The 105030-nt window shown below is 37.3% G+C and overlaps 7 protein-coding genes across 12 annotated transcripts; 4 read left to right on the top strand and 3 right to left on the bottom strand.

The window, feature by feature from the left end:
- Positions 1-512: 512 nt before the first annotated feature.
- On the top strand, positions 513-28778 carry LOC307172326 (nuclear pore membrane glycoprotein 210). Of its 2 annotated transcripts, none has more exons than XM_079894622.1 (39): positions 513-638; positions 1848-2008; positions 3112-3243; positions 3344-3422; positions 3514-3664; positions 4347-4479; positions 5107-5256; positions 5347-5415; positions 5492-5601; positions 5684-5821; positions 7947-8084; positions 8162-8317; positions 8414-8741; positions 9643-9788; positions 10226-10438; positions 10965-11174; positions 13423-13612; positions 14497-14567; positions 14673-14774; positions 14867-14968; positions 15058-15183; positions 15306-15433; positions 15978-16173; positions 16257-16430; positions 18204-18278; positions 18371-18502; positions 20896-21051; positions 21746-21831; positions 22117-22291; positions 22370-22545; positions 22623-22843; positions 23535-23671; positions 23915-24038; positions 24484-24636; positions 24943-25226; positions 25349-25550; positions 28145-28231; positions 28359-28421; positions 28636-28778. In XM_079894622.1, exons 1-39 carry the CDS (start codon positions 517-519, stop codon positions 28725-28727), a joined length of 5688 nt encoding a protein of 1895 aa, XP_079750748.1. In that variant the 5' UTR covers positions 513-516; the 3' UTR covers positions 28728-28778. The 2 variants fall into 2 exon arrangements, with proteins under 2 accessions (XP_079750748.1, XP_079750747.1); XM_079894621.1 differs by having other exon boundaries at positions 28633-28778.
- Positions 28779-29754: 976 nt separating this feature from the next.
- On the bottom strand, positions 29755-34054 carry rps27.2 (ribosomal protein S27 isoform 2). The gene is made up of 4 exons (XM_079895640.1): positions 33955-34054; positions 32990-33098; positions 32474-32584; positions 29755-30038 (listed from the first exon to the last, which is right to left on the bottom strand). Exons 1-4 carry the CDS (start codon positions 34009-34011, stop codon positions 30010-30012), a joined length of 306 nt encoding a protein of 101 aa, XP_079751766.1. The 5' UTR covers positions 34012-34054; the 3' UTR covers positions 29755-30009.
- A 1184-nt stretch (positions 34055-35238) lies between these two features.
- On the top strand, positions 35239-52074 carry LOC307172795 (ras-related protein Rab-13). Of its 4 annotated transcripts, XM_079895411.1 has the most exons (20): positions 35242-35813; positions 36396-36456; positions 36944-37004; positions 37181-37258; positions 37708-37797; positions 38342-38407; positions 38670-38720; positions 42023-42079; positions 42176-42283; positions 42399-42515; positions 44149-44256; positions 44360-44520; positions 44858-44957; positions 45624-45696; positions 45911-46187; positions 46256-46581; positions 46839-46907; positions 48559-48728; positions 49587-49721; positions 49829-52045. In XM_079895411.1, the coding sequence occupies exons 1-20, from the start codon at positions 35690-35692 to the stop codon at positions 50078-50080; spliced, it is 2484 nt and encodes an 827-aa protein (XP_079751537.1). In that variant the 5' UTR covers positions 35242-35689; the 3' UTR covers positions 50081-52045. The 4 variants fall into 4 exon arrangements, with proteins under 4 accessions (XP_079751536.1, XP_079751537.1, XP_079751535.1 ...); XM_079895409.1 differs by lacking the exons at positions 35242-35813; positions 36396-36456; positions 36944-37004; ... (2 more) ...; positions 38342-38407; positions 38670-38720 and adding an exon at positions 40390-41532 and having other exon boundaries at positions 45962-46187; positions 49829-52074; XM_079895408.1 differs by lacking the exons at positions 35242-35813; positions 36396-36456; positions 36944-37004; ... (2 more) ...; positions 38342-38407; positions 38670-38720 and adding an exon at positions 40390-41532 and having other exon boundaries at positions 49829-52074.
- A 548-nt stretch (positions 52075-52622) lies between these two features.
- On the top strand, positions 52623-68509 carry nbn (nibrin). 2 transcript variants are annotated; one of them, XM_079895029.1, is made up of 16 exons: positions 52623-52794; positions 53664-53785; positions 55311-55438; positions 55817-55976; positions 56383-56486; positions 56607-56724; positions 60376-60566; positions 60875-60972; positions 61228-61366; positions 62569-62916; positions 64134-64734; positions 64827-64889; positions 65054-65218; positions 65328-65441; positions 66612-66661; positions 68258-68509. In XM_079895029.1, the coding sequence occupies exons 1-16, from the start codon at positions 52764-52766 to the stop codon at positions 68286-68288; spliced, it is 2463 nt and encodes an 820-aa protein (XP_079751155.1). In that variant the 5' UTR covers positions 52623-52763; the 3' UTR covers positions 68289-68509. The 2 variants fall into 2 exon arrangements, with proteins under 2 accessions (XP_079751155.1, XP_079751156.1); XM_079895030.1 differs by lacking the exon at positions 52623-52794 and adding an exon at positions 52929-53093.
- osgin2 (oxidative stress induced growth inhibitor family member 2) lies at positions 68499-74858 on the bottom strand. The gene is given in 7 exon segments (XM_079895031.1): positions 68499-70992; positions 71372-71463; positions 71697-71888; positions 72011-72147; positions 72347-72439; positions 74646-74666; positions 74669-74858. Coding segments are annotated over 7 exon segments (1932 nt in total). The 5' UTR covers positions 74778-74858; the 3' UTR covers positions 68499-69704.
- A 5375-nt stretch (positions 74859-80233) lies between these two features.
- Positions 80234-86954, top strand: gtpbp10 (GTP-binding protein 10 (putative)). Its single transcript, XM_079894895.1, has 10 exons — positions 80234-80405; positions 81400-81593; positions 82560-82651; positions 82855-82999; positions 83284-83357; positions 84507-84559; positions 84950-85057; positions 85142-85219; positions 85859-85982; positions 86406-86954. The coding sequence occupies exons 1-10, from the start codon at positions 80373-80375 to the stop codon at positions 86645-86647; spliced, it is 1143 nt and encodes a 380-aa protein (XP_079751021.1). The 5' UTR covers positions 80234-80372; the 3' UTR covers positions 86648-86954.
- Positions 86955-89900: 2946 nt separating this feature from the next.
- Positions 89901-95846, bottom strand: LOC307172685 (meprin A subunit beta-like; the record flags this gene model as incomplete). Its single annotated transcript, XM_079895235.1, has 9 exons — positions 95819-95846; positions 95626-95704; positions 95402-95519; positions 94707-94885; positions 94329-94547; positions 90947-91171; positions 90404-90835; positions 90130-90303; positions 89901-90013 (listed from the first exon to the last, which is right to left on the bottom strand). Exons 1-9 carry the CDS (start codon positions 95822-95824, stop codon positions 89901-89903), a joined length of 1545 nt encoding a protein of 514 aa, XP_079751361.1. The 5' UTR covers positions 95825-95846.
- Positions 95847-105030: the final 9184 nt, after the last annotated feature.

Genomic DNA, 105030 nt, shown 5'->3' with positions numbered 1-105030 from the left:
TCCTATGCGTTGCCACGAGAATGTTTTTTTTTTTTTTTTTTTACATTTAGCCTACATTCACGGACGATTAAATTATTATAAAAAACCCTGTAAAATAATTGACCCCCTTCTCGGTTTTATAAACCTCATAACTCTATCATTTTTTTTCCTTAGAAAAAACCCATAGCCTACTTTGAAAACAGCGCAGACAGGTTACGGCTACTAATAGTTCTGAGGGTCATGTAAAAACAAAACACGATGATTTACAGTCAAGAGCCTACTTTATTTCAAAAATCAACATCGACAAGCGTCATTTAACGAAGTCAGTGCCGTTTACCATCGCCTAGCATAACCCTAAATGTAGCTCTTACAAATGAGATTAACTAGTTTGCGGTTCCTGCTCGTGTCCTGCTTTGAATTTGACGTCAAAATAATTGTTTAGCCACCAGCAGTATTCAGTTGTGTGTTGTAGTTGGTTTTGAGAGCTGCAATTTCATCATGCCTATGATGGAGAGAGCAGTTTGGGTGATTCTGCTAATGAGCTCATTGATTGCACTCAGTAAGTCGACTAAACTGAACGTTCCCAAGCTGCTGTTCCCTCTCAGCGTTCATGTGCCTGTGAACATCACACTGACAGCACAGAGAGGATGCTACAAATGGTGAGTGACAGGGGCTGTGGAGCATACTCAGCTTAACATGCCATTCTGTCTCATTACGAGCTGTCATGTCTGAAAGTAATTAATTCAATCAATTCGTTTCTCCTTGCTGAATAACACAATTCAAACAATCTTGTTGTGACATCATCTCCAGGGTGAAGTTTGGTTTGCCCATTTACTGTCCTGCAAATCAGTAGTATGCATTTCCTGAAGAATTGGCCTACCAATGTTTGCAAATGCAAGAAGAATGTTAAAAACTTAAAATTGGTTAGAGTAATGTGCTGTTTTGGTGTGATAATAGTGTGAAAGCCTGAATAGATTGAGGGAGAAAAGGGGAAAGAGAGAGAGTGATTGACTGAGGGACCGCAATTATGGTTCACTCAGGCCTTTCCATTTATAAACGGAAGGATAAAGATAAATAGTCTGATAAAGAAAATTTTGAGTGCAATTTGCAATTATAATGTGTAACTTATACACGACACGTATCAAAATAACTTAAGTTAGACTGGAATTTGATTGCCTCACTTATTAGACACGAGACGAAACGTTCCACAACTTTGTTTCCGCAACAATTTATGTGAAATGATACGCTTTACATGGGAAGTGAGCAATGATCACTATAATGTTCTTAACACATATGTAATTTTTCATTTCCTCTTTATTGTATCAAAATGATGACATTACATTATACACTACCTTCAAAAGTTTTTAATTGGGTTGATTTTAAAATGTTTTTTTTTAAGTCTCTTATGCTCACAAAGTCTCTTATGCTCACCAAGGCTGCATTTATTTAATCAAAAATACAGTGAAAATAGTAATATTATGAAATATTTTTACAATTTAAAATAAAACCCTAAAATGTTTGCCCTAATTACCTGTAGTGTAATTATCAAAGTCATTCTTCATCAGGAAGGCATTTTCCATGTTGCACCTGCTGTGTGTTTTTATATATATAATTTAAAGTAATTATGATTATATTTTCTTGATCCAAAAGAATTCCTTAATCCAGTTTTGTAGCCTCATTTTGCCCTAAACTCCTTGAGTCGGGGTCAGAGTTTCATATTCTAATCATGACATTTTTACATTTAAAACATTTTTGAAAAGAAACATGCCTGAATTATTTGCAGAAAAGTATGAAAAGAATAATATCGACAATAGCGTTCTTTACTTGCAGTCATGTGTCTAACTCTGTTGCTGTCTGTCTGACTTTAGGGTGTCCTCTAAGCCTGAGACTGTCAGGGTGTATCCTCTCTCAGCACTCAGCCCTCCGGCTCCTCTGCCCCTCTCTTCCTGCAGTCAGCAATGCTTGGTGTCAGCTCTGTCCTCCCCCCAGGCTGTCCCTATCCGTACTGTGGTCCAAGCACAAGACCCTGGTGAGCGAGAGGAGGAGACAGTAATAAATAGACATGCATTTTCTTTCTACAGAAGGACATACATAGCCATTGCAGGAGTATAGGTTATTTTTTCATGAGCAATTTATGAATAATGAAGCCATTTTCCATATGAAATTAACCGTCATTTTAATTGACAAATAAATGCTGAATGCAGTCAGCCTGCTCACTCTTTGGCTCACTGACTGCTTGAATTAAAATGCAGTGCACACCATTTAAATCTCATTACAGTTGTTCTCAATCTATTAAAAGGATAGTCCCCCTAAAAATGAAAATTCTGTCATGATTTATTCAACCTCATGTTGATCCAAACCTGTAAGATGTTCTTTCTTCTGTGAAACAAAATATTTTTGAAGAATGTTGGTAACCAAACAGTTTTGGTTCCCATCGACTTCCATTGCATTTCTGTCATGACAACTCTCTGAGTGTTGGCATGGTAAATGGATATGACAATGTTGATATGTTTGGTCTTGGCTGCTTCAGAGCAAGTACAGGACTTCCAGTACATACACAAAACGCTGCTGTGAGCAAGAAAGACATGCTGCTGCTGTACAAAACAGCATACATGAATTACCCATAGTTGGGGAAGGTGGAGGTTTCTGAAAGCACACTTCAACTGCTACAGAAAATGATGACCAGTATTTGAAATTTGAAAAATGACCTAGCAGCCTGCGCCATCATGACAGAACTTTGTATGGACAAAAAATGTCTCTTTATATGGCTCAGTGGGTAGCACTGTCGCCTCACAGCGAGAAGTTGCCTGGGTTGAACCCCTACTCCTTTCCGTGTGGAGTTTACATATTCTCTCTGTGTCAGCTTGGGTTTTCTCTGCATGCTCCGGTTTCCCCCAAACAGTGCAAAGACATGCATGTTAGGTGGAATGGACATGCCAATTTGTGTGAGTGAATTCCAATGAATAATACTTATATCAAATAATCAACTTCAAAATATCCTCTTACTGTATATGTTCCACAGAAGAAAGAAACTCATAGAGGTTTGGGACAACGTAAGGGTAATTTTAGTTGAAAATTATACTTTTTTTATGTTTAAGTTCAAAAGTGTGACTTCACCCATTCCCATTTTAGTGACAGGTCACATTTTGCGCTGTGATGTCATCATTGATCGGATTGAAAGGATTAAGATCGTCACGACTTCTCGACAGCTTTTTACCGACGACCCCCCACTGCAGTTATCTGTCCAGGCATTTGACTCTGAAGGTACTTTTCATTTCACAAATTTCCCTTGGACGCTGTGAAGATGCGTTTCATTGAGAATGAGAAGGTTATGACTGTGCTCTGTTCTTGGCCTGATCCACAGGAAATACTTTTAGCTGTCTGGCTGGTTTGCAATTTAATTGGTGGCTGGCAAAGGAGTCTGATGCAATACAGACAGTGAGGTGAACAAGGATCTTAAAGTGAAGAGAGAGGGAGAGAAATGGGGAAAACACATCAGCATAAAGCACATCTTGTTTTCTGTGATTAACATAGGTTTGTGCGTCACCACGATGCCGGGTACGTTCCCCCACCTCATATCCTGTCTCTAGAGGATGTTGGTCAGAGGGGTGAGAGTGTCCTGCTGTACGGGATTCACAGTGGCTCAGCACTTATAAAAGTGTCTTTTCTACACTCTGAACATAAGGTATGAAAGCACATATAACACTATAGGTAGATTTTAAAATGATGGCAGATGCACATAAGCCAATCATTACTTTCAAGTTATGGCTGGTAACCATTTAATGGCCAATATTAAAATTCTATACTATATTCCCTAAAAATTAATAAATAAATAAAGCATGCTAGAAATAAAACTAATAGTTCTAAATACAATGAATTTAGGGATCACTACATAATGGCCCGGTTTCACAGATAGGGCATTTAGATTAAGCGTTCAATTAGGACATTTAAGTAGCTTTTATAAACGTGCTTTAGAAAAAAACATTACTGGTGTGCATCTTGAGACAAAACAATGGCACTGACATATTTTAAGATATATCAGTGCAAGTTGCTTTCAGTTAAAACAGCTCAAACATGCATTTTAGTCTGGAAATAGGCTGAAGCCTGATTTCTTTCAAAGACCTTACTGACCCCAAACTTTTGAACAGAATATTCATATGTATACTGATAAATAATACATAAAAAAAACCCAGATGTGGTACTACTGACATATTTTGCATCCCTAGAGACATGTTATCCATAGATAACAAAACATGTAGAAATTGTTTTGTAATGTATGGGCTGATCAAATATAATGATGGTAATGATAATATATTCTAATTTGTGTGTGTGTGTGTGTGTGTGTGTGTGAATGGGTGGGTGTTCAGCATGTAGAAGCAGCCAGTGTGACTTTGTTTGTGATAGACAGACTACACCTGAGTCCAGCTGGAGATACATACCTGCTACAGGGATCCATGATCAGATACAGTCTGTGGAAAACAGAGCAAGAAGGAGAGACTGGTACAAATAAAATCTGGTGCTTTATGCTGTTTTGGTGCTGGTTTAGCTGGTGGACCATGTTGTTCATGGTCTGGAAGCTGGTGAAACTGATTGACCAAGGGCAGCTTGCTGGTCATAAAAAACAATCCATCTCCCTCCAATAGGGACAAAAGCATATCAGCATCCCAAACCAGCAATGGTGGTCTTTTTATCATGACATACTTATTCAAATACAATATTGTGCTTGTAAAACTAGACACTAAAGTTCAGGACTCAACTCCTTGATATTGACAGAGAAATGTTAAAAATGTATGCATGATGTTTATTATTCAAGCACTGGTTAAGCTCTGGACTTTGTTGAGCTTTCCTCTAAAGCCAGCTGAACGCAGGAATCTCATTTGACAAGTGTCCTCAACACCTCTTCACATAAACACACACCCGAGATTACCAATATGCCTGTGGCTTTTATATGCTTATGCCAATATGGCATTTAAACTGCATGTTAACACTTTAACACCCTAACCACATGATTTCACACTTCTAGATAATTATATTGCATCCCATGAACACATCTTTGCGTTTGTCAAGAGAGATATGTTACATTTTTTACACCTGCATCTAATTACTCAATGTTCTGTCATTTTGCAGAGGTCACTCTCTCTGAGGAGGGATACGGCCTGGCTGTGGATGGATGCAAGGGCAGAATGTACCATCATGACATCATCTGTGTTGAGCGTGAAACAGCAACAGTCACCGCCCTCAAGCCGGGTCATACGACACTATCAGTTGAACACAACAGTATCCGACACAACTGTGTTTTTAACTGAAACATTATGTTTTAGGGCATATGAGTATATTGTTATGGTTCCAAGCTCAATTGTGACTCAGATCTGCCCCCTGAAATAATGTCCCAACTCCCTCGCACTTCTGTGTATGTGGTGCAGCCCAGCTACATGAGTGAGTTACACATATTATGAGAGTTACACACCTGTGTGAGAGTTTATGTTTATTTGCATTTGTCTGTGTGTTTCAGCATTGAGTGTTGAGGAGGAAGAGGACAGGTGGGTGTTGGAGACGGGGAGGCAGTATTATTTGACTGTCCGTATCCATGACAGCAAGGGTCATGTGGTTCACCTGTCACAGGTTGTGCTTCATAGTTTCTGCACGGTTTGCTCCACTGCATCTCTTGACAGGAGCATAACGTCTGAACTTTAACCCTGTGCAGAATGTGGTGATTGTTGTGGAGGAGACTGAGGGGTTAGTGGCACTCGAGTCTTTGTCTGATCCATCCTGCCATCTCCTGCAGACCATCATGAAAGGAAAGACTTTAATACAGGCCTCACTTTATAGCATCGTCTCTGAGGTAACACACACACACACACACATATATATACAAAGATTTGGCAATTCATCGGTGCACATTATTCCAAGGAAAGAATCATTTGTTTTTGTAATCTTCAAAATGTAATAGCTTGTAATTCTTTCCTTCCTTTTGCGATGGTCACTTATGGAAAACGTTAAAGTGCCCTAATGTGCTATTTTAAAGGGATGCTATTTTTACATGCATTTTTACAGTCGTTGTGATCGGGAGCAGCTTCTCTACTAAATAGCGAAGTTTACCTTGCTCCAAGATGTTACCACCTCTCTACTGAGAAATATCAGTAGCTTTTCAGTTCTGAACCTATTGTATTGATAAAGTCACGGGCCAGCGCTGACAATACATTTTTGTGCGCGTGTATGTTTCCGTGTGTGTGTGTCTGTATGTGTGTGCGTTTGTATGGGAGACAGAGCGGGAGAAAAATTGTGTGCTTTTCAAAGGTAACAAAACGTAGTTTTGTGGTAAAAACATAGGAATAGTTTGTCATTTTCATCCTATTGTTAGTTATATTCATTTGCTTTGTCAATGTCTTTTGCTGTTGTAGGCGATAAGGACCTTTGAAATAAGTGAAATAATTTGCCGAAGTGATATGGAGCTGTAATGTGCAAGACCTTCCTGGAACTACTTCAGCTGTGCGTTTACTGAAAAATAATTGCACACTTTAAAACATACATAAACTAATCAGAATCAAGCATTTAAGAGCCCCGTAGAATATAAAAAAATACATTTACTTGACATCAAACTTTTGAACTGTAGTGTATGTCTATAGAATTACTTTGTGTTGTTATAGGTTTAAACAAACAATTTTACAATACAGAATACAAGACTTGTGTTTTCATGTGCAACTCCAGTTCATTCCTGTGGGATGTTCTGCAAACCTTTTCTGAGCAAGCAACAGTAACTAAGGAGGATAAATCTTAGCAAATTGTCTTTTTGTCATCAGTGAGCAACCTGAATGTGTACATGGATGGTTATATACTTTCACATAGACATCAATATAAATGTTTACTGCATTACCAGAACCCTGAAAAATGGTTTTACTGATACCATTATTTTTGTGCTGGTCTTTGCTCCCTGTTGGGTATTGTCATGGGTTTAATTAAACAATACCAATGTCATCAGTGTGTCAAAATCCTACTTCTGGGATTTTGTTCAGTTCATTGCTCAGTTTGAGGGGTTTAGTCAAGGGTTATTTCACAAAAGTGCATTTCAGTCTTATTGGAGTAAATGGCACAAGCTGTTTGCAGATCTAGAGGGGAGCCCCACCTCAGGGGGCATAATAAGACAGAGAGCAGGAAATGAGGACACACACACTGTGAAGTGTAAAGAGAGGCATCATGGGGTGTGTTGGGAAACCCATTGTTTAAAAAGGAAAAGACAGCGTGTTCCATCTGCGGGAGGCACTGTGGTTGCAGAAGATGAAACGCGTCTTAGAGGGGGGCAGTTTTATCCGAACGTCATGCAAGGGTTATGGTTCTATAAAATGAGCACCGGGGGAAACATTGCGTTAGTTTCGTTCTGCAACTTCCTGTCGATCCCCGCTTAGTTATAGGGATCATCCATTCGATTAATTGGACAAAAATGAAGGGAAAACCTTCCAAACTGCCTCCAAGGGAAATCATCCTTTAGGCAGGCGTAAATCTTCCTGTCAGACCTTCACTGTGAACGCTGTGGTGCTGCTTTGTGGTTTGGCTGACTATTGAGCTGGTTAGTATCGGCTACATCAGGTTGGGATTTCTCAGCCTTCTTTAAGTGATATTTACCTAGAGTTTGTGTCTGTGACATGTTCTGTTATATTATTGTAAAAGTAGTTATTTAAAGTAACTTTCATGTGTTATTCCAAGCGTTTATAAAGTTTTTGTTGCCACAGACCCACAATGATGGTTCTTTTAAGGGGCCGTGTTTCCAAAATATAAATGCAGTATATGGTTCAGTTCAGTTAACTGAAAAGTCCCATTTATACTGTAAAAATAATATATTATTTTTAATAAAAAAAATTAAATATTGTCTGAAAAATATTTGTCTTTCATAAAGTACTTTACCCACCATTAGAGTACTGTTAGTTTTATTAATGTTTTTTATTTACTTTGACAACCGACTTATGTAACAGGATGGTGAAGAGTGGCCTGTCATCCCACCAATCAGAGTGCGACAGGAAGTCGAAATCTACAACCCTCTTACCCTGCATCCCTCTGTGATTGTGTTTCCGTGGCAACCCCACAATAAGCTGTATCAGCACAAAATTCAGGTGCCGTTAAAATCAATATTGTTATCTATATATGTTGGAGCATTATGACTCTTTGCTATAGCTGACTGTGTTTTCAGGTGGAGGGAGGAAGTGGCTCTGTGAAATGGGAAATGTCTGATAGTGGAATTGCCACAGTTATGGTAAAAGGGGTGGTCCTAGCAGGAAAGAGGAGGGGCCAGGCGGAAATTCAGGTTTCAGATTCCAAAAACATCCTACATAAAGTAGTCGGGAAGGTAAAATTTGCACTCACTATCACACAAACACACACACACACATATATATATATATATAAACTCCTGTGTCTGATGTTTCTCATTATGTGTGTACAGGTGATGGTTGTATGGCCTGGCCGGTTGCAGCTAGTTCCTCAGAGGGGCGATTGTCGTGTGGGGGACAGGATAGATATTCCCTTGGCTCTTTGGGGCATTCAGGACCCACCAAACACCTGCTCTCAGACACCTTATGTCTTTGATAAAAATTCAAACACTCACAGGAGCACCAGTACAAATTCTCAGGCAAACTTCTTCTCCGATACACAAAATCCTCAATGTGGAGAATCTGTACTGGAGGACAGAAATCTTTTGGCCGTCACAGACTGCTCTCGACTCTCTCTGCACGTTCACACTGAACCTTCCGGCATCTTTACACACATGACAGGTGCATCTCCATCTCTACAATTGTACATGGTTCATCCATTCATACTCCACTGATTTCTTCAATATTCTCTTACTCTGATGGCCCTTTCATTCATTCTGGGCATATCGAACATAAAGAATAAGTGATCATCTACCAGCCCAGTCACACACAGAGACCCCCTCACTGCTTACACACACACACATACACCCCCCATTTAGGATTTCCTCTCCACTGCACGCACAAATTAAAATAGGATTAATTAGTTCATTTCTCTTGGTTTAATTTAAAGCACTGGGAAAGTCAATATGCGCTCTCTCTGTGTAATCCGGTTAGTACATTAGCCCGTAAACATCAAGTTGATGGAGTGTATGCGTGTTTGTGTTTGACAGAGGATTTACGTACTGATAACTCGCACAGCTGTCTGGCACGTGAAGCCAGCACTTGGATTGTGAACTTGAACATTCTTAAGAGTCAAATTTTTTGGGTTATATTCACAAGAGAGACTGCATTTGTTACACCCAAATAAAAATGACCAACATCACAGTTGTACCCCATTTTCATAAAAAAAAAATGTTTTAAGAAAATGAGGATATAACAAAAACAATATGCCAACTGGGATATTTTAAGGCTATATTTAGATATACTTGAATACTTGAAACATCACAGATTAAATTTAGCTCCCTGAGATGTTACATGCAATCTCAAAAAGCCAAGCAAAATTATTTTGATTGATTTAAAAATAATTATTTCCTGTTTTCACTGTAAGATTTGTTGGAGATTTGTCAAACTAATGAACTCAATATTTAATGAAATGAAATCAATGTGGTAGCGCAACATGTACACATATTATTTATTGTGTTTTTTCTTAACCTATTAATGTATCTACCTGATTTAAACCAGCCTCCCTCTCTCTCTCTCCCAGGATCTTTGCCTCCAGGTGCTGAATTCTGTGGAGGGGTCCGAATGGAGGCTCTTTCACAAGGACACGCTGTTGTTACCATAACAGTGGTAACAGAGGCATGCAACATCAGTGAGACGACAACACTGGTGGCCTACAGTCCTCTTAAAGTATGCTGTTTGTGTGTGTGTGTGTGTGTGTGTGTGTGTGTGTGTGTGTGTGTGTGTGTGTGTGTGTGTGTCTGTGCACAACTGTGTGTGCGTGTATGATTTGTGGTAAGTGTCATGTCTGTATAAAGGGTGATTTATCAGCCCTATGGTGGCTATTTATTAAGATAATGAACTGTTTGGATGTAGCAGAAGATTAATGTGAAACTGCGCTCCTGATCACTGATGTATGACTCTGTAGCATGTCAGGGACATAGAGAGCAGTGGAGCTCTCTGGTACACTCATGAGAGTTTAACAGGACAGTGTGATGGATCAGTGCTTTTGCTTTTGTCAGTCATACACTAATGAAAGACAACAACAGTTTTAACAAGGACATTATCATAAGCTTTTGACTCCACTTAACCTCTCAGTGACATTGTTCTCTCCTTCTTTCGCTCAGTCGCTTGCGACTGAGGTTCTTCTCTCGGTGGGCTCATCTCGTGTGGTTATATTCGAGGGGGGGCCTCAGCCCTGGCCCCCGGCCCCCTTCCGTTTTTATAGTGACATCGAGGTGCTTCCAACAGGGAGTGTTACCGTGGAGGCACTGAGTCCGACCCAAGCAAGGACACCTCGACATGCGTATCGGGTCATGTGCACCTCCGTGGGAAAACAGGTTGGGAAAGGTCTTTAACTGCAAAGTATCACTCATATGTACTGCATATGTACACTAAATACTGCTTTTACATTGATAATAATAAGAAATGTTTCTTAAGCAGCAAACCAGCATATTAGAATGATTTTTGAAGGAGCATGTGACACTGAAGACTGGATTAATGATGCTTTGCCATCATAGGAATAAATGGCATTTTAAAATGTATTAAGACGCTAAATATATATAGTCTGCATTATATATATATATATATATATATATATATATATATACATATATATATATATATATATATATATATATATATATATATATATATATATAGATATAGATATAGATATATATTGTTGTCTGAAAACAATTTGTTGGATATTTTGTGGGTTTGTATGCCAAAAAAAAACAACTATTGAGATAGTATTCTTCATATTAAAGAATTCATTCTAAATTTGACATTTCTCTGCTGCATAAGCCCTTTATGCATTGAGTGGGTGAAGCGCTTGTTTACTTGTGTGTGTGTTTATGTGTGCAGTGGTTGGTCTTCAGATGTGGGAATACTCCAGGACCGTTCAACGAGATTCCCGCAGTCGAGGAGAGCAGAGTTCATGTGGCGTGTGGCATCCCCGCTAGTCTCTCTCTCTCTCTTCTCTCGTCAACCACCTCCTCCCCGTCCTCACCTTCATCCATCCCTCTATTCTCCCATCACTATTCCTGCACTCAGCCTCAGTACCCCTGTGGACTGGTGAGTAATGCCCACTTTATCCTCTCTTTTTCTCGTTTTGCCCCTTCCTGCTGTTATGTCCTCTCACAAACTCTTTTATGAATCACTCATTTTCCTCTTTTCCCTTCACCTGCCCAGACCTCTCTTTTTTCCTTTTCATTTTTTCACTTTCTCACCCTCCAGGTGTTTCTCTCTTTCTGTTTTACCCCTACACCCACACCAGAACTCCGTCTCTCTCCTTCCCTCTTTTCGCTGCTCTCATTTGCCATGCAATTATGTGAGATATGCAGGGTGAAGTGTTATGGCAGTTTCCATAGTAACCGCATGCATGGGCCCTCAATGTGTGTGTGTTTCCTCTCCTGACATAGATGCTCTAGAAACCAAGTCTTTGATCAATGTCAAACCCTCGCAATCAATATACCCTCAGTAATATACTAAAACCATTTCTGAGAATGAAACATCACATCATATCTCTTATTGAAACCGAAAGGCACCCGTGAGTGATGAGGAAAACTTCGATTTTTGGTCATAAATGTTCCTTTTTTGGTCACAGCACTCTGAGAGAGGCAGAAATTGCATTAGATTTACCGATTTAATGAAGCATATCATTAGTCAAAGTGAAACACACAAAATGGAAAGAATAATTACAAGCCGGCAGAATGCCAGTGATCGCATGCTCACTTATTTACTTATTTACACACATTTCTACAAACCATGATGAGTGTGTGCAGTACAGACACCAAAATGGTAATATGTTAAGGACTAACTGACAAGTTGGCAAAGAAAAGAGTATTCATATTTTCTTCATTATTTATACACACATGTATTGTACTGTTCAAAAGTTTGTGGGTCGGTAAGATTTTGTGCTCACCAATGCTGCATTTATTTGATCAAAAATACAGTAAAAAATGGTAATATATCATAATGAAATATTACTATATTACTATTAGTCTTCAGTATCACATGATATTTCAGAAATCATTAATATGATGATTTGGTGCTCAAGAAATATTTCTTATTATTATCAATGTTGAAAACAGTTGTTCTGCTTAATAGTTTTTTATTTATTTTTTAAAACCATGATAAAAAAAGTATTCAGGATTATTTGATGAATAGACAGTTTGATGAAAAGAGTACTAACATTTATTTGAAGTACATTTTTTTTGTAACATTATGAATGCCTTTACTGTCACTTTGTATCAATTTAATGCATCCTTGGTGAATAAAAAAAAATCGTACATAAATCTTACATACAAATAAATAATGTGACCATTTGGTCATAAACTGACGGATGGCAAAAAATGGACTATTACTGCACATTCTTGTGACTGATATCTCTGCCACCTTTGTTCAAAGATTCATTCACACATTAACTAGGTTCACAGTTTCTTTCTCATGATTATAGAGCACCAAATCAATAATTTATTGCTTTTCTGCTATATTTGAAATATACAAGGTACTTTCAACAGACCAAATAACCCCAAGAGCGCGAGTCTTTCCACAGCAATAACGGACGGGTTAAATATCACTGTAGTAATATCTGTATTATGTAACTTATGTTGCCTTACATTTATGTAGCATTACGTGATACTATTTCAAAGTGATTTTCGTCATTTTGACAGATTATAAATAGCATTTACCTGTGAAAACAAACCTGGAAAGAGACGTGAGGAATGAAGGAGAATAACGAGAGAGTCTTGAATTATTAATGGAATATATCGTACATTAAATTCAGGAGATCAGACCACAAATGTGCAGTATATGTTGTCCTTTTTCATACTTTTACAGCGGATTGCAAAGGGAAAAAAGAAAATAATCACGAGGAAAAGAAAGCAGCGACTGAAAAGAGCTTTTGCCATAGATATTCTTGTTATAACATGTCACGTTAAAATACAAAGTACAACGTTATTCTCATGATGTCTGAAAATAAATCATGAAGGAAAATTGACAGCTCATCCAGTTAAACTGACGGATCAGCTTTATTTGTAGGGCAACCTTATGATTTGAAATGATTCGTTTCAGCCTTTTTGAATGAAAGTTCCCCAAACCAGAAGTGCCACCCATAATTCAAATCGCAGTAAGCTCATCAGGAATAAGGTGGATACTAGTGAGATAGTTTAAGCATGATTTTATCACTATTTATTTAACAAGGTCACGCTTTATCTCTTTCAGTGTTTGGACTTCTTTTATTCTCTCAGAATTACTCTGATGTAATTGAATATCACATTACCATATTCTTTCATGTCATTCTTTTCTTTCTCTCTCACAGTTATCTGTGTCCAGCACTAGGGATGCTACATTGCAGTTGTCTGTGTTTGACCAAAAGGGGGTGCAGTTTGATAATTTCACTTCCTGTTTGGTGAGGTGGTCCTCCTCTGACCCTGGTCTCCTCTCACTGGGCCCCCAGTCCACAATGACAGCGGCAGAAAGACCAACTCAGACAGGCTACACACAACATGGTGTTTTGCTTTGCACTGTATAATTTTGCCATTTTGGGGTTTTCACAATATTGTGTAAATTGATCAATTACGCTCATTTGTTTGTCCAAATCTATTAAGTTATTCAAAAATAGATTAATGCAATTCATGCATGAAATGAATACACTGCTTCTATTATGAGTTATTCGCTATTATATTTAAAAATGTCAGACTGATACAGCTGTCCTGATGCCATAATTTTTTTTAAAGAATTATGCTTTATTTAGTTCTGTGGCATAATATTTTAATAATATTTCTTAAAAGCAGTTACATTATTATTATTATTATTATTATTATTAATATTATTATTATTATGCTATTTCTAAATGAAAAAGCAGTGAAGAAGTTTTTGTAAAATATTATTAGTTATTTAGCTATTTCTAAATCAATAGTTCATAACAATTAATTTGATTAATAACACTTTACTTTGTACAGTATATATAGATATACTGTATACATGTATATATGAGATTACTTAATCGTTATAATCAAGCAGTGAAGCAGTGTTGGTAAAATATTATCAGTTGATTATTATGTTATATTATTATATTATGTTATTTCTAAATTAATAATTAATTATATTTAATATATATTCATATATTTTAAAATTTATGTTGTAACTTGTTTGAAATCAATGAATACGATTTATTTTTACTTGGTTATACCACATACAATTTTTAGAGTAATTAAAGTGAGACTTTTTCTTGAAAATGGTATAAAAGTTTGATACTATATGAAACCAACACATGAGTACATTTATAAGACACAGGATTTAGACTAGATTTTTTAAAAAGATTTTTCTTTCCTTATTGTGGACAATCTTATTTGCCATTGAGCTTAATCTAATCAACTCGCCTTTTCTACAGCCTGCCAGGTTCTTCAGTCCCACAGACAGACAGGAACCGTGACTGTCAATGTCACTCTTACATGTCCAGAGGTGTGTGTGTGTGTTTATTGTGTTTTTATTTTGATCTGTTCTGTAATGTGTCCATATTTATGTTTGTATGCCCGAGTAACACTTGAACTATGTGCGCTGTATAAGATGTTGACAGCTCCAGCATCTCAATGTGTGAATCTGCGTTTGGTAGATGACCTACAGTGGGCCAGACACTCTATCACTTTATTCAACCATCCAAAAGTCACAGTGAGCGAATTCATCCCTCTCCATCATATCTCATCTGGCCGTTTTTTTGTTGTATTTTAATGACTCCTCAATCAATCCATTCATCTCTGTAGGAAAATCTGACTTTGATCTATGGTTCAGGTCACTTTCATATCTATCTACAAGACAACCAATTGGCAAGCATTAACCACATGATGGACACCAATATAATACAGGTTGGAGAATAGTCTGTGCAGGTTCAAATATTTCTTGTAAATATTTTGCAATATAAATAACTAGTTCACTTATAATCTTTCTATCCCAGGTGTCCCCACTTCAGTCTGGTTCTTCGACTATTTTGGCTCATGACCTCTGTCTGACCTCTGATCCTGCTGTGGCCTCCATTTTTGTCTCTGACATCACAGATTTCCAAATTGACTTCATTAATATTGTATGACGGAGACAGACGCTCCTCATCTCTTGCATTACTTTTAGGCATTTTACTACACTATTACATTTTTATCATCTCATGTTCACTGAATCTTTGTCTCCTCCTATGTTGATGGTTTTTAGATTGAGGTCAGACATTCTGCTGTAGTACGAGTGCGTGTTCTGGATTCAAAGAATCAACCGTTTCTTCATCATTTCCTGTTGCTCATGAACCTCGTGCTGATCCCTTCTTCATCAATCATTTCTGTGGAGTGAGTCCAGACCATGTGTTTTGTATCAGTCCTATTTCACTATTTACATACATTTGCATGAGATAAATGTTTGCTGCCCATAATGGAAAGGTTCAATCTCTAAATTCTGTCCTATGACTTCTTAATAAAGAGTATGTAATATCTAATACATCATATAAATGAATAGATATGCTGGGGTTGAGGTGTTGGTGAGGTGCTGTAAAATCTGTAAGGAGTGATGCAAGTGGCTTAGAATTGAATAAGGATGCATAACTGAATCTAAACTGAAATAGTAAACGGAATATAGAATTCTAATTCAGTTTGAAATGACGGAAATACAATTAAAATGGTATGAAATTTAAAGAAATAACTGCTATAGGAGTCATTTTTATTGTAAAGTTTCAGTGTGAATTACAAATAAATTGTATACACATATGGGGTATTTCCATTTTATTTTCAAATTATTTGAATATATTCATTTTTTATTTCTGTCATTATTTCTTTCACATAGAAATTATAGTTAAAACAGATGGCTTTTGAATTGTATTTTACTGTATGCTTACAGGGAGGCGGGGCCCGTGGACGAGTACAGCGTGGGGTTCCATGTGACAGGCCTGGCAGTGGGCGTGGTCAGTCTCCACCTCTCAGCAGTGGACGGTCATGGGCGTGTTATGAGCTCCCCCCACAAGAATATGCAAGTTTACCCTCCATTCAGTCTGCAGCCCAGTAGACTCACTCTGGCAGTTGGAAGTGTGCGACAGGTGTGTGTAACAGGATGCACCAAACCATATGTTAGTTCCCTCAGAATTGCATTTTTGAGTATAAAGATGTATTTGATGTTCAGGTGAAATTGGAGGGAGGGCCTCATCCTCAGTCCAGCGTCAGGTTCTCCGTGAGTGACAGCTCTATTGCCGTGGTAACAGAGACTGGACTGGTCAGAGGTATGGCAGTGGGTGTGGTCAAACTCAGAGGAGCTGTCCAGACACAAGATACAGAAGCACCGCTTACCTTTGTACAGGTAGCACACACATGGATTTTTAATAGATTTTCTGCGATGTGAGGCCATACATAAAAAAGTATTATTTACACAGACGACCACATACCCGTGGCAGTAGTTGTAGGGTCCGTTCACACAGAACAAGTTTTTGCATTCCACTGTGAACAAGTTAAAAGAAGTTCAACACGCCTTTATGCTCTTTCATTTCTCTGCCCCATGTCTTGCATTTTTGCATTCCACTGTGCTGCTTTTCCATAGGTTTTCTATGTAAACATGTGCTAGACAAAATGTTGCATCTCAAAACTTTTTTTTTCATTCTACTACTGTGTTTTGTTTTTAAAGGGATAGTTCACCTAAAAATTAAAAATCTGTCAGTAATTACTCACCCTCATGTCATTCCAAACCCATAACACTTTTGTTCATCTTCGGAACACAAATGAAGATCTTTTTGATGAAATCTGAGAGCTTTCTGTCTTCTCCATTGACAGCTACACAACTACCACTTTGACGCTTCAAAAAGTTCATTAAGAGATCGTAAAACTAATCTATATGAATTAAGCGTTTTAGTCCAAATTTTCGGAAGAGACACGGTCGCTTAATATAATGAACATAATAAATGTACGCTTTTATTCACATTTAAACATTCATCATTCATCAGTTGTGGAAAACGGAAGCTCAAGCATGTTCGCTTGTAATTAATGACAGAATTTTCATTTTGGAGTGAACTATCTCTTTAAACACAAAAAAAAAATTTCCGTTTGAAATGTCCCTTAATCACATAATTATAAAGATGACTCAGGAGCAAACATATATGCATGATTTAATTTTCCATTTCCATGGCACCCAGGATGAATAATTAATAGGCCTAACGACTTACCTACTGCAGCTAATCCAACCTTCATCCCATTCCACCTTAATTAAATGCTGTAACCACTATGTGTTCTCTATGTATGAGAACACATCTGTTCTCGTACACAAACACATCATGCGCTTACATGGTCTTATTTATTATTTAAATTGTATTAAAATTTTACCATAATAAATGTACACATTTCTAAGGGTGTTCACACTTGTAGTTTGGTTCTCTCTTGGTTCTTTTTGTCTTGGCCAAAAAAGAAAATGATACATTTAGTACTGGTTTGCTTAGTGTTTACACTGATTTTTAACACCGATACAAAAAAAACACACACACTAAAAAACGCTGATATATGATATATACTTTGAGTCAGAACTTACCGAATATAGAAAACAATGCTGTGTGCTGGGCTGAAAAACAGCATGTGACAAAAAAAGTCTGTCCAAATTTACAGTTATCTTAAAAGAGTAGGCAAAAAGTACCCAGATGACCTACTACTAGATTCTGAAGTGTGCATAAGATAGACACTTTACCATCCCATTAGGCCACGGGAGAGCATTTATGAATGGCAGTGAAGTGACGCAACATGATAATGACACACTCATACTATATAGAACATACTTTTTTAGTGGTAGTATAGTAATTACTTAATTAAATAAGTACCTACTCAACAGAGTTTGTGATTTTCCGTGTGCTTGCGCATTCTCTCCTTTTAAGTGTCGCATCTTGTGAGATTGTGCTGGTTTTGGTTCATTTAGATGCCTTTGGTCAGTATGGGATTCATATCTCAGTCAAAATGCACAAGAGAAAAGGTGGGTCTCTAGCACCAGAGTTCATGTTAATCAAACCAAACCTACTAAGTGTGAATACACCCTTAAAGATATAATGCTTTCGCATAAACCTAATAATTGCGATTTAACTGTATGTGACGTGATCAGGATGAAGTGGAGGTGTTTAACCTGACAGCAGTGAGGATACAGGCTCCTTTAGTTACTCTATCTGTAGGAACAGAGGTTTGTCCTTCTCATGCTCATTATTATTGTGTGCAGCCATGTTTTTTTTGCTGCATGTATAAGGAGGGGTTTGGATGAATCTTTCCTTTTAGATGCCGGTTTACGTGATGGGGAAGGACAGCGGTCAGAACCCTCTCTCTCTGGGTAGTGTCGAGTCTGGCCTCAGGTTCCACTGGAGTCTGAGCAAACCGTGTGTGCTGGAGATCAAACCCAGGCATGCACAGGTGAGATGCACACACACAGCTTAAACTGACTTGTGTCACCATGGTACAACAATACTACGCATGTTCTAAAGAGAGAAACCCGTAATTTAGAGCGTAAATGGAAAAAAACTAACTTAGAGGTCTTTAGAATCGCATGGAAAGACAGTATGTCACGTTATAAAAAGGCCCTAAAAGCGGCCAGGGCTGGGCATCTCCGCAAACTAATAGAAAACAACCAAAACAATCCTAGGTTCTTATTTAACACCGTGGCTAGACTAACAAATAAACCAATGTCTCCTGAACAAAATATTCCGTTACAGTTTAGTAGTAATGATTTCATGAAGTTCTTCACTGAGAAAATAGAAAACATCAGAACCACAATTGTAAAGTTCAATCCTCAATCGCGCCTTATAATTCAGCCTCAATTATCAACCTGCAAGAACAATTACAGTGCTTTACAACTATAGAACAAAAAGAGTTAAATAAACTTATCACTTCATCTAAAACAACAACATGTTTATTAGATCCTATACCAACTAAACTACTGAAAGAAGTATTACCTGTAGTGGAAGAGCCTCTCCTCAATATTATTAACTCATCTTTATCTTTAGGTCATGTTCCAAGAACATTTAAACTGGCAGTTATAAAACCACTCATTAAGAAACCACAATTAGATCCACATAATCTAGCAAATTATAGACCCATTTCAAATCTACCTTTTATGTCTAAAATACTAGAAAAAGTTGTGTCCGCCCAACTGGGCTCTTTCTTGCATGAAAATGACATCTATGAAGAGTTTCAGTCAGGATTCAGGCCGCATCATAGCACTGAAACTGCGCTCATTAAAATCACAAATGATTTACTTTTAGCTTCTGACCAAGGCTGTATCTCAATACTAGTTTTACTTGATCTTAGTGCTGCGTTCGATACTATAGATCACACAATACTCTTAGATCGACTACAAAATTATACTGGTGTTCAAGGACAAGCATTAAGCTGGTTTAGATTGTATTTATCTGACCAATACCATTTTGTTTATTTAAATGGAGAAAAATCGATCATAACTCCAGTAAACTATGGAGTGCCGCAGGGATCTGTGTTAGGCCCTCAGTTATTTTCAATATATATGCTGCCACTTGGAAATATTATAAGGAAACATGGAATTAGTTTCCATTGTTATGCTGATGACACTGAAATCTATATTTCATCACGGCCGGATGAAAACGCTAAATTATCCAAATTGACAGAGTGTATTAAAGATATAAAAGATTGGATGACGCGCAATTTTCTTTTATTAAATCCAGACAAGACAGAGGTAATACTTATCGGTTCAAAAAACCGCCCACAAAACCTCTCACAATACAACTTTAACATAGTAGGATGTCCTGTTACTTTATCCTCTACAGTAAAAGACCTGGGTGTTATATTAGACTGCAACCTGTCTTTTGAAAATCATATTTCATATGTTACAAGAACAGCCTTTTTCCACCTTAGAAACATTGCTAAGCTACGTAATATGCTATCAGTTTCTGACGCAGAAAAGTTAGTTCATGCATTCATGACCTCGAGACTAGATTACTGTAATGCTTTATTTGCTGGTTGTCCTGCATCCTCAATAAACAAGCTACAGTTAGTCCAAAATGCCGCCGCTAGAGTTCTAACTAGATCAAGAAAATATGATCATATAACACCAATTTTATCATCACTACATTGGTTACCTATAAAGTTCCGTATTAATTACAAGGTATTGCTACTGACTTATAAAGCCCTAAACGGCTTAGCTCCAGTCTATTTAACCGATCTTCTATCGCCCTATAATCCATCGCGCTCTTTAAGGTCACTAAATTCTAGGCTTTTGGTCATACCTAGGATATCCAGATCCACCAAAGGAGGGAGAGCATTTTCACATTTAGCTACAAAACTCTGGAATAGTCTTCCTGATACTGTTCGTTGCTCAGACTCGCTCTCCCAGTTTAAAACTAGATTAAAGACGCATCTCTTCAGCCAGGCATTCATATAATACTTTTAATCTTACAGTTAAATCCAACCTCTAGTTCATAAACGCCAGAGGAGAACTGGCCCCCGACTGAGCCTGGGTTCTCCCAAGGTTTTTTTTTTTTTCCATTAGGTGACCTGATGGAGTTTTTCGGTTCCTTGCCACTGTTGCCTTTGGCTTGCTCAGTTGGGGATATTTGGGGATATTTAATTAAATTAATCAATCAACGATACTATTGATCAGCATTACCAAACGTGGACGTTCCACTAGAAACAAACATTGATGTATTGAATGAATTTAATACTGTGAAGCTGCTTTGATACAACCTATGTTGTGAAAAGCGGTATATAAATAAACTTGACTTGACTTGACTTGACTTGTATGAGCACTTGTTTGTTCATTATGCTGTCTGTTTTAGGTGGGCGTTAGTGTGTCTCCCTCTCACAGTTACTCTGTGCTAGTGAAAGCCGAAGCTCCAGGCAGGACCAGCCTCAAAGTGCGTGTGCAGCTCGAAGAAATACACACCAGCAACACTTCATTATCTGATCATCTCACTGACGAGATACATATTCTGGTAAATACATCTTCCACAAAGAACCACCAATGACAAGCTATTTATAGGAGTCACATCATGAGGAAGCAGATTTTCCTTGATCTTCTGAGATAAAAGTGTTCTGTACTGTAATATAAAATCATACTGTAGAGGCTTGTTTTTATAATTAGATTTAATAAAATAAAATAATAACAATGTACTGTAACCCACACAATCTCAGAATACATAATTCATCACAGATTATTTTAGTCAAACAGATTCAACAAGGCTAATCAGCAAAACAGATTTCTGCATGTTTAAAATACTCAAGAATGAGTTAATGGATGAATAATATTTAAAGTCGCCATAAAGTCAAAATAAACAATGCAATGTTGCAGCATTTATTATTAATGATTTATTCGTGCACATCATTATTATTTTTTTATTCATGCAGCCTCATAATTTTAAATCAAAATAACTTCCTCTCCCTCTCGCAACAACATCCCTTCTCTGATAACATGTTTACTAGCGACTAGGGCGGGACAACCTGTCACTCACATGACATCAATAGAAACAACAACCATCCAATCAAGTCCCACCCAACATTATTAATTCGAGAAGCTGTTTCACTCAGATAAACGTCACTATAGGGAAGAAAAAACTTGTTTTCTCTATATATTGTTTTTTCTTTTTCTCTAAATGTATCTCTTCTCTTTTGTTCTCCCTATTTTCTCAGGTGTTTGAAGAGATGCAATTAACAACAGGAACCCTAGGTTCCATCCTCATGTCTCCCCTTTCTCAGTACACCCTGCAGAGCAATAAGTGAGTTTGTATGTCTGTTTCATGTCAGAAATTTGTATTTATTTATTTATTTATTTTTTGCCCAGCTTAAAAAAACATAATTTAGCATCCACTCCATGAAGTCTGTTCTACATCATTGCCTGATCAAAATTACATTTACATATCCCCCCCCCCCCCCCCCCCCCCCAATGAAGAATTGGTTTCATATAATCTCAGAAACAACCACAAGTATTTTGCTGTTTAGTCAACGGACTGGTTACGCTTGACTAGGTAACATCACACAGCTTTTAAAACGTGTGTTTTCAGAGACTCAGTCTGTCCAGTCCGTTACACATTTAGCCGGTGTGTCTCAGGGGCAGGGCTTGTCACTGTTGATGATCAAGGGGTGTTGAGAACAGGACCTGATACAGGCGTGGCTCTTTTGGAGGTTTTTGCCATGGACATTTGTGGTATCAACCAAACACTGTTGATCAGTGTGAAGGTGAGTGTTCATCATGATTATTATTACCATAGGTAACCCTCATTTTAGATCCTCATGTCAACCTTTTTCCTTCCTTAGGTGTCAACAGTGTGGTTTGTACGTGTTTTGACTGTGTCATCCGTGAACAGTGATGATGAGAGAGCCCTTCCTGCCTACCCTCTGGGCTGGAGCATCCATTTCAAAGCTCTATATTATGACAACATGGGACAACAATTCCACTCCCATAATATGCAAACACTGGTCACCACTAACAGGCAATTACACAGATAGACATGTTTGTGTGACTCCAAGTACTCGCAGTAGTGGTTTAATCTCTTTTTTTCTGTCTCAGAGATGACCTGGTGCAACTGATAGCTGACAAAGACAATCAGTCGTTTTTGGTTCAGACGGTGTCACCCGGTCTTACTGTTTTGAGGGTGCAGGGAGACCCTATAAACCCTTTTCTGAGCGATTACACCACTCTGTTTGTGGTGCCTACCATCTCAGAGCCCCCAGGATTCCTGCGCTCTGGGGATATCATCTGTTTCAGCTCTCCCATTACAGACCAGCAGGGTAAATCAGTTGGTTACTAGCAAGCAGAGCACTGGTTTTAGTTTTTAGTAAACAAACCCTTCATAAAGTCCAAAGTATACTCCATTTTTGATGTGAACACTTTATGTATGCTTACGGCCGAGCGTGTAGCCTTTCAAAGTATACTCCTGTGTGCAAAAACATGCGCTTAAAAGCACAGTATGTAAGTTTCACCGCTAGAGGTCACTTTTTCAAAGCAATAACAAAAGCGTAGCTTGATGATGCCGTGAATGAGCGTGGAATCATGGGAGTTGTCATCTTCAACTCCACAGCTGATGGAAAGCTCGAGACTCAGGCAGAAACCATGTTCATGGATGAACTAATGTAATACATTTTAATAACGTTACTGTGGTATAAAGCAGGGCGTGGCCGAGAGCATTGCTGTTTTAATTATGTTTATATGCCGCAGTCGGCCGCTGCTGCTCGTTTCGTTTTGTTGTTTATGTTTATTTTTATGATTAAAGTTACGTTTAAAGTCCACATCCATGTCAAAGTACACAAGACAAACTAATTAACAATTAAGGTGCAAATTTAAGCTGAACATACAGAATATGCATGTCTGGCTTGTGTGTATGTCATGCATGCTGTACGCATACCCTTGTGTATGCATAAAAACCGAAGTATACTTTGAGCATTAGAGTATAGATTGTTTTTTGTTTTTTCCTCTTTAAAGGTCGGCGAGGGAGATGGGATGTGTCATCAAGTCAGATCCTTCAAATTAACTCTGAGACTGGAGTGGCATTTGCAAAGAATTCTGGGACGGTAGTGGTTTACTACAGGCTAGAGGATGGGCAGCAAACCTTCAGAGAGGTAATCAGTGCCGTGGTATTACATAAATGTCCTCACATTTTGTGACATAATAGCTCTATTCCCCCTTACCTTATATACAGCGAAGCTGTATATAAATTGTAGTTGACAATGGAAGCCCTTCGAATTAAAAAAAAAAATGTCCAAATCGATCACTTGTGTGGTTCCATCTCTGTTAGGATGTGGCACGGTAGCTCACTAAGTTTTGGAACAGACCCATTGTGAATGTTTTGTGGTGTCATGCAGGTAACAGTGGAGTCTGCGTCTATTCCTGTGATCATTCTTCCTGCTGATAGGCTCCTCACTAACTGGCCCGAGGCTTCAGAATACACAGTCAGAGTGGATCTCAACACCTCTGCTGCCAACATAGGTGACTCCTTTCACCTCCACGTGAGATTCAGGAAGGCCAGTGTACACAAAACGTCTGACATGCCATTAATCCGATTGTGTGAAGATTATTAAAGAATAATGAGGGATATTTAGACTCTTAAAGAGATTAAAGAAATAAAGGGATTATAATCCAAATATTTATTTCCAGCTGGAGGATCCACAGATCCCCTTTAATCGCTTAAACACTTAATCCTTAGACTAGAAATGATTCTCAGTGGTGATTATCTCTAACTGTTTAATAAGTACAATTAAAACAAGTGGTGGGTGGGAAGTTTTACTTGCGCATCTTCATTATCTCAACTCTATTTGATCTTCCTAGATCTTGGATCCGGGCAGGATTTTCACTTCCAGAGACATGGATAAATGTCTGTGCAGATGGAATATGAGGTTGTGACTGAGTGTTTCTTTTTCTTTCTGCATGGTAGCTCAATGCAATCTAGACCAGTGGGAGGTCATAGAGGAGAAACTACATCCTGAGGCAGAGCTACTGTGCTCTTTACACTTTGGTGCCCCCTACCTAGAGATAAGAATACTGCAGGATATCTTTCACGCAACGCCCTTCTACAATACAGACACAGGTGGAACAAGTTTTACAAAACCTAAAATACTTTTAAGATGCCGACTTTTTTTAAAGCCTCCTGTTATGCTTAGCGTCTGAGAGATTCCAACTGTGTTTTAATAATTCAAAAAACAATTGAAGTATCAATTTGATAAATCCTTGCTAATCCTAATCCTATGAGAATGGATTATAAACACATTTTCAAACTTGGTAACATGTTTAAAGCATCTTTCAATAAAAATATTTTTTAATTTTTTTAAATGTTATTATTTTAACCATGAAGCTAGCCTTTATGGTTGACCTGTCTTGTCATGTCCTGTTTCAGCTCAGTACAGCTGCAGGATCTCTGTGCAGCCCCAGTCAGACTCCATCCTCCATCTTCTGTCCACTCTGCCTGTCTCCATCTATCTGTCTGCGTGTCTACAGACTCAATCAGCCCCAGCTGCCCTGCCGTCGCTTCCTGACTCACCCCCTTCTTTTCAATCTTCCGTTCGGCTCCAGTATGTGCCAGCGTTCCATTGTCCTGTCACCAAGATCAAACTTTCCTCCCAGCAGCCTGTGGCTGAAATCACAGTGTTTGGCACCACAGACATGCTCAGTGCACTGAGGGTGAGAATGAGAGGGATCATGGGAGAAATCCTTATACTGCTTGACTGAATTAATTGTTTTTAAAATGCATTTGAAATTAAATGACTTTTCAGTTTCTTATTTCTTCACTCTTATCTAATTAGGTTCAGTCAGACACAACAGACATTGTGCTGTCTGATCCGGTCCGGTCAGATGAAGACCCCACCCTCCTCCTCATTAGAGTCTATTCAGCATCACATTTCCTGGATCGGGTACCGTCTACTGCAATCATTACCCTGAATACAGACCTTTCTCCACAAACACACGTCGTGATGGTGACTAGAATGATGGACAGCCAGGAGTCAGGTTAGAGAACATTAACAACATAATTAACAACACTTCTCACAATATTCTACATATGCGCTACCGTTCAACAGTTTGGGGTTAGTAAGATTTTTTTGTTTTTTTTGAAAGAAATTAAAACTTTCTTTAAATAGTATCACTTTAAATAGTGATGCCCCTGTAAGCAGCACAACTATTTTGAACATTGATAATAATACGAAATGTTTCTTGAGCATCTTTCTTGTTATTTCTGCTGTGCTGCACGCGCTGAATTAAAGTGACAGCGCATGTTTCGTGGTCAAAATGAACACCGATTGACCTAAAAATGTAGTAATTTCACCATAAATGCGATTAATTAAATAAAATGTAGTAATCTCACCATAAATGTATTTAATTAAATACTATTTTCACTTTAAGACCAGGGTAAAGCAAGGAAAACTACAATTTACCTCAACAAGGCGACATAATGAACGACACTCGTCTCATTCGTGGAGGTGGAAAAACATGTTTATAAGATTTATTGTATTAATTTAAATATAAAAGAAAAGGCATGAGAGTCGGCTGTTATTTTATATAAGTAGCCTACATGGTTAAATATTTGACCACTTGCTTTAGGAACTTAATATAAGTAGAAGTAATGCATTGAATAATAGGCCTACGTTGTTTAAATAAAACGTGCATACGTCTATTAAAGAGTGTGTATGTGTACAAAGAGAATCGCAATGCTGAGACGTTAAGACCGAGGGTAAATCAAGGGAAAATACATATTTCAACAAGGCAACATTATGAACACTCGTCTCATTCGTGGAGGTGGAAAAACAAGTTCTTTGTGACATGCGAGATTTATTGTATAAAGATTTAAATTATGCAAAAGAAAGATTATGAGTCTGCTGTTTTTGTCAATTTTAAGTTTGAATTTAAAATGTATGCTATGCGATTTTAATATAAGTACATGGTTAAATATTTTACCACTTGCTTGAGCAACTTAATATATAATTATATAAGAGTAATGCATTAAATAATACGTTGTTTAAATTGTATTTAAACGTGAATACGTCTATTAAAGAGTGTATACGTGTGTACAAAGAGAATCGCAATGCTGACAAAAAAAACTTTTTTCAAATAAAAGTTGCTAATAACTTCTGGATTTGAAATACAAATAGTGAGTATGTATTTGTGGTACAGCCGCGGATCACGCACTGCAAACGCAGCATATGTGAAAGCACTATTGCGCGTGCTGGTCTTCCACCGCATACGCACTGCAACACGCACCGCATACGCACTGCACACGGAGTATGTGTGAAACGGCGTAAGCAGGCACATTGCAAGACAACCAATGAAGCGCAACAAGCAACAACGCGCCAGTTGGCAAAATGATACCGAAGGTAGTTTCGTTTGGCTATAAAAATTACGAGGTAGTCGACAAAAAACGAGTTGCAATTTGAAGTTGCCTGAAGTTGCACAAAGAAAGGTAAGTTTTGAACGAATGCTAAGCACCTTATCGGATGTACCGTAAAACTTCAAATAATAGCCGAGTCCCCAATAGACGCCTGTCCCTTTTAAACTCTCCTCTCTCTCTCTCTCTCTCTCTCTCTCTCTCTCTCTCTCTCTCTCTCTCTCTCTCTCACACCAGTCTCTATGGAGGCATTCCAATTATATTATCAGGTTGGTCCAGTTTTTCAGAAGTGATAATTTTGAGGAGTGAGGATTTTATTGATGACGTTTAAAAAAGTTTAGGCTAAAACGACCCATGTCTATTTGAAAGTTAAACTTTTTTGGCAATATGAGGTCAATACAATACAGGACTGAAGCTGCATGCTGTGTATTGTTCTAGTGCAATATGCTGTTGAAATACAAGCATTTTTTGTGAAAATTAAATTCTGTTTTTTACTGTATTTGATTAATGTCATTGTATAAAAAGAGGTTTAAATAAATACAAATCTTACATGGTTTGTATAAATTTTATTTCTGTGGTAAGAGGACTTGAAATGACTCGAAACTAAAATGGTAGGACTTTGGACTCGACTTGAGACTTGTTGGCTTTGACTTTTGACTCGACTCGGGACTTGCCTCATCTTTGACTCGACTTGACTCGGGACTCGAGGGCAAAGACTTGAGACTTACTTGTGACTTGCATAACAATGACTTTGTCCCACCTCTGGAGAACAACATAATTAACAACACTTCTCACAATATTCTACATATGCGCTACCGTTCAACAGTTTGGGGTTAGTAAGATTTTTTTGTTTTTTTTGAAAGAAATTAAAACTTTCTTTAAATAGTATCACTTTAAATAGTGATGCCCCTGTAAGCAGCACAACTATTTTGAACATTGATAATAATACGAAATGTTTCTTGAGCATTTTCATTGAGCAAATTCAGCTTTGCCATCGCAAGAATAAATTATTTTAAAATATATTACAATAGAAAACTGTTATTTTCATTTGCAATAATATTTCAAAATATTACTGTATTTTTAAACAAATAAATGCAGCCTTGGTGAGCAAGAAACTTTAAAAAGCATTAAAAAGATCTTGCCAACCCCAAACTATTGAACTGTAGTGTAACAGACATCTTTGTTTCTGTAACGACTACAGTGCTTTTATTTGTATGTTCAGGTCACCTTGGAGCAGATTTGGGGCTTTTTTTCATTTTGATATTTGCTCTTTTTGCTGTACTGGCCACCACCGCTGCACTTTTCATAGGTAGGGTCACACATAAGAGTTTTAACTTTCAACAACACTGAATATGTTTGCTATCCAGTGATTCAGTGCTGTCCGACTTCAGGCCCTGCACATCTTATATTCTCTTAAATGTGTTCAATTTCCACAGCGTACAATACCATGCTGTCTCGCACACAAACTGTACCTGCAGTCCTCAGACTCTCTAATACAGGTGTGTTTGACCTCAAGGAGGTGCATGACACCCCCTCACATTTTATTTGATAGAGCCGCTTTACATTAAAGGTGCACTCAGTACTTTTATGTTAAAGTCAGCATGAAATCGAATCTATTTTCTAAATGCACCAACATTTGCTTATTATGATTTTAAAGTGCGAGACTCATATGCTTATTTTTTTAATCAATGTTTTCTAACTTTCTTTCAGAAGAGGACAAAAAATATTTATATCTGAGGATCCCACCATCACTGCGAACACAAGAAGTCCTGCAGAGAAAACAGTGGCTCTGGAATACTAACTAACTTACTGCACCTCTGTTATGTTATTCTCTCTGTCATAAATGAAAGAACCATGTACTTACAATGGGTTAAGATGCTAGTCATGGTTCATCTACAGTTCAGCAGTAAAAACATGCAAACCACTTCAGGTTCCTGAAGAGTATCATTTCTCATTTTCAGACTATTTTTACTTTAAAGTTTGGGGTCAATAAGATTTTTTTAAAGAAATGTATTCAGCATGAATTCATTACATTTATCAAAAGTGACTAAAGAAATGTATGTTACAAAATATTTTTATTACAAATAAATGCCGTTCTTTTCAACTTACATTATTCAAAAAATCAAGAAAAAAAAGTATTATAAAAATTTGCAGCACAACTGTTTTCAAAGAAATGCAGCAAATCAACATGATTTTTGAAGGATCATGCGACACTTTGGACTGGAGTAATGATGCTGAAAAATCAGTTTTGTTATCACAGGAATACATAACATTTTAAATAGAACACATTTTATAGTGTAACCAATTATTTAACAGTATTAATGTTTTTACTGCATTTTTGATCAGACTTAATATTAAGAGAAAATATTAAAAACATCTTATTGACCCCACACTTTAGATCAATAGTTTATAATGCTATAGTTACATGTACAGTCTGAATGTCACCCATCTAAACAAGAGACACAATATTTTCAGAAATTTTTTTTTGTATTACCTTGTGATGAGATCAAGTGAACAGGCAAGCATGACACGAAACCTCATCAAGCTGAATTTCTTACATTTTTCCCGTTTCACAGACAAAGCTTAAGCCTAGTCCTGGACTAAAATTAACTAAGCAATTTGCACTGACATATCTTAAAAAAAATTTGTGCTCTTGTTTTGTCTCAAGATGTTCATCAGTAATTTTTTTAAGGAATATTTATAAAAGCTACTTAAATGTCCTAATTAAACTAAGGCTTAATCCAAGCCCTGTCTGTGAAACCAGGCCACTGTATTTATGTAGCGGTGACAATGCAGATTGGCTGGCAAATGATCTACCACAACACACATACATAAATGAAAAATGAATCTTTATTTAAAGTAAGAGAGGGAGAGAGAGACAGGTTTGGTGGTTATACACCTCACACGCTCTGTGTTCAGACAGCACTTTGACAGTTTTCCAGCACTCTTCTCGGTTTAGCTTTCATCTCATTATAGATAAGAAACACTGCCTCGTTGTGGGCGGAGTCACTGAAATCCCTGTGGAGTGGCCAATCCTGTCTCTCCTCCCGTGGTCTCCCTCATCCTTGCATACTGGTTAATGAGAGACTAGTGCTGCTTTCTCCTGAACGAGCATCCTGTTAACACAGAAACAATTCAGTCAAAAACTAATTCTATATTTCGTCACACATCACAGTAGCAGAAAATGCATTTTTATGGGGGGAAAAAGCACTTTGAAAAAGCAGAGCAAGGAAAAGGTGTCCAAGACGCTTAAACGTTTTAAACAAGGTCATAAGCATATCATTGCATGTTAGTTGCTAGCGAGTGCTTTTTTAATGCGCTTGAGGTGTTTTCACCAATGCATTGCTTACATTTTACAGTTATTTTCTTATCTATAAATGTTAGAAATTCAAGCAAGTCGTTTCATTTTGAAAAACGGATCATCCTGACAGGGCTTTTGAACTTCAAAGACTTCAACAGAGTAAGAGAGTGCGACAAACAGAAATACATTCATATTATATATATATATATATATATATATATATATATATATATATATTATATATATATATATATTATATATTATATATATATATATATATATATATATATATATATATATATATATATATATATATAGCGCCTTTAATTTACACACAGTTTGGCCAAGAACATTGCTTAAAGGTACAATATGTAAGAATTTTGCATTAAAATATCCCATAATCTCAAGGCCAGTCTTACATATTTTGTTAAGTTGGTTACTTACAATATCCCAAATGTTTCCAACTATTTTTAAATCGTGAGAAAATTGCGATTTTAACCAAGGAAACGGGGCGTTAGAGCAGGGGGAGCTGGGAGTCGCCAGTCAATTGCGTCATATCCGCGTTACCCTCGGTTTCCGCTCGTACTGCGTGGAGTCCTGGACAAATGCGGAAGTTGTAGTTATAGCGTCTATCAAGCAACAAACGTTAGCTTGTTTCTTGCAGTCGTTATGGAACAATTATTCTTTACCGATTGCAGCTGGTTCTGTCGACAAAGCATGCTTAATTTGATATTTTCCAAATGTAGCATTCGGTAATAGTTATGTTTATGTAAGGGAAGTATTATTGCTTTAAGTTTGTGTTTAGTTTATTGGCATTGTTTATCACGTCTGGTGTTTATGGCCATGTAAATAAATATAGCATGCGTTATACATAAAGATTAATCAGTATTTTGGCAAATGATGTGGGTATGTTCGAATGTACTTTTACAACAATTGTTTAGAACACGTAAAACTGCGCCGCGTTATCACAACAATGAATTCGACATACAGTAACATCTATGATAACCAATTTAGTATTAAACCTTACTTTTCTTGCGGTTAATTCATTTTAATGAAATAAAAGTGTGATGAGGTTCAAGAGTCAGGAAGGAAGAAGACAGGGGTCGGCGTGACTGGGACTCGTACTTTATTCAAATAAAGCAAAACAAACAAAAGTCGCGCATTTACCGTGGCAACCGCGACGGCACAAAACAGTTCAAAAATGAGAGCTCGGATCCACCGGTTTTCTTTCTCTGCGTCCAATTTTCTCTTCAGTCTCTCTCGTTCCAGCGCCCGGCTTATAAGCGGTCTCTCCACGCGGATCACAGCAATAAGACACAGGTGTTCGTCATTTGCACTTGACCTACTTGCTCGTCTCTTCTCTCTCCCATTACAGACCGCGCTGAACCACGCCCCCCTCGCCACAAAAAGCATGTCATTATAAAAATAGAACTTAGCCTCATCCATGAACATGATTTTTCGATTCCCGTCTGACTGATTTACATCCACGGTGGAGTTTAAAACGACAGTTCCCATCATTCCACGCTCCTTCACATCGTCATCAAGCTACGCCGCTGATGTTGTTTGGAATGTAGCCCCCTCTACGGCAAAAAATTCTTGAATATTGTACCTTTAAGATGTACATTTGTTTCTCTTTAAAAATCCCCACAACAAATAAATTCTCAAAATAATTGTTAGCTGCTGCAAAATTCTCAAAAAAATTATAAAGTCATTCGGTTATATAAATTTGTGCTTTAAAGTAGTAATTAAACATTTTAAATAATAGAACGTGTATTTTTTGGACAGGGCACCAAACAATTAGATAGTGTTGAATCATTGAGACAGAAATCTGCAACTGACTCATTGGCTATCTTCTGAACTGTGCGCCAGCAGGGCAGCGAGTTTCAGAGCTTCACCAGTCAAGCTTCAGCTTCAAGAAGAGAACAATGATCAAGTGGGAAACACTAGGTCGGTCTGTGTCGGCGTGTTGCCATGGCGCTGCTACATTTACAAGCGCATGTGTGTGTATCTCTGATCTATGAGTGCATTTCTAGCCATACTTCTCCCACACGAAAACATGAATTCATTAGTCATCTTCTGAAGGCTGTATTTTAATGTGTTAGTGTGACATGTTCTGAATGCTCTGTTGCAGGAATGAAGAAAATCCCAATGTGAGATTCTGCTTATGAGATAATCAAGAATCCATGTGACGACTATATTGATAAACTAGGTTCTTTCATGCATTGGGTGGTGTCTGTGCACTGGCGATACCTTCTGTGAGGCGAGCCTTTCCTCCGGTAGGCTGGCACAGCACTGTAGAGCATCCTACACATAAGACCACCGTCTGTGCGTGACTGAACACCGTAGTGATCTTATAACAGCCTGCAAAGAGAATGGCGAATAATTTCAAACATACTATAATACACAAATCAATGTCTATTGTATGTGGAACACAATTTTTCTGTTATTTTATACACAAAAATAAATAGCTCATACAGAATTTTTATTTTGATTGTCACTCACGATGCTCCATGTCATTGTAATTATTTCCCTCATTAAAGCTGTTAATTACACAGTTTTGTACCTTTATTTTTGTCAAATACTGTCATAGCTGGTTGGTTTGGTTCATGGCTTATAACTCATAAATAAAGACTTTTTAAAAAATCCCTACGGGAAAAATATTCCCACAACAAAGCTGATGATAATTTTTGTCCTGTTCCCCATGAGAACCAATGTCTCACAGGGGACCTGCTTGTTTGCACAGAGCACCAAGGCTGCAGATGTTACCTGGGCATTTGACATCCATAAAATAAGAGTTGGGACTCTGTACGAGACGCTTCTTCTTGTGTCTTCTCTTCTCCTCCTCTGGCGTTGGGTGCAACAAGTCCTTCGCGAGCTGAAAGTGATGAGAGATGTGTCAATCACCTTTGCCAACTGGCGTAGAGAATCTCAGCCACGATAGAGTTATTTAAAACTCTTAGAAATAAAGGTTTCAAAAGCAGATTTTCACAGTGATGCTACATATATATAAACATTTTAGGTTCCCCAAAGAACCCTTAAGTGAAAAGTTCTTAAAAGAAACTTTTTTGTGTGTGTGAAGAGCATTAATAATCCTTTTTAAGAATCCTTTTTTATGCAATGGCAAGGTTATGGTTGTTAAATGTTCTTCATGGAACCATCAATGACAATACAGAACCTTTATTTTCAAGAGTGCATGACGCAGCCATGTTGTGGCATTTTAACTCAGCTACAACGATAATACAATATACAATACTCGTGTAAACGTTGTATCGGGAAAAAAAGCGTTTTTTACATAACAATAGCATAAGCTTGATGATAGAGCTGATCAGCTGATTGTCAACACCACCACTACAAAGGGTGATCTGATTCATGACACACTTCCGCCTAACAAACTATATGAGGCACATCCACGCGTATTAATTCTATTTAACGTATTATTTATTTACTAAATCTCAACTACATATAATAGTGACGGTTTTATTTGTAAGAGAAGCGCGGTGCTCTCCACGAGTTTCTAACGCATGCAGGCGGCCATCTTGTCGTTCCTAAACACATAGCACGCGCTTCGCCCTTTTCTACTAAGTTTTAACCTCAAAATATGTGAAATTAATTCAACGTGGTCAGTAAGATCATGAAGACAAAAGCCTCCCCTGATCAATCGATGCGATGAAATCCACATATCAAGTGTGATTACGTTTTAAATGGACTTGATTGTAATAGCACGCACTTACAGGCATGTTGGCGACAGTGGAGCAGCAGCCGAAAAGGGGGGGCGAGCGGAAATACATGGCGTATATGAACGGGGCTCGTGAGCAGGGGCAGGAAATACTTCACATTTAATAAAAGCATTTCTTCTTAACTCATATTAACTAAGTATTGAGCTAAGACAGGCTGTGGGTTATGTTGGATTGTTGAATTGTGACATAGACTCTCACTATCATGCTTAATAATACATAAAGGCAACCTAACAACCTAACATAAAGGCGACATTCAAAAGCATAATTTGGTGTATTATATTGTATAAAACATACTTATTATAATTAAATAATAATTATAATAATATGTTTAACATATATTTGTGATAATTTCAATTACTTTTGCCAATTAATGCAATGGCATTTCAAATTATTAAAATCGTTTATCTGAATAAAGCATATTACAATTACTAAAACTAAAGCTAAATAGAAATGTTATAAAATTAAATGAAAATGACAAAAGCACATAACAAAATTACTTAAACTTAAACTAAAATATAAAAATAAAAACTTAATATGTTGTTAAATACTAGGCTATAATATAAATAATACTAAAATAACACCACTAACAATTCTGTGTTATTCTGCTATAACTACTTCATTTAGCAGCTTAGAGTACTTATAAGTAAATCTCTGTTGTGACAAAAACAGTTGATATGGGCACAGTTTTTACATTTATTACAACTGATCCCTACTTAGCCTATATGCAAAACAACTTGTTTCAGTACAGTGCTTAGAAAAGTTACGTTAAGTAGCTTTTATAAATGTGCCTTAGAAAAAAAAATCTTGAGACAAAACAATGGCACTGACATATTTTCAGATATGTCAGTGCAAGTTGCATTCAATTAAGACAGCTCAATGCATTTTAGTCGGGACTTGTCTGTGATGCAGAGGGTAGTGTGTTTTTGGAGAAAATTTCATCTGAGGAGCCTAGACCCACTTACCCCATCATAGATGATGGTATGTATTAAAAGTACATTTTATTACATGTACAATAAATAAAAAAAAACTATTTAACACTTTTTAAAATAACATAAAAAATAATATTATTAAAAATAATAATTCTTTATATATATATATATATATATATATATATATATATATATATATATATATATATATATATATATATATATATATATATATATATATATATATATATATATATATTGAGCTTGTTTAAATATTTTGACAACGTCACAAACAGACCAAAACGGGTGCTTCGTTTCAGCATCTTGTGTGCCATTGGCGCCCCCTGTTGATAGACGCTGCAATCGGTTCTCGTCAGCAGTGCTTTATTAAACCTCTCCCTCCCTCGACGTCAGCTTTTGGGAACTTGGGCAAGGGAAAGTTTAGGGAGAAAAAAAAAGTCTGCTGTTGTCTATGTATGGATGAATACCTTTAAGTATATCGTACGAGAGAGAAAACTAGCGCAGCGTAGCCAGAAATGGAAAATGCGTGGCATCCGCACTGAAAAAGGGCTGTGAGAAAACTTTTCTACTTTATTGGGATTCTTACCTCTTATCCGGACGGACAAAGGCAACAAAGCAAAACTGAGTTTACCGGTGACGGTTTTCCAAGGAAAGAAAACCCATGAAGTTTCAAACGAGGACACTTTTCAGTCGGAAGGATTTTAAAACGCTGCGCGTGACTGTTGACAAAAACGGGAGTCTTTTGAAACGTGATTAAAGCTTTATAGGCGAAACGAGCAATGGCAAAGAAATACGACTTCCTCTTTAAATTATTGCTTATTGGCGATAGTGGTGTTGGCAAGACCTGTCTGATCATCCGTTTCGCAGAAGACAATTTTAATTCAACGTACATATCAACCATCGGTAAGTATACACAATGAAACTGTTTGTAATACTGTTTGATATGGCAAGATATTTCGCTCTACTGCTCAGTTTCTACCTTGCAAAGCAAGTGCTACCCCAAGTGTTTGTTCATGTCAGTACTAGTCTAAACGTCATTTCATTCCAGCCTCTTCCCAACTCAATCAGTCCTGCGGATCATCCTCCTCCCTGATTGCATTTCCGGACCGCTCGCGCTACTTTATTTCTGCCAGCCACAGCCTGTCCTTCTCTGTATCTCATTTTCCCAATCTCACGTCCACGAGTTACACCCCCTTCATTTCTGCATCAGATGGAGGCCATCCTCCATGGCATTTAGTGCATTCACCCAGATCTTCAAAGACCCCCTCCCTCCCTCCTAATTCACTGAAAAACAAACCAGGGTGTTTATTAAACCATTAGAGCAGTGATTGTATCTCATTATGCCTGCTCATGTGTTTCTGAATGTAGCAAACATATTCATTAGTCCACTTTTATTGAGCCTCTTGGGGTTAAAACATGTCCATCCTTCCTTTCTGCCCCTCCTGTTTATCCATTTCCTTTTTTCTTCTTTTTTTTTCCCCCTAGGTATTGACTTTAAAGTGAAGACTATTGAGGTTGAGGGGAAGAAAGTTAAACTGCAAGTCTGGTAAAAAAAAATCAACATGATATTATATAAAAATTAAATACACATGCAAATTTAATATTATAAATGTTTTTTTTTTTTTAGTCCTGTTTGTTTGATAAATCTAAGTTAAAAGTTATTCAAGTCTATTCAGCTGAAATTCTTTACATGTGTACAGAATGTCTGGGTAAATATGGTGGCAGTGTTATGTACACAAGAAATCTTCAGTGTGTTTCTGTTTGACAGCTGGCTGTTAAAACAGTATGTTTGGTGTAAATGTGCCAAAGGTGGAGTCTGGTTGAGTTTAGTCCCAGTCCCAGACCTGACTCAGTAAAGTCATTAATGTGCAACGGCAGTGACAGCCGGAAGTACAGAGTCCAGTTGCTATAAAATATGTATATTAAACATGCCAGATGCGATTGTTGTCACATAAGTCACATAGTTTTTTTTTTACTGACAAGCTTTCTGACTGCTAAAATGTCTTATGTGTGCAACTGGTTTTATTTGCTAGGGACACAGCGGGACAGGAGAGGTTTAAGACCATCACTACTGCATACTACAGAGGGGCCATGGTGAGACAATAAACACAAATGTTAACATAAACTAATCTTCTTGGTCCTACATCTTAAATAGCCATAAACTTACATAATGTGATTATTGCGAAACCAAGATAAATTTGACAGTTATTTAGATATGGCAAATCATACACATAATGTTAATGGTGTTTTATTTTGATCATCTCTTTCAGGGCATCATCCTTGTGTATGACATCACTGATGAAAAATCCTTTGAGAATATTCAGAACTGGATGAAGGGCATCAAAGAAGTAAGAGAGAAATATGAAAAAAAAATCGGTCAGTCATTATAGGAGTTTTATAAGTAAAGGTCGACATATTACCTTTAACATATTTCTCTGTCCCATCCCTGATTAGTTTGGACCACTTGACTCATTTTGTTAGGAAAACGAATCTAATAAAATCTAAGGTGTATTGTTTTGGGTGTTTTTTAATTTTTATCTACAGCATAACAATTCTTACTATCGTACACAGTGATTATAATCAGATTTTTCTGTCAACCTCCAGAAAAGCATATAAAATGAAACGGGCTTTATTAAATGTGAGTTTCAGTTCTTTATAAGATGCCATAGGAAGCAGATCCTGCACAGGTTACCAGAACAGAGACACACTAAAAATACATGGGGCCTTTTGTTAAAACAAGTCTCAGTTTTGACGAAAATAAGGAAGTGAGCACATGCTTATTTTCTGTGTTTCCCAGAATGCATCCGCAGGTGTAAGTCGGATGTTACTGGGTAACAAGTGTGATATCGAGGCCAAGCGGAAAGTGTCAACGGAGGTGGGTGAGAAGGTGAGTGCTGTCATACACACTACCAGTATGTGGTTTGAGAAAAGATGCCTTTCTTTGTCCATCCAAGTGTGTACAAGGGGTTTTGTTGGTGCTTTGAATGACTTTTGATTTACAGCATGTGCATATCATGCTTTATAACATACAAACATATCACCATTTACCACATGTAAAATTTGTTACATTTGGCACTACATGGTTCACCCAAAAATGAAAAGTTGTTCCAAACCTGTATGAGGTTTTTCTTCTGCTGAACACAAAAGAAGATAGAATGAAGAATGTCAGTAACCAAACAGTTGACATTAGCCATTGCCTTCCATAGTATTTTTTTTTTCATACTATGGAAGTTAGTGGGACCCATCAACTGTTTGGTTACCCATGTTCTTCAAAATATCTTCTTTTGTGTTCAGCAGAAGAAAGAATTTCATACAGGTTTGGAACAACGTGAGGGTGAGTAAATGATGACAGAGTTTTCATTTTTGGGTGAACTGTCCCTTTAAATAATTTTTATCATATAAACATTATTGTCATTTTTCTTTCGTTATAGCTTGCAAAGGAACATGGTATTCGATTTTTCGAGACTAGTGCAAAATCGAGCATCAACGTTGAGGAGGTATGGATTGACTGATTCATGATATGTTCACTTAGCAAAAAAATTAGCAGGCAAACAAAGAAATGCTATTTTTATTAGTATGATTTGTTTATAGGGACAGTTGTTCTTACAAATGTACGATATAATGATTGTTTTGAAATGGATATTTTTTATGAGTTTCAGTGGCAGAAGCTTCCTTAAAAATACTAAATCTGGCATTTTAATATGTTGAATTTGATATAATTGGTCTACTTTTTGACAAGATTTACCTTTCTCTCCATAGTCTTTTGCTTCTCTTGCTCGAGACATTTTGCTGAAGTCAAATAAGAAGCCGGTAAGTTTCCAGTGTGTGTGTGTGTGTGTACATAGATAAAATGAACAATTATGCTTATTGTCTGTACATGTTAATACTGAAACAAACACACAATCAGTTTTGAAAGTTTTGAAGTACTAAACTTATTTTTTGATTTCATCTCAACTGGTATCACCAGTTTTTGTTTTTATCAGACAGATCTAAAGAATAAATTAGCATGAACTGTAACAAAGCTGCAAGGCTGTAGGCCTTGTATTAGATTTAATATATTTTCTGTTTTTACAGGGTCCATCTGGCCGAGAGGTTAAAATTACCACCAGCACAGAGAAAAAGTCCTCCAAATGTCTTCTTCTTTAGATATGCCTTTACCGAGAGGACATTCTCACTACACACACATACTGTACGCATACACACGCACATAGAATTGCTTTAATTCCTGAATGTTTTTTGTAAAGTGAACATGGAATGCTAATAGGAAGTGGTTTCCAAGAAAGATGGCAGTAGTTAGATATGAAATACATTAAATGATATATAAAACAGGGTACAGCTTTCATGTAGTTAGAGGAAAATCACCTTTTTTTAAATTTCCTGTTTATATTTTCACACTACACAAACAGTGACTAGGCTACAGTGGTGACAATGTTGGTTTTACTTGCACAAGTCCTAGTTTTGCTCACTTCAGCATTATTTCAGGTGTAGATGGGCATGATAGTTCTTTTTGTCAAAAATATAGTCCAGTTTGACATTTAATCTGCACTTTCTGACAAATGGTTTGAATGGTCGCTGCTATAAAAGGTGAATAACTTACATTTTTACAGACGCTTAAAATGGATGGATAAGAGAATTTAGGAAGTTAAATGAGTTGTGTGAGAAAATAATTGATGGATTATGGATGGGAATATAATAATGTTCTACTGAAAATTCACAGTGTGTTTCTCCAAAGGGATTATGATCAGACATAATGCATGTTTGGTTTTGCATCAAGTTTCTGTCTTTCTGCATTATTACACTTTTTATATTCTTTGACACAGCATATTTCTCAGAAATTTTACAATGAACTGCTTTTAATAAAGTGAATAATGTTCAACATTTTGTGAAAGTTTTTCTTTTTACTGGTAATAGAATAGAATATCAAATATAAACATTTTATTTAGAGTTGTGGTCAAAAGTGATGTCCAGAGGGGATATTTGGTTTTAATGACCCTACAAGTTAAATAAATAAAATACTTTAAATATAATATGAGGGAAAAACAAAACACTAAATTTGGTTAAGGTACTTGAATGACAAAATTATTTAGCAAAAAAAAGGCAAGCAACAGCTACAGGTTTTATTTAAAAACCTGTTAAAAAAAGCATAAACAAAACAAAAAGACATACAAACAAAAAGCTCACTGGAAAAAGCATACATTCACTTCAACATAATCAGTTATTAATATTTCGTAGAGTTTTCTCTTGTTTTTTCTTCTTCTTCATTATTTCCTTGCATGACATCCTGGCCAAAAATGATGTATGGACAATTTGGGCGTGTTTTATTGAAGATGTCATTTCTGGGCCGGACATCCCTTTTGGCCACTCCCGTATTTCTCACCTCTTCTTCGATGCAAGTGCAAAGCTATATATTTTGCGCATGCGCGGAAAGGTCGCCAACCGTTGCGACTGTCGAAGTAGGTTGCCAAGCAACCGCCTTTTCAGTGCAGCATCAGCACCTCGCGCTGGGTGAATGCGGTGCCGCATTGAACAAATATTAGGGACACGTGCTACCACAATGCGCTGCCTATTTTATCTTTCTAAAACTGAGTCACGCTGAAATGGCATCGGATAACGTTTACGTGACGTAAATATATTAGGCGTGAATAACAACGTAAGCTTAGACACTTACAAGTCTGGCGCGATTACGTAGTGATGCTCATGTCCGGGATACGGACGGGACGGGAGTCCTCGTGACTGCGGGAGGAAAACGGGGAGACTGGATCTAGGATCAAACTCCCTCACAGGGACACCATGGCGTTATAATTATTATACAAAACAAACAGATGCATCATGGGAACAACATAGCGAGTGAGCGAGTTTGTCCTCGTAAATTTCATTTCCTTTTTTTGTCGATCGTTCCCTTTTCTCTCCCGATACTGTTCTGCTTCATGAGACGTCTCTTCCGAGCTCAGGCGGGGGATGTGAGGCTCTCTAGTGGAAACCCGGGGAAGATACACTTCGATGTGAGCTGGACTGGGATTGTTTCTTTAGTCCTGTTCCGCGCGTCCTCCTCCGCGGAGTAGCCAGAAGGCCAAAGCTGCTTCTCTGGCCTGCGGATGCGGCAGACACTCGGCCTGCTAAAGGCTCTGGGTACCGCAATGCCGCGGGGACGGGGGGAGAGAGACGGCAGGTGGGCGACGGAGCGAGCGAGATCAAGGATTGGAGAATGCAGATGTACCACGCCAAGAATAAATGTTAACACAACATAAGTGTGTCAAGTTCAGTTTTAACAGCTGTGGGATTCACTTTAGGACCCTATATAGACCCTAACTGTATAATTAAAGAAGTATCTTCATTTCATATCTTTTGAACTGTCACATAGTCCCAAAATTTAGGAGGTATTTCAGTAGCCATCATGCCTTCACCGTCGGACTCCAGTAGCGTGGCCTCGATGTCAGGGTCTCGAGCTTTGTCTGGTAGTCGCAGAGGAATGTCTGGGAGGACCAGTGCACGCCTGCTGCTGTACCTGGGCTTGTGTCACCTTGCGCTTGGGGCCATGGTGCTGGCCTTCAGCTTCACAAGCCTGGCCTTCACCTCATCACCCCGTGTCAGACAGTCCTGTCCTTTTTGGGCTGGCTTCTTCGTAAGTTTCTTTGAATATATTAATATTGGCATGACATGTCAGCAGTGTCCTGCAGTGGATCATGCTATATTTAATGTACTGTTTATATTATTATAATTATTATTATGGATGCAGTTTTTTTTAACTCCTATTATAATGAGAAACTAGGCTAAACATGGAATATTGTTTCTATCTATCTATCTATCTATCTATCTATCTATCTATCTATCTATCTATCTATCTATCTGATCAATCTGATATGAAAAAAAAATCTGTAGATTTATACTGGCAACTCTTTTCAATATAATGAAATTGAGGTGTGGGGCTGCCAAGCTCCAAAAAGAAAAAAAGAGGGGGAGGGGGGAAGGGGGCTCCGCAAAAACGAACATAAATTGCTCCATTGGACTTTTGCTTTGTAATCCAAGTCTTTTCTGCAGCCATCTAACATATATTTGTGTGAGAGACATAAAATCTATCCCTTGATCTATACCTTTTTTCCTCTGTTGAACAGGTTGTGGCATCAGGAGTAGTGGGTGTGATATCATGGAGGAGGCCCTTCACTCTTGTCGTATGTACCTTCATCATCTCGACATGACGTCTTGAGTGTGTGCATTTGTCTGCTCCTCTTTAGTTTTTGCAGTGATGTTGTTTTTGTTTCGTTCAGGTGTCGCTGTTCATGCTGCTGTCTGCAGTGTGTGTGATTCTCAGTCTGGCTGGTTCCATGCTGTCATGTCAGAATGCACAGATGGTCAAATCTTATGTTACCTGTCAGGTAGTTTTCTCTTCTCTTCTCTTCTCTTCTCTTCTCTTCTCTTCTCTTCTCTTCTCTTCTCTTCTCTTCTCTTCTCTTCTCTTCAAATAGTCTATTATCTATGTGTTTGTTCCAGATGGAGAATCGCCTGTGTCTTTGCTGTGACCCAAAGCAGACGTGCTCTCCAACAGAAGATGAGACACTAGTGCTCTACCAACATTCAGATTGCCACGCTGTGCGTCACCAGCTCAAGGTATCTGCTTTTTAAGATTGTAAACAAGTTTAGCAAATTTTTCATTTCAAGTCACAAATGAAAAGTTTAACAAAGGAAAATTTTATGTCAGTGCAATGATTCAGTGACTTTTAAAAATATATATATATTTTTTTTTAAATTTAATGAAATACAAAATGAGACCCCCAAGTTAAGGAAGATTACTAAGGTAAGACTATCTTAAAGGATTAGTTCACTTAAAAATTTTTTTTTTGCTGATAATGTACTCACCCCAATGTCATCCAAGATATCCATGTCTTTCTCTCTTCAGTCAAAAAGAAATTAAGGTTTTTGAGGAAAACATTCCAGGATTTTTCTACACAGAATGGACTTCAACTGCAACCAACTATTCCAATGTTCAAAGAAGGTTCAAATGTCTGACTCAATGCAGCTTCAAAGTCTCTACACGATCCCAGTCGAGAAATATGGGTCTTATCTCGCGAAACGATCGGTCATTTTCTAAAAAAAAAAAATATATATATATATATATATACTTTTTAACCACAAATGCTAGACGTGTACCATCTCTGAGATGTGCCATGCATTGCGTCATCACGTTGGAAAGGTCATGTGCCACGTCATCTTTAAAAGTTATTTGTCTGTGTACTCTGGTTCAAAAAGGTAGGGAAGTCCTCCAACTTCAAAATCGTCCGACATCTTTGTTTTAATTTATTATTATTATTACTTTTTATTTTTTACGTGACCTTTCCAACGTGATGACGTAATACGTGGCGCATCTCAGATCTCATGGTACAAGACGGGCATTTGTGGTTAAAAAGTATATATATATATATATATATATATTTATTTTTTTTAGAAAATGACCGATCGTTTCGCGAGATAAGACCCATATTTCTCGACTGGGATCGTGTAGAGACTTTGAATCTGCATTGAGTCAGACATTTGAACCTTCTTTGAACATTGGAATAGTTGGCTGCCATTGAAGTCCATTCTGTGTAGAAAATTCCTGGAATGTTTTCCTCAAAAACCTTAATTTCTTTTCGACTGAAGAAAGAAAGACATGGATGTCTTGGATGACATCGGGGTGAGTAAATTATCAGCAAACATTTTTTTGAAAGTCAATTTGAATGATTTTTTCATGAAGACATTCGTACGCACATTTCACTCACAAATTCATGCATACGCACGGTTAGTGAACAAGACCCAATGTTTAAGATGTTTAAGATGTGGTCACATTAGCGAAATTTCAGCAAAAGTTTGCAGGCATAAAGGTCCATTGTCTGTTGTCAATAGTGTAGTAATGTATGAAGCAGAACTTACATATTAGTCACTTTCAAACCAAGCAGCTTTCTTATTGGTCAACACAGCGAATTTGGTTGACCAACCCGATTCGAAATCTGCTCGGGGAAATATTTCACCCTCTCCTGCAACATTCTTGATCATGTGGATTTCGCCTGTGAAAATTTGCCACACAACAGTAAGTGTGACTGTACGCTGAGATGGCCAAAAGCAAGTGGAGTATAGTAGCATAGTTTTTTTGGTTTTTATGGGCATCCTTTAACTTGATGCTTCCTGACCCCCAAATCAAACAAATAGCTCAGGTGCCTGAATAAGAATGAATTTAACCATGCTATTACTGTATATGTGTGTGCAGGACTTGCTGTTCAGTGCCTGTGGTCTCAGTATTCTCTCCACCATTATCTGCACTCTGTCCACGGTCACCTGCAGCATTCATATCTTCTCTCTGGACCTGCTGCATTTAGTGAGACAAAATGCACAAAATCTTTACACCGAAACACTAGGTTTACTAATAGTATAATGTTACAATGTAGCATGTTTCTATCATCCAACTTTGTTTGTTGTAGCTGGCTCCTCATCGCTCCCGTTCCGTAAACCCAGAATGCACCACTCCTCAGGATGCATTTCTCAGTAACATGATGGACTTTGAGGAGTTTGTTCCACCCATTCCCCCACCACCTTACTACCCTCCTGAATACACCTGCAGCTCTGAGACCGATGCACAGAGGTGAAAACACACTCGCATTTGGTTTTCCATCATTTTGGTTGTTTCATACTGAGCTAATAAAATCTCCTAACCCAACAAAACTTTTAGGAAAACCTTTATAAACATTTTAAAATAGTATTTAGTATGTTAGTGATGAAGCTTACATACTAGAGACGCTCTGGTAGAGTATTGTTCCATTAAATGGTTCTCAGTTTTTTCAGGTAAATGTTCTTTATCACTCTGAAAATTGTTTATATTTCTATAAACAATAATTCTGCTCATTTTAACTAGCCTACACCTTTTCTTTTTTTTTCTTTTCTTTTTTTCTCATGCCTTGTTTTTCTGTGTGTACCTGCAGTGTCACGTATAATGGATCAATGGAGAGTCCAGTGCCTCTGTACCCTACTGACTGTCCTCCTCCTTATGAGGCAGTGATGGGTCAAAGGGCTTCTAGTCAGGTACCTTTTTTTTTTTTTTAAAGAAGTCTGCTCGATGCTCGACAAGGCCACATTTATTTAATCAAAAATACTGTAAAAACTGCAATATTGTGCAATATTATTACAATTTAAAGTCACCCTGTAGTCAATAATTTTACCCCTTTAACTCATCTTTGATCACTTGCCAAACTTGCCCATTGGCTTATGTCCATCATCATGGCCTCCTAATCATCCCCATATATAATGATTGGCTTCATCACTCTGTCTCCTCTCCACCAATAAGCTGGTGGGCGTTCTGGCGCAATATGGCTGCCGTTGCATCATCCAGGTGGATGCTGCACATTGGTGGTGGTTGAGGTGGTTCCCCCTTCCATATGCAAAGCACTTTGAGTGCCGAGAGAACAAATTATTTTTTATATAATGCTTTCTTGTTGAATAAAAGTATTAATTTATTTAAAAAAATAAAAAAATTAAAAAAAATCACTGACCCCAAACATTTGAATAGTAGTGTATATTTGTTGAATAAATGTATTAATTTATTTAAAAAAAAAAAAAAAAAAATTCACTGACCCAAAACATTTGAGTAGTAGTGTATATTAAGTCCAAATTTCATATTTTATCATGCTTTGTAATCATCATCATTATCTTGTAATACTGTGGTCATGATGACACTCTCACTATTTATAGGCCACAGTGTTTGACACTCAAGCTGCTGAGCTGTCTGGAGAGAGAGGAACATCCACGGCTTTCAGTGGTGAAGGTGAGCCTTCAGGAAACAGGCCCTGTTTACACCTTGTGTTAAGATGTGTTCATTTCAAATGTGTCTTCTGTGATCAATTTTTGTCAAGACATCCCATCTTTTATGTAACATCCTCCATCTCGACTCTTTCACTGGTGTGCTGAGTGCGTATGAATGCTATTGAATGATCGAATCCATGTGTATATGTGCACATTTTGTATATTCTCTCTCTCAGTTTCAATGGACAGTGGCTCTCTGTTGATGTCTGAGATTGTGGATATTCCAGATGACAGCTCCCCGTCCGAGGACTCCTGCCTCATGGAAGTGGGTGTCGGTGTGCGGGCACGACCACGGGGGGACAGCGAGGGAGGGGAGGGGGGAGAGTACGCCAGCTTCCGTTCCACACAGCATCCTGAGGGAATGGTGGCCGCTCCTTCTGGCAGGCATTGTTTCAGAGGCGAGAGATCGAACTCCTGCTCCTCCCCCAGCTCATACAACACCTCTACCTACAGGTGGGAAAGAGTTAAATCATTAAAAATAGTCACTAAACAAAGCCACTTCTTCATTATTTTCTCCATAGGTCTCCATTGCTGAGGCGTCAAGCTCTGTTGGCTAGGAGCTGCTCTCAGTTGGAGTTCTTAGCGGGATCTCAGCATTCCTTTATCCCGGAAATCCGAGTTCGGCCCTGCACGCCCTCCCGACGGGACTCCTCATCCGCATTTCGCAACCCACCTACCACAGCCCTATCAGGTCCTGCTGAAGACCGCACGGACCACACGCCCGGACTGCTCCTTCTGAGGCCATGCTTACGTGAGCAAATTGGACGGGATCGGAAAGACAGCGATGGGTTCTTACCCCTTTTGAGGTCACACAGTGAACCAGGGCTTAGCTCTTCAACTGACACTGGTATAAACATACATACGTAACAGACTGCATTGTTTGGGATTGATGTGAAAACATGTATTTTGTCTGTTCCCACCTTTTTTTTTTTACCAAACTTTGTGTTACTTTTTTTAATACTTGTAACTTAAATATTAATGTGTACATTTATACATTTATGTAAGTATTTGTTACATCAAAAAAGTAATCTGATTACGTAATGCACATTACTTGTAAAGCGTCTGACGTCACGTGTGTTTTTGCATGTGCTCTTCTATCCTCAGGTGATTTCAGTCTCTTAGGAGGCAGTAAAGGAGTCAGTGAGGGGGGATCGCAGACCTCATCTGAAACTGGTAATAGTTTAGCACTCTCAGGTCACAGAGACGTTTATTATGTACAATTATTATGATTAGGAGTAGCACACAGTGTTATTCTAATTTTATTTATATAATATTTTAATTAGCTTTTATTTTTACATTTTCATTTAAATTTTTTCTAATTAATTTAGTTATATATTTTTTTTTTGTGTGGTTTTATTCGTTTTTTTATATTAATATTTAGGTTTAATTTATTTTTGTTTTTATTTATTTCCACTTAGTAATAGTAGCGCTTCATCTTAAACTTATTCAATTTTTTATTTAAATGTTTCTTATCTTATTTAATCTAATATCTATATTTTATTTTAGCTTTATTTCAATTAACAATTTTGTTTTAAAGTTTAAAATACTTGAAGTTAATGATAATAACCCTGGTAACACATAATAAATGTATTTTTTAAACATGTAACAATCTCTAGTAAATTTAAAGGGTTCATATCATGAGAAATAATACAATTTCAAGTTCATTTCAAGTTTCAAAACTCATCACTTGCTTTCATTTTAAAAAGACCATTTATTGAGACTGAGTTTCTTGTGAAAAAGTTTTGGAGCTCAAAAGCACAAGTTTGTTAATGCATGACCATCCACAGTTACACTTCAGCAGCAGCTATTCTTGTTTAGCAACATGACCTAACAAAGAAGATGTGTGACGCAGGATTACGATTATCAATACAAATAAACTTTAATAAACACAACCACCATAAACGTAAAAGCAAGACAATGAACAAAAGAAACACTGGGCTTATATTCACAAAGGAAGATCATTAACCGAACAGGGAACAGGTGTGAACTAATTAGAAACCACAACTAATAATGAACTAGATCTCAGGTGAATGGTGACAATGAAAACAAAACGAAACTGAACAAGACATGGATATGACATAAATAAGGAAGTTTGATAAATGCTATCATTCCTAAATAATGATAACAAAAGAATGTGGTTTGTCTGCTAAACTGCATATCCTTCTGAAGAATGCTAATGTTCTAAACATGCATCTGTTTGCATGCAAACATGCATCATGCATAATTTTATTTTTTTAAAAGATCCCTGATTTGTAAGGATGGAGCAGATAAAAACTATTTTAGACTTGCCGGCAAACCTCCATCCAAGGCAAGGGAGTTAATTTCTCATGCGATATTTCTTTAAGGTACAATAGAAACAAACTATCCATTTAATTCTAAAGGCCAGAGATATTTAAATTACTAAAATGTACAGAAAGTTACTTAGTTATTGTTAGATAAAACTATTAAAAATAAAGATGTTAAATGTTATGTGTTATGTGTGTTAAATGTTAAATAATTATTTGAAATAATTTGATGAAAAAAACGAAACGAAAATTAGAAATGTTGCCTTGGCACTAATTAAAATAAAATAAATAAAATTTAAATAGAAATATATATTTTTTAAACTAATCAAAAATGCTAAATGATAAACAAATTTACTGAAACTTAAATATTAAATTTATTTCAATGTATTATTTCAATTTATTGCAATGGATTTTATATTATTATTGTTCTACATTATTATTAATAATGTACAAAATTGTTTTACATTATTATTATTATTATTAATCTGTCTCTTTACCCCCCATATTTAAATTTGCTTTGGTTTATTTGTGTCATCCAGGGGTTTCGTCTGGAGCTGGTTTGTTACCTCGCTCCTCTCTGGTCCTTTCTGCTTCCCTGCCCAGAAAGGGCAGCATTAAGGCTGTAAGTAGCCGGTTGCCTTCAAAACAGGTTCCAGCCACCTCGCTGCGTTTACCCAAAGACTGTGCACGCTCACTTGGAGACCTCAAGGTTAGACCCCGAAAAATGCTGATCCCCTACAGCCATATCACCCTGTAGCCCAAGACTGGTTGCCCACTGAAGCTACAGTAAGCAGGGTTGAGCCTGGTCAGTATCTGGATGGTAGACCTCCTGGGAAAGGTTGCTGCTGGAAAAGGTGTTAGTGAGGCCAACAGGGGGTGCTGCTCACCCTGTGGTCTGTGTGGGTCCCAGTAAAGTGATTGGGACACGTCGGATAAGACGTCAAACCGAGGTCCCAACTCTCTGTGGTCATTAAAAATCCCATTGCACTTCTCGAAAGAGTAGGGGAGTAACCCTAGTGTTCTGGCCAAAATCTCTTCATTGGCCTTTATCAATCATGGCCTCCTAATAATCCCCCTCATTTGAATTGGCTCTATCACTCTCTCTCCTCTCCACCTATAGCTGGTGTGTGGTGAACTCACTGGCGCCGCTGTTCTGTAGCTGCCGTCCAGAGGTGTAAAGTCCAGGGGTAAGAAAGTACAAGTCCTGCCATATGTTTATTCCACTCATGAACTGATTTCACTAATTAGTTCTATCTCCTGGCTGAAAAACGGTGCTAATTAGCAAATCCAGGTGATTGGGACAAAACACTGAGGAGGACTTTTACTTTCTGAACCTGGACTTTACACCTCTGCTGCCGTCACATCATTCAGATGGATGCTGCACACTGGTGGTGGTTGAGGAGATACGATTTTAAAGCACTTTCAGTAGTACATAGTAAAGCGCTAAATAAATCATTCCTTATATTACTGTATTGTTAAATGTATAAACATGAAGATAAATTATTTCAATTCAATTCAAATTTGTATTGCACTGTTCACAATTAGAATTTTTCACCTTTCATTTCAGGTCACCAGAACTTTAGTTCAACGTTTCCTGCAAAGATCCAAATGTAACTTGGCCCCTGCAACTGAGCATGCTGGAAACTGTACTCAGGTGCCTAAAAGAAGGACAGGAGGAGAGGGAAATCTGCCGTTAGAGCAGGTAAAACATAGCCAATACCATAAATAAAATCATTTAGTTCAGCTGGAATTTTGTATAGTACAGTTTAGTACTAAAATAACACATCGCATGTTTGTGTTTCTACGAAGGTGCTTCGTAACTCTCTGGGAGCCAACAGGGGGCAGCAGCAGCACGTCCACCACCATTGCCGTGGACACCACCACTCCCATAGCGACAGTCGCCATAACGCCCGTCGGCACGATGATGACCCTGTAAGGGCCGGGGGAATCCACCTGCGTAGCTGCGGAGACCTCAACTCAACATCAGTCGCATCACTGCGCAGGCTCCACCCACCGCCGCACGGATCATCAGGGGCTCTTTACTCAGAATCTGCCCTTTGAAATGGGCGACGGATTCTGGAATAAATCACTGCATGAATAGGCAGAGGGGAAATTTGAGGGAAGAATAACAGGTGGGAAATAGGTTTGAGATGAGGAATTTATCTTGCAGACAGGGTTATGCGAAGTTACCCTTGATGAAGTTTTTAGCTGTTCTCACCATAATAAAAGACTGAACACTACACCCAATATAAGTGAGTTTAACCCTTCAGACCAACTGTTCTCTGTGCCTGACAAACTCTTCCATTTTGTTTTTTCATTTCTTTTTCGTTCCATCTAGTGCTTCTTTTTCTTGCTCACTGTGTTTACATGGATATGGAAAGAATGCAGCACCTCTGACACCTCTTCTTATCTTCACAGCTCATTACAATGCACTCATGCAAATACAAACATACATGGCCATAACCTTGTCTTAAACAAATATTTAAAAACAGCTAATTGTTTCTGTTCTAATCACATTTAGTTACATGAATCATGCAAATAATACAGCCTATTTTTTCAATTCGAAATGGCGAAATTTGACAAAAAAAAGAGTAGTTTGATTCATTTGATATTTCTGTCAGTCATTTAACATTTCTGTCATAAAACAGTTGTCAGATATAAAATGTTCCGCTACTTATATCTAACCTCGCACTCTTTCACCATTAGAAACTGTGCTGGAATTCACATTGTGAATCTGTGAATCTCAATCATTTTAACATTGACAATTGCCTTTTTAAGCACTGAGGCAGACCAGCCTAAAAATTTAAATCAGAGCAGCATCAAGAATACGGCCTTGCAAACATGCACATGCAAAATGCATGATTGACCACACACTCAAATGTTGTAACCAGCCACAAAATGCTTTTAATGAATTGGCCATTTTGGTTAGCGTAGCTAAATATATCCAAACATCATCTTACATATTTAAAATAGCTGTTTTTAATCTCATGTTGTCTCAACAGCTGAGGTTGATGCAGCAATGATGTACTTGGATTCATTGGCTTTTTTTCTTTTTTCTTTTTTTTTTTAGAAGTGCATGTTTTTTTTGTTTTTTAAACAACTAAGAGCATTCATTTGAAGCTTTTTTTTTTTTTTTTCATCTGTCTGTCTCTCATGGTGGAGTCTTGCTTCCCAGTCTGTATAATACTTTCGTACAGAATGCCTCTGCATGTAATGAGAAGGCTTGTTTTCTCTTTTTGACTGAACACCAAATGCACCAACACACACACACAGATACACAAACATGCTTGTGACAAAGCTAGAATGCAAAGAATGTGTGAGGGAATTTAGGATTTTATAATATAAATGATTATCTGGCAATAAACATACTTGTACAGTTGTGTCAAAGTTGAACTTTTAAAAAAAGTTGGGACCTTATTTTGAAAGATACCTATGAAAACTGAACTGGAAGTGAGACAATGAACACTGTCAAACTGATATATTCAAGGATTTTTCGTTCTAGACCCTTTGGGAATAATACATTGGAAAGACAGCCATGGACTTCTGGTGTATCTACTTTGTTGTCTTCAGAAATGGATGTACATCTAAAGGAATAATTGCAGTTGTCAATTGTTTAGAAGTGCTTTGGAATGCTAATGGCTTTGAATCAGTAGCAATGTTGCTTAATAATGCATTAATACAATTGTTATATATGTAAATAACTTTGATGCACGGAACCTTACGCTCACACATTCTGCAACTTTTTCAAGCACTGAAACCAAGTCTGAAAAAGAGCTTGATATTCTACCTCTTTTATTGCATACACTGACATGTTATGGCCCAGTGGAATATTTTAATTTAATGATTTTATGGGCTATTTATGAAAAAAACAAACAAAAAAAAACACTCTTCACTTACTGACGAAAAACTGTTGTTCTGTAAATATGATGCCTAAAAAGAACATTTAAAAACAGCTCTATTTAATGAACTTTTAATGCAAGTTATGTAATATATAAAAAAGAACACAGGAATAAATGTATACACATCAAATTGATTTGGAATGTTTTAAAATCATTTATCAATTTCACTGTCATTTCTTCATGCGTTGTGTCTACTTTTTTAACACTGAAAAATATACATTTAGATTTAGTTTGAAAGGTAAAAGTCTCTGGTGAGAGGTGATGTCGACCTGAATCATATCTTTTTAAATAATCGGTCGAACTGGTTCACAAATCTTGGCTTAGCATTTTATCATAGAATGTAAAAAAGCCTTTTACACGTAAAATATGCTGAAAGTATGCCCATATTTTTCAAGTTAATATTTCATTAACTTAATTTGTGCATGTTTTCAGTTCTCTGATGTCGGTTAATGGTCACAATCATTTGCTTTAATAATCGTGATTTTTAGTTTTATTTCAATTAATCGTGCAGCCCCATTAATTTATTTTAATGTTACATTCGATTTGTTACATACTCCCGAACTCCTGTTTAGGAAACCCTGGGCTGAACGATACGTTCACGTATGGTGTAATTACGTCATGACGTGAAGAATCGCTGTTCTTTGAAACTGTTTGAAAGAACCGATTCTTAGAAATGAACCGAACCTTCCATCACTTGCGCTGTAGGACTTTTATTTTGAAACTGAAAGTGATAACGTCGCATATGAAGATGTAAATGTGGCGCGCCAGTTCATACAGTTGAGTTTTACAGCTACAGTGTATTTTTTATAGAAGTATTGATTCTCTAGAAAGCGACAAGAATTGAAATGTGGAAACTGCAAACAACCGAAGCTGGAGGTAACGTTTTTGTGTGCAAAATGACTCGTTTTTCGGTGTTTTAGTGTAACTGTTACTACGGCAGCAGTACCTAAAATCCAGACCAACTGCAAACCTTTCAAGCAATAAAATGGTTATGTAATATGTTGCCGTTTACATTACAAGTCTTCCTGTTTATGGACGACCTCTAAAGACTTGTATAACTTACTGTCACGGATAGACATAGAGAGGCAGAGTGCATAATTATTGTGTAAAAGGGTGTTATTAATGTCAAGACTTTCATTATGCTAACATCAAATTAACTAATCTAATTCTACAAGGTAAGGTTATTTTACTCATTGGATGTCCCATTAAAACAAACTGCAAAAGTATTTTTGTAAAGTAAGTGGGAGTATTTGGTTTATTCCTGTTCACGATTGCTGATTTGTAGACTAGAATGTTGAGTTGAAATTGATCATTTTCTCAATAAGAAGCAGGAATAATTGATTTTTTAGTGTAAATCAATCAGTTACTTATTCAAAACGTGGCTCTGGGTTTCACAGTTGTCACAAATGTCACCACTTATATTTTTTATGGTTATGATTTATATTAGACAGAGCAATCTTAATAATACATCAATAACAGACCCCTGAAATATTTTGTGTACCAGACACCATCTTTCTGACTGCCATGAAAAATGTTGACCTGAATTCAAGACAGTCTGCACTTTCACAAATGGACAACTATAGTTAAACAACACTTTAAGACCCTTCAAAAGTAAATAGTGGTTACAAATGTGATACAATTTTATTATTATTGTTTACAGACAAAGATTTTGTCATATAACGAGAAATTATTGTCTGGATAGCTTGGGATGCCTTAATTCACTTCTTTCCTTTCTGTTTCTGAAGGGGAATGTGTTGTTCTGCTCCCGGGTCAGGAGTATGTGGTCGGCCGTAAGAATTGTGAGATTCTGCTGTCCAATGATCAGTCCATCAGCCGTGTGCATGCCAACCTCACTGTCACTGAGCAGGTCAGTAACCCTGCTGTATAATGTTGACTAAAAAAAACAAAGAGCTTCTTCACTGAAGAGATGTTTAAGCCCACTAATACTATGAATGCTTCTGTACACCCTCCTACTGTCATTCTTATACAGTATGTACCAAACCACAGTGAGAGGTGTGCTCAGATTGGAGAATATGAATAGCACTGCCTTTGACTTATATTTTCAAAAACATTATTTGCACTTTTCTTCAAACATGCAAAAGTCATCTTGGCTTTGATTTTCCTTGGCTTTCTTAGTCTGTCCATACATATCTTAGGTTGCTTAATGAGATTGCCTCAAAGGCAACATTGTGGTAAGTTTTCACAAAGTAATCAAATTTTTTGTAGGCTACTACTTATTGTTTTTGTGTGTGTGTGTTATTTTGCTAATTACTCAGCAGAACATTAATCATGTGCATCATTATTTCCCTTAGTCATTCTTATTATGAATCCAGTTAGTCATTCTTGTTGTGGAGTTTTTATTTAAGTTCAGGAGGCAATAAATTATATTTGTATATTACTAATAGCTTGTTGGAAAGTTTTAGGGGAAGAAAATTAAATGTACTGACTGTGAATACAACTAAGAATATAGATTTTTATTGCTAAATGCATTTAGAAATAAAATCTATATTTTAAAAAGTATAGTAATTTGATATAGGTATTTTAAAATAGTCAAAAATGAAAAAAAGATGAAATTTCACGTCCATTTGAATTAATATACTGCTTTGATAGATCACTTGTCATCTTTTAAGGTATATGATAGTACCGCGGTGTTGAATTAGCCTACAATACCAAACCGTGTTGAAAATATAAGCAAACTTTTGTGCTGTCCTCTTAATAATCAGTTGAATACCTTTTTTTAAACTAACGAAAATAATATTTTCCAACCAACATTTAAATACAATAATAATACATTATAAAAATGTAAAAAGCAAACACTTGTAGATATGTACTTTTGATTGTGCTAGAAAAATTGCCAAGAAAAGCAATGTATTTGTGACAAAATATTCTATGGGTGTGCAACTCTCATTGCATGAATTCACATATTAATTTGTGGATGTGCTAAATTTTTCTATGACTTCCAAAAATGGGAGCGTATGTGATTGTGATTCAAAGGATAGGATTTGTGCACCTGCAGTGCAGAATTTAAGAAGGTGTTGTGTTTGTTGGAGAAGAAAAAAATCCAACAAAACTCCTAAAAGATTTTTCTCTGTGACTTTAAATTTATTGATAAATATGTGTGGCTATTCTCTACAACTTCAAATTCCAATCGTCATAGGTGTTCAGTTGTTTTGCTCCAAAAATACCTTCATAAGCCAGCTCCGGATTTGATAGTTAAGTGTATCATGTTTAACTTGAGATGGCGTTGCATTCTGTAAATGCGTGCTTGCAGGTGTCATGCCCTAGAGGGCCCCGTTTCCCTTACAGCTGTATTTTAGATGGATTAGTTGACAGTAGTTTGAGGTAAATCTTGAGTCTGACAGGTTACTTTCTTGTTTTTATACTGTTGGCAGGCAGTCACTCTGATGGACAGCTCTAAATATGGCACTTTCATCAATGGTGAGAAGCTTGAGACTGGCTCCACAAAGACCCTGCAGACAGGAGACAAAATCACATTTGGTGTCTTCCAGAGCAAGTTCAGGTTTGTATGTGACTATGCATTCCTTTGTGTATATAGGTGCTTTAGTAGTGGCTGATAGTGGTAAAGGAATTGTTGAGCCAAAAAAAAATTGACCCATATGGTTTTCCATCTGTGCACTACAATTGGAGAATCTCTGAATGCACTACAAATGGAGAACCAATTGACTGGTCACTGTTTCTCCCTTGTTGCTATAATGAATGACTATTGAAGCTTTAGAGCTTCAAAAAGAATTGTGAGATGTCTCTATTTGGCCGAGCAGTCGTTTGGGTGGCTCGCCAATGTATTCGAATTTTCTAATACATAAAATAAGTAACCTTGACCAGAGTTATTGTGGGGAAAATATGAGGCCAATTATAAGCACCCTGTTTCCGCACACAGTTTGGAGAAAGAGTGTATTGTGGTGTGTTCCTCGTGTCTCGATAACGAAGGGAAAGCCTCCCTCTCTCAAGATGTGCATTCTATCGGAGGGCGACTTGTCAACTCCTGGACACTTGAATGCACGCATCTCGTCATGCCCACTGTAAAGGTCACCATTAAGGTAAGAAGGCCATTGACCTCTTAATTAAAAAATTCTGTCATCATTTACTCAGCCTCAGGTTGTTCCAAACCTATATAAATTTCTTTGGTCTGTTGAACACAAAAGAAGATATTTTGAAGAATGTGGGAAACTGAACAGTTCTGGGGCACCAATGACTTTTTTTCCTACGATGGAAGTCAATGGTGCCCCCATTACAAACTTTCTTCAAAATATCTTCCCTTGTGTTCAGCAAAACAAAGAAATTTATACAGATTTGTAGCAACCTGATGGTGAGTAAATGATTACAGAATTTTCATTTTGGGGTGAACTATAACTTTAAGCATTTACTATAACTTTCAATCCTTGAGGGTTTATTCAGTTCCCTGGTAAACTTAAACATTCACTGAATCAATGTCTCTTTTGGCAGACGATCTGTGCGTTGCTGTGCTGTCGGTCTATAGTAAAGCCTGAATTCTTCAGTGCGTTTAGCAAGGCTGTGCAGCAGAAACTGCCACTGCCTAAAGCTGAGAGGTACAGAATGTTTCTTTTCTCTTGCTCACAGTTGCTTGTTCTTTTTCATTTAAATAGCTGTGACGCAATATTTTGAATAGACATTATAGATCAGATGTTGCTGTGTTTTGTGTTGATCAGATTTAGGCCTCCGATTGATGAGCCCAGCCTGGCTAAAGAGGACTTGGATCTGAGTGCACGACCTGAGAGAAAAAGCCTCTTCAAGGGGAAAACTTTTCTGTTTTTTAACTCTAAACAGGCAAGAGGGATTGTTTAACTACTACTAATATTATAAATGATACCATCACTGTAACTATTAACATTATATTATTATGACTGTTATACACTAGTATTCAAAGGGTTGTTTGGAGGGAGAGAAATTCAAACTTTTATTCAGCAAGGATGCAAAGAAATGAGATTTCCATTTCAAATAAATGCTGTTCTTTTGAACCTTCTATTTAAAGAATCCTGAAAAATCCTGATGACAAAATAAGCTTATTAGAATGATTTCTGAAGGATCATGTGACATTGATGACTGGAGATTAAATGCGAATAAGAGACTTCAACATAAAAAAGAAAGAAAAACATTTTCTGATTTTTTGAAGTTTACACGGAGATGATAACAGTATCGCTTTGAAACCTACTTCAAAGTTTGCAATCTCAGGCCACCAAAATGCTGTTGTCGTGTTAATGAATGGTCAGAATGCATTAAAAGTTTTATATATTTTATATACATTAAAAGCAAGATATATACAGTGGGTGAAAAAATTATTTGATCCCCTGCTGATTTTGTAAGTTCGCCCACTTACAAAGAAATGAAGGGTCTATAATATTTATGGTAGGGTTATTTTAATGGATAGAGATAGAATATCAACCAAAAAATCCAGAAAAAACACATAATATAAGGTTATAAATTGATTTGCATTTCAGTGAGTGAAATACGTATTTGATCCCCAAGCAAAACATGCCTTAGTACTTGTGGAGAAACCTTTGTTGGCAAGCACAGAGATCAGATGTTTCTTGTAGTTGGTCACCAGGTTTGCACACATCTCAGGAGGGATTTTGGTTCACTCCTCTTTACAGATACTCTCTAAATCCTTAAGGTTTCTTGGCTGTCGCTTGGCAACTCAAATTTTCGGCTCCCTCCACAGATTTTCAGTAGGATTAAGGTCTGGAGACTGGCTAGGCCACTCCATTACCATAATGTGCTTCTTCTTGAGCCATTCCTTTGTTGCCTTGGAGGTATGTTTTGGGTCATTGTCATCCTGGAGCCATCCACGACCCATCTTCAGTGTTCTGGCTGAAGGAAGGAGGTTCTCTTCCAAGATTTGACAGTACATGGCCCCGTCCATCAGCCTCTCAATACAATGAAGTCGTCCTGTACCCTTAGCAGAGAAACAGCCCCAGAGCATAATGTTTCCACCTCCGTGCTTGACTGTAGGGATGGTGTTCTTGGGGTCATAGTCAACATTTCTCTTCCTCCAAATACGGCGAGTTGAGGCCAAAGAGTTCGATTTTGGTCTCATCTGACCACAGAACTTCCTTCTAAGCCTTCTCTGAATCATTAGATGTTTTCTGGCAAACTTCAGACGGGCCTGTACATGTGCCTTCTTGAGCAGGGGGACCTTGCGGGTGCTGCAGGTGTTTCCAATGGTTTGCTTGGTGACTGTGGTCCCAACTGCCTTGAGATCATTAACAAGCTCCTCCCGTGTAGTTCTGGGCTGATCTCTCACCTTTCTCATGATCATCCTTACCCCATGAGACGAGATCTTGCATGGAGCTACAGACCGAGGGCGATTGATTTTTCATTTTGTATTTCTTCCATTTCCGAATAATCACACCAACAAGTCTTCTCTCCAAGCTCTCTTCTTGGTGATGGTCTTGTAGCCCATTCCAGCCTTGTGACCTTTGACAGCTGTTTGGTATTGCCCATGGTGGTGGAGAGGTTGGAATGGAAAATACATTCTGTGGACAGGTGTCCACTGACATAGGACATTAGGAGTACTTTCTTAAAGGGGTGGTATAATGCCCTTTTCACAAGATATATGTGTGTATGTGAAGTTTTAGCTCAAAATACCCCACAGATGTTTTTATATAGCATGTTAAAGTTGTCACTTTTTGAGGGTGAGCAAAAATGCACTGTTTTTGTGTCTGTCCCTTTAAATGCAAATGAGTTGCTGCTCCTGTCACAGAGGGCGGAGCTTCAACAGCTCATTCTAAGCAGCTTTGATTACCTCACACACACATGCACTGAAAATTTCAAAAACTTTTAACCTTTTATGTTCAAACCGGAGTCAGAAAGATGGAGAGACTCAAGAATAAGTGACAACATGTAGACAACATTTCTGAATGGTTAGTAGATGAATTTATCTATCTTATGTGTAGTTCTCTGATTAGCATATTCTGTCTTGATAATCTATAAATCGTGTTCCGGGGGCGGGGTTTATGTAAATTTTAGGGTTAGTGATGTCACTAACCCGGGAGAAATGTTGTGTAGTCCCTACCAGCCGTTTGTTGTAGTCCTTAAAAAAAGCAATTTCTTTAAAAGAAAATATCTCCCTTTGCTTTGAACTTTGAGTGTCGTAACTTTGCAGATGTTGTTTATGCTCAAACAGCAACATTACACATTAATTAAAGTTATAAAAGTGAAATCATAATCAGCCACCCCTTTAAAGTGACAGGACTAATCTGTCCCTAATCTATAGACCCTTCATTTCTTTGTATGTGGGCGAACTTACAACATCAGCAGGGGATCGATCAAATAATTATTTCCCCCACTGTATGCTGGTTTGGCTACTGGCCTATTTCACTAAATATGAGGTCAAAGGATTGTGATATTGTCTCACAGTTCACGTGGCCAGTTACTACATTAGAAAAAGATGTTACCTTTATATCCAAGTCTGTGCAGAAGTTTTTTTTTTCTTCCACAGACCACCCACAAACTGCAGCAGCTGTGTGTCTTTAAGTATTTCCACTACCAGACCCTAAGACATCTTCATTTTTGTTAACTTACAAAAAGACTCCTTCATTTCTACTTCATTTCTCTATTATACTGTAATGCTGGAAAATATTGCCAGTTACAAGCACTCTGACCTTTCTTACCAATTTCATGTATTCTTTATCTCTGATCTTTTCCCTCTGAAAAATCTTAATTCATTAGGCTGTTATATACAGTGAAAAAAGTTGGATCGTGTCACATAGGAGTTCCTCCCTGCTGTTCTGTATTAATCAGGAGGTGTAAAAGAGTGCTGATTAGCTCAGAGTAAGAGCAGACCATGTGATGTCGAACAGCTGGTATATTCTCTGTAGCCAGCAGGTTCGTTTGTGAGCGAATACCTGCTGATAGAAAATACAGCAGTGCAGTGGGGTCACATGGTCACTTTTTTGAGGGAGAAGTTTTTAACCTCTGGAGACCCAGAAAGACAGTTTTTCCAAAAGTTCAAATTTAGTTTTTAGTATTTGGAACAGTGTTGTTATAATATTATTTACAAATATAGTATTATTATCATTTTAGTTTTAGTTGTGTGCTGGTTTTCATTTTTATTTTTAATTTATATTCCATTTCCTGTATAGTTTCAATTTATTTTTTCAATTCAGTTTTTATTTTACTAATTTTAGTACATCAGGTTGTTAGTACAAAAGATGTTTTAATTTATAAATGTTTAAAGCATACAAATGTTCAATTTGTTGTTGTTGTGGGACAAATTAAAAGGCCCATCCTGTTCTTTTTTAATATCTAGCAGGCGTCAATTACATCAGTTTAGTCTTAATTTGCAGTTGAATTTTGTCTCTTGCAGGACATAGCTGTAATTAGGTTATAAAAAACAATTTAGAAAATCCTTATAATCCCATCTGAATTACAGTCAGTTTTTTATTGTTGTAGTCACTGATGTTTTGTGTATCTTTTCAGATGAAGCGTTTGAGTCTGGCAGTGAGTTGTGGAGGTGGGGTGTTTCGGCTTTTGGACGAGGGCTCTCTGCCCATTTCACTCTTGGAGTCGAGCAGCACTTGTGTGGTTGACATGATATCGGGAAACTCCCAGGCTGTGATCCCTCCAAACTCCAAGAAGTGGGTGGATTCTGTGGCCCAGATTCTGAACAGGTGTGTGTGTATTTTTTGCTGATGCGCAGTCTATGCTGTCTGTTATTAGTTCAGACAATGTCTATAGCAATTATTCTGTATATTGAGTTATATGATAAACCTGTTCCACCTACTGTTTCAAAAAAGAAAAAAATATAGTTTCCTGTTGTTTGTTGATTGATTCCATTTTGTATACTGTGCATGTATTTGTTGTGTGTTTGTTTGTGCCAGAACACACATTCCTGCTCCATCATTTAAATTAATTATATAATAAAAAATATGTAATTTTGTTGATATTTGTTTCTTTCTGATGTTTTGTCTTCACACAGAAACGGCTTGCGCTTTATCACAGAATCTGAGATTGGATTGGCTGCCATTCATGTCAATAATCAAACATACTGCAATCCCTGTTCTTCTATTCAATCTGGTGGGTTTACATACACTTACATACACATTTTTAGTTTTAGAACATTACTCTTTCTTAGTAGTGTTTTTTCAGTATGTTTCAGTATGATTGAATAATGTTGAATATGATGATGACTGATTGTGCTTTTTTTTTATTGTGCGCATAATGGACCTTTCATGGCAGTGAATTTGAGAAGTGGACTTCCTGTTGGCCAAAAGGATTGGCTTCATGCACAAACTGACATATCAATAACAATTTCTCAACATTTCTTCACAGAATCTGTGAAAGTGAAGTCAGTCATTGCTGCTGCAACACTTTCTCAGAACACTGCTGTGGATGAGACGGCGCTCGCGGCACCTTCCCAGAATATCACAGCCTATGTGGTCAACACTGAGCTCTCTCAAGACCAGAGCAGGTAGAAGTCTGTGCCCTGAATCATACAGAATACCTGTGTCTTCTTCAAGAATAGAAATATAAAGCAAATTGGACCACCTAACATCTCCATATCTGGGTAGGGTTGCACCAGCCATTCATAAGTTCTTTCTTAAATTGGAACGTAAAGTCCATACTAGAGGCTTAGTAACTACTAGGTAATTTGTAACTAACTCTGTACTTTATTTGGTTGCACCATTTTTTCTTAAGGCAGAATGTAAGTAGTTGGTCATAAGCTCTCCGTAAAGTAATGCGTAGTTGCATAATATGACGTTTATCCTTAATGATCCAACAGCAGCCTTCAAATACGTGAGCAGAAGTTGTGTTTAAAGGCTATGAATTGCACTTTATCCTTCATTCTTTCTTCACTTGTCTTGCCTCACGTAACTTAGGGTAAAATAAGTTTTCATTAAAATATGATACTATTTAATCATGAATAACATAATTGATATTTTTGTATATAAATAACATGAAACTGTGTTTAAAATGAATAAGGATCAATAAACAAATACTGATGCAAAGAAACATGTCTAAATGTCAGCATTATCATATGCTGTATGTCTAAAGGATTCAAGACTTTCGGGTAGAACAAGAGCTTATTGATGCAAATGAGTCTGCTGTTTTATTCCAGCTGTTACTCCTGGTTGAAGGCTTCTGTAAATATTTTGTTTATTCATTGAGTTACATTTCAATTGGGCAACGTGATTGCCCAATTGTAACTAAATTGAAATATTTAGTAGTTTGTAAGTTGTAACTTAGTGTCCATTTAAGTCAAAACTAGACTAAGATGTAACTTACTTTGCTGGTGCAACTGGCCCCTGAACCTCAGAACAGTAATCTAACATTTTAAATGGTGTTCAATCCTTTTTGTGCTTTGAAATGAACTAGACTTCTGCTTTAAGCAAATTACTTAACTTTTGGAAGTGAGAAAACACAAATTAAAGTGAAGAAAACAATCATTGTTAATTCATTGTTATGAGCTGATTACTCCATCTATCCAGTGTTTGTCCTTTTTTTAAATTATAATTATTGGATTTTTTTTTTTTTTTTATAAATAAACCAATCAATTCACAGTCTGCAGGCCAGAGTTCAAAAACCAATGTTGTACAGCACTTGCAAATAATGATAATAAGAATTGTTATTATAAATCTGTCTTGTAAAGTAAGTCAATGTTCATATTTTCAGGATGGTTACAAGTGGAATGAGTGCAGTTGGTGAGACTCCTGAGAAGACACGTCCCACAAAGAAGGGCTCCACACTATCAGCAACAAATAAATCCTCATCCCTCGGCCCGGAACCTTCATCTTCCACTTCCCGGATCATCAGTGAAACGGTGAGGTCATCTGAGAGCTGCAGCGTGGTTGAGCCTGAGCAGAGGATGAAGAAAGGTTCTGCTCCTTCAGGCAGGGGGCAAGTTGAATTTGAAAGTTCTGGGAAGTTGACAGCACCTCCCAATGGCAGCACCACACTAAAACAGTCCCCCCAGAAACAGACAGCCCTCACAAACTTCTTCCAGCCTGCCGGCAAGAAAAGGCAAGTCTGATGCCACACCACATCACTAAAGCTACATTCACACTGAAAGCCTTAATGCTCATTGCAGATTTTTTTGCTCAGATCCAATTTTTTTGTTTGGCTGTTCACATTATCTTTTAAATATGGCTAATATCAGACTGACCCGCATACCCAAAAGGACATTAACCAAGGCGTCATACAGCACGCTGTCATACAGAAGTAAACATGGAGGTTACTGAGGTTACGCATTCATTTATAAGGTTATGTGCCACAGAAGCCAGCGAATTTGGACGAGGATGAGGAGAAAGAGAGTAGTTTGTTTGTGCAGTTTTGCTTGTATAGAGCTGTCACCATATTACTTATGAGTATAACAGTTCACCATCCCTCCACTGACTAACTTCGCTGCCGTCTTCCATTTTCAAAGAACTACCGGTATGTAAAATCTTTGGAGTGATGTCCATCAGCTCAGAATTGTGATGAATGTCGATGAAGAGTAACATAAATGTCGCATGAATTCTGATATGACTGTTCAGACTGAGGTCACATGGCAAAACATCTGACCTGTATCGGTTCCACATATTGAAGTGGCCCAAATCAGAATCGAAAGGATTCCAAGTGGTTTATGCTGTTCAAACTGTGATAAAAAATCTGATCCAAGTCACATGAGAGTAAAAAAAATTGGATTTGTGCCACTTATGCCTGCAGTGTGAATGTAGCCATAGACATTTTAAAATAACTAAAGAAAGTTTAAAATATTTTAAAATTAAATTTATTCAAAGCTGGATTTTCAGCTGCCATTACTTCAGTCTTCAGTCACATGATCCTTCAGAAATCATTCTAATGTGCCGATTTGATGATGCTCAAGAAATATTTCTAATTAGTATCAATGTTGAAAAGCACACACATGTGAAGGACACATTACAGTTGCTTGCCTAGAATAAGTGATGTTCGTAGTGAAATTGAATTCATTTATTCGGTTTATGTTTTCATTTTTCTTTTTTTATCAATATGTAAAGTAATGAGACAGAAAATGCTGCATGTAGTCTATTAAATGTGATTAAAAGAAGTCACATGGCCTTAAGTACAACCAGCTAATGTGTCTCAACTGACCACTCATAATCAGATCACCCAGGATAGACATTAAAACCAGGTGTACAGGGTCATTGACAGTGTTTTCATTTTGAAAGGTTGCATGATGTTTGAACTATTTTATGAATATGTTTTGTTTATGGTTGCAGGCCCCGTGAAGACTGTGCCAATTCTGTCCAGTCAGAGATCAAAATCTTCAGAAAAGACAGTGAAGATAAAAAAGACAAGATCAAGCAAAATTCCTCCGCCCAAAACCAACAGAGCTCAGTGTCAAGATCTGAGTTCAGTGCCGGTCAGGCGTGTGGGTCCAGTCAAAGCTCTGGCAGCAAAAAGAGGAAGGAACCAGAGCTAGACGTCCCATTAGGCCCGGAGGACCCTGAAGCAGATGCGGATTTAGAAATGTCACTTGAAGAGCTTGAATCCATAATGTCCGACGACATGGATCTGCCGCTATGTGCTGCAGCTAATAAAAAACAACGTCTTGAGTCAGGACCGAACAGCACAATCAATAACCCACAATTGCCCAATCAGCAAGAGGGCACTGAGTCCAAAAGCAGAAATGGCACTAGGAACAACATTCAGAACTTGCAGTTGGATGGAACTGGCCCAGGTCCAACAAATCAGGGCTCTGAGAGGCAGTCAAAGAGGTCACCCAATCAAACGCCAGATCTGGCAGCACATAGGTCAGCAAACAAGGGGAAAAAAACAGAACTTGAAGAGGTCAAAAAGGAGGAAGTGTCTTTTGTTGTGGTACGGAGACAGCCATCATTTGTTTCTTATAAATATAATTTCTGTTTTTATCTACAGAACAGCTAGTCCCATGTTTTTATTCTTTCTTTCAGAATTCAAGGACTCAAAATGGCATTTCTCAGCACAGTGAAACTGTAGCCAATCAGGAAATGCAGGTGAGAGGTTTAAATGCAGACATTAGTTGTGAGTCGGTTTGACCTATGCTACCTAATAATGTCTTTTCAGGGTTTCACAAAGGTCATGATCACAACGTTCACCCTGTTTTCCCTCAGAGTGTCTTGTAACATGTTGGTGTAATAAAATCTCTGTTGATCTGAAGGCCTCAACCTCCAAAACTGGATCTGAGAATGACGCTGCGCTGCCCAGGAGTCTCCTACAGGTTCAGTTTAAGTCCCTGACTGTGAGCACCTCCTCTTCCAGATCAAGACCTGGCCCACTGCAGACCCGTGACCCCAATGACAAAAATGTTAAAAGGTTCCGCAAGGTCTGAGCGAGTGTCTCGTGCACTCTTCTGTAATATTATGCCAAATATCACAGTGTTTGTTTATCTGTGTATATGACCATTTAAATGACTTCTGTGTGTGCATGTTTAGGCGAATGTCCCTGGATTTAATGGGCTGCCCAACATTATCGGAGGCTCGGATCTGGTGGCTCACAATCGCAGCAAGAACTCTGAACTGGAGGAATGGCTTAGACAGGCAACAGAGGTGAGAGACCACAGGAACAAGGAAATGAGTGGCAACAAACCATGGGAAATGGGTGTTATACTTAGACTGTATTATATTTATGTTATTGCTTATTTTTGCTTGCATTGAAACAGTAGTAGGCATAATTTTTTTCTCCCAAAGTGCCTCTTGTGCAAAGCTTTATGCTTATATCATACCATATAAAATGCGATTTTACACAGATGACTGCCAGGGTGCGAAAGCCTTTTGTCATGAAATTACATTTTAATTTTCCTTGTTAATCACTGTGCCATACCCATTTATTAAGAAATTAATGCATTTGATGCAGCTGATCAAAAGTGACAGTAAAGACTTTTACATTAAATAAATGATGTTCTTTTGAACTTGTCTATTCATCAAAGCATTAAAAAATGTATCTCAGTTTCCACAAAAAAATGACCTGCTTTAAAAATATTAAGGATAAGGATCATGTGACACTAATGACTGCTGAAAATTCAGCTTTGCCATCACAGGAATAGGCTCCATCTTAAAATAGAAAATTATATTTTAAATTGTAACAAGATTAAACATGAATGAGATTAAATCAATAAGATTAACTTCTGAATACCAGATTTCCTTACTGAACCCCACTGTATTTATGTGATCTTTTCCCCTAATGTTGTAGTTTGCGCATAACTATCACTGTGATTTGTGTGTGGAATGTTAAGGACCCTGGATACCGAGTTAAACTTCAACACTGATAGTAGTAACTTCTTTTTTTTCTGAAAACTAAAAGCAACAATAGCACAACAAACTGAGCTGTCATCCATTCACACAATCGCGCAGTGCAATGGATGTTAAACAGACTTAACCTGTTAAATTACATCTTTACTTTGGAGCACAAACGACACAAAATCAGTCGCTAGTAGATATAAATGGTCATAAGCTGAAGGTCAAGTTTTTTTTAGCTTTCAATTGATGTGTATTTTGTCATGTTTTAATTAGTATGCATTCGTTAATTTATACAGTGAATGACAGTATACAGAAAGCAGTTTACAGGAGCATTTCTAGCTTCTAAGTAACACAGGCTGTGTGAATTAGAGGAAGGACTACGTCAAAATGTAGTTTCTTGATTTGGGACTTAATCTAATTTAAATACATTCACCTTACTAGTGGTTGCCAAACCCTGACATATATTCTTCTCTCTTTTAGGAGGGAAAACAGAATGAACGGGAGGAGATTTTGGGAGATGATTTGTTCAGGTATGCGGTCTATGTGCTTGTGCAGACAGTAGGGCATAAAAAATGGATATGGGGAGGGGCATAGATCAAACAGACAGAATCAAGTGAGTGACGTCAAGTGGGACGTGAGCAATTTTAGTGCTCTTTTGAACCCTGACTGAGATTGTCTGATCCCAGTCCATTTCTCACCCTCATGCAGACAATCGCCACCTGCCTAAACTAACACTACATTCAACAAGACACTGACCTCTGACCCCAGATATCAAGGCTCACAATGAGACAATAACCTTTGTGTTGGCACACTATGGGCTTAGCCTGGGGTGGACTGGCTGAGACTGGTTTAAGCGACGGGATAGTGTTACGCACTGAGGCAGGCCGGCAGAACAGAGGTATTGGATCCGATTCCCAGTATTGTGCCCCGCTTTGAATCCTCTGTCAGACAGGCTCTCGGATATTTGGCGGTAGACTTCTACAGCTTTGACATACCTTTGAAAAACTTCACTCAACCGCAGCAAGTTTCTTTCGTAAAGTCATGCACCCTTTTTATGAACTCATCAACTGTGTGTTCTGGCTGCTGATAAGCTACCAGGTCTGATCCACCAGTGTCACAGCATCACGCATGAGTTCTTGAAGGGGGTGTTTTCTCCTTTTAGCAGATCCTTCATTTTCGCAGAGCACGCTTGGAAAGTATGACGTCAATGATTTCCCAACTGCTTTTAAGTCATTGTTCACAGTTGAGGTCACGCTGGGCTGTGATGACCCATTGATATTTCTAATAAGCTCTTGCTGATTAAGTGATTAGGACAGAAAATACAGTGATGATTTCAGTTAGTGGTCAGTGTCTTGAGATTATTTCTTTAGTAGATTCACTCATATCATATATATATATGGAATGCAAATAATTGGCATAACTTTACTTTCAGATATTGACGTAGACTTTGTCCTCATACAACTGAAACGTCGCCACCATCTTGTGTCTTAAGGCCCGGGTATACATAATTTTCTGCGTTCCGCTCCGTGCGCAAGCCTTTCAAAGGATGCTTCTTTGGTCTAGCCTTTAGGCTCGCATCTTCTTGGAGAAAGAAGGGTTAGGCCTTGTCAGGCACAGAATTGTTGCCTGGAGACTGAACCTGGCTAACGGGGGACTTTCAAGTGGTGCCATTTCTCCTGACAAAGCAGAAAAACCCACACTCTCGCCCTCAAATATACACAGTCACGGCTGTGTGGTTGTGTCCAACACAATTGTTTGATCTCTGAATCTACTCAGCCAGTCATGCATGGGGTGGGAACATCACACAGAAAATAAAAAAAAAATGAAAAGAAAACAGCACCTCTGTTTTTCAAACATCTGCTCCAGCTCCCTCCCCCAGGCTAATGAAGTGTCCCAGACATGTTTTATGGAAGGGGATGTCTGGTTTGATGACTTTGAAATAATGTCTGATTTTTACTGCATACCAGTTTATATCAATTTGCTCAGTTATTCAATCATTTAGACATCAGTTACTAATTGTCACCGTTGGGCAGGAATGTTAAAAGCCTTTGTGGGAATGATGGTTGGATTGTATAAGTTACTTGCTTTTGTGTTGAATCTGTTTTGTTTTTCTCTTTTTCTCTCAGGTACAACCCTAAACCTGCAAAGAAAAGATAATAATGTTCATAATGTGGTAAATATTTGTGATAAGATTGCCAAGCAAAACACATTTCCATTTTTATTAGAGATTTATTTGTCTATAATAAAAATACTGTGTACAAAACTTATATGTAATAAATGTTGAAGTTTTACAAAATTGAGAAGTTGTATTTACCCTCCTTGTGAAGAAGCTTCAATCATTCTGCACTGAATTAAATTACTTTATTTCTTACAGCTCAGATTTGTCTTATGCTTTTGATTCCTTTAAGTGTACCTTTATGTCTTTTGATGAAATCTGCTGTCTAAACTGTCACTCCACACAAGGATAACCTCAGCAATCTAAACTTACAGTATGAATGGCTGAGGTGAAAACGTAATGCTTTAGAAGTTATTATTTCAAAGCAATATAACATTTATTTGGCACTATAGATAAGTATGAAATAAAACATTTCACCAGTATTCAGTACTGTGAAATACCTTATTGAGGGATCAAAACCTGTTGCAAATCTCTAAAACATCTCACATTGGATTAATCTGAATTCTCTGATCAGAAAATCCTTATTTAACTATTTTACTTATAAAATACCTTAGGGACTGAGACAGACCATGGTTACTATAAATTACAATGTACTGTAGGTTTGGCACTTGTTAAAAGAATAAAGTTGGTTTGGATCTTGTCTGATAGAAAAGATACACATAGTCCGGGTCTTACAACATGGCCTCCTAGTTTTTTTTTCTTTTAGCAGTAATCCTTCTGAATACCAAACTTGTCAAGATCAACTTGTGGCTCTGTTGCTGTAGACTCCTCCTTGTCTCATATGCTGCTTTCACACTGACAGCAAATAAATCACTGAAGATCGCTGAGTCTCCGAGCCTTTGGTGTCTAGTAGGAATTCCTACTCTGCCTCTATATCCAACTCAGGCTGCTTCTCTTTGCTCTGCTCAACCTTGTCACTTCTTAACAGCAACAGTCTGTAGCTTGTGACGCCAACTATGAATGATGTTCAGTTGCTTTGCCGCTACAAATCGCTGTCAGTGTGAACAGCCCTTTAGGCACTTTGATCATTAAATGAGAGATAATGATCTGTGATGTAATGTAAGAGCAGATTAACAATTACAGATTACTAATTACAAATAACAAGGCAACTGACAGCAACAAGAGGAAAAGCGTACTCCATCTAGACTTTAAATGACACTGACATATTGGCACATTACTGTATTTCTGACCAAAAAAAAAAAAACGCTTTTGTAAGAGTCCACATGAGACTCCATTGGGAAGAGAGTAGTTTCTCCTAGCTTCTGCTCATTTTTATAAATGTACTTTATTTTAGAAGTGGAAGGAAAGTTGAAGTTTCATTAGTATTCACTGCATACATATAAAGATGAGATGTATCCCAAGATGACTACTGTCATGAAACACCTTCTCTTGGAGCCTTAGACAAATCCTCTTCCTCCGCCTCCACTTCCTTCTCTTCCCCGTCCTCCACACCCTCCTTCATCGGCGATCAATTTCCTGTTTTTCTTCATCCTCTGTTTCAGTCTCTTGAGCAAACAGCTAGCAATGCCAAGAGCGCCACCCTTCAAGAAGCGCACAAAGTTGTCACCAACAAGGGGTCCCATGGCAAAGAGCCCAGGCTCAGCATTGCACTCAAAGGTGTAAGGGTTTATGTCGACAGGATTCTGTCTGCAGGAGATTGGCCTACTGGGATCCAAGCCAAGGTACTGCCCTTGGTCCTTCAAGAAAAACAAGTTGGGATAGGTCCCGATCAGAACTAGCACCATTGAGACTTTGAAGACTCTAAGGACACCATTGGATCCCTTCATCACACAGTGCATGTCGGGCTGGAAGGAGAGCACACAGTGCTCAGGGAAGCTGGTGTAGTCAGGAAACAAAGATGGACTAGGATCTGTTGGATTGGCAACAGGGGATGCTGGGTAAATTTGGGAACACATCATGTGGTAGACCCTGTGATATTCAGGGTAAAGCGTCTTTGGCAACTGTTTAAAGATGAGACCTGGGTCATCAGTGCGCTTTCGGAATGCATGCAACACAGAGACCCTATGGTTCAGGGCACACAGCACTGCGTCGGCTGCGCTTAGCCCCGCCCCCACTACCAGCACAGGGTCAGAGGAAGAGCCCAGTTTGCCGTGACAGCTGACAGCCACCCCAAGGTCACGCACACTGTGAAACACATAAGGGAGATCCTCGCCCTCTACTCCCAATCGAGCTGGAGAGTCAGATGCCCCTGTTGCTAAGACAACATTCTCAGCAAATAAGCTAAAAGGGACATGAGTGTCACCTTGGAACTGTTGGTAGCCCCTGACCTCCCAGAGTCCCTGTGAAAGCCCTTGGGACACCCCAGTAGTCTCTTTCATTCCTTCTTTGCCTCTTTTATCTTCATCTTCCTCCCCAATCTCTCCCCTTCTAATGCTATTCTCCATTCCAGTTTGTAACTCATTACTAAACCCATTTACCACTCCATTCTGACCATTCTCTGTGCTGTTCTTATTGCAATAATCAAACCCATTTTTCACACCATTCAATTGACCATTCACAGTGTCCTTTTCATTCCCAATACTGTTTTCCTGATTGCGGTGAAGTTTTTGAACAGAGGTGACATAGGTATTGTCCACAAAGTTCTTCTGGAGACCCATGAGCTTGACATAATTTTTGTAGTAGGAGGAGATCTCATCTGGAGTGGCTCGATCATTGGACACCACCCTGTGAGAAAATCACACAGATATACAAAGGAACTCATCAATCTCAGAACCTACTAAAACATTTAAAAAATTAGACCATATTTCTGTTTGATAAGACCCGTAATATCTTCTTGATATCCTTGTGAAATACTTATGCAGAGATGTCCAATCCTGCTCCTGGAGGCCCACCTTCCTGCAGAGCTTAGCTTCAACCTGTTCCAACATACCTGCCTGGAAATTTCTAGTAATAATGAAGACCTTGACAAGCTGCTTCAGGTGTGTTTAATTAGGGTTGTAACTAAACTTTGCAGTAAGGTGGTTCTCCAGGAGTGGGACTTGATATCTCTGTACTAATGGAAGCTGCCTTAATCATGTATGCAGTTCTCCTCCATAGTGCATACTTCCGTTTGCCCGGAGTCAAATCTCTGTAGTTGACTCCTGGTAACTCCATCCATATACCAAGACTAATGGTCAGCATCGAACCTTCCATTGCCTAGGAGACCAGAAGGACAAAATTTGTCAATGAAGGACATTTAGACAAAAATATCTGTCCAGGTTTTCTTCACATTATGTAAGACGTATTGGGTAACTAGCATGACAAAACTCTGAAAATTCTCAAAGCTAACCTAATAGTTAGGGAAGGTTATTTTTTCAATTAATAATTTTTCAGCTCAGGCAGTTGTAAGTGAAAAGCATAAACCCTACTATTACAAAAGGATCACTCACGTGCCATGCACCGCCAGGTGTAGCTTTGCCTAAGACCAGATGAGGAATGTGATGTTTCTTTTCCAGCCTCCACTGCAGTACAGAGGGGAACTCAAAGCCCAAATCTGCATTTGGATGGAGGAGTGTGTCTAAGAGCACTGCCACAGGGTTTCCTGAACGCCCCTCTAAACCTTCGCAAAGATACTCCAAATCCTACAAAAAGACATACCGGGCAATAGGTTTATTGCACAGTTGACTAACATTTTTGATTGTTTACATTGTGCACAATTTTCTAAGTTAAACTACACAACCTGTTTCATCACTCATTTTTTTACCTGTTCAGTGATGGGAAGATGCTTGGCTTCCTGTAGTTTACGAAAGAGGATGGGGCTTGGGTGCACAGCCATGGGATCTAAATAAGGAGTATACCCATTCAGAAGGTATGACAAGCATATGCCGGAAGGGCCATTACCTGTGAAGGGGAGATGGGAGAGAAGGTAACAATGGAATGTTATATTTTTGTGCATCTTTTATTCTTTAAATATATAATATTATTATGAAATATTTCTTTACATCCATACTAACTAAGAGCCATCATTATTGGTTGATGCTGTAAACACCCGTCTTTCATTATTGATGAATCTGATAATGTTTGCTCCTTGATGACTCACCAATGATGACCACTGGCACAGTTCGAGTACAGTCCCTCGGCACAGAACTTTCTTCCAGCAGAGGCATAGTGGTAGCCAGAATTAGAGCTGGCACTGATAAACACAAAAAATACATCTGTCAATCAACATCAAATGAATCCTGGCTGCAACATCTTAGAATGTTACAGTAATGCCATATATGTGGTTATTTGCTAAAACAGCCTTTGTATAGAAACCATTCGACTTTAAAATGTTACCTTATGGTGTTGTGATGTTTGCATATTATTACTCGCACTGAATATCTGAAATTGATTAGCCTAATGCACAACAAATAAATGGTAACCAACTTGTGATAGCCTGTAAATTCTATTCTAAATCTTTTATCCTGTCTATTGTTGTTTTTGTTTTAAGCTTTAGAGTGATTGCTGATGCAATTTTAGAGTGTACACAAGTCTGTTTTGATGTGTTGCATATTTACTTGGATTTACAAGCCATTTCTTTTCCACATGAGAGCTTAAAATGTATGAAAGTTTTTTAACCATACAACCAAATTTACAGCAATGTCTCAATGTCTGTAATTAGTAATCTTGTCATATCTTATATGCAAAAGGTTCTAATAACAAAAATGTCACCAACTATGTACGCAAAGATGGCCTTGCTCAAACACTCTACCCTGCTGAGCTAATGCTAGCATTAGCACTGCCACTGCTTCCTGACAAAAGCAAATCATAATCAGTTTCACAGAGTGAGGCAGTGTTTACACCTGATTACACCTCAATTTGGCCTGTAATCCATGCTGCCCACGTTTATGTTTTTCAAAAAAGTGGGCTTGGCATGCTGACAGTCGGCACATCGCAGCCACCCGTCACAACCTTTTTCTTTGACCCTGGTTGTTTACTCTTTTCAGAGGGAGTGCGTGGGATTCCAGGCATAACCGGGTGTGAGAATGGCGGGACAGGGTGTGTAAAGGGCGGAGGGAAGCATTGGCAGGGTTTGGAACTGGCATTTCCACCCCACTGCCCCATTTAACAGTCTCCTGACCACATTCATAAGGGGTACTCACATGGGCTGACCAGCCCCTTGTTTTTTTCACACTCCTTTGTCTCTGTTTTCAAAAAAGATTCAATCCTCATAACATGTATTGCACTGCTCTCTCTAGAATACTTGATTCTGACAGGTCAATCAAAGAATTCAGATGTCAAATATTTCTGAATAATGAGTGCTGTCCAGGAAAAAAAAACACCATAATTGACCGCTCATGCAGAAAACCAAATGTTTACTATAGCTGTGCTCATGTTCTGATCTTTTGGAGTATTTTTTATTTATTTTTTTCAGTTATAAATCCCTTATATATTTAACAAAGCCAGTGCCAAGCCAATACCAATTTTGAATGTGCCAGCTGCATTAAACTGTTGAGTAAAGTCAATAGAATTGTATGCTGCTGTTTTGTGAACAAACAGTTCTTTTTTCATTGACATTAGACATTCAAATCTCCATATTCAAGTTGTTTAAATTCTTAATACCTGGTATCTGGTATCATATGATGGGAAACCAAAACATCAGACATGGCAGGACACACTATTCTTAATAAGCATCTTATAACTGAAAGTACATTAAAAGTGTGAAGAAAGTTGTACAGCTAGTGTCATGTCTGTGTGTGTCATCTAGACAGGCTATCAGTGAGTTTAAAGCTTAGACTGGAATCTGGATTGTGTGTGAGTATTGTATACATGCGTGCACGTGTCTGTGAAAGCACGTGTGTATGCTGTTGTGTATAAGTTTATACGCCCCTAAAATAGTAGATGCACACTGAAAAGACTGGCAAATTAGGCAATAAAACAATTTCATTTAGAACAGTTTGAACAGTTCGGACTACAATCATTTCAGATATTAACCAATGGAGTGACAAACACGTTACTTTCTCGAAATAAGTACATTATAAATAACGTTCCTGATAAAAAAAATGATATGCTACATAGCCTCTGTTTTTGTCTTCATGACAATACAGACAAAAACAGAGGCTATGTAGCATATCATTTTTTTTAACAGGAACGTTATTTATAATTCTGAGTACCAAACACCTTTCGTTAGAGCACGTAACGGCACAGGAATGGGAGCTGTTTTAATCTTTCTTTGAAGAAACTTAATTTCAGCTAGAGATAAAATTACACTGACTGTAACTTTAAGCAGCGGGTCTACGACTAAAATGCGTGTCAAAACATCAGAAGCGAATTATGATGTTTGATATTATTCTGCATAATTAAGTCGCAGACTACTGTTCGGAATGGTAATAAAGACGTTTCTATTGTGATTTTCTTACCTCCAAGCGAACAGTCTTCAGAATCTTTGTTTTTTTGGATTCGCGTATCTCTAGAAGGCTCGGGATGCTGCACGCGGTATAAATAGTCCGTATCCCTAGTGGGAGGTTCCAAGCCAAGTCACCGGATGACATGGACGAATGATTTCCTAAAGATGCAGATGCTGCTGACTGTTTTCTGGGAAAGCGCCTGATAACTAAGATGTATGATGATAGTGAACAATATTTTAAAAATACATAGCACGTCGCTGCGTTACTCCAGAGTTGCAGCACGGAAAAGCTGCCAGGCGTCAGTCACCATCCAGTATTATCTGCTCCTCGTGCCGCACCGGCAGGCATGTAGAGCGAGCCCAGATACGTGGAGTCTGCCTCGCGCACATGGCATCAGTGAAATAACAGTACTTTTTCCCGTTAAACGGGAGGAATCTCAATCGATCATTACTCGATGCGCGCGTCATGTTTGCAGCCCATGTACAAAAAAGAAAACAAAGTCAGTGTTTCTTTAGCAAAAATGCATACGTTTTTTTTTTTTTCTTTCTTTAATTCAATATCCTTTTTGCTTTTTTCTCAGTAAATGTGTGAGTATTGGTGGGTTTTTAATTCTAAAACGAAATTTGGGCTATTTTAATAAAATTAAATAATTCTACTGTAGGCCTACGTCAACATTGCGTGGTTTTAGTGCAGTCGTTAGAGCGCTTTCTAGTTTGGGCCAAACGTTGCTTCAGTCATTAACTGAGTCTCATACGTAACAAAGCTGCTTATTAATTTAGGTCGGCTAGGGAATGCGTTACTGCTTCGATAAAACTATCTTGTAAGAGGTGACCACAGCAGAACACGTCACTGATGACACTGATGGCACGCGTAAGTTCATGTTGGCCTAATAAGTGTTTCCTAAACTAATTTACATAAGGCAACCCTTTCGCGAACACCAACCAAAACGGTGTTCCTCCTCATTACTCATATTAGACTGGATATAATATCATGAGTCAATAGCCTTAGTTAAAACAATATGGTGAAAAACACAGTCACTAAAGTAGGCCTAGGCCTATATTCTGATACGAGTGTCATAATCCATGGACTGTAAAAATTTCATGCATTATTTTCTTGTCTTTTTTTATAAAGGGAACCGGAAAAAATATTTGTCATCGATTAGTTATTTTCATTTATTAGTTTATTTCCGTACGTTTAACTGACAGGACATAGCCATTTATATAGCCAACTATTTTGTTTTTGTATTAATATTTTGAATATATATATATATATATATATATATATATATATATATATATATAGGGCTTGACATTAACTTTTTTGCTCACCAGCCACTGTGGCTAGTGCTTTTCCAAAGTTACCAGCCACTCAACATTTTCACTGGCCACAATTTTGACATCGATACCATGGGGAAAAACTGCCATATATATATATTTTAAATTATCTCATAATTTGGCAGCAACTATATTAGGCTGCTGTCACTTTAAAACCTTTACTTTTACCTTCACTTAAAACATGTTCATGTGAATACTCGCCAAGACCTGGATTTTGACATTATTTTGTGTGTATTTGACTGTTTAAGTGCAATAAGCAGCGAAAAAGAACTCAATTAAGTACTAAGGTGATTTTATGTACGAGCACTTTGGGTCTGAGCACAAAAGTCTGCGGAATGAGTAAAATGATGCGCAATCCCACATCGAAATTCAAGTCAAGTCACCTTTATTTATAAAGTGCTTTTTGCAATACAGATTGTATCAAAGCAGCTTCACAGTGATAGCATGAACAAAGTTTTGTTTCAAGCCCTGCAACACCAACAAAATTCATCAATATTAATGAAACGAGTGAGTGAGGGGAGGCGGGTTTGTGTGTCAACTCGCTGTTGAGAGATGAGAGAGAGCGAGAAAGCGCAGCTGGTGTTGTGTATCTATTCTGCGGAAAATGAGTATTGGAAGCGTTTCAGATATTTCAGTATTGATATAGAGGAATCTATATTTTTGACAATATAGCCTACATTGCACTAGTTTATTATTTGTGATGCCTTTTTGTATATACAATTCAACCAACCAAATTTGGTGAGTTGGCTGGTGTTAATGGCAAGCCATGATATTGTTTTAGTAATGGTTTAGTAATATTAATAAATAGGCTATATAATATTTTATTTCAGTTAACATTAACTCGTTAATTAAGTAGCCAGAGAAAATGGGGTTTTTTAATGGTTTTAGTTTTAGTCAACTATAAAAACACTGCCTGAAACCTGTACTGCATGATGTAGGCTACAACACATGAATCTGTAAGCTGGAAAGAACATGACCTTCTCACACTTTTCAATCAACTTCAAGCATGCAATCAGCTTTTACATGGTCTACACTTTCACTTTAAAAAAGTATTGTTGACTGTAAATGAGCAACTGGTTCCAAGATGTTGATTTGTGATTGACTGTGTAGTCATCAGGCTGATCCCATGCAGTGCCACAACAGTCTCAGACAATAAACACAAATTATGTTTATTGTCTGAGACTGTTGTGGCACTGCATGGGATCTGCCAGATAGTGTTATAGGCTACTGATGACTAACTGAACTCAAGGGACATTTTGCTGTTGCCTTGTATGTAAAATTGACTGTAGACATCCAAGCAAATGGTTTGTGTATCATCCTAAAAAATCAATATTGTACAGCTCCCATATCACAATAAATGAGTCCTAGTTCTTTTGCACTATTATGTAAAATGTAACAGGTAGTTGCCTTTTCAATTGTGCATTTTTTTCTTACATGTTTGTGAATTTATTTGTGAATTGAACTTATAAATTACACGTCTAAGGTGGTAGACATACATGGACAGGTAGACTGAGTAGACAACACGTTTTTTTTAAAAAGATTTTTGTTTTAATATAGTGGGTTCGCATGTATTATGTCATTCTGACACCGTTGCACCAGAATTAGCGACATTTACCAAGCTAATTTAGCTTAAGTTTGATATGAGTCACAAAGGAATAAAATACATTAAATCTATACATTTTGACAGACATTCAAATTTAAACAAAGTAAAGTGACTAGATTTTCATCCCTTCTGAATGATAAGTTAGCACTTTGATGATCTCTTGCCTGGACGCACTGGCCCTTCTGCCCAGTCCGTGCGCGCGAGCGAGCACACAGTCCACATACCGCTCCCAAAAGACCTGCGCCAGCTCCATGAACATGCCTTGATGTTTGGGTTGATTAGACTCGCTCAAGTATGTCATGAAGTCCCAGAGACCAGAAATCGTATCGGTAACGGGTAATTTACGCGCTTGTATTACCGCCAGAGACGATGTGTCCCAGCATTCACGGTTTATCTCGCCCAGGTGACCGGGAGTCTTGCCGCCTCCTGCCCTCTCGGTATTCAGCATCTCGAGATTGGGTATGGAGACCGATGATGCGGTGGCGAGCATCAGCAGACACACTGACAGAAGGCGCCACCACTGGCCGTCAAGGAATCCAATTAATCGTTCCATTGGAACCTATGGAATCAACAGTGAAATCTTTTAAGACTTGAAAACTGTTGCGGTTTATGCGAACCATAAACAATATGCCGCGTAAAACAAAACCTTTTGGAAAAGCAACAAAAGTCCTCTTTCTCCGACCACAGCAAGTGAAATAGCTGCATGTAGCTAAAACATTACTAAAGATAATTTACTTACAATGTTCAGTCGTTTCTTTTCTGCGATTGTTCTGCAGACACGTCTCCTGTCATTCCATTGAAGGCGAATAATTGGCTTTGACAGAGTGTTTAACGACTTCTGGAGAGACTTTTAAAGCTCTGCGCGCCCACGTTTCAAACGTCATGCTGTTGACCGTAGCCCATTCCAATTACACTAAAAACCTATTGACGTGAAGAACATAATTAAATCACAATCGAGGCAACACAAGACTTTGAGCTCATGATTAACCTACTATTCTTTTCTTTTCTGTAGGGTGAATAAAGTGGGCCTCTTGTTGTTAAACGTGTAAAAAAATTTTTTATCCTGCTTTTGTTAACTTTAAGGTCCAGGTCCAGCTATAATATATCAATTTGAATACAGTTTATATAGCCTATTGTGTTATTTGCAAGGTAGGCTATATACAAATAATATTTTTAAAGATCATACAAATTTATTTAAAGTGGGCCATCCCTGATATATCAAAAATGATCCTGGATCTGAACTAAAACACATGATTTATTAATATATGTTTTCATACCCAAAAGCACCTTGGCTATGAGTAAAAATCATCATTCACTCAATGTAAAATTCAAAACAACTGAGCATGTTGTGTTGACATTAAATTTGATGAAATCTGCATATCAGAATATTCAGTCTATCTTCAGACTATTACACATGCAACAACAATAGCCAACACAAATTGAATAAAATGAACATTTAAAATAGTAACCATATTGTAAACATTTTTCTGTCTGTTTTTCTAAACACTTTAAATGAACTTAAATTGAGTAAATACTAAAAACTTTATATTCTTCATCTACATTTTGCTCCTCTCATCTTTTTTCACTCCACAGATTGAATTTATTCAATTATATTTAACTTATAACTTATATTTTCTGCTCTTTTTTTCCTTTCTTCCATCTCTGACTTGAATTATTTCCTAATGGCACACACAATTCTGTTTTCTAAAAAGTAGATATGTCAAAATAACCAGTGAACGTCAATTTATTTAATGAATTTGAGTATATTGAAGGTTAAAGGTCGGCCAGTTGCCCTGAATCCCACTTGCCCACTTTATCTTACACATTTAGCCAAAGTGGGCCAACAATATTTAAACACCTTTGAATTTTTTTTTAGTTTTTTTTAGTTTTCAACAATGGTAATAATAATAATATGATCTCTCAAAGGGAGCTTTCTCATATTTACCTGTCTTATGCCAGTTTTGTTGTCTGACACAGTGGGCATAATTTCTACTGCCAGGTTTTTTAGGTATCTGTCTTGAAATAAATAATCAATTATTTGTATGCAAGTTATACGAAAAACTAGTTTTAGCACACTTGTTTTAAATACTGCTAGCATGACGAAACTTAGTGTATTTACTAGTTGCCATACCAACACTATATAGAGACAAAATTGTGCCAAAATTCAGAAATCTTTGTAAGATATCACTGAACATTTATAAGCAAAAGTAAATTTCTTACTTATGTTAATTTTTCATCTCTGTTTTTTGTGTTAATATAAAATTTGTCTAAATGTAAACAATTTTAAACTATGTCTGTTATTCACCTGAAAAAAGTGATTAAAGACTGAGAGTCAATGTTCAGAAATTATTAATTATTATTATGTTTTGTATGTTTTATGGCTGTTTTCCGGTGTGTTTGTTGTGAAACTCAAAATGTTTTTTATTTTTAATTATAAAAAAAATGCCATTATTTTATATGAAAAAGTTAATAATTGTATATTATTGAGAAAATATTTTAGTTTGTATTATGTAAACAAATATTATTGTGACAGTAACTGTTTTGTTTGTAACTACGGTTAACAGGGAATAAAATGCAAATAATAAAATGTTTTTAAAAATGTCTTTTTAGTTTAGTTCTGACTGGGTGAGGCGGAAACATGGACAGCACTTGCAGCCAATCACGGCACACATCGCCATGTTTCCGGAAGCACACACGTGTTTGGTCCTTCACTTCAGCAATGCTGAATAAGGAACGTTGGAAGTAAAAACATAGATTGTGTGCCAGTTCAGGGCAATATCTGACTTGAGGAGTTGTTTCGGGATGGTCTGGACAAGCAGAGCTTGCTTCCGCAAGGTTAGTAACGTTGGCAAATTTATAGAATGACATTTAGGAAGTCATAGGTGGCCCGACCTTCACATGCTCAGTTTCTGTGTCATTAACAGATCGTATAACAAATTACTATATGATTATTATTACTGTTACAAACATGATGCTACACACTTAACGTTAACATGTTTAGCATATTGTCATCTTGTGGTGAAATGAGTTGAAATCGAGCTGGCACACTGTTCTAATTAACATTATCCATAAATCTGATGTAAGAATTCCTTATTTTGTCCTTTTCAGAGTGGGCTATAGCCTATAGGACTATTTTCATAAATGAATGCGTTTTATTGGCTAATCTCACTATGGGGTTAGCGCTAGCTGCTGTGTGATGACGTGAATGAGTAGCCTGTTGGTAATTTTCCTGATTTGAACTGCTGTAATCTTGACGTTGTCTATCCCAGAGGCCCAGAACAGACACACTTTAATTAATGAAACTGAGTATGCTGCAAAGTGCGTAATGTTGACGAGGCGTTTGTGGTATCCTTTCGTCTTAAGCTCCTCCCTCGACTCTCGAGGATTGAGGTACCTAAGCAAGACGTATTTCCTGCTCACTCAGGTCTCTCTTCAAAGGGACATCATCTGAGGGCTCTGTTCTTATGCAGTTGAAGGTTCATTTAGGTTGGATTTATGAGAAAACATTCTTAATAAACAAACAAACACCAATAGCATAAAACACGTATGTGAAATGTATGATTTATCTGAACCACAATCGCAAAACGTGACTTTAAATGGTTAGTTCACCCAAAAATGACAGTTCTGTCATTAATTACTGACCCTCCTGTCATTCCAAACCTGTAAGACCTTTGTTCATCTTCGGAACACAAATGAATATATTTTTCATTGTACTGTCATGTCAACACCAGAAAATAAATATCTTTATGCTTGAAAATTTCCATGCGTTCAAAGGTGAAATACAAATAGTTTCGTGAACTTAACTAATTCTGCATCTCTTTTATTTCAGTATGGCAACTTTGTGGATAATATACGGCTGTATGTGAGGGGTGGAAGCGGAGGAATGGGTTTGCCCCGTTTAGGGGGAAATGGGGGAAATGGTGGAGACGTGTGTGTGGTGGCCAAAAAAGGCACTACGTTGAAGCAAATCAAGGACAAACACCCTAACAAACGATTCACTGCAGGTGTTGGTTCAAACAGCAGGTGAGTCATTTTTTCTTAGAAAGAGTATAGGGTGAGAGAAATGGAAATTGTCAGTAATTCCTCTGAAAGGCAATAGTAGGAATTTCTTATATATTATAGGCATAATATAATAGTATTTTTGTCTTTTCAATATATTATGTTTTTAATCTACAATAAGATATTTTAACTAATATATATGTGTGTGTGTGTGTGTGTGTATATATATATATATATATATATATACACATAATCTGTCATGTCATGTCACAGGGCCCTATTTTTGCAGTAACATATTGTGTGATCTCTCCAATTGATTGATTGTGTTGGAGTGAGAAATCTAAAACACGTATTTTAGGTGTTATTCTTTTGTCTGGTGAATTTGATGTAAGGAGGTCTGTATTGTTCTGATATTGTGAAGGCTTACTAGCTCCATGCAGAGGATTCATTCACAATCTTTTAAATAGTTGCTATCAAATAGTCTATTGAATTTAAGATATTTAGCAGAATGTCCAAGCTTGTTTTTCCATATAACGAAACTGCGAACCCAAATGTCAAGCTCCATAAAGTCCATCAAAGTAGTGCAAAAAGCTTTGCAAGTCTTTAAAAGTTTTGTGAGGAACACTTTGTTGTTATTCATTGAATATTCTTGCGTTCCACCTGTTCAGATTATGATAAATGCAAGACATTTTCATTGTTTGCATGCACCCAGAAAATCAGCACACTGAACATACCAGGAGGAGATGATTCTGTGGACAATTTCTTTGATTTGCATGTGTATCATTTCAGATTTAAATGTGCAGATGTATGTTTAATTTAAGAGAATGTGCACAAGTCAGTAAATAAACACTTATTTTTGGACTGCTTCTCACAGAAAGCTGTTTATTGACTTTTAAAACCTGATTTTGAGAGCTGTTGAATCTGATTTGTATTGTGCTGATTTTGTAGTATAGAGAGTAGAGACTAAGTATTGTGTGGTGCGTTTGTCAGTATTTATTCTCTGAGAGGGGCGAAAGGAGAGGACACCCAGGTATTCGCACCTACTGGGATCAGTGTCACAACTGATGGGGGGAGAATACTAGGTAATTCCATTTACACCTCTCTAACATCTAGATCATCCAATGTTTTCCTTTCACATTCTTCATATCACTTCACTTCTCTGTTTGATGTTTTTCTACACATTTTCTCTCACATTTGAACTTTTAGATCAAATGCCAATTTGTGTTGTTTGTTCCTTTTCACAGTGTACTCTGTGTCATTGAACATTTTATTCTTTTCGCTTTAGGGGAGTTGAACTGTGAAGGAGACAGACTTTTGGTGGCTAGAGGTGGTCATGGTGGCTCTCTTCACTCTGGGTTCTTACCCAGTAAAGGTCAAACCAGACATATTCGGCTGGACCTTAAACTCATTGCAGATCTTGGACTTGTAGGGTGAGAGAATCTCTACACAGAATGTGGACTGGGGTGGGAAGTATTTCTGTCAAAAGTAAAACACATAAAGAGCTAAACATGATGTAGGAAAAATGCACAAAAAATATAATGCATAATTAAACTATACTTGGTATGTAAAAACTTTGATTGTTATGTTTTGTCATAAAAAAACTGCTATGTGTCATTCTTTGTGACCCTCCTTGTGTTATTGTTTTTCTGCATATTTCACTCACACACATCAAACATTTTTTTACAGGTTTGATAGGCTTGTGTTATTTTGACAGGTTTCCCAATGCAGGCAAATCCTCCTTGCTGACTGCCTTGTCTCATGCTACACCAATGATTGCCAGCTATCCCTGTGAGTACTGAAAATCAGTTACAATTTAGTTAAACCAACATAGTGAAAAGTTGAACCAACCATCCATCCATCCATCCATCCATCCATCCATCCATCCATCCATCCATCCATCCATCCATCCATCCATCCATCCATCCATCCATCCATCCATCCATCCATCCATCCATCCATCCATCCATCCATCCATCCATCCATCCATCCATCCATCCATCCATCCATCCATCCATCCATCCATCCATCCATCCATCCATCCATCCATCCATCCATCATCGGTGTCCTGGCCAGATTCTATCCATTGGCCCTAGACAATCATGGCCTCCTAATCATCCCCATCCACTGAATTGGCTCTATCACTCTCTCTTCTCCACCTTTAGCTGATGTGTGGTGAGTGCACTGGCACCGCTGTTCTGTGACTGCTGTCGCATCATCCAAGTGGATGCTGCACACTGGTAGGGGTTGAGGAGAGATCCCCTGATATGATAGTAAAGTGCGTTGGGTGTACAGTAGTACATATGAAAGCGCTTTACAAAATGCCTCATTCATTAAATAACTTGGGACATTAAAGAGACCTTTTCGCTGACTCTGGAAAAACACCAGAAGAAAGATGCCCAGGGTCCCCAATCACCTGTGTGAACATGCCATAGTCCTGCTGCAGGGAGGCATGAGGACTGCAAATGTGAACCGAGCAATAAACTGTAATGTCCGTAATGTAAGACAGTGCAGGGAAACAGGACAGTTGATTGTGTTTGCAGTGCCAAAACACATGTAACTTTGTGTCTCCTCAGTCGTGAGGTTGCAAGTGCCCTGGTGGAAGAGTGGAGTAACATCTCACAGCAAGAACTGACAAATTTGCGGCAGTCAATGAGGATGAGATGTACTATAGCTCTTAAAGCATCTGCTATCTACACCAGATACTCACTGCTGCTTTTGATATTGGCCTCCCTTTCAGGGACTCATTTCATTTCTGTTCATCAAATGTCTGTGAAATGTGTTCAGTTTATGTCTCAGTTGTTAAATCTTTTTGTTTTCTTACAAATATTTACACATAATAAGCAGGAAATTTGCAGGAAAAAAAGCAGTTGAAAGTGGAAGAATGTTGCATATATGATATATATGGATGTTTTTACAATTATCCCCTTTTCCCCATAGTTACAACTTTAAGACCTGAAATCGGAAAGATCATGTATGATGACCACAAGCAGGTAGGATGACATGCTCTTCAAAATGCTGAACTCATAACATTCACTCATCTCAGCAAGATGCTATCATGTCATTACTTAATGTAGTTCCAACAGTGACATGCCTGTTCAGAAGACCACATTGTGTGAAGAGTCTTTGTTTTTAATTTAAGGATATAACTAAATTAGATTTATTCTGCATACTGATTGACAAGCTTGGTTTTGACCTTCTGCGATAAAGATAAACCAAAATTACAATATACAGTTAAACCAAAAATTACATACAGTTACATTTTTAATAAACAGATCTTTAGCAAATGTGATTTTATATTGCATGTTGTGTCTTATAATTCACACTTCTTCAGACTGAAGAATTACGTCAGAATGAGTTACAGAAGTTATTTTTCTCTGAAGGTTTCAGTGGCAGACTTACCAGGACTCATTGAAGGTGCTCACGTGAATAAAGGCATGGGACACAAGTTTCTCAAGCATGTGGAAAGAACCAAGCAGCTTATGTTTGTGGTAATGCGTTCAGTCTGTTATGTTGTGAACTTACTGTTAAGTACTGGGAGAGTTGTATAGTAATCTCATGTTCTGATGTTTCAGGTCGATATCTGTGGGTTTCAGCTAGCTAGTAAAACCCCGTTTAGGTCTGCATTTGAAACTGTACTGCTTTTAACCAAGGTAAATACATACACTACCGTTCCTAAGTTTGGGGGTTAAGATAAAAAAAAAAAAAAATAAAAAAAACTTTTATCTGGCAGGAATGCATTGAATTGATAAAAAGCAATAAAGACATTTATAAAATTACAAAAGATTGCTATTTCAAATAAATGCTGTTCTTTTGAGCTTTCTTTTCATGAAAGAATCATAAATAAATAGGCAGCACAACTGTTTTCAACATTGAAAATAATATTATATAAGCAAATAATAGCAGCTGAAAATTTAGCTTTGCCATTACAGAAATAAATTACATTATCTAATATATTAAAATAGAAAGCAGTTATTTTAAATTGTAATATTTCACAATATTACTGTTTTACTGTATTTTTTTCCAGTCTTTTTTTTTATAAAATAAATGTAACTTTAGTGAGCATAAGAGACATCTTTCAAAAACATAAAAAAACTCATACCAACCCCAAACCTTTAAAAAGTAGTGTGTACACACACACACACATACACACACACACACACACACGTAACCCATGTCACATGTGAACTAATTAAAACACTACTGCTTTTCTCAATGAAATGCTTCTGTATACAATATTTTGCTGCATAACTTGCTCCTGATCTTTTTTTTTTTTTTTTTTTTTAAATCAGGAGCTGGAGTTGTATAAGGAAGAACTGTTAGACAAGCCAGCCATCCTGGTCATAAATAAGATGGACCTTCCTGAGGCTCAGGGCCGGCTTAGAGAGCTGGAAGCTCACTTGGAGAACCAGGATGGTAGGTATTATTGGAAGCAAACAAGCTATTTAGGGACTATTATATATGTAATATCATGAATAGTCACAGATGTGTATTAGTTTAGAATTAGCCTTTGTTTTGTGTTATTTTAGGTATATAACGGGTGCGTCAGAAATGTAATATCATGACACATGCTTTTATCAATAAGGTGGTTGCATTATTTTTCATGAAATTGTTTTAAAAGCACTCTTGAGAATGACCATTCATTACACAAGTTTGTACTGTAATTTTTCTGTAAAGATGGTGATTTGTACTTGACCATTTTGGCAGTCTCAAGTTTCTACCACAAGTACATTTTGCTGAATTGCAGGCCTAATGTGATTGTTCCACTGCACTGACCTTTACATTTTTCTGCATTTTTCCTTGATTGATAACTTTAGAGTAATGCTCTGCTTTCCCTAGAATCAAGCCACATCTTTCCTGAGGACGTCACCCCTAAAACACTAATGCGTTTTATGCACATCGTCCCAGTCTCTGCCACGACTGGCCTTGGACTGCCCTTGCTCAAGTCCCTCATTCGTCAGTCACTTGAGGAGCAGGATGACATAGAAACTGAGGGTCAGCGCAGTGAGAAGCTACTCAAGTTGAGAAGGGAGATTCCTGCTTCATCCATACCCAGCTGGGGGTTTCCTCAACCAACCTGAGGTCACATATTCAGGTTTAGGTATGGCAGTCCATAAACAATCCTCAGGGATACTGTTGAACATTTGCTGACCTGTGAAATATTGAATGTGTGGCTAAAAGGAACACAAATTGTATGTTTTTCATTTAACAAATCAGTCTAGGTTGTATAGACTAGTATCTGTGCTTTATATGTCTTTACATTACAATGTAACTGTGCATGCATGTTTAAAGTTGGTTTTAGCTAGTCTCCCAGTCTGATCAGGCTGGTCTGGTTTGCTGGTTTTAAAGGGGTTTTGGGAAATTGTCAGTTGAACAGGCTGGGAGACCTTTTTTCCCCCCAACAAGGTAGTAAGACACTAAAAAGGCATAATCATATAAATTTGATTTAAGTCTATTGAGAGTGACTGCCTGTAGTTTTACTTATCACCAAGTTCGCGTCACTGTTTTTCAAGGTCTTGCATTTTGGCGGAAAAATGTATGACACAATACATGAGCTCTACTGCCATCTGCTGAGATTTCATGCTGTTTTTTGTGATGTAGGTATCTCATGCCTTCATTGATTTGCTTCATACTAGATTATACTGTACCAGATATTGTGAGAGTGAATGAAAGGATGAACTGTGAAGCAAAAAAAAGTCACATGTTGACCAAATCCAGGTATGAATTAAAAGTTGGTCAAGATGTCAATAAAGCAGAGAAACCGATTTGACCGTTGTTGTTTTTTGTAAGTCAGCAAGCTGAAATTCTGGAATCATAAGTTCAAAGGGGTTTTAACATTTCATAGAACTGTTACAATAAATATATAATTCCTTGTTATTATTTCTATGGTAACGGTTGTGTCGTGGCATTATTAAACCAATCACCACTTGACCGAGCACTTAAGCCAAAGTTAGTGCAAATGTTTTCTTTCTGAGTTCTCAAGTGGTTTTTATTGTTATGCTGTTTATCAGAAAACCTTCCTCGTGATATTTTGCATCATATTTAACATAAATGTGTATATCCTCTTGTTCACCTGCAGACAAGTAGCAGCTCCACCATATGCCACTAGATGGAACTAAAATCTTGCAGGTGGTTTCATTTGCAGGCCAAACCAGGGTGCATAGGCTCCTTTTCATGTTAGAGGCCCTGTCCCAAATGGCACCCTAAACACTTGCGGTCTGCCTACGAGTGCACTTTTGTGACGTAACGCCGCTGTGACTGTCGGGAAGTAGTCTGCTGCGGAGTTTGCAAAAGTGCGTATCGAGGGCACATATCGACCACAAAAGGGGCGCCCGCGAGCACCCTTCTGAGACCTAAAATGACTAATTGGACACCCAACGGTCTCATGGACTTAACGGACACAAGACCGAAAGTGCATATGAAGTGTGCCATTTGGGACAGAGCCAAACTCAGATAGTGGGCGGTTTCAGAGTTTGCAGAGTTTCCATCTGTCAAATTTGTATGCATATTCACATATATATTATATTTACATTCAAACACACTTTTTAGTCATATTTATTAAACTGATTACTTGCAAAACTGTTTTGTGATTTATATTAAAAAGAACATTTCAAGGTTAGATTGGTATTTTACAGACCATAGTATTCATGCAGTGATTAATAACATTGAAAAGACTCAGATATGGCAAATATTTACTATAACCTCCACAGAGAATGTGTGAATCTAACATTATTGAAGAGTTTGACAATAAATTGCTTATAACAATTTATAAATAATTAAAGGAGAACTCCGGTCAATTTTAACATTGAGCTAATTTTTTTGTAAATTTGGAGTGCTGTCAGTACAGAGAACAACGACAAAAATCGGTGTTGCCTACACCGTGTTATCCTCTTTTTAAAATTTGCACCCTGTTGACTTCAATGGGGCAAGTTTTAAACCTGCTTTTAGCCTCTTAACATCCTTGATGTGTCATTACAAGTGCCCAGCCATGCGAGTGATTCCTTCAGAGTGAACACGGGTGAATCTGACTGCAGTAGATGTGAAAGATATGAATAAAAATGATGTTATTTCAGCCAGCGCACATACCTGTATTTTCTTCCTGTTTTCGGTCGAAGTCCACAGTAGTCGATTGTCGAGTTCACACGCATAGGTTATCACGCGCATGAACTCGACAATCGACTACTGTGGACTTCAACCAAAAACAGGAAGAAAATACAGGTATGTGCGCTGGCTGAAATAACATCATTTTTATTCATATCTTTCACATCTACTGCAGTTAGATTCACCCGTGTTCACTCTAAAGCAGGGTTCACCAATCTCGGTCCTGGAGGGCCACTGTCCTGCAGAGTTTAGCTCCAACCCCAATTAAACACACCTGAACCAGCTAATCAAGGTCTCACTAGGCATACTAGAAACTTTCAAACAGGTGTGTTGGAGCTGGTTGGAGCTAAACTCTGCAGGACAGCGGCCCTCCAGGACCGAGATTGGTGAACCCTGCTCTAAAGGAATCACTCACATGGCTGGGCACTTGTAATGACACGTCAAGGATGTTAAGAGGCTAAAAGCAGGTTTAAAACTTGCCCCATTGAAGTCAACAGGGTGCAAATTTTAAAAAGAGGATAACACGGTGTAGGCAACACCGATTTTTGTCGTTGTTCTCTGTACTGACAGCACTCCAAATTTACAAAAAAAATTAGCTCAATGTTAAAATTGACCGGAGTTCTCCTTTAACTCTAAGAATAACATTGATTGTAAATGAATGAATATAAACTTAAAATGTTCAGCTCTTTTCATTAACAATACACATTTAGCTGTCATATCCCAGAAAGCTGAAGATAGATGTAGTTCTTTGGCATTGAACTCGTGTAGTCAAACATGGGGAAGTGATTAGAGTGATTTCTTATGATTAACTCACTAGCAAAAGAAAGCAAATCACCAAGATGACCAGAGAGGAAGCAGTCTTGGCGCAATCACTAAAAGAAGAACAGTAAAAAATAAACATTATTAATACAATAGAACCAATCAGTTATTTTTTCACATTTAAAAAAATCAGAGGATAAAGGATAAAAACTATAATGGAGTCAGATTAATTATATTGAATTCAGAAAAATAGCTGATTATGCACGTCATCCTTTAACTTCTTTTTGTTACTACTATTAGTTCAAAATACCAGTGTAAGCTTCCAGCCTTACAGATGTTACTATATTCACTCAGTGTACGTGTTCTCTCCTACAGTATTTATCTAAAATTTTGTTTTATTTTTTAAAGTACTTGCTAAAAATATTTTAGTTTTCTGTGTTTTGACCAAGGACACAACAGAGGTTAAAAGAATATTCACCTTGAAGCACATGGTCCCTGCGGGGCTCTTGCATCAAGAGAAACGTTGAAGTTCTTCACTGTCACTTTAGGGCAGGGTAGAGAGTCATTATGAAGGAGCCCTGAGATATCTGGATTGGAAAACATATAGACATGAGAAAGTGGGACGCAATAGAAATATATCATAGTTTTTGTTCAGTTTGCTTCAAGTTAAACTTATTCTCCTAGGTTACTTCACAAAACCTACCTTGCATGCTGAAGAGAAATATGATGCCACCACCCTTGATAAACTCTCTTCTAGTCAGATCATTGTTCACTATGGAATATGGATATATCATAAATGGCCCCACATATACAGACTCATTGCCAACGGTGACTCGAGTTCCATTCTTTCCAGGATTGTCCCAGTAATATATGCCATCTGTTACAACAAAAATAACAAAATAATTTATTTGATCTTTAGCTAAGTAAAATGCTGCATATGAACACAGATGTGATGTGAAAAATAATAGGATCCTCACTTGGAGATGCCAAAGCAGGGTCAGTGGTGATGCTTTGTTCTAAGGACATGCGCTTCTGCATGTGTGGATTCTGGTCAAGCATCTGGAAGGTTATTTGTCTCCATGGACAAGGCCACTGCAACTGGTCATCATATGCACCAGATACCAGACGAACATACATATAAGAGTAATTCTGATACACCAATAAATTTGCCTGAAAGCGATAACCATCACTGGAGTAATACAATGGACTGAAATGTGTTGAAGATTTCCCTTTTGAAAAGTCCTTTATCTGCCATGTGTGGGGACACTCAGTCTCTGAAATATTGATATCATCCAGTGAGAAGCCTCCACGGGACTTTCCAGCTCCTTTACGGGCTTCAAATACAACTTGGAAGGTTTTCTTTGCATTCAGTGACACATGATGCAGTTTCCAGTAATTACCAGGGAGTTCTGCAAGACATTAAACTAACTTTGAACATTTTAAGGACATCTTGAATGCATAGGCCTACACATTTGTTTTCCTCTTTCTGAATATGTACAGCACTTGAAGAAGAGACAGACCTGTGATCTGATCCATAAGTCTGAGAGTTCCTCTGTTGTCTGCTTCATTCTGGTACTCTCGGATCCAGATGTTGAGCTGGTCAGACTCATTACCACTGTGATAGTAGTAGAACTGCAGGCACTGGACTTTGCAGTCTCTTTTAGGGGTCATTGTCTTGCTCTCCATTCTGGCTGTGTCCCCTTCCTTTCTCCCCTCTGTGCTGAAGTGCATGAAAAAAGACATCCCTGCAGACATGAAAACAGGTGTATTAGTTGTGTGGAACTGGGTGGTACAGTGACTGCTTCTGTGGATGGTAGTGAAGCCTTGATTTTTGGGCAATTAAAATAAATTATTTTGCTGTGGGGTGCAAAGGATCACAGTTGATCCTAGATCCGTACGGGCCAGAATCGGCACACATGTGATTCACGGATTAACTGGCCAGTTTAACCGTCATAGAAAGTTAATCATTTGGACGTGTTTTGTCTTGCCAATTTACACATTCAAACAATTTTAAACGCGGAAAAATTGGGACTCTCGCGTTATTTATAAATGAAAATCAAAGTTACATTTATATATATATTAGTGCTGGGAAAAAATTAATCGTGATTAATCGCATCCAAAATAAAAGTTTGTGTTTGCATAATATATATGTGAGTACTGTGTATAATTATTTTGTATATATAAATACACACATATGCATGTATATATTTAAGATTTTTATTTATTTATATATAAATTATTTATATTTATATATAATATAAATTATGTAGAAATGTATATACAGTATATACATGCAAATATTTCTTAAATAAATACATGCATATGTGTGTATTTATATATACAACATAATTATACACAGTACACACACATATATTATGCAATCACAAACTTTTATTTTGGATGCGATTAATCGCGATTAATTTTTTCCCAGCACTAATATATATATATATAATATAAAATATATATATATTGTGATCCGTTGCACCACTATCTTCTTGTGATAAAACAGACACTTTCCACTGTCTGACTGTAACAGATCTCACCATTTTGTTCTTTGCTTAACTCTCTGGGCTTCTTCGCCCGAAAACGGGCGAAAACTTGAACATTTCGAATTGTTTATTTTTTTTGCTTCATCGGATGGGGGTGAAACTTGGTGACTTTTGTTTTATTACCTATATGAACACACAAAAAAATCAAGGAGATGATTCTGATATGTTAAAGGGTCGTAAAAAAAAAAAGTCACACTTAGCTTCCTCCCGCCCGAAAACGGGCGACATAGGAAATGAATGGGAAATACGAAAAAATAGGAAAACTCAGAGAAACTTTTGGTGGTACAAGCTACAGATCAGCCACTGTGCTGAAAAAAAGTGTACAGCAATGAAGGGGTGACACTCTAGAACATCAAGAGTGCAAATAAGACACCCCCCCCCCCCACACACACACACACACAAACACACACACACAGAGAGAGAAATGAACTGGTAAGACTGAAACAGCCAATTTTGCCCCAAACTATATAAAAATTATATAATCATAATAACTCCAAAACTATAGCAAGGAGAGTCAAAAGGTAGGTATCGTTTGAAAGAACTCTTTTTAAATTTTTTGAAAATATAAATTACATTACATTTGGACATTGTCCTGCCAAGAAACAGCGGATAAAAGACAATATATATATATAATTTTTATTATGATTTTGCATATCTTTCTTATTTGTCATGGAATAACTCAGGAAGGAAATAAGGTAGGAGGAAAATTCTTTTTTTAGTGAAGTCCCCCTACATGTTAGCTGCATCTGGATAAAAAAATTATAATTTTTGGATAAAGGAATCAAAAGTTACAGCATTTGGAAAAGAGATAGCCTTTTTGTACAGTCTTTGACACCCCCTCATGGGCAATATTTTCTCCATGAAGAATATCTTGTCATAAAAGCAATAGATTATGTTAATTTTGGGCTCATTTTAATTGTAATAATATGCTGTAAAAAATGAAGTGCCATTTTCAATTATCTGAGAATGTTTCATGAGCTGTATGATGTTTTTGACACATTGCAGTACATTATTTTATAGATTATGAAAAAAAGGAAATTATATTTATCAGCAAATAACTCAGCAATACTTAAGAGTTTTTCAAAGTGGATACATTCACTGTAAAGTTCAGACTCAGCTTTCAAATGACATCAACTTTGTGTTAATCAAGGCAAGATTTTTAAAAAATATGGTAAAGAATATTTTCGCAGCTAGGTGGCGCCTGCTGGCGGTACACTCGGTTTTAGAGGGATTACTCAGCACTCGTTAGGAGTTAATAAATGTAATTATATGCATTAAAAAGCTGAGATCCTAAGCTTTAAAATGATATATAATTTGTGTTGTTCCATTCAGTGGTTGCTTAGTAATAAAAAACATTCTTTCCGAATGGGAATAAATAAAATAAATAAATAAAAAAGCTATAGGCCGCCTATAGGACATGACACAAATTAATACATTTTGAAGCCACTAGATGGCGCTCTTCTCAGTTGAAATTTTTTTTTTTTTAGGCCTGCACTCTATTTTGATGTGAAATGTTGCATTTATTGAAAAATAAAATAAAATAAATAAAATAAATATATATATATTAATTCTAATGGAAAAAATAGCTCATAAAAATTATATAATTAATGCAAAGTATCATAAAAAATTCTAAATAATAATCAGAAAACATTATAGAACAAAAATATATTTGATTGGTTATCCTGGGAAAAAGTAAACTAAAGTTTTAAGGCTTCGCCCGTTTTCGGGCGGGAGGAAGCTAAGTGTGACTATTATACGAAGAAGCCCAGAGGGTTAAGTAGGTGTGGTCAGTCACATTGATGCCACTCACTGACTTCACTCTCTGCCAGCCATAATCCACAGCAGAACAGACACTCATCTGACACAGAGATGCATCATCAAAACTACAGTGGTCAAGGAAAGAGATGGAGGAATCTGTAATGCAAACAGAAAAGCACTCAGGCAAACTCATTTGCACATCCAAATTTTGCCCTAAACATATTTTGTTGATCCTGGAAAAACATTTGAAACATCCAGGATGTTGATGTTGAAATTTTTTTTATTTGAATTGCAAATCAATTCCTTACAACTACCCACACATGACATGTGTGTTGTCCTTTTATGAATTTAATAATATTTGTTTTCATGCAGTACCAGGAAGGACTTAACAGGAAGTGATTTCACATTACTTCACATTTTTACCTGAGAATGTATGTATGTATGTATGTATGTACCAACAAATATTTAAAACAAATATTCTAAAGTTAAATTCCTTAAAGGACAACACATTTTCCCTGGTCTTCCACATCAGACTTCAATTTCCACTAAAACATCCACAAACTGCAAATGAAAACAATGTGTGTAAAATACTCACTGCATTTATAGAGTTTGTTGAGCTCAATCGCATCATATTCACTGATGTCCAGGCGTTGACCAATCACATCTTGGAACTCAGGAAGCTTGGTGATGATCGTGGATCCATTACCGTTACTGAAGGCATTTTTACCATAATGCATCACAGAGTAATAGTCATATGGGGTGCCTTGGGTGGTGGTCACATTCTCGCTGTATTTATCAAAATTTCCCTCTTTGCCTGAAAATAAAGACTATGGAGTTATTAAGGTGATTATTCATAAAGAATGGCTTATTAAAGTGCTGATTAGTTAAATGGGCACTGCAATCAGTATGTCAGTGAATATCTGTATTTTACTGTTTTACTCTTTTCCTAAAAATAATAAAAGTTCAGAGCAACCTTTTATGATGTTTTCAAATTTGATGGTCAAATAATCATCTCTGTCATATCTTGACTGCGCATGCAAAGATCCTAGTGCATGGAGAAACTCATGCTCAACAATGGCTTTTATTCCACAGCCTTTTCCAATGGAAAGAGTCTGGCGTCCAGGAAATGTGCGGCCGACATATGACCAACACCTGCAAAATAAGAGAGAGATAACAGCACATTCATGCAGCACATATGTGCATTAATATTTTGTCTGGTAGTGTAAAAGAATTTGTTAACTCATGAATGTTTTAAGGCCCTTTCACACCAAGATTGACAACTATAACTATAGGCTTATTAGCATCCACACCAGCGGACAATAATGTTCTGTTTATTATAAGTGCGTCATCCTCCACTTTTTTCCATTAGCTGAAAAATTTTTTTTCTGAAAGTAATTCTAACGATATCGTTCAGTCAGAAGCCTCCACTGGGGTTTCCAGCTCCTTTAAAATACAAATTAGTTACAAATACTATCAGTTATCGATATAATTGTGTTGTGGACTCTGCTATTCTTTTATATTTAGAATGAGTGTAAAACCTTATCGCTCTAGGTGTGAAAGGGCCTTTATACTATACATTCAGTATAGCATAGTTTAGGCTGTATCGGAATAGTCTATAATACCACATATTACTAATATTGTGGATTACTAACTGGAAGCATACTGTACCCTTCAAGACTCTCCACAGAGATGTAAAAATCTTCAGCTGCTCTGGGCTTAAAGTCAATACATGATTTCAGTCTGAACTGCTCAAAAGCTCTCAAAATGACTCCTTTATAGTCCATTCCTATAATCACAATCAAAAATACATGATGGATGAAAAACATATAACAGTAAAACTACTAAAAAAAATTTTTTGTTAAACTGTAAGTGATAAATCCATGTTTTCTTACTGAGATTCACATTCAGCTCATAGGGGACAGGAATATCCCACCGGTACTTATTCCCAAGAATGGCACTCCTTTGATTAGGCTTTAAAACAAATTGTTTTAAGTACTCTTAGAAATATCATATTGACTGATTTTTGAATTATCCAATATTCATAATTATCCATGTACTTTGAGAATTTCTTAGAACACAACTCACCACCATGATGTCTCCTTCTCTGAGATTTAAACCTAGAATTCAGTTTAAAGTAAATATGCTTGTGTTCAGTTTACAGTAAATATGCTTGAATAAAATAGAAGTATAAATAATGATTTATGAATAAAAACAGATATGTTAGCTTATACTAACATAAATGTACTTTAGTTCTTGATATAATAGTTTTACCTTTGTTTATATCTGAAATGTCCTTCCATTCCTCGGTGCCTTTGAGGAGAATATAATGAAGGAAACAAAAGAAGACAAAGATGTTATGTCGGAAAATAGAATTGAGTGCTAGTCAACATAATTTTAGTGAAACAATCTGAAAGTAAAATGAGAAAAAAAAGAGCAATCAAAATTTCAGACCGTAATCACAACAGGATATTTTACACTGTGCAAGTGAGACATATTACAATAACATTACAACAGATTCACGTCAGTGACTGAGCTGTACTTACCATTTATATCAGGTTGTGGCTGAGAACATGAGATATGAAAACAATACTCAGACATCAAACAAATATTATTAAAAATCAACAACTGTATCACCTTTACAACGACAATGTATTATAACAGAAGCCTTCTCTATCCAACTTACCATTGGTGATGCAAGACAAAGTGCCAAAGCCAAACTCAGCAGAAGAAAAGCACATAACTGCATTTTTACTGGGAATCATAATGATTACATTTTATGAACGATGTTTTATTATTTGCATTAATTTTGCATTGAAAGCAAAATGCAAGGAATACACCAAGAATTTAATAATGTTGAAAAAACTACTATCTTAATTACAGACAATGAAAATATGTGATTAAAAAAGAAAAGTGGGATACATACCAGTTCAGTCATTAACAGCTAAAGTTAAAACATAAAACTGCTTGACCACCGAGCTTGGCAGGTAATAACCAAGTGAGAGTCCCTTGAAGTATGACAGGTTATTTAAATATGCAGTTAGTAGTTTTATTTTATTTACTTCCTTATGAGCTTGGAAACAATGACACACACACACACACACACACACACACACACACACACACACACACATACTGCATTGAGCACATTTAGCATAGAACAATCCATCAAAAGTTACTTAAACCTTTTATATTGCAAACATTGTTTTGATAATTGTTCTGGTAATGTTTTGTATAATTTAAACTTGAATTTTTATGTTTTTATTGAAACTGTCTTGATCATTTTGAAAACTGGGCAGTTTCTAGTTCCCAGCATGCTTTGCAGTGGACTGGATAAGGAAAATAAAGGTTAAAAAGTTTTTGGTAACACTTTATAAACATTCAGTTATAAGTCACTTATAAGTTATTACAGGGCCGTCGCCAGAACAAACCAAATGGGGGGGCATTTAATTTTCATAGGGGGGCACACTTTTTTTAATGATCTGAGACAGACCAAAACAACAACCCATATTAGGCTATAACTAAAATAGACCACAATAGTCTTGTTTTGTTCAATTATTCAAATAAAATACTTCACCGTTTATTTTCTCTTAACATTTCCACATTTAGCTAGTAGCCTATTTTTTTTATTTTATTTTTTTCATTTTTCGTCACATACACAACACAGTGCCATCTAGTGGCTTTCTTGAGTAACAGGCACAATCAACGTAACGTATATCATTACTGGTCTGATACCATGAAGACACAAAGGAGCGATTTTTATTATTATACAAGCGAGCAGGCTATCGCTGATTCGGTCCTTCATTTCCAAGATCATCAATGGCCTGCAGCTTTGGCCCTGTCACAGCCACAGCGACGGCGATCACGTCACTAGTAGTAGGCCCATTCATAATTCGCTCCGTGCACAAAATGGCGACCGTTGACGTTTCGAACTTGAGTGTGTGGGCCAGTACTTCCGGTGATTTGACAGCGAGAGCGGGAGACAACAGCGACCGAGTTCCATTACCACAGCGATATTTTTCACAATGAGTGTTTTTAGGATTCAAGAGAGGTGACTTGCCTTTCAGAGGGTGACAGCCTCAGCACTTCATTGTTGTGTGCCGTTATGTACCATGTCGTCACGTTATAACAGAGAAGTCAGCTTTCATGCATTGCCCGTTGACGCTGCGGTACGGGCTGAGTGGATACAGAAGATCCGGGGGGTATTCCAGAAAGCTTGGTTAACTTACCATTTGGTAAATCATAACCTCTGGGTTGATTTACCCCAAACCCGCATACCATGAGTATGTCGGTTCCAAAACACCTGAGAAGAGTTAGTTTAATCAACCTCCTACTGGTTACCCAGAGTTAATGCGCGCGCACGGTGAGTACATAAAGACATTTTCAATGGATCGCCGATTTCAGGAGTCACCATGGAAACCCAGGGAGAAAAAAAGCGAGCTACATACTTAGGTGAAACTGAGTTGGAGGTTTTAATGCTTGCTTATGAAGACTATAAGCCCATTATAAAAAAAAAAAAAAAAAAAAAAAAAAAAACAATACTGCTGCATCAGCAAAAGAAAGAGTTGGCTTGGCAACAAATAACGGACAGAGTAAATGCGTGAGTTTATAAAATTAGAAATGGGCTATTTTCCCCTTTCATTGTGACGCAAAAATTATTTGGGGCATGTAGTAAAAATAGACAAGTATTTACTTGTTGGCCTCCATACATTTCTTAATATTACAGTAGTACATGCACATAATTGGCTATGTTGGCTTCTTGTTTTATCAGGTGTAATCCTTCTGGAGCCAGAATAAGTGTGAGCCAAGTCAAAATGAAACACAAAAACATTCTCCAGCAAGGTAATATTTTCTAAACTTACTAAACGTGTTACTGACGCCATGTAATTTAGTTTTCTATGAAGCCAATGGAAAGAAGGCTGAGGCCCGTAAAACAGGTGGGGGTCCACCTCCACCTTCCCTCACCCCAGTTGAGGAGCTGGCACTGTCCCTTCATAAAGGGCGACCTGTGGTCGATGGGATTCCAGGGGGCAGTTCATCAGACTCAGCTACCAAGACAAGTGGCTTAGTAAAATGTAGGTGTACCATATTAATACTTATGATTTATTTATGTTTTCACTGTTTTTGTCAGTGTTTTAATAAAGAAAATCATCAACACTGTCACCATTTTAAATGGGCATTTTGAATGCATTTTACAGTCATTGATTCACTTGTGCAGTATGCATGCTGCTTTGACTGCATATGCTGTATACTGTAATCTTATTACTAGTACTCTTAGATGTTCCTAATGTCCTTCTTTATTAGTTGTATTTGTTTAAGAATATACATTGAGTATTGAATATGCATGATTATCATGTTGCTGATGGCCACATTGTATTATTGGATCCTCCTGCAACACCACACTCTGTCACAGTTGTAAGTGATTATTGTCTTTAGGTTTCTGTTTGCTAGACCAAGCATCCTTCCTTATTTTCACTGTAGGATGACGATGAAGAGACCACTTCTGCTGTGACAGAAACAGAAAATGTGGGGAGGCCCATAGAGGTATGATGCATAGAATGCATTCCCCCTTTTTTGCATAAGAGAATAAATAAATTGTCATTGTCATTTTACAGAAAATGGCAGGAGATTTTAATACAGATGAGGGTCCATCTACCTCCACACAGAATCTTAGCAGTGTAAGAAATGTTCTGTAGTTCTCCTTCCTCATTTAAATATTTGGTCTGTGTTTGTATTACAGACTTTATCAGTCATGTTTAATTATTCTGTCTTTCTAGTTGCCTGCCAAAGAGCTGTATAAGGTCCACCTTCAAAAGCAAATCAGAAAAAGTGACATGGAGATGGACCTTATACAGCTTCAAATGGAGGAGAAAAGGCTTAACCTAAAAAAAGGCCAGACTTGAAATTGAATTGCTGGAGCACCAGCTTAAGGTGGGAAAAAGTATGTGAACAGTAATCTGTCATTGGTTGATGAATGAAATCTAAAGCAATAAATACAAATGTCTTTTGTTACAGGAAATAAAGAAACAATGAACAACACTTGACTGTTAACTGGCTTTAATTAAAGTGATTTTGGCAAATCATGTCTCGTACCACCCTGCCATCTCTTTGGTCTACTGGGTTCACTGGGGGTTCCTCTTGGCCATCTTCAAGGGAAGGGGGGGGCCCTCTCACCTCTCAGTGTGGCAATGTTGTGAAGAACAACACAAGCAGCTGTGATGTCACATGACCTTTCTGGGTTGACCCTGAGCCCACGCAGGCACTGAAACCTTGCCTTTAGGATGCCTATGGTCCATGTTCTGCTGTGGGCCAGGTTGAATTGTGCCTGTGGTCCAGGCTCAGGTTCAGGATAGGGTGTCATCATATAGGGCAGACAGGGGTACCCTCTGTCCCCCAGCAAGTAACCATTGAAGTGTCATATAAAGGTAGTTAAAGTGTATAATTGCATAAATAAATAAAAAAAACATTGTGTTAGGCAAGACATACCCTGTTGAAATTTGTGGCACAATGATGACTCCCTAAACATTCTGGCATCATGTACAGACCCTGGCCATTTGGCTTCAACATTAGTGAAGAGGTGGGTTGCATCACATATTACCTAGTTAGTGGGGACCAGTAATGATTTAATGGTTTAAACACCCAAACATTTAGCACCCAAAAAATCTATTGTCACCTGCACATTGATGCTATGGATTGACTTCCTATTAACATAGTCTCCTTCATTGACTGAAGGAGCTTTAATGGGAATGTGGGTTCCATCAATGCACCCAATCACATATGGGAACCCTGAAATTGAAAGTTATATAATTAGAAACTTTTAAAATTATTGTGACTGTCACTGTATACAGTATGAATAGATTAAGTATAGTGCTATGTAACTAAAATGGTCTTTCATAGAATATCATAGAATGGACAAACCCGCCACTCTGTGGAGTTCCTCTTTAATGACCCTCAGTGGTTTATGGCCAGGGAACTGCACAAAAGTGTGTAGGAACCGTTTGAGTGCAATGCATACTGTACGAACAGCCCTACACACAGTTGCCTTTCCCACATGCTCTGCATCGCCTATTGTATACAAAAAACTCACCGTCGCAAAAAAGTTAAATAAATGGAGTTAAATATTTAACTCCATTATCTTCGTTTAATAAATTAACGATTCTTTTAAACGGCAACGCTCCCGCAAATATTCATTTGGATACGAAAATACATCGATACGTGGTCATATCACCCTCTCACGGCGGAAAAGAATTCGTATTATCTGTGCTTCCACATCCACTGGATCGTCTTTAAAACGGCACGCCATGCTCAGTAACCTTCTGAAACAAACTAACCCTGGAACATAACCTGCTACCGAGCAGGTTATCTTTAGAGAGTAAGTTCCTATGGTTACATACATACCCAGAAAGTTACCTCCGTTTTTGGAACCGAAAGTTGAGGTTATCCACTAACTTACCCTTAAACTTACCCGGGTATGTCACATAACCTGCTTTCTGGAATACCCCCCTGGAGGATGACTTCAACCCGACCAAATTTTTAAATGCATATCATTTTCAGTGTATTTCACCTGTGCGTTTCTATGCTTTCTATTACTGCATTTATTTTGTGCAAGTGAGATGAAGACCATCTGTTTAATAAATCATTATCAGTCTGGTGTTTATATGCAGCACATAGTATTATACTAAGTCTAAAATATACACAAACTTATATTAAATTTGTGGTACCTATAGTTAAAAATGTAAATATAAAATATGTGATAATAATATTGATCGGGCAATTGATGCAAGTAAGTAAAAATATATGCGCAGAGAAAATAGTATTTATGGAGATAAATTGTAGGCAGCCTATCACAGGGCAAACATGAATGTTCACGGTGCATTTTATGCAAACAACTCTAATCGTAGTTCTATATTTACAGTAGGCATAATTGTTATTGTGTGCATGAGTCAAATACTGTTCGTGAAGATTAATACGTACGTACATGACGTACGTAGTCAGATTAATGAATGAAATACAATTGTTCACGAATAGAATATTGTATGACTACTGTTCACGAACAGAAGATTGTATTTGACTCATGCTGCATACACATACGCAATAACAATTATGACTACTGTAAATATAGAGTTATAACTCCGATTAGAGTTGTTTGCATAAAATGCACCGTGAACATTCACGTTTGCCCTGTGATAGGCTACAATTTATCTCCATAAATACTATTTTCTCTGCGCATATATTTGTTACTTACTTACATCAATTGCTCGATCAATATTATTATCACATATTTTACATTTACATTTTTAACTATAGGTACCACAAACAATTTAATATGGGCAAGTTTGTGTATATTTTACACGTAGTACAATACTGTAGCCTATGTGCTGCATATAAACACCAGACAGAGACAGATAATGATTTATTAAACAGATGGTCTTCATCTCACTTGCACAAAATAAATGCAGTAATAGAAAGCAAAGAAACGCACAGGTGAAATACACTGAAAATGATATGCATTTAAAAATTTGGTCGGGTTGAAGTCATCCTCCGGATCTTCTGTATCCACTCAGCCCGTACCGCAGCGTCAACGGGCAATGCATGAAAGCTGACTTCTCTGTTATAACGTGACGACATGGTACATAACGGCACACAACAATGAAGTGCTGAGGCTGTCACCCTCTGAAAGGCAAGTCACCTCTCTTGAATCCTAAAAACACTCATTGTGAAAAATATCGCTGTGGTAATGGAACTCGGTCGCTGTTGTCTCCCGCTCTCGCTGTCAGATCACCGGAAGTTTTCACCGGAAGTACTGGCCCACACACTCAAGTTCGAAACGTCAACGGTCGCCATTTTGTGCACGGAGCGAATTACACCCGCTGCTCTGTCTACGCTGTGAACTTGTGTCTCATTAGACAAATTCTCCATTCCTACCATCTCATTAGCTCCAGAGTCGACTCGTCTCCACACACGTTGTTGTTGGTCAAAGTCGTCTTTGTTAACGACGAATCTTTAAACCACTTTCTTATATCCATAGCTTTGCTGTACAAAACCGGCAAAATTTGATTCTGAGATCGCATGCAATGCGCAGCTGCGCAAAGGAATTACGTATAACAATACTGTATGCTTAACTAAATGAATTGCATGATTTATATATATATATATATATATATATATATATATATATATATATATATATATATATATATACATATATATATACATATATATATACATATACTTACACACAACTGCATATTGTAATTTGAATAAATAAAACTACTAACACAAAAATAACATATTGAAAGGTCTGCTGCTGGAGACTTGCCATTGGCTGTTGTATTTGAATAATTAATGAGGTAGGTCTTTGCAATGTTTGGGCGCTGTTTTTGGGATGTTTTAACAGTCATTTATGAATATAATTATATTTCAAGTTACGTTCTGTGTAATAATGCGTTGAATAATGAATTTTCTGAATCATTTCTGAAGATAATGTGTTATGCATTTCTAGTGTTACCGTTGTAGAGATTACTGTTCCTGTGAGCTAAGTTCTGCTGAAACAATTTGGATAGAAAGCTTAAATGACTACAGTCGCAGTGATTCAGTATCGAACAATTAAAGTAATTTTATTGTATTGTACAGTGCGTTACATTTAGGGGGGCACAATAAGTCATTTGGGGGGGCACTGCCCCCCAATGCCCCCCCTTGGCGACGGGCCTGAGTTAGTAGTTAATGATGAATTAATCATTTATAAAACATGACTATACATTCAAAAATTATTAATAAGTGATATGCTAACATTTTATAAATGTTTTGTTAGTTCAGTTATGTCATTTTTAAATTATTAGTTAATGATTAACTAATCATTTACAAAACATGACTATTTATAAATTATTAATAAGTGGTATGCTAATGATTTACAAATGTGTTGTAAGTTATCAAACAAAATAAATCAAACAGATCAATAGTAGATGCTTGATAAGTTATTAGCGGATACAATATTTATTGTATTTAAGTATTCATTTAAGTATTTATGTCAACATTCTTTTAGTATCATTATCTCAATAAACAATGGTTAATCATGAACAAATGAACAAACTATTAGTAAATGATCATTATATAATTGATTGATTTTCATTTCATTATTTATTTGTAAATCACATTTAAAAACAACGTAGGGTTGACCAAAGTGCTTGTACAAAAGGCTAAGCTTTAATGACGCTGGTGCCCTCTGCTGGACATTTAATTTGTTGCACTTTAGGATATACATATTATTTCTGAATCACCTGACTATCATTCATGTAATTTCATTGGTTTAGATCGGGAGAACTGAATGTCAATCAAAATGTGTTCATGCCCAGACATGTAATGTTGCTAAATCTCGCGGCAGTTTTGTAGTAATCTCCGTGCTGATCTGTGCTGCGTTCCAGTCGTCTATGATGATTTTTGTACCCCAAAAACAACTTTCCTGAATTCTGTGCTTGTGCGGCTATGTGTTTTACTTTCAAAGAGCAGAAATACTGCCTATAAGCTATAGACATTCAATAGTCTTGACCATATAATCATTTTAACTAGTTTTTATTGTTAATTTTATTGCCCAATGTACAAAGTTCCCACTGTCCATAAAAACCCTCAAAAGTCGATTATTTTATTTTTTACTTTTTGATCCAGAAGGTTTTCATATTAGATTTATATATTTGGACTGAATGATCTAATGAATGCTCTGCAGTGTTTATGATATTGAGCTGTGTGTATGATCTGAAAGCATTGTTTGATTTTGAGCACAGATAAAATGGTTTTGAGTAAATTTCTTTATTTTGAAAAGCATCAGATGGTCTCTGAATGTAGTTTGAAGATTTGGTTTTGTATTTAAATTTTTGAGAAAGTGGGTGATGGTTCCAAGAAATGTATTTTAGCAATTCAGGAAAACTGTCCTATAGATTAAAAACATGCATTATTTTTTATACATAATATCAAACAAATAAAGTAGGCCCAATAAAAAGTAAATCTAATCAAGCATGATTTTTTGTTTCAAGAACTTATCTCAACTAGGGCTGTCACTTTTTATTCGATATTCGAATATGCATTCGAACATGACGTGAAATATCCGAAACCGAACTATAAATAAACTATTCGGTTTTTAAAGTGCCATGTTTTGCGCATTTTTTACAGTCTATGATTAGACCGTTTGCTTTTTATTTTATTGTTTGCCATCTCATCCAGTAGCGGCCGCTCTAAACGTATTGTAGCGTAGGCCCATGACGAAATCAAGCGAATAATAGCAGCCAATAGCCAGCTTGTTTTGAAAA

The sequence above is a fragment of the Squalius cephalus genome (genome assembly GCF_949319135.1).
Source record: "Squalius cephalus genome assembly, chromosome: 15".
NCBI lineage: Eukaryota > Metazoa > Chordata > Actinopteri > Cypriniformes > Leuciscidae > Squalius > Squalius cephalus.
The sequence above is the reverse complement of the archived record's forward strand: the minus strand, read 5'-3'. Positions and strand labels throughout refer to the sequence as shown.

Coding starts and splice junctions, on each gene's coding strand:
- LOC307172326 (XM_079894621.1), top strand. CDS start 517: ATGAGCTCATTGATTGCACTCAGTAAGTCGACTAAACTGAACGTTCCC. Junction 11,175..13,422: donor CTCAGTACCCCTGTGGACTG/GTGAGTAATGCC, acceptor TCTCTCTCACAG/TTATCTGTGTCCAGCACTAG. Junction 23,672..23,914: donor GGCAGCAAACCTTCAGAGAG/GTAATCAGTGCC, acceptor GGTGTCATGCAG/GTAACAGTGGAGTCTGCGTC.
- rps27.2 (XM_079895640.1), bottom strand. CDS start 34,011: ATGTATTTCCGCTCGCCCCCCCTTTTCGGCTGCTGCTCCACTGTCGCC. Junction 33,099..33,954: donor CCACTGTCGCCAACATGCCT/GTAAGTGCGTGC, acceptor CATCACTTTCAG/CTCGCGAAGGACTTGTTGCA. Junction 32,585..32,989: donor TATGGATGTCAAATGCCCAG/GTAACATCTGCA, acceptor TTCTCTTTGCAG/GCTGTTATAAGATCACTACG.
- LOC307172795 (XM_079895411.1), top strand. CDS start 35,690: ATGGCAAAGAAATACGACTTCCTCTTTAAATTATTGCTTATTGGCGAT. Junction 46,582..46,838: donor TAGCTCTTCAACTGACACTG/GTATAAACATAC, acceptor TTCTATCCTCAG/GTGATTTCAGTCTCTTAGGA. Junction 49,722..49,828: donor GAAATCTGCCGTTAGAGCAG/GTAAAACATAGC, acceptor GTTTCTACGAAG/GTGCTTCGTAACTCTCTGGG.
- nbn (XM_079895029.1), top strand. CDS start 52,764: ATGTGGAAACTGCAAACAACCGAAGCTGGAG. Junction 64,890..65,053: donor TAGCCAATCAGGAAATGCAG/GTGAGAGGTTTA, acceptor GTTGATCTGAAG/GCCTCAACCTCCAAAACTGG. Junction 66,662..68,257: donor TTGGGAGATGATTTGTTCAG/GTATGCGGTCTA, acceptor TTTTTCTCTCAG/GTACAACCCTAAACCTGCAA.
- gtpbp10 (XM_079894895.1), top strand. CDS start 80,373: ATGGTCTGGACAAGCAGAGCTTGCTTCCGCAAG. Junction 81,594..82,559: donor GGTGTTGGTTCAAACAGCAG/GTGAGTCATTTT, acceptor TGCGTTTGTCAG/TATTTATTCTCTGAGAGGGG. Junction 83,000..83,283: donor GCAGATCTTGGACTTGTAGG/GTGAGAGAATCT, acceptor TTATTTTGACAG/GTTTCCCAATGCAGGCAAAT.